Here is a 139,803-nt window from a genome sequence, read left to right as displayed (position 1 = left end):
GACAAAATTACTGTTTAGAGTCATGAATTCCCAAACTGTCATGGCCAAATACAATTTTACTAATTATGGGAAACCTAGTGTGTTTCTGGAACATTACTGGAAACACAAAAAGAACAGATTCAGACCATTCTTAAAGACAGTCAGTTAATAGCCACACTGGTCCTAGAGACAGCACTGGATGTGTAGCTGTTACAGCTGCCTTCCCAGTCTCCAAGACAGTGGTACTGAGGCAGGTTGTGTTTTTGTTTTTTGTGGGGGTTTTTTGGCTACATCTCTCTAGATTGCCCAAAGAGCTACAGAATTCCAGTTTGAAGGGCCAAACTCTTCGCGTAGAAGACAGGTTTTCTTTCCAGATCCTGAAGGATTCTCGGACCACATTACACTCCTTAGGAATCTACATTGTTGGACAGAAGAGAAGATATACCTCTCAGCCACACCACAGGTCACAATCTTCTCAATACCCACCATCTCAGTGCTGTTATGAGCCACAGTGTAAGAGGACCAGAGTTCAAAAGTGGGAACAGTCTGCACCCCAGTCCATGACCTCTCAAACTGCCTCTTATAAGCACGTTTGATGAGCTGCTCAAGGGCCTGAACAATGATACCTTACAACATCAGCTGCCATCTATACACCTGTCACGCCACTCAGAAATCACCTTGCCCTACTTCACAGCAGTTAAGACCAGTTCTAGAGCATATTCTAGCCCTGAACCTACAGGGTGCCTGTCATAAATAAAGGGAAGGGTAACCACCTTTCTGTATACAGTGCTATAAAATCCCTCCTGGCCAGAGGCAACATCCTGTTACCTGTAAAGGGTTAAGAAGCTCAGCTAACCTGGCTGGCACCTGACCCAAAGGACCAATGAGGGGACACGATATTTTCAAATCTTGCGGGGGCGGGGATGCTTTTATTGTGCTCTTTGTTTACGTGGTGGTTCTCTTTTGGGACTGAGAGAGATCGGACAGAAATCCATCTTCTCCAACCCATCCTAATCCAAGTCTCCAATATTGCAACCAGTATAGGTAAGCCAGGCAAGGCAGATTAGTTTATCTTTTGTTTTATGTCATTTTTCCCTGTTTTAAGAGAGAGGTTTATTCCTGTTTTCTGTAACTTTAAGGTTTTGCCCAGAGGGGGATCCTCTGTGTTTTGAATCTGAATACCCTGTAAAGTATTTTCCATCCTGATTTTACAGAGATGATTTTTACCTCTCTTTTTTTTAATAAAATCCTTCTTTTAAGAACCTGACTGATTTTTCCATTGTTCCAAGATCCAGGGGTTTGGGTCTTTGATGATTTTGTAACAAATTGGTTAGGGTATTATTCTCAAGCCTCCCCAGGAAAGGGGTGTGTAGGGCTTGGGGGGATATTTTGGGGGAAGACGTCTCCAATGGTCTCTTCCCTGTTCTTTGTTTAAAACGCTTGGTGATGGCAGCATACTGTTCAAGGACAAGGCAAAGTTTGTACCTTGGGGAGGTTTTTAACCTAAGCTGGTAAGAATAAGCTTAGGGGGTCTTTTACACGGGTCCCCACATCTGTACCCTAGAGTTCAGAGTGGGGAAGGAACCTTGACAGTGTCTACTTCCATATCTCAATACAGCCATTGTACAGGAGATTTCCTGTTGCTTACCTTTGGGACAGGATCATTATCAGTACAGACTACTCCACACAGGGTATTCTCCAAGGTTCTCTTCATTGTAGCGGCATACTAACCCCAGTACAGTGACTGGACTTTATCAGCACCAGCCTTGATGCAGTATAAGTGACAGCGTTCCTCTCGCTACCCACATTCACCACTCTGGGACACATCTCCCTAATACACTGGGGAGCTCACCTACACAACCACAAGGTCCAGGACAAATGGCCTTCCACAGAAATGACCTTCCATATCACTCTTTTGGAGCTAAGGGTTGTCAGGAGTGCCTGTGCACACTTTCAGCAACACACAAAGGTCATGATGGACTTAATGTGACCTGTATGTTTTGTATAAACCGCCAACAGGCTGCCAGCTCTCTTTCCCTTTACAAGACAGCACTCAAACTTTGTGATGGGCGCATCAATTCCATTGTGCCCATCTCAGCTGTCTACCAGGGATACAGAATGTGACAGCCAACAGTCTCATTTGGAATTTTCTCACGACAATGAGTGTGTACTGAATTAAGAGGTGCTTCAAGATATATCCGCCCTTTGGGGAACCCTGACTATGGATCTCTTCTCTACTTAAGGGAACAAGAAAGGTCTTTGTTACTGCTCCATGCTGGCCTGGGAAAACATTCGCTGGCAGTTGCCCTCATCTTCCCATGGACAGGGCCCATTTGTATGTCTTTTCCCAGTTTCCTACTCTATCCAAGATTCTATTGAAAATTTAACGAGACGAAGCGAGAGTTATTCTGATTGTCCCTCTTGACCATGACAAGTCTGGCTCCCTTACCTGACACAGATGGCAATATGCCCTCCTGTTTCTCTTTAACCCATTCCTCATCCGCTTTCTCAAGACAATGGGCTGACCCTTCACTCCAACCTGCGGGTCCTCTGCCTCCAGTCTTGGCTCCTTCTTAGTTCCAAGGCTTAGAGGCAGAATGCTCTGACAAGCTGAAAGAAGTGTTACAACACAACCAAAAGTTGACCACTCGACATACTTACCTACAAAATGGAAAAACGACTCCAAATTTGCGTCATTCCAAACACACAGACCCAATCTCATCTTTCCTCCCTCTGATTTTGCACTACATTTTAAATTCTCACTCAGCAACCTTAAGGTACATCTTGCAGCAAAAATGGCTTCCCACCTGGTGTTTCCTCACCCACTAAGGCATAGATTCTTTACGAGCTTTGGGAATCTCTTCCCGCATGTGACACCACCCTCTCCAGCCTGGGACTTTAACCTAGTTCTCAGAACTTTGACTAGACCTCCCTCCAATTCCAGGGCAACTTGTTCTCTCTTACACCTGTCCATGAAGACAGCATTTCTAATTGCCATTAGATCAGCTAGGCACATAGGAGAAATAGCAGCCCTGTTGGCACATCCACCATTCACGGCCCCTTTTTAAAGACAGAGTAACTCTAAGGCCATATCCCAAGTTTCTCCCTACTTTCTCTACACTTTCCATATGAATCAATAGATCCATCTCCCTGTTTTTTCCCAAAACCATCATGACAACTGGGAGACAATTGTGCATATGCTAGATATTAGAAGGATATTAGCATTCTACTTGGACAGGACTAAGGACTTCAGGAAATCCCCTAAACTCTTCCTTTTGTCCACAGAAAGATCCAAAAGCTCTGTGATATTGGCTCAAAAACTATCCATATGAGTTCTAGTTGCATTAGTCTCTTATCAAGGGCACAACTTGCTTCTGTCCAGAGTCCTTACGCACCCCACAAGGTCAGTTTCTACCTCAATCACATTCCATAGGGATACCCCTATCTCAGCAATCTATAGAGCAATGACTTGGGCCTCTGCCCATACTTCTGCAGAACATTATGTGATCACTGAAGATTTGGCCGCTGACACCATCTTCGACTCCACACTGCTCTTTGTAGTAAAAGACATCACTCCAAAGTCCCAGCCTCCAGTGGTGGGTACTGCTCAGGAGTCACCTACAGTGGAGCACCCATAGGGACACTACTCGAAGAAGAAGAGGAAGTTAACTCACCTAGTGCAGTAACAATGGTTCTTGGAGATGTGTGTCCCTATGGGTGCTCCACAACCCTTCCTCCTCCCCTCTACTTTGGAGTTCTCTATAGGGATCTGCGGTGGAGAAGGAAGTGAGGGGGGTTTGTCTGTGCAGTGCTAAATAGCCTCGAGGCAGACCACGAGTGGGGGAGGGTATATGCACCGGCTCTATGGACACTGCTACCAAAAATCTCCGATTAGAGGTGCAGGGGCTCACTTACATCTACAGTGGAGCACCCATAGGGACGCACATCTCAAAGAACCATCGTTACTGCACAAGGTATCTTCCTCTTTCTTTGTGTATGTCTTTGTGAGGGAACAGGTTACTTGCAAGAACTAGGTCGGACACCAAGGACAATTCAACTATGCATCCCTATTGGTCTTTCATTTCTTCAGTGTCACATCGTACTTTGCGTATAGTATTGTTGTAGCTGTGTTGGTCCCAGGATATTAGAGAGACAAGGTGGGTAAGGTAACAGAAGTTGGTTCAATAAAAGATATCCTACTTCAGCATTAAAGTTGCACATTGCAAGGAATAAGGCATGTTTTGGTATTCTGTCAAGCGCAGTTTGGAGGCATTTGTAGAACTCATCTTTATCCTCATCACTATATTCCTCTGTCAGAGCATAGCACTGTAAAATTGACATTTTTGGACTTTGGTGTATATGATGTAGGGGCATTGCCAGCAGATCGAGGGACGTGAGCGTTCCCCTCTATTCGACATTGGTGAGGCCTCATCTGGAGTACTGTGTCCAGTTTTGGGCCCCACACTACGAGAAGGATGTGGAAAAATTGGAAAGAGTCCAGCGGAGGGCAACAAAAATGATTAGGGGACTGGAACACATGACTTATGAGGAGAGGCTGAGGGAACTGGGGATGTTTAGTCTGCGGAAGAGAAGAATGAGGGGGGATTTGATAGTTGCTTTCAACTATCTGAAAGGGGGTTCCAAAAAGGATGGATCTAGACTGTTCTCAGTGATAGCAGATGACAGAACGAGGAGTAATGGTCTCAAGTTGCAGTGGGTGAGGTTTAGGTTGGATATTAGGAAAAACCTGTTCACTAGGAGGGTGGTGAAGCACTAGAATTCGTTACCTAGGGAGGTGGTGGAACCTCCTTCCTTAGAAGTTTTTAAGGTCGGGCTTGACAAAGCCCTGGCTGGGATGATTTAGTTGGGGATTGGTCCTGCTTTGAGCAGGGCGTTGGACTGGATGGCCTCCTGAGGTCCCTTCCAGCTCTGATATTCTATGACTCTATGATGTGTAGGTTGGTAGGTTCCCCACTGATGAGTGATTTTTCTGCAGAATCTGTCATAATAAGTTTTAGTCCCTCTGAGTGTTCATTGTCACTGTGACCTGAATAAATGAGATGTTTCTTCTGTTGCTTGAAATGCTTCTTATCCGTACCTGTCAATTTGCTCTCACTGATGCCTAGGATTTTGAGTCCATAATTGTTCATCTTTCTTATGGATCTGTGAGATTTTTGATGTTTGAAACATTTTCCAGTAACCAACCTTGAAGTGTTTTCTTGCTGCCAGCATCAAACATTTTCATGTCCTGGCTTCCAGAGACTGACTTTCACCAGGAGCCCTCATGCAGCATGAGGGGTTGGTAGTATTCTCTGCTGACCAGCCATTTTTACTGTAATGGTAACCTGGTTCAGTTTCTACAACCAGTGAGTTTTTTACAAGGTGTGGGAAATTGCCAGCACTACAATGATAGGTCCCATGCTTTCTCTTCTTGTGGGGGTGGGGGGGGGTTCAGGGTACCATTTCTTGCCCCTGATCTGGGGTATTAACTATCCCACTAGTATTCCAGAGAAGGGGAGTGGAGAGGGAGGGACTCAGGCCCACCCTCTACTCTGGGTCCCAGCCTAGGGGCCCTAGGGATAGTGGCAAACCATTTGAACTAGCAATTCCTTCCCCTGGGCTACTTCTCTCTCTGGCCCTTCAGCTTGTGGGACTTCCTGCCCTCTCTCTGCTTGGGCTAGGTTTCTCCCAACCCCTTGTGTCTGTGGAGTCCCTCTGCTCTGCACAAGCCAGGTTTCTCTTTACCTAGGGTCTTGGTCTTCTGGCCCGCCACAGTACTTCTCCAAACTCTCCTCTGCTTCTCTTCAAACTGCTCTCTACTCCAACACCAAACCACTCTGCTTCAACTCCTCCAACTGTCTGATTGAAGTGGGGGGGGGGGTTATCAGGTGACTGGCTACAGGTGCTCTAATTGGCTTCAGGTGCTCTAATTAATTTATAGCAACCTCTCTTCCCTCTACAGGGAATAAAGCTCTCCTCATCCTGGGGCTTACAACTCTCCTCTCTATCACTCTCCTGCTGCTCTTTAGCAAGGAGAGAGAGAGTGTGCAAGCCGCCGCCAGGCCCTGGGCTCTCCCTGTTGCTGTTGTTGCTCCAGCTGCTTCCCTGGCTAAGCTAGACACCACCCCTCTTCTCTGCTGCTACCTGGTTGCTGTCCGGCTGCTGGACCTTCCCCCCCCACCTTTGGGTGCTGCTACTGCAGTCCCTTGGGGGGAGTTGCTGGCCTGCTCCCCAGAAGGGAGGAGTGATGGGACCCCAGCCTCAGCTGTTGCTGCTGTGGACACCACCACCACCTGAGAGAGGTTCTGTCTGCCTGCCTGCCTGGATCACCACCTGGAGTTCCTGGAGCTGCTGCTGTGGACGTTACTGCCTGGAGCTGCTGAGGCCCCAAGGAGGAGAAGAGGAGGACCATCTACCAGTGGAGGAGCACCTAGAGACTCTGCAGACCACCATGGAGGGGGCCTTAAGACTGAGTAACTTTTGAACTGTGCTCTTGTGGTGGGGGTCTTGACTGTGTTTGTAGGAACACAGGGGGTGTGGTGTGGAGCTTCCCCCCAATCCATCTGTGTCCCCCCCCAAACCCCAACACTACCACCACCAGTGCCCCCTGCACCACCCCCACTGGCTGTATGCCATCTGCCTCAGCTCCTGCCTCTGGACTCAGCTGCTTGCTTGGCTTGCCATGCCCTGATTCCACCATTTGGGCCAGAAGCAGCAGCCAGCCAAATTGACTTTGTGCAAGCGCACGTGGGCGCACGTGCCCCCTCCCCCGGACTGCCCACCTCACAGCTTTTTCCCCTAGCTACCTGCCCCCTTTGCAGCCTTTGCCCCCCCTTTTGCCCCAGCCCCCTTACTAGCTTCAGTTTCTTTGCCTGCCCTGCTGGTTTTCCCTCTGCAGCCTTTGTTTGTTTGCCCTGCCCCAGCCTTTGAAGCTAGCCCTTTGGTTTCCCTGCCCTAACTCCAGCCCGCTTGGCCCCTTGCTCCATGCGCCCATGCCCCCTCCCATGTGCTTGTGCCACTCCCCATTTTAGTTTCAACCCTCTTCACTGCACCCCCAATGTTGTTGTATCCCGCCCACCTCTAGTGCAGCTAGAGGAGCCGGAATTCCACCCCGTGTTGGCGACTGACCCCTAACCCTTGTTTTGTCCCTGCATCCAGCCCACCCCTTTTGGTGCCCTCCTCCCCTCCCTGCAGTCTAGCGGGAAGGAGGGGTTGACCTGCTTCCCCTTTCCCCTCCTCCTTCTGGTGTCTCCCCTTCCCTCCCCGCTCACAATGGCGGGGGACGAGACGGGTGGGGTCCCTCCAGCAGCCCCAGCTACCCCTCCCCTGCCTGCCCCTCCGTCACCCCCCAAACCTCTACCACCGCTGCTGAACCACCTGCTACCACACCCATGGTGACCTCCGCTGCTGCTGCGTCCCTCGCCTACTCAGATTCGGAGGGAGCCCCCCCAGCCGGCAGGAAAGGCCAGGGTAAGAAGAAGGGGAAGGGCCCTGCTAAAAAGACCAGGCCCTGCATGGCAGGGGCTGCCCCCACTGCTGCGGCTCCACCACCGGCCGCAGCGTCCCTCCCCACTGTTCCCTCCACCAGCTCTGTGGGTGTCCCTCTCCTGGCCCCCAGGGCATATGCCCAGATGGTGGCAGCCCCCGCCCGCTTGCCGCTACATCATCTCCCCTGCCCACCGCCTCCACTACCATCTATAGCGGCCGGGGCCCCTTTCCCACCATGACGTCCGTTGCCTCCTGGTGCCCACCTCGCCCCATGTGGAGACCTACGTGCGGGTGTTGGCGAGGGTGGTGGGGCCCACGGCCATTGTGGCGGCCTCCAAAATGTATGGCAAGGTCGTCTTCTTCTTAGCATTGGAGGCCGCTGCCCAGGAGGCGGTTGAGAAGGGCCTGGCAGTGGGGGGAGGGAGGGGTGTTCGTCCCCCTGGAGCTGCTAGAGGACCTGAGCGTCCGCCTGATCCTGACCTCCGTCCCTCCCTTTCTTCCCAATGCCGCTCTGTTACCCACCCTCTCCACCCTGGGGAAACCTATCTCTGTGATCAGCCCTCTCCCATTGGGCTGCAAAGACCCCGCCCTCTGTCATGTCCTCTCATTCCGCCGGCAAGTGCAGCTTCAACTGCCGCCAGCGGTGCATGACGGAGAGGCGCTTGAGGGGTCCTTCCTGGTCCCGTACCAGGGCGCCCATTACCTGGTGCATTACTCTACAGGGGAGGCCCAGTGCTACCTCTGCCGGGCGATGGGGCATGTCTGGAGGGACTGCCCCTTGGCCCGGCAAGGAGGGGCATCTGGGACCCCCGAGCCCCAGCAGGGCACCGGCCCCATCATCACCAGTGCCCGGAGCTGCCCAGCCCCCGAAGCCACCCCTTTTCCTTCTCAGTCTACCACTGCTCCCACTCAGGCCCAAGAGGCACCTCCCCCACTATGCCCAGATGAGCGAGAGAGCCCCGCCCCTGCTGCTTGCAATCTAGTGAGGCCCGTGGAGGAGGGTGCGGCAGGGACACTGCCGGGCATGGGAGAGGGCCCGTCCCAGGGGGAATCCTCCCTCCCTCGTGCTGCCCCACCATTAGCCCCCGAGTCCCTGAGCCATCGCCTCTGCCCCCTGACACGACCCCTGCTAGCCAGCCCCCAGATGATGCCATGGAGGGCTGGGCTCTAGTCCAGGGGAAGCGGGGCAAGCGGAAGGCTCGAACTCCGCCCCTCCCATCTGATACGGAGGCCCCCCAGAAGACCAGGAAGGGGGGCACCAATGCCAAGCCTTCTGCTTTGCCCACGGGTGTATTCCATCCACCGGTGCCGGCTGGGGAAGATGTGGCAGCACTGGAAGGCAGTATCTCCCCTCCATGGGAGTCCCTCCCCTCCGAGACCCCCAAGGGGGCCCCTTCTGCCCTGGTACCATTTGAAGCCTCTGTAATCCTCGAGGCGACCATCGCATCGGGTGCCAGCGGGGAGAACCGCAGGGTGGCAGAAAGCTATCTCCCCTCCATGTACGAGGAGATCGAGGCCCTGGGTCTGACCCCAGTCACCCAAGGGGAGGACGACCCTATGCCAGTGGGCCTCGATCTGGGCGACCTCACTCCAGCCCTCCTTTTCCCATGCTCCCTCCCCCTAACCATTATTTCCACTCCCACCTCTGAGGAGCCCCTGGACTCCTCCATCAACCCGGCCACAGATGACACCCCGCTGACGGCCACCCAGCCTGTTCAGGCGACAGCCAGTGCCACACGGCCGGGACCCAAGCCACCAGGGGCACACCTTGTTGGTGTGAGGAATCTACTTCCTTCCTTCCTCCCCACCCCCTCAACCCTTGAGCCTGATCGGGAGGCACCACCATCCAGCTGCTTGGCTTCTGAAGCCCAGAATCTCACCCCTGACTCTGTCCCTATCCCGTCCACCTCCCGCGATGTTATTGCCACCCCTGGGGCTGTCTCCTTCCCTTTTCCAGGAGATGACCCCCAGGGAGCGGCCTTTGTGTTTACCTGTCCCGACCCACTAGGAGCTGCTATCCTTATTGCCCCAAGGTTCAAGGCAGGCCAAATGGCACCAGTCCATCAGGCGCTACGTCGGGGGTCCGCACCATGTCTGCCTGTCTTGGTGGGCCACAGGGCTGTACCAAGGTCCGTGTCTGGGAATAACCAGGAGACCGTAACCCCAACCCCCCATGCGCTGCAAGAAGAGTTGCGGGAGTTTTTAGAAGATGTCCGTGGCTCCCACAACAAGGTACAGCTTGCTCTCCAGCGATGGGGGGACTTTCATCAAATCCTCTGGGCCGCGAGGTCCCTCATGGGGGAGGGTAAAAGGACCAGGAAGCAGGGCGCTGCGGCCTACTGGCAGGTCCGCCTCTTCCGTGACACCTTACTCACTTACAGGGTAGCTCACGGGCTGTTGCGCGGCCCGTCGGGAGCCACAAGCGTCCCTGCCGGTGAGGATCCCCCCCGCCCTCCTCATGGCACCTCTCACCATCGCAACATTGAACACCCGGGGCTATAGGATGGGTCTCCGCAGGTCCCAGGTGCTCTCCTTCCTTCGGGAGGGGGGTACTCTGTGGTTTTCCTGCAGGAGACCCATATGGATCTGACCGCCGAAGACAGCTGGTAGCTGAACTGGGGGGACAGGGTCTACTTTAGCCATCTCACAGTTCGTACAGCTGGAGTGGTGACCCTGTTCTCCCCTGACCTATGGCCCAAGGTGCGCCAGCCGACGGAGAGATGCGGCGATAGAGCAGTTGGAACGGGAGGTCTTAGAGCTGGAGAGGCGTCTGGCTGCCAGCCCCGAGGATCCGCCCCTCTGCGGAGTGTGCTGGGAGGAGCTCCGGGCCCTCGAGGACCATCGGGCCCGGGGTGCCTTTGTTCAATCCCGCATCCACCTCCTTCGGGAGATGGATCGTGGCTCCCACTTCTTCTACACCCTGGAGAAAAGGAGGGGGGCCAGAAACACATCACCTGCCTTCTGGCAGAAGACAGCACCCCCCTCACAGATCCAGTGGAGATGTGCGGGAGGGCAAGAGCCTTCTACGCAAGCCTTTTCTCCCCGGATCCAACTGATCCTAACGCTTGCAGAGTGCTCTGGGAGGAGCTCCCTACGGTCTCACTCTGGCCGAGTTCTCGGAAGCCCTCCATTGCATGCCCACCAATAAATCTCCGGGCATGGATGGGCTGACCGTGGAGTTCTACCGCATGTTCTGGGACATCCTTGGCCCCGACCTAGTCACCGTCTGGGCCGAGTCTTTGCAGAGCGGGGTCCTCCCTCTTTCGTGCAGGCGAGCCATGCTCACCTTATTGCCAAAGAAGGGGGACCTCCGCGATTTATGAAATTGGCATCCCGTCTCACTCCTCTGCACGGACTACAAAGTCATGGCAAAAGCAATCTCACTGCGGCTAGGGTCTGTGGTGGCAGACGTGGTCCACCCAGACCAGACCTACACCATCCCAGGCTGCAGCATCTTTGACAACCTATATCTGGTCCAGGACCTTTTAGAACTCGGGTGTAGGGATGGTCTGTCGTTCGCTCTCCTGTCCTTGGATTAGGAGAAGGCGTTCGACAGGGTGGATCACGGGTATCTCCTGAACACTCTGCAAGCATTTGGCTTCGGAACCCAGTTTGTGGGTTTTCTCCGGGTGCTGTACACCTCTGCCGAGTGTCTGGTCAGGCTCAACTGGACCCTGACCGAACCGGTCATCTTCGGGCAAGGAGTACAGCAGGGGTGCCCCCTCTCGGGCCAGCTGTATGCTCTGTCGATTGAGCCCTTCCTCTGTCTCCTCCAAAGGAGGTTGACAGGAGCTGTGGGAGCTGCGGCTGGTCCTGTCGGTGTATGCCGATGACGTGCTCCTCGTAGTCCAGGACCCGGTCGACTTGGCGCAGGTGGAGGCTTGCCAGGCCATCTATTCGGCAGCCTCCTCTGCCCAGGTCAACTGGGTCAAGAGCTCTAGCCTGGTGGTCGGGGACGGCTGGCAGGTGAGCTCCCTCCCACCCGCGCTTCAGGCCATCCGGTGGAGCGTGGGCCCGCTGCTCTATCTCGGCATTTACCTTTCTGCCACACATCCCTCTCTGCCGGAGAACTGGCAAAATTTAGAGGGCGGGGTGATAGAGTGGCTCCGGAAATGGACAGGACTACTCCAGTGCCTCTTCCTTTGAGGGAGAGCACTGGTGCTTAATCAACTAGTCCTGTCCATGCTCTGGTACCGGCTCAACACCCTGGTCCTGGCCCCGGGTTTCCTGGCCACCCTTCGGACATCGATTCTGGAGTTCTTCTGGTCAGGACTGCACTGGATCCCTGCAGGGGCTCTCCATCTGCTCCTGGAGGAGGGAGGGCAGGGCCTGAAATGTCTGAATACTCAGGCGTGGAGCATACTGGTGCACGCCTTCCTGCACTGTTTCCGAGAGCTCCGATACGACCAGCAGCTCCTTTTTTATCCATCCGAGAGGTCTTCCGCGAGACCTCTCCGTGCTGCCGGTCTTCTACCAGGACCTCCTCCGGACCTGGAAACTGTTTTCAACGACCAGGTCCGTGGCGGCCACCAATGGGGCAGATTTCCTCATGAAGCCCCTGCTACACAGCCCCCAGGCTCGCATGCAGGCGGCAAAGTCCCCCTCGTGCGCCAGAGGTTGGTCCTGGCAGAAGTCACAAGAGTCGGAGACCTCGACTACAACCGGGGAGACTGGCTGCATCCCCTGACACTTGCTCAGCGCATGGGGCTCTCCAGACCTCATACTCCCCAGCGCGTACTTCAGGAGGTGAAGGCTGCTTTGCCGCCCGCTGCTCAGGTTTACCTCGACCAGGTCCTGCACGAGAGCGCGCCCCGCATACCCTCTACCCCAGGCCCGCCGGACCTTTTAATTGGGCCCCTGCCCTGTGGACCCAACCGACTCGCTCACCCCTTCACTATGAGCCAGCTGCACAAGCTGCAGCCGATCTGTTTCCAAACTATGCCAAGGAAACATCTATACACGCTCATACTCCACAACCTACACGCCCTCACCCTGGTGTCCCACCCCGATACAAAATGGCGGGACCTCCTGCCACCTTTGGAGGGTGAGGAGCCCCGGTGGGCCAGCCTATATTCCACCTTGGTCCCGAGGCCTGCCGGGGATATCAGTTGGCGGCTCCTTCACGGAGCCATGAGCACGGGCGTGTTCTTGGCGCGGTTCACCTCTATCCCAGACACCTGCCCCCTTTGCGGCGTGAGGGAAACCCTGGCACACGTATATCTGGAGTGTGCCAGGCTGCAGCCCCTATTCCAGCTCCTCACAAATATTTTATTACGTTTTTGGTTGCACTTCTCCCCACACCTTCTTATTTATGCACTCCTTATCCATGGCCCCACAAAGTCACGGGACCTCCTGGTCATCCTCCTCCTGGCCCTAGCTAAAATGACCATCTATAAAACCAGAGTGAGGAGGCCGATGGAGTCTCCTGTGACTGTGGGGCCTATTTCCGATCCTCGGTCCATTCACGTATCCAGGCAGAGTTCCTCTGGGCGGCGTCCACTGACTCCCTTGATGCCTTTGAGGAGCAGTGGGCGCTGTCCGGGGTTCTCTGCTCGGTTCCCCCATCCGGTTCCCTTCATTTGACCCTTTGACCACACTCCTGTCCCTGTTATTTCATTAGTTGCCCCCCATAATCATTTGGTATCCAGGTCCTGTGGATCCCCCTCTTAGGCTGGGGGGAGATCCTTTAGCAGTGAATGGGCTTTGCCCGCCCACTTCCCAGATCCCAATAGGGCTGTTTCTCCAGCTGCTCTCCCCCCCACCCCCACCCCCGCTGGGCCAGACACAACCCCCTCCTTCTCTGCTACCTGATTGCTGGTCAGCTGCTGGACCCCCCACACACACCCTTGGTTGCTGCTACTGCTCCAACTACAGCCCGTTGGGGGGTGGGGGGATGCTGGCCCACTACCCAGAGGAGGGGAGTGAGGGGCCCCAGCTGTTGCTGCTGCAGACACCACCATCACCACCACCTAAGAGGGGTCCTTTCTGCCTGCCTGCACTGCCACCTGGAGTTGCTGGAGCTACTGCTGAGGAGCTTGCTGCCAAGAAGCTGCTGGATCCTCAGGGAGGAGAACGAAGAGGACCATCTACCAGTGGGGGACCACACAGAGGCTCTGCAGATCACCGTGGAGGGGGCTTTCCAACCCTGGACTGAGTAACTTTTGAACTGTGCTCTTGTGGTGGGGGTTTTGACTGTGTTTGTGGGGACACAGTGGGTGTGGCATGGAGCCTGCCCCCCAATCCATCTGTGTTGTCCCCCCCCCCACTGCTGCCCCCTCCACCGCCCCCACTGGCTGTTTACCATCTGCCTCAGCTCCTGCCTCTGGACTCAGCTGCTTGCTTGGCTTGCCATGCCCTGATTCCACCATTTGGGCCAGAAGCAGCAGCCAGCCCAAACAAGGACTCTTTTTTTGCATGTGGGCACATGTGCCCCCCCTTGAACTGACCTCCTCCCACAGCTTTGCCCCTTGCTACCTGCCCCATTTGCCCCTAGCAGCCTTTTGCCCCTCCCCTTTGCCCCAGCCCCCCTTACTAGCTTCAGTTTGTTTGCCTGCCCCGCCCTTTTCCCTCTGCAGCTTTTGTTTGTTTGCCTCACCCCAGCCTCTGAAGCTAACCCCTTGGATTCCCTGTCCTACCTCCAACCTGCTTAGCCCCTTGCTCCATGTGCCCATGCCCCCTCCCATGCGCTTGTGCCCCTCCCCATTTTAGTTTGAACCTCTTTCACTACACCCCCCCAATGCTGTTGTATTTCCCCCATTCCCTAGTGCAGCTAGAGGAGCCTGAATCCCACCCCGTGTCAGTAACTGACCCCTAGCCCTTGATTGCCTCCCCCCATCCAGTCCACCCCTTTTGACGCCCTCCTCCCCTCCCTGCAGCCTAGCAGGGAGGAGTGGTCGACCGCCTTACCCTTTCCTCTCCTCTCTCCGGTGTTTCCCCTCCCTCCCCGCTCATTATTGCAGGGGACAAGACAGGCTGGACCCCTCCAGCAGACCCAGCTGCCACTCCCCCACCTGCCCCTCCGTCACCCCCCCAAGCCTCTACCTCAACCGCCGCTGCCAAACCATGGGCTACTGCCCCCGCTGGGGCATCAGCAGCAGCAGGCAACAGGGTGACCTCTGCTGCTGCCACATCCCTTGCCCCCTCAGATTCTGGGGGAGCTCCCCCAGCCAGCAGGAAGGGCCAGGGTAAGAAGAAGGGGAAGGGCCCCACCAAAAAGACCAGGCCCTCCATGGCAGTGACTGCCCCCACAGCCGCGGCCCTCCCCGCTGCTCCCTCTGCCAGCTCTGCAGATGCCCCTCCCCTGGCCCCCAGGGTTCATCAAATCCTCTGGGCCGCAAGGGCCCTCATGGGGGAGGGTAAAAGGACCGGGAAGCAGGCCGCCGCAGCCTACCAGCGGGTCCGCCTCTTCCGTGACTCCTTACTCACCTACAGGGTAGGTCACGGTTTGCTGCACGGCCCGACGGGGGCCATGAGCGATCCTGCCAGCAAGGATCCCCCCAAGCCCTCCTCATGGCACCCATCATCTTCGTAACATTGAACACTTGGGGCTGTAGGATGGGTTTCCGCAGGAGCCAGGTGCTCTCCTTCCTTCGGGAGTGGGGGTACTCTGTGGTTTTTCTGCAGGAGACCCATATGGGTCCAGCTGCCGAAGACAGCTGGCAGCTGGAATGGGGGGACAGGGTGTACTTTAGCCATCTCACCATTCGTACAGCTGGAGTGGCAACCCTGTTCTCTCCCGACCTACAGCCTGAGGTGCTGGGGGTCGCCGAGACTGTGCCGGGTTTCCTGCTGCACCTCTGGATCTGTATGGAGGGGCTTGTGATCAATCTCGTCAACGTCTCTGCCCTGACATCGAGCCCGGAGCGGCTGCGTTTCTATCAGCAGGTGTCCGCCTTCTTTGGCACCTTGGATCCTCGAGAGTGCCTGGTCCTGGGCAGGGACTTTAACACCCTCGAGGAGTGGGACTGCTCAGGGACCGAGCAGTGCCTGGCCACCGCAGACATCCTCCGGGAGATTGTCAGACTTCACTCCCCAGTGGACGTCTGGTGCGACCACCACCTGGACAACATCTCGACGTTCACCTTTGTCCGGGTGGAGGCCCATTGCTCGCGCCACTCCCGATTGGACCACATCTATTTATCATATTTTCACCTTTCACAGGCCCACTCCTCCAGAATCCAGCCGGCCCCGTTCTCTGATCATCATTTAACCACCGGAGAGGCTGGGGCCGGCCTATTGGCATTTCAACAACAGCTCGTTGGAGGATTTGGGCTTCGTGACATCCTTCCAGGAGTTCTGGCTGGCCTGGCAAAGGCAGCGGTGTGCCTATTCCTTGGCACGGCGGTGGTGGGACCTGGGGAAGGTGCGAGCCCGGCTCTTCTGCCATGACTACACCCGGGGCGCCAGCTGACAGAGGGATGCGGCAATACAGCAGTTGGAACAGGAGGACTTAGAGCTGGAGAGGCGTCTGACCGCCAGCCCCGAGGATCCATCCCTCTGCAGAGCGTTCCGGGAGAAGTGGGAGGAGCTCCGGGCCCTCAAAGACCATCGGGCCCCAGGCACCTTTGTTCAATCCCACATCCGTCTCCTTCGGGAGATAGAGGAAGTGGGAGCCATGATCCATGCCCCGTAGAAAAGGAGGGGGGCCAAGAAGTATGTCACTTACCTTCTGGCAGAGGACGGCACCCCCCTCACGGATCCAGTGGAGATGTGCGGGAGAGCCAGGGCCTTCTACGCAGGCCTTTTCTCCCGGGATCCGACCGATCCTAACACTTGCAGAGTGCTCTGGGACAAACTCCCTACAGTAAGCGGGTGACCGAGACCAGCTAGAGCTGCCTCTCACTCTGGCCAAGTTCTCAGAAGCCTCCACTGCATGCCCACCAATAAATCTCTGGGCATGGATGGGCTGACCGTGGAGTTCTACCGCATGTTCTGGGATGTCCTCAGGCCAGACCTAGTCACCGTCTGGGCCGAGTCCTTGCAGAGCAAGGTCCTCCCTCTTTCGTACAGGCGAGCCGTGCTCACCTTACTGCCGAAGAAGGGGTACCTCCGTGATTTACGAAATTGGCGTCCCATCTCGCTCCTTAGCATGGACTACAAAATCGTAGCAAAAGCCATCTCGCTGCAGCTAGGGTCCATGGTGGCGGACATGGTCCACCGAGACCAGACCTACACCGTCCTGGGCCGCACCATCTTTGACAACCTGTATGTGGTCCGGGACCTCTTGGAGCTCAGGTGTAGGGATGGTCTGTCGTTCGGCCTCCTGTCTCTGGGCCAGCCTTTACTCCACCTTGGTCCCGAGGCCCGCCAGGGATATTAGTTGGCAGCTCCTTCACAGGGCCGTGAGCACGGGCGTGTACTTGGCGCAGTTTACCCCTATCCCAGACACCTGCCTCTTTTGCAGCATGAGGGAAACCCTGGCACACATTTACCTGGAGTACACCAGGCTGCAGCCCCTATTCCAGCTCCTCTTAGACATTTTGTTAAGATTTTGGTTGCACTTTTCCACTCACCTTCTTATTTATGCACTCCCTATCCATGGCCCCACAAAGTCACAGGACCTCCTGGTCAACCTCCTCCTGGCCCTGGCTAAAACGGCCATCTATAAAACCAGCGTGAGGAGGTCGGCCGATGGAGTCTCCTGTGACTGTGGGGCCTATTTCCAATCCTCCATCCGTTCACGTATCCGGGCAGAGTTCCTCTGGGTGCCATCCACTGACTCCCTTGATGCCTTTGAGGAGCAGTAGGCGCTGTCCGGGGTTCTCTGCTCGGTGTCCCCATCTGGTTCCCTTCATTTGACCCTTCAATCGCACTCCTATCCCTGTTCTTTCATTAGTTGACCCCCATAACCATTTGGTTTCCAGGTCCTGTGGACCCCACTCTTAGGCTGGGGGGGATCCTTTAGCAGTGGGAGGGCTTCACCTGCCCACTTCCTGGATCCCAATAGGATCACCCTCCTGCTGCCCTCTGGCCTGGAGGGAGAAAGGAGAGAGAGGGCTCCTGCTCCTGTTGCTGGTGCTGCTGCTAGGCCATGGGCTCTCCCTGCTGCTGCTGTTTCTGCTCCAGCTGCTCCCCCCTGGCTGGGCCAGACACCACCCCCTCCTTCTCTGCTATCTGGTTGCTGGTCGGCTGCTGGACCTCCCCACCCTTGGTTGCTGCAGCTGCTCCAACTACAGCCCCTTGGGGGGCCGGGACTGGGCTTAAAAAAGGGACTGTCCTAGCCAAAACTGGATGTATGCTCACCCCACCCCTGCTGCTGGCTATGATACCTCCATTCTCTGATCTAGGGTTCATTCCTTTAGTCCACTGTGCTTTGCAGTGTGCATCTGGGCTTCTTGTTCTAGATCATACTGCTTCATTCTTTGTCTCTCTATGCCCCTTCTGTCAAGAGGGTCCATTGCAGTATTGTTTTGAACATGCAAAGGATTCCAGTAGAATCAAAAGCTTTATTGCAGAAGTTCTAGTGTGGTTCAAGGAGTGGTAGACCTGCTACTGTTTTAAGTATGAAGAGTACTGCTTCTCTCTCTCTCTCTCTCTCTGCAATAGTGCCTCTATGGGAAACAAAATTAATATATTTCAACGCCAAAAGAGACTGCCATATAAGGTGTCACACACACTTTTTTTCTTCCTATCCATTGTCTTGTAAGTTGTTTGGGACAGCAACTGTCCTTTACTATCTGTTTATCACTGCCTAGCACAATGAGGTTCTGATCTTGGTTGGAACATGTAGCCATTACTGTAATACCAGTAATATTTAATAAGTCACTGGGAAGTGAAGCTTTGGCTGAAACACACTTAATTGTATTTTTAAAAAATCATAAATCAACAGCACTAAAAATACAAGTTTAAAAAAATATATAAATTCAAGACTGTAGTAAGTTGGAACCTAGATTTCTGGTTATTCTCCAAGGATGCAGGGCAACTTGGGCTCCTGCAACTAATGCAGCTGCACTGGGCTGTGGCCTTCAGTGGCTCTGGAACACTTTTTGCAATCAGTTCCACATGCACAGACCCATCTGATTCTGGTCCCAGCAGTCCATGGCAGACAGTTAAGTCCCTTAATTCCTTCTCCCAGCTTCCTTTAAGACAGTTGTGTTTCTTCTCCACCTTTTGGCTCCATGGAGAGAAGGCAAAGGAATCTGTGGGGTCCCATAAATAGCTTTTCAGGAGGGGATGCAGACAGACAGGGACTTTGTGTAGTGTAGGACCCTATAAAATGTAGGGCTGTCTCTGCAAGGCCGTTAATGTCTTTGGTACCTGCTGGTGAGTAGTCACTCATTTCTGTTTCTCATCTAAGACTACCCTGGTTCTGAACAACCCACTTTAAGGGATAGTTTCTAACTCACAGCCCATCAGTTATTGTATTGTTTCTGGAAAAACCTAAAACTTAATTTCTGAGGAAGATGCCAAGACAGCATGAAATCTAAGGAATGATCCAGGATGTTGGCAAATATGTGGGCTCAATGTTCCATCTTTGCCCTACATCCTCCATTGTGGACCCTTTGGTGCTTCCATGACATGGCCCGCAGCACTGACCCCCTTTCTCCAGTTTGTGGTGGCACTAGATAGGTTTTGTGCCTCATCCACAACAAGCAGGCTCTGTCTGTTTTTAATCATTGTCTTGAGGGTTGGAAAGCTTCTGCAAAGACATCATCATCAGTGGGACTCTCATAAGCAGGTGGTGGGGTGAGTGGCTCCAGCCGCTCCAGCCTCTCTTCAACACCTTTGACGTCATGGATATCTGAGACAAAGCGCTGCATCCTCGGGGGCAGCACCAACCTAAGGTGCAGCCTGGAGCCTGCGTCTGTCTCAGAGGCACGCCTGATGCCTGATGCCACTGAGATGCTGAAGGTCTCCGCCCCAGTTTCTGCCATGCTGGGCGGCTCAATGACCACACTGTATGGTGGGGGCTCCCCCACTGTTGAGGGCACTGTGCCTGAATTGGAGGTGATCGTCCAGACTGTTGGGGCTGGTGTCATTGTCACCACCTCCTCATAGGCTGGTGCTTCATAGGCAGCATTCACCCTACACACAAAAGATAGGGACATTGACTAAATAGGACATTGTGATGTTTATACTCTACACAGAGATAAACCCATGAGGGAGGGGATCTGAGTCCTCCAGAATGGGGGCCATGCAACAGACAATAGCTCAACAGGTCAGCAGTTCTCAGATCATTAGTCCATATGGTCCTGTATGCCATGTTCTGCCACTCTAAATCAGAACACTGGTTCATATAATTCAATATCCCACCTCCTGTTGTGCAGGATCCAAACAATGGTTCATCTAGCCTGGTATTCCAACACTTGCCACAATGGATCATACTAATCTATCTAGTCTGGTTTCCTCCTGACCCATCAACTGGTGCTCAGTTTAGCAGATCTGCCAACATTTAAAATCAATTAATAGGGAGAAAAAACACTGCACCTTTTAGCTCTACCGTACTATATCAGACTGGCAGTGGTGGGTTTTTTGAAGACAAAGAGTAAGGAAAATAAGAAATACTGTATTTTAGTTTAAATAATAGGAACTTTCTATTCCATGTAGAATTAACGGGTATCTGTCAGGAGAACTGACAGCCCTTGTCATTTTTATCCTAGGTAACAACATTGTAGATGCAGTTCTTCCTAATAATATCTAATCTTTTTTTTTTAACTCTCATGAGCTATTTGCCTCCAGAATAGGCAGCGGCAATGAACAATATCTAAAAAAATATTTAAATCAGTTTTTAATATGTTGCCTTTCTAATAATAAATAATCTTTTCCTCTTATACAGCATCTGACGATCTGAAAATATTTTACCAAGATGGGTAACTTCTTATCTCCATTTTACAGATAGGGGAAACTGAGGTACAGAGAACTTAAGGCCCTGTGTGGACTCTATTTTTGGGTGTCTAATTATAGACAATTTGGGTCTAATTTATGTAGGTGCTTAGCACCTACAGCTCTAATTGAAGCCAATAGGAGTTGTGGGTGTTCAACGCCTCTCAAATTCAGTCCCTGTGTGTCTCAAGTTGGACAGTCAAAACACAGAGGCACCAAAAATTAGAGACTACTTTTCTAGGGAATAATTGCCCTGGAGATGAGGTTTGGAGAAGCGAGCAGCAGAAACCCAGCTGAGCATATACCATACCATAGCATTTCCCCAGCTATTTCTATCTCCTATCTTGTGTGGCTCATTTTGTTGCAAGACAGTAGTTGTTCTGTTCTGGCTCATTAGTGATGCTAGCATTCAGGAAAGCGTTGCAGGGAAGGTTGGGGTAAGACAGGATTACTGAGGGGCAGAGAAAACTGGGCTGGATCTATGTGGCCTCTGAAATGGACTCTGAGTCAGTGAAGGGAATACCATGAATGTGATATCTGTGTTGTAAAAAATACTTAGCCCAGTCTTAACAGGAGGATGGACAAGATGACTTCTAAAGGAGTGTTTCTCAACGACTGGTCCATGGACCAGCGCCAGTCCCTGAGATCTCCCTGACACAGTTTAGGAAGGCAGCAAACCAGTATCTGGTATAAAAAAAAAATGGGAAACACTGCTCTAGAGGGCCCTTCTAATCCTACATTTCTAAAATCCTGTGACTTTGGGAACCTCCATATGGGAGGAGAAGAGATTACTGTGCCTCCTGGAATGGACTTTGACTTTTGCCTCTTGGGAGAAGGGTAGCAGAAGGATGAGGAAAGGGAAAGATTAAAATGGTTGTGGCTGAAGGAAGGAGTAAATAAAGGGAAGTAATAGATATAGTTGCTTACCCTGCCTGGCTCTGCCTCCTTGTGGCTGCCTGATTTGTATCCTGTGGGTGCCGATGCTTCAGGAAGCATTCCACAAACACACTCAGCAGGTAGCCAATCAGGCACATGCCCCCCACCCCCAGGAAGAAGAATCCCACTGGGTTGATGGTAGAGGAGATAGCCAGCATGGTGACCCCAGTGAGAAGTGCAGCAGTGAAGACAAACAACAGAGCTTGGCGGATGCCTCTCCAATGTGACTCTACCCACATGGTGATGTGGATGGTGATGGCAGGCAGTGGGAGAAGGCTGGGCAGCTGGGGAAACAGAGATCTGTGGAAGATATGGAGGGGTTTTGAACATAAAACATGAGACCACAAAACATGTCAACATGGGTGCATGCCTGTGCAAATACATGCCACCACAAGAACATGCACATGCACAACACAGGGACACAGGTATATAAATAGATGCCAATATCAATACACATCACCATGAGGACATGCTTATGCAAATACACACCAAATGTAGGATACACATATGCAAACATGTCTACAGGTCAACATGCACAAATATGAGGAAATTAGTGTGGACAAATGTACACAGACATGCAAATACTCTCCCATGAGGGCATATATAAAAGAAATGACAGGCAAACACAATGGAGTAACAAAAGATAATGGAATGTGGCATGTACACACTTGAATCCTTGAACACAGGAATATCAGTTGCCTGAGCATAAGCGTCTGTTGTCAAATAATGTGCAACATGCAGCCATATACCTGTGTGGCTACATAATTTGTATCCACATCTGATCTGCAATCCACAAAAAATGGTCTGTGGATATCCACATCCACAGATGCACATATCTGCAGATATAAGGTAGATATCCCCAGATTTGCAGGGCTCTATGCATACCCTATGGCTGTGACCAGACTCAGCTTTGATTCCAGCACACAGGCAAAACTCAGCACAAATCTTGGGGTTTATTTTAGATGCACTGTGGCCCCTCCAAATCCCTTCCTGTTGGCTGGCTCTTTCCCACCTCCACGTTCCAAGTACCCCAGTTGACTCCCTGGTTGACTCTCCCTGTCATCTTTTCTTTGTTGCAGGAGACAGGGATTATCATTGTGTTGCAGCCTGTATGTCACAAATACCAGGGACCTCTGGTGCTGAAGCAAAGACCAGAAGTAAGGAGTTGTCCCCTCCTTTACCCCGCTTAGTGGGAAAACTCAGGAGAATAGAGCAGGCAAACCTCAGAGTCAATACTTACAGCACAGCAAAATTACAGTGCAAGGACGCCCTCTATCGTCTGACACTAGCACAAGTCTCCTCTAACAATTGGTCAATCCTAGGGAAACACCTGAGGGATCCCTCTCCTTGCTTTATGGTGTTAGTGAACATTGGTCCCATAGGCCAGCCACAAGCTCATCCCAGGCTAGGGAATGCTCTCCTTATGTGAAGTCAGTGCTGTATTGAACGCTGCTTCTAAGGCCACCCTGTCCCTATCTAAGATCGACGCAGACTTTGTTAGCAAACACTGGACAGTTCCAGGAACATTCTACAGAGAGAGGGCCCTTGCCTCCCATGTTGCTAGTGCAGAGCCTGAGACTAGAAATGGAGCTGCATACCTAGGAAATCCCAGACTCAGGCTGGGGAGAAAGGAGAGAGGGACAGAGAACAGGAAAAAGACAGAAATAGTGACACAGAGAGGGAGAGAAGTGATAGGCATACAGACACCAGTGCTGGACATTTGCCTGGACCTACACAGGATGTTTTTTGTTTTTGTAATCAAAATCAAATTTCTCTTTATTTAATGCTTACTCTTGCATTCACACAGATTATACTGATTCACACAGCTTCAAACACACACGCATACAAACGATATGCAGTGGGGGAGGTTTAGGTTGGATATTAGGAAAAACTTTTTCACTAGGAGGGTGGTGAAACACTGGAATGCGTTGCCTAGGGAGGTGGTGGAATCTCCTTCCTTAGAAGTTTTTAAGGTCAGGCTTGACAAAGCCTTGGCTGGGATGATTTAATTAGGGATGGGTCCTGCTTTTGAGCAGGGGGTTGGACTACATGACCTCCTGAGGTCCCTTCCAACCCTGATATTCTATGATTCTATGATAGATATACAGATATAAAAACACATTTGCATACATACTTTCATAGGCATACACTTGCACATACATGTATTCACATGCAGGTGAATACACCCACACAAGCATGTACACATTCACAAACAGGCACATACATGGACATGTTCATGCATGTACCCAGACATACCACAGACACACAGTAATATAGGCAACCACATCTACTCCCAAGCACACTCTCAAGTATTCTTACTTAGATAGGCACACTCACAAACAAATGTTCATACACACATTGTATCAAATGCCATGCCTAGATTTAAAAAAGGGATGGGTGATATTGTGAGCATTAATAGTTGTAATTCTACAAACCAGACTAGGGCTAATCAAATCTTATGTTTCAAGACATCAGGAGGGAATATCCTCATAACATTTGCCTTTCTCTGAAGCACCTAGTATGTGCACTGTTCCTTTGGGGGCTAACCCTGTAAGCCTACTTATGTGTGCACTCACACTCTCTTTTACACACCTCCCTTCCCCCATAGACAAATACACAGCTGTGGTATACGTACAGTTATACCTATGCACATCTGAACTCCTGCAAGCACATATGCACATTCATACACGTTGATTCACACAGCAGTCGCACAGACACACATTCTCCAGCTGCCTCCATCAAGACAGTCTTTTGCAGCAGCCTTTGTGCCATCACTTTCAGCATACACTCACCAGAGATAGCCTTCTGGAGCCAGTACCAGCCAATATATTCTCTTGCCTTCTCTCTTCATTCCAAGGAACTATCTGTAAGCCTCTTTTGAATATATTCCTTGCCTTCCTCTCCCTGACCTGAGAAAGAGACGCTACCAAAAGCTCTCCCTTCTCTTCCCTTGACTCCTTTCACACTCCCAAGGGAGCTCTTTATATGCTGGTGAGCAGTGAATGTGGGAAGGTAGCAAACCACAGCGAGACCTTGTTACAGTGGCTTGGCCTCCTTTTTCCAAGCACTGAATCCAAAGTTTCACTTCTGTATGATCATCTATTTTCTCTTTTTTCTCTCCTCTTTTCTGTGCTCCTTCTCGCTCCTCTTTTCTCCTCCCCGTTCTTTCCCTAGCTGTTCTGTCCTAGCAGAGCAGGAAGCTAGCTGGGGGAAAGGGCGGGGTATGTAGTGTGGGTGTGCTTGTGTCTGTGTTTCTGGCCCACCTCCCTCTACTAATATACGTTCTCTCCTTTCTCGGTGAGGATTTTATTCTTTCTCCCTGCCCTGCAGAAAGGCCCCCGATCCCTGTCCAGGCCCAGCCCAGAAGCATCATGGCCCACACATAAAACTTCTATGAGCTCTATGAAAATGTAAGTTATGTACCCGCATTGGCTGCTGGGTCTCATACTAGTTTATGCCCTTTTGGACTTTAAGAACAAAAGAGGAGAAGCAGACAATCAGGTTATTAACTCCCAGAGGGCTGAAGTGGAGTTCCTGCTATCATAGACACATCTGGAGATGAGGAGTACAGATAAGTGGGAGGCCTGTATTGAAATCTTCCCCAAATCTAGTGATCATTTGAACCCTTAGTAAAAATCATGATAAGCTCTCAAACATGGATTTTCCACATGAATGGCCTCCAGAAACTGGCAGTTGCAAGGGTCTGTCTGTACTAGGAAGCAGTCCTATTGTTGACAATAAGAAAAGGAGTACTTGTGGCACCTTAGAGACTAACCAATTTATTTGAGCATAAGCTTTCGTGAGCTACAGCTCACTTCATCGGATGCATACTGTGGAAAGTGTAGAAGATCTTTTTATATACACACAAAGCATGAAAAAATACCTCCCCCCACCCCACTCTCCTGCTGTTACTCTGAAACCTGTCATTGTTGACAATGATTGTTAACAATAGTTTGCCCCTTGGACTTCCTTCAACTGGAGCTGAAAAAACATTTTGGCTGCTAGCATAGATGGGGCTAAACCACTTTCAGCTCTTTTAGTTTTTGTGGACTGAGGCCTGATTGTCCTCTGACTTACACCTGTAGGAGAACTCCATTGAAGTAAATGGATTTACATCAGTGTAAAGAAGGGACAATCAGGCGCTGGTTTCTAGCACACTTTTTGCAAGGTTTCCATCTACAGTAAAATCTTGGTGGAACATGACTTCTTGGACTTGTTTACAACACAGAAATGATGCATTATTGACAATGATTGTCAAGGACAGGTGCAGTATTAGAATACAGTTTAGCTTCAGTATAGGCAAGGATAAACTAATTTGAGCGTTGTTGCAGAAACCACGTCAGCACAGTGAATATGTGCACTGTAGACAAGACTTGGAGATGACTCTCTATCTCCCCTGCTGTGCCTTCACTAGAGAAGTGAACCATTGCTAAGCACCAATAGGGCATTGCACCCACACTAGCTGTACAGGTTTGGGTGATGGACCATTTGGAATTTTGCCCCCCATGTACACAACTGCTCTTCTGCAGCAATGCAGTAATACTGCTTTCTGGGTGCTTATCCCACAATTCCTGGCACAGCTCCCAGAAGTAATGGATTCTAGGAGATTTTGAAAGGTCTTCTGGAATTCTCAGGAAGTTGGAAAATATAGGAGAAGACTTCAGACTCCCATAATTCCTTGTGACGCTCCCCAAAGTCCTATAGAATCATAGAATATCAGGGTTGGAAGGGACCTCCAGAGATCATCTAGTCCAACCCCCTGCTCAAAGCAGGGCCACTCCCCAATTTTTGCCCCACATCCCTAGATGGCCCCTCAAGGATTGAACTCACAGCCCTGGGTTTAGCAGGCCAATGCTCAAACCACTGAGCTATAACTCCTGTGGTGCCAGTGTCAGGATGTTCATGGATATGTACGTAGGGCAGCCAGACAAAATGGATGATATCAGGATTTCCACAAATTCTGGACTTTTCAATAGTGGATGAGGTTGAACTCTCTTCCCACTGAACAACCATGACATTAGTGGCCCTGCACACTCCCTAGTGCCATGGCTTGTGCAGTCTTGTCTACTCAAACCTGGTGAGAAGAAGATTCATCTATACACCAAGCAGGTCCAGGATTGTGTTTTTTGGAGACTGAATGTGAGCTGGAAATGGCTCTAGACCTGTGGTGACTGTTCAGCAATTAAGGTTGTCATTATCATATCTGCTTTCTGTATTGTGCATTTTGATGTGCGAAGTACATGGATGCTTTTATGTTAAAAACATGCTTTGTTATATACTTTAACACACTAGCATGCTGGCTGTAGACACCATAAAAACCCTTTGGACAACGGCAATGTTATTGTTATAGGTTGGGTTAAACCTCTTTGAAACTGGTGGATGTAAGAATAACTCCTCATTCCTGACAAATGTAAGAAACAATTAAGTTTCTTTATGGAACCAGATAGCTGAAATAATAGGGACCTCTACCCAAAACAAAGCCACGTGCAAGGCTGCAGTAGAAGCTGAACTATACAGCCCAATCGGGTTCCTCTATGATCTAATAAACTCAGGAGCAGGGGCTTGATTGGCTTGGAGCGAAGTGCCTATGTGTATGAGAGAGAAGCAGAAAAAGAGAAACACCAGAGAAGCTGAAAGAGAAGCATCAGAAAGCCAAAGATACAGCCAGAACAAACACTTGGAATGTGGTCCTGAGCAAAAGCATAGAGAAAGTGATATTTTGGGCTAAGTGCTGGCTAATGTGGGGCTTAGTGCGGTGAGCAAATATATTGATTCCTGCTGTGTTCAGGGAAACAGCACCTTTATGTTCTTTGTAAAGAAAATGGATTGCATCAAAGAAATACCTGAATCCAACTTTAATTTCTCCTTCTAAATGAAGCAGCCCACTCACTATTGTTACATCTTGAGATCCCAGTTCAGTCCCCAGTGTGCTGGCCAAGATAGTGGCCATCACCTGTACTCCTCAAGGGGGTATGTTTGCTCTGAGTTCCTATTCATGTCCATGTGCAGTTCTATGAGAAGGCCCTCAAAATGATTAGGCTGCCATGATCAAGGAACCAGCCTGCCTTGTCCTACCAGAAGGCCCACCATCTGGGATAGACGCTGTACTGGGAAACAGGAAACAGCAGCATTATAACCAGAGCAATTGCCCATACAGTCCTTGATATACCAAAACAATGAGATAAAATAAATGCTTTTGTTCATTCTTTAGAGGGCATATGTCATAAATATAAAGGGAAGGGTAACCACCTTTCTGTATACAGTGCTACAAAATCCCTCCAGGCCAGAGGCAAAACCCTTTCACCTGTAAAGGGTTAAGAAGCTAAGGTAACCTCACTGGCACCTGACCCAAAATGACCAATGAGGGGACAAGATACTTTCAAATCTGGAGGGGCAGGGGGGGAACAAAAGGTTCTGTCTGTCTGTCTGTGATGCTTTTGCTGGGAACAGATCAGAAATGCAAGCCTTCCAACTCCTGTTAAGTTAGTAAGTAATCTAGCTAGAAAATGCATTAGATTTTCTTTTGTTTAATGGCTGATAAAATAAGCTGTGCTGGAGGGAATGTATATTCCTGTTTTTGTGTCTTTTTGTAACTTAAGATTTTGCCTAGAGGGATTCTCTATGTTTGGAATCTGATTACCCTGTAAGGTATTTACCATCCTGATTTTACAGAGGTGATTCTTTTACCTTTTCTTTAATTAAAATTCTTCTTTTAAGAACTTGATTGATTTTTCATTGTTCTTAAGATCCAAGGGTTTGGGTCTGTGTTCACCTGTACCAATTGGTGAGGATTATTATCAAGCCTTCCCCAGAAAAGGAGGTGTAGGGCTTGGGGGGGATATTTTGTGGGAAGACGTCTCCAAGTGGTCTCTTTCCCTGTTCTTTGTTTAAAACGCTTGGTGGTGGCAGCATACTGTTCAAGGACGAGGCAAAGTTTGTACCTTGGGGAATTTTTAACCTAAGCTGGTAAGAATAAGCTTAGGGGGTCTTTCATGCAGGTCCCCACATATGTACCCTAGAGTTCAGAGTGGGGAAGGAACCTTGACAACATACAATTAGAATCCTTATACACCAATTAAAAAAGTAAGAGGTGGTGAGGGAGCTTATTCAATAGCAGAATAGGCAGGCAATGAAAAAGCAAGAGAGTGGGATGCATGCGGTGGTCATTGCAAATGGGGCGACAAGGGGTTGGTTACTAGAAGCAAACAGGACCTTAGAAAATATCTCCATTAAGAATCTCAGCAAATGAAAGAAGGGAGCTGTCAGAGAGTTAAAAAGCTGGGTACATTGGCATTAGTTGTTGGAGGAGAGGCTTTATTAGATTTTGGAATAAGTGGAGAAAAATTTGCCTTGCCTAAAAATGTAATAGCGAAGTAAGCCGACTTGTTTTATGAAAAATTTCTGGATATTGGCATTGAAGATCAGGGTAAAATAAAGGCTAGAATTAATAGATATCTCTGCTGCATTGTTGTTTTTATCTCACTAGTCATGACCTGTGTTACTTGTACATCAGTTTAATCAATATCTGCTATATAGAGTATTAATGGAATTACATAAATAGCTGGAGTGAATCTTCTTAGGACTGACTGATTTAGTTGGGGATTGGTCCTGCTTTGAGCAGGGGGTTGGACTAGATGACCTCCTGAGGTCCCTTCCAACCCTGATATTCTATGACAGTCATAGGACTGTCATGCATTCATGAGGAAGACAGTTTGTAATGCAATTGTAAATACACAGTCTGAGCATTTATGTTTCTGTAGCTTCTGCCAGCTGGCATATGGACTCAGAAATACAAAGCAGTGTAAATATTTTGACCATAATAGCCAACACATAATTTCTTGCAATAAAATCCCCCTATTTTTTGCCTCTTTACATGCTGATTTTGGTGTTACTTTTGGCATTTTTCCTCATTTGTCTGCCATTTAGAGTCTCACAATGTGGCATGGCTCAGCCAGATGCTGTGCACTGAGCTGGTCACATCACCATGACTGGGAACAGTGGACCATACAGCCAAATTGGGAAGTCCATGGAAATTCCAAGACCTGGGGATTTAAAAGGGGACAGGATGGGTGGGAAAGAAAAGGCCTTGCTGGTGATTAGTACAGTGACCGTGAAGGGAGAGGGTGTTATATGCAGGGGGAGACATGGACACCTCTACTCATATGTGAAGCTATATCTACCCTTTCATGGACACTACTGGCAGTGTTCATGGAATCTGGAAATCTCCACCTCACCCCACCCACCAAGTCAGCAAACTCAGTCCCCATTAATATATTTTACAATAAAAAGCTACATACCTGCTGCAGAGGGTCCATCATCCCCAGATTCCTCCTCTTTCTGATAAATTGGCTTGGTTGCACTATACACTCTTGCGATCTCCCCTTCTCCTCCCACCCAGAATTCCTATAACCGTGGCAACGTACTAGGCATCTCCTGATGTGGCTCCTTGGTCCGCAGGTGTTTTCTTTCCCCTGCTCCTGGCCCCCCCATGGCTACATCTCAAGGCACTTTGGGGCTGTCTAAGCACTCCCGGCTGGATGAGAAGAGAGTCCTGATGGACTGTTTAAGTTAATCATAAAATGGGCAGAATTCCTATGCAGAGCTGGACTGATTATTCTTGGCCTTGCTGTATTGTACTTTAGGGACTTACTGTTCTCACAGCCTGGCTTGCTGGTCCTGGTTATACTAAGCTTGGCCAGGATATTGCTAGTTACAAGGCTCAGTTGGGTCTGGATCTCCTCCTCTTCCCAGGGCCCAAATGTCAGCTGGCCAGCTGGCAGCCTGTTCACAAAAAGGTCTGGTCTGAGACATGCGTTAATGGCAATCAAGAGCATGACTAAAACAAAGTTGATCATGGTGGAAGTGCTATTATAGCAGAAGAAATTGCGTATCGTGGACAGAGGTTCCAGCTGACTTCCATGGTGTGTGCAGAGCTATTTGTACAGATAAGTGGCATCCAGCCAGGCAGGTCTGTGTACAGTGGAGTGCAGCAAAAAGAGCAGGCAAACCGCCTCAGCAATGACACTGCCTCAGCAATGTGGAGCAGTGTTTGCCCCACATGCTATTCTGTCTGCAATTTTTGTCCACACTGAAACTGGCACTGCACAAACTAACATGATGGCTAGCCTTGTTGGAATCAGCTCTAATTGATACACATATCAACTGTTGGTGACCATACACTGAAAGGGTTCCAAGTGTGGTAGAGGCATGCTCAAGTGATCGCACATTTCTTTAGTGTAGACAAGACTATCACTTCTCTCTCTCTTGCTCACGGTATCACTATCTGTCTGTCTTTAAGTCATTCTTTCAATCTCTGGTTAGTAATTCATCTCTTCTCTATTTCCTCTCATCTTCTAATTTTCCCTTGCCTCCTGTCCAGACTGCTATTAATTAACCTGCTCTTTGCAGCAAGCTTTCTTATCAAAACAGTCTGGAGGAACTTGCTCTGCTCCCTAGAGAGGTGCTGCTGGCATATGTCATAGATTCCATGATGCCATTAATACCTGTATAATTAGAAGGGTTAATGTCACTGGTGGTATGTAGAAAGAAATTACAGAAAGTCAGAGCAACCACCTATGGGACCCATGCATGTCCAGAGGGTCTGGCTCCCTTCTCTCTGTTCTGCTGAAATCCTGGACATTCTCTGCTCTGGGAACACAGTGCCTTTGTATCTGCTGCTCCCCACCCTTTTTCTCCTAGGTCCTGCCAAGTCACCCTGAGGGAAGGTGACCTTGCTTTTCCTTATCAGCTTATGATCCAGAGAATGGTTGTGCACTGTGTACATAAGCCATGGGGCAGCAGATGAGGTGGCAGATGTGGTACTGCTCCCTCTAGGCGATCCTGAGTGAATGGGGTGGGGGGGGGGCAGAGTCCCAACTAAATTATGCTATTCCTCAGCACTTTAGAGAAGCATGTGGAATGTCAGTTGTGCTTGAGCTGTAGCCTGTCAGAGGCTGACTATTCACTTTTGTCCTACTAGCTGGTAACTTCCTCCCTGTCCTCTGACGCACTCCAGAACCTGTGGACTATGTATACACACCATAAAAACCTCTCACGTCACCTCTTTGGTTGCTGCCTGGCCCCTTTTTGTCAGGGTCAAAGTCAGGCCATGGAAACAGAGCTATTCTCTATGTTCCTACTATATAAGGGTTAAAGCACATTGGGAGGGGCTCTAGTGTTGCAGAGGAAACCTGCACTGCTGCTGCTGAAGCCTAGCGAGTTTTGGGGATATGCAGAAAGGCAGAGATTGCTCGGACAGATGGAAGCATTGCATTCCTAACAGAATTCCTCAAGCCTGCACATGCAGAGTTGCATTTGTGGTGAGGAGTTGCTCCAGGATTGCAGGTCTTGAAAAGGAACTAATTAACCAAGATATAAGGTTTCCAGGAATCCTCAGTATTTATCCACCCCAAGCATTCAAAATTCACAAGTTAGGCCCCAAAATCATGAAAATGGCCCCGAAATTGTGAGATTTTTACAAAAATAATGAGTGTTGAGTTATTTTTCTTTGCATTCTGGTTTCCTAGCCTCTAGGATGCGTTTGGGTCACATTTTCAAGCTTTTCTCTACAACAAAGAAATCTAGAACATTTTTCTTTTAATGAAAGCTGAGATTCTCTTGTAACCCCTGGGCTCCAGGAACAGGGCTCTCAGAGAGGAAAAACACAAAATATCACAAGACTTGTGATAAAATCATGAGTGCTAGCAACACTGTTGGTCCTAATAATGACCCATCAGAGCCCAGTGGCACCATAGGGTGAAGGGGATATGTACAGATATGGATTTTAATGTAGAGCCAAACATGAGCACACTGGAGAGGGACTTCCCCTCAGGGAAAAGTCAAGTAGAACTGAATATGGATAAAACCAGTGAGCTTCTACAGACACCACTCTAAAATCCAACAGGATTTAAAAGAGAATAAGATCCTTTCATAGGCTCTTATGATCCCTCAATGAGAATTCTAGAGCAGGAACAATAATATTTAAGTTCTATAGTACTGTTCAGAAAACCCATAAAAAGCATCCCATTTTCTGTCAAATTCTATAGGACTTTTCCCTAATACATTTGTGCCAGAATCCCAAAATGAAAAGGAACTGGTGGGAAAATAATCCCTTGAGCAGGTATTCACCCATTCCTATCTAACATCTCTGCAACCCAGACAAACTCCCTTTGTTTTACTTTTTATTATTTTTAGCTGTCTGTGGCACTTCAGGCACTAATCATAATAGTGTCATGGTCCCAGTTTAAAATAACATCAGTTGCAATGGATTATGAGCCAGGTTTTCTGAACAGAACAATGGTGTGCTTCTAAGTGTACCATATGGTATATGCAGACTGGCTGGGTGCTGTATGAATTGCACAGGCCACATCCCTCACTCCTGTCTAGGGACACTGACTACCAACACCTAATGGTCTTTCTCACCTAGTGAAACAAAGGCACCCAGCTTTTGGGGCCTGTGTGCTGCTCCTGGGTAGAATGCTGCAGTTGCCTTGGCTTCTGATGCTGGGCTGGAGCTATTAGTGTGGTGCTGAGAATGGAGGGGAAACCTGATGCCAGGGTAGGAGAAGAGGATTTGGGAGTACAGCAGGGAACCAGTGTCAGGAGAGCTGGAGGGGACCCATTGCTAGAAGATGGTACAAAAGGAAGGAAGAATAGAGTACTGTGGGAGGAATGAGAGAACAGGAGGAAATATTGTAGGGGAGGAAGAAGGAAGGTTAATTGAGGAGGGAGAAAGCAGATAAGGGAGACATAGAATCATAGAATATCAGGGTTGGAAGGGACCCCAGAAGGTCATCTAGTCCAACCCCCTGCTCGAAGCAGGACCAATTCCCAGTTAAATCATCCCAGCCAGGGCTTTGTCAAGCCTGACCTTAAAAACCTCTAAGGAAGGAGATTCTACCACCTCCCTAGGTAACGCATTCCAGTGTTTCACCACCCTCTTAGTGAAAAAGTTTTTCCTAATATCCAATCTAAACCTCCCCCACTGCAACTTGAGACCATTATTCCTCGTTCTGTCATCTGCTACCATTGAGAACAGTCTAGAGCCATCCTCTTTGGAACCCCCTTTCAGGTAGTTGAAAGCAGCTATCAAATCCCCCCTCATTCTTCTCTTCTGCAGGCTAAACAATCCCAGCTCCCTCAGCCTCTCCTCATAACTCATGTGTTCCAGTCCCCTAATCATTTTTGTTGCCCTTCGCTGGACTCTCTCCAATTTATCCACATCCTTCTTGAAGTGTGGGGCCCAAAACTGGACACAGTACTCCAGATGAGGCCTCACCAATGTCGAATAGAGGGGAACGATCACGTCCCTCGATCTGCTCGCTATGCCCCTACTTATACATCCCAAAATGCCATTGGCCTTCTTGGCAACAAGGGTACACTGCTGACTCATATCCAGCTTCTCGTCCACTGTCACCCCTAGGTCCTTTTCAGAAGAACTGCTGCCTAGCCATTCGGTCCCTAGTCTGTAGCTGTGCATTGGGTTCTTCCGTCCTAAGTGCAGGACCCTGCACTTATCCTTATTGAACCTCATCAGATTTCTTTTGGCCCAATCCTCCAATTTGTCTAGGTCCTTCTGTATCCTATCCCTCCCCTCCAGCGTATCTACCACTCCTCCCAGTTTAGTATCATCCGCAAATTTGCTGAGAGTGCAATCCACACCATCCTCCAGATCATTTATGAAGATATTGAACAAAACCGGCCCCAGGACCGACCCTTGGGGCACTCCACTTGATACCGGCTGCCAACTAGACATGGAGCCATTGATCACTACCCGTTGAGCCCGACAATCTAGCCAGCTTTCTACCCACCTTATAGTGCATTCATCCAGCCCATACTTCCTTAACTTGCTGACAAGAATACTGTGGGAGACCGTGTCAAAAGCTTTGCTAAAGTCAAGAAACAATACATCCACTGCTTTCCCTTCATCCACAGAACCAGTAATCTCATCATAAAAGGCGATTAGATTAGTCAGGCATGACCTTCCCTTGGTGAATCCATGCTGGCTGTTCCTGATCACTTTCCTCTCATGCAAGTGCTTCAGGATTGATTCTTTGAGGACCTGCTCCATGATTTTTCCGGGGACTGAGGTGAGGCTGACTGGCCTGTAGTTCCCAGGATCCTCCTTCTTCCCTTTTTTAAAGATTGGCACTACATTAGCCTTTTTCCAGTCATCCGGGACTTCCCCGGTTCGCCACGAGTTTTCAAAGATAATGGCCAATGGCTCTGCAATCACAGCCGCCAATTCCTTCAGCACTCTCGGATGCAACTCGTCCGGCCCCATGGACTTGTGCACGTCCAGCTTTTCTAAATAGTCCCTAACCACCTCTATCTCCACAGAGGGCTGGCCATCTCTTCCCCATTTTGTGATGCCCAGCGCAGCAGTCTGGGAGCTGACCTTGTTAGTGAAAACAGAGGCAAAAAAAGCATTGAGGACATTAGCTTTTTCCACATCCTCTGTCACTAGTTTGCCTCCCTCATTCAGTAAGGGGCCCACACATTCCTTGGCTTTCTTCTTGTTGCCAACATACCTGAAGAAACCCTTCTTGTTACTCTTAACATCTCTGGCTAGCTGCAGCTCCAGGTGCGATTTGGCCCTCCTGATATCATTCCTACATTCCCGAGCAATATTTTTATACTCTTCCCTGGTCATAAGTCCAACCTTCCACTTCTTGTAAGCTTCTTTTTTATGTTTAAGATCCGCTAGGATTTCACCATTAAGCCAAGCTGGTCGCCTGCCATATTTACTATTCTTTCGACTCATTGGGATGGTTTGTCCCTGTAACCTCAACAGGGATTCCTTGAAATACAGCCAGCTCTCCTGGACTCCTTTCCCCTTCAAGTTAGTCCCCCAGGGGATCCTGGCCATCCATTCTCTGAGGGAGTCGAAGTCTGCTTTCCTGAAGTCCAGGGTCCGTATCCTGCTGCTTACCTTTCTTCCCTGCGTCAGGATCCTGAACTCAACCAACTCATGGTCACTGCCTCCCAGATTCATATACATATTGTATATCTACATGACAAGTGCTAAAGTGGCACAGCTGTAGCTACGCTGCTGTAGCCTAGACACTTACTACAGTGATGAAAGGGGTTTCTCTGCTGCAGTGGTAAATCCAGCCCCTCAAGAGGCCATAGGTGGAACAGTGGAGAATTCTTCTGTCAACCAAGCTGTGTCTACAGTGGGGGTTACGTCGGCATAGTTATGTCATACTGGGCATGAAGTTTTTTACAGCCCTGAGCAATATCGCTAGGTCAATCTAAGTTTTAAGTATATGTGGTGTTCTTGTAGCAATGTTGGTCCTAGGATAGTATATAGACAAGGTGGGGGAGGTAATATCTTTTATTGGACCAACTTCTGTTGGTGAGAAAGACAAGCATTAGAGCTTATGCAGAGCTCTTCTTCAGTTCTGTGCAGAACAGCTCTGTGTAAGCTCAAAAGCTTGCCTCTCCCACCAACAGAAGTTGGTCCAATAAAAGATATTACCTTACCCACCTTGTCTCTTTAAGATTTAGGTGCAGACCAGGCCCAAGTTTGGTGACACTAGGCAGCACAGGCTGCCTTGTCACCCTGTGAGCCAGAGAGAACTACAAGGTCTGTCTGTGTCCTGCAGCCCCGAACAGAATAGCTTTTGCATTCGTAAGAGTCCTGTCTCTTTTCTGTCAGAAATAACATAAATATCCCCTTACAGTTACAAGAATCCCAAACTGTTTTACAAACAATGTGTACCAGCATAATCACCCACCCCTAAAATGCTGCCACCTCTGGGGTGGAATGCCACAGCTATCTAACAATTTACAGTAACAGTAAATAACAGCTTAAGGCAGGGAATAAAAAAGGATGGGGGATTTTAGGAATGTAGAATGTCATTATCAGAGCTGGAATTTAGCCTAGATCTCTTTAGTTTGCGGGATCACACACCATCCCTGCCCAGAGGTGCTGTGGGGGATGGATATGGGCCACATTATATCAGCTAGAAATTGAAACTCCATATTTGGCAATACTAAGGCCTGGTCTACAGTACGCAGTTATTTCGGAATTAGCCTAGTTACCTCGAAATAAAACTGTCTGTCCACACGACCAAACCAGTTTTTTCGATTTAAAGGGCTCTTTACTCCAATTTCTGTACTCCACCTTGGCAAGTGGAGTAGCGCTAAAACTGAGATCTCAGTTACAGGTACTGTGGACGCAATTTGACGATATTGGCCTCCGGGAGCTATGCCAGAATGCTCCCTTGTGACTGCTCTGGACAACACTCTGAACTCCGATGCACTAGCCAGGCAGGCAGTAAAAGCCCTGGGAACTTTTGAATTTCCTGTTTGGTCACCATCAGCACAGGTGACCATCAGCACAGTCCACCATCACAGGCAACCATGCAGAGTCCACCATCACAAGAGACCACACAGCCCTGGATTCGCAGATGAGCTCCAGCATGCTCCGAATGGGAGGTACTGGATCTCATTGCATGTTGGGGAGACAGATCTGTTATGGCAGAACTACCTTCCAAAAAAAGAAACGCAAATACGTATGCTAAAGTCTCCAGGGCCATGACGGAAAGAGGCTGTTCTGTGTCCCTGGAGTAATGTCATACAAAAATCAAGGAGCTCAGGCAAGTGTACCAAAAAGCCAGGGAGGTGAACGGGCACTCTGGTCACAGCCCCATACATGCCACTTCTACCGTGAGCTGCATGCAATTATGGGGGGTGACGACACCACTACCCCACCACTGTCCGTGGACACCTGCAAGTGGGGAGTAACATGGAGTGAGGAGGATGAGTTTTTGGAGGACGAAGAGGAGGAGGAGGAGGACAGTGCATAGGCAGCAAGTGGGGAATCCGTTTTTCCCCCTAGCCAGGAACTATTCTTAACGCTGGAGCCAATAGCCTCACCCCACTCCCAAAGCATGGTTCCGGACCATAGAAACATAGAATCATAGAATATCAGGGTTGGAAGGGACCTCAGGAGGTCATCTAGTCCAACCCCCTGCTCAAAGCAGGACCATGACCCTGGAGAAGGCATTTCTGGTGAGTGAGAGCTTGATCAGAGCCACTCAGGGAGGGACGGGAGGGAACCCAGCCATGCTGGGCTGGTCGCGTTTAGTTTAAAGGGCTCATCCCTGCTCAGAGCCTCATCGGAACCCCGCAGTGGGTGCGGGGAGGGGAGGGTGTTGTGTGAAACGATCATCCCAGAGAGCCCGCAGGCTGCCTGCACGCTGAATTCTGTTGCCTGGCCACTGCCTGCAAGCTGAATTCTGTTGCCCGGCCGCATGTGTTAGCTTACTCACACCAAAGTGGCAGGCACTTCAGTATAAGAGGCAAAATGAGACCTTGTACAGAAAGAACATGTGCTGTGTACTATGAATTGCCTGTTTCACTGAGAAAGAGTGTCCCCTTTGTTCTCTAAAATGTATCTTTTAAAATACTAGCCTCCCTTTTTCTCCTCCCGCAACAGGTGCAAGTGTTTCAACGCTGCCTCTATGTACTCCATCCCAGAGACTGGTCCAGATTAAAAGGCGGAAAAAATGAACTCGGGATGACATGTTTGCCGAGCTCATGCAGTCCTCCCGCACTGATAGGGGCCAGTTGAATGCATGGAGGCAAACAATTGCAGAATCGCATAAAGCATTACATGAATACAAAGAGAGGAGGGACGTGTGTGATGAGAGCAGGCAGGATGCTATGGTCAAGCTCATGGGGGAGCAAACTGACATGCTCCGCTGTATGGTGGATCTAATGCGGGAAAGGCAGCAAGACCACAGACTGCCACTGCAGCCCCTGAATAACCGCCCTCCCTCCTCCCCAAATTCCATAGCCTCCTCACCCAGACACCCAAGAACATGGGGGGGGGCCTATGGGGACCCACATAGTCAACCCCAGAGGATTGCACAAGCAGCAGAAAGCTGGCATATCCTAAATTTTGATTTTGTTTCTGGATTTGTCCTTCCTTTCTCCTCCACCCCGCAACCCAATACCCCCTCCTGCATCTAGCTTCTGATTTCTCTCAATGTTTTGTGCAACAAATAATAAAGAACGGGTTTTAAACCATTGTGACTTTATTTCCTTTCATATATATACATAGGGGGCAGGTAACTTTAAGAGAAACAAACAACTCTCACAGCGTACCCTGGCAAGTCATGAAACTGGCTTTCAAAGCTTCTCTGCTGAGCAGCGCGTCCTGCTGCACTCTTCTAATTGTCCTGTTGTCTGGCTGTGCAAAACTGGCCACCAGGCAAGTTGCCTCAACCTCCCACCCTGCCATAAATGTCTCCCCCTTACTCTCACAGATATTGTGGAGCACACAACAAGCAGCAATTACAATTGAAATATTGGTTGTGCTGAGATCTAACCGAGTCAGTAAACTGCACCAGCGCACTTTCAAACATCCAAATGCAAATTCTACCACCATTCTGCACTTGCTCAGCCTAAAGTTGAACACCTCCTGACTACTGTCCAGGGTGCCTGTGTACGGCTTCATGAGCCAGGGCATTAAGGGGTAGGCTGGGTCCCCAAGGATAACTATAAGTATTTCAACATCCACAACAATAATTTTCTGGTCTGGGAAGTAAGTTCCTTCCTGCAGGCAGCTGTTCAGATAGACCAGAGTTCCTGAAGATGCTAGCATCATGCACCTTTCCCGGCCATCCCACGTTGATGTCAGTGAAACGTCCCTTGTGATCCACCAGTGCTTGCAGCACCATGGAAAAGTACCCCTTGCGGTTTATGTACTGGCCGCACCCGTGTTCCAGGGCCAAGATAGGGATATGCGTTCCGTCTATTGCCCCACCACAGTTAGGGAACCCCAGCACATTAAAGTCATCCACAATGATCTGCACATTTCCCAAAGACACTACCCTTGATAGCAGCTGGTCAATGATTGCGTTGGCTACTTGCAGCACAGCAGCCCTCACAGTAGATTTCCCCACTCCAAACTGATTCCCAACTGACCGGTAGCTGTCAGGCGTTGCAAGCTTCCACAGGGCTATGACCACTTGCTTCTCAACTGTGAGGGCTGCTCTCATTTTGGTGTCTTTGCGCTTCAGGGCAGGGGACAGCAAGTCACAAAGTTCCATGAAAGTGGCCCTACTCATACGAAAGTTTCTCAGCCATTGGGAATCATCCCATACCTGCAACATTATGCTTGTTTCCTGGGCCCAGAATTGGCGTTCCACAGCATGAACTTGACCAAACACCACCATGATCTCCCAATCACCACATGCCATGCCGTCTGTGTCCATGTCCTCATCAGTATAGTAATCGCGCTGTCGTTGCTTCCTCGCCCGGTTTTGCAGGTACTGCGCATACTGCTGGATAATGCGCGAGGTATTTACAATGGTCAAAACTGCGGCGGAGATCTGATCAGGCTCCATGGCTATGGCGCCTGCACAGGTAATCCTGGAAAAAGGGCGCAAAACGTAGGAGAACAGAGTGGTAGCGGAAGCTGTGCTGTTTGGTTCACAGTAGCCGAACAAAGGCTGAAAATGTTTGTCTTCTGTAGCTTTCACAGAGGTGGGAGCCCAGGACAGACAACATGGAGAAGCTTGGAAGCGTGTCAGTAGCGGGAGAGCAGAGTTGACGGTGGAAGCGTGACAGTGGAAGCTGTGCTGCTCAGTTCACGATGGCCGAGCAGAGTTGGCAGTGGAAGCATTCGATGAGAAAGAGAAAGAGTAGATAGTAGAGATTACATAGGAAGATGAGAGGAAATGAGAGGTTTCATGAGAGGATTCATAGTAGCAGGAGAGCAGTGGTGCACCGTCTGCTGAAAGCAGTATGGTGTGTGCATGCCAAAAAGGCAAGAAACGATTGTCTGCCGTAGCTTTCTGACAACACACACCCAGAAACCCCCCGCGAGAATGTTTTTACCCCATCATGCACTGGGAGCTTAATCCAGAATTCCAATGGGCGGCAGGGACTGCGGGAACTTTGGGATAGTACCCACAGTGCACCACTCTGACATTCGATGCTAGCCTTGGTACTGTGGATGCAATCCACCAAATTCATGCGCTTTAGTGGGGACACAGAAGACAGATTGTATAAAATAGCTTCCAAAAATTCAAATAGAATGATTTCAAAATAATTTCATACTATAGACGTACCCTAAGGGTAAGAGAAACAGCCCAGCTGAGCTCTGATCCTGCATAAGAAATGTTACAGTGTTTGGCCATTGCTCTTAAGCAAACTCAAACAGTTTGCAAAGTTTATTAATGCCTTTAACAACTTAAATATAAACACTCACACGCCCTTTCACCCAGGACTCTAGATCAGCTACTCCCTTGCATAGTGTGCTGCCTTCCTGGATTTTTATCAGGAGCTGACAGGCTGATTTACCACCTGGGTGGGCTGATTAATTAATTAGTTAATGATTGAACTGTGCTTTGAAGTTGTAGAGCACTATAATATTAGTGATAATGATCATTTATGGAGTGTTTTTACACTTTCCAAATATAGTGCAGAGTGAGGCATATTCCCTGTCCTGGAGAGTTCACAGGCTGAGGCCTTATTTTCAAAGCTAAAAAAAGGGACATTTTATACTTTGGGGTAACTAACACATGTGAGCTATCCTGAGGTAAAAGCACAGTGAAGACTTTAGTTTTACTGTGAGGTAAACTAAATGAGGTCAACCCCAAACAGGGGTACAGGGCTGACCTTTGTGAGTTTACCTGGTGGTAAAACTAAAGTGCTTGGTCTTCACTTCGTTTTTATTTCAGGGTAGTTACCTGAGGTAAAAAACACACACCTTTTGTTTAGCAGTGAAGACAAGGCCTAAGGCAGGTGAGATAAAGACAGAGAAGCCAGCAATTTAAGTAAGGGAGGGTATGGCGCAATTACTGATGAGGACAACAAGGTAGGAAAGATTCTTGGAAAAAGTATATTTTAAACACTGGCTTCACTTGAAAAGTGAGTCTGTAAAAATAGCACCTTCTGGCCTACTAGACCATCTCCATTCAGAGTTGCTGGGCTTAGTGACAACAATAAGTTTTCCCTGCTTCTTACTTCTGTTTGCATGCCTAACCAGCACTGCTCAGAAAGAAGGAGATGAAGCCTATTCCTTCCCATGCATCATCAACTGAATTGATTTCTATATTCCAGTCAGTTGCACCTGTGCAAATAGGACTCCTGAGGGGTCACTGAGGGCAGAGTTTGTCTTTATTATTGATCAGGATGTACAAGTTGGGAAGAACCTAACTTGAATCTCAGTTCCTTGAGGCAGTTAGTTAGAAAGATGTTTTACCCCCCTCCTTGTAAAGTGAACTCATTTGATCCGGTGTAAGTGAGACCAAATAAACAGGAAGTCAATGAATTCCCATTTTTACAATCACGTTTCAAAGCAGAGCTGCATTTCCTTAACACTGGCATTTTCTGACTTTGAGAGCTGTTAACTTCGCAGCCTGAATGTTCTCTTAGCATTGGGTTTGTTCTATGGTTTGTAAAGCTCTTCACAATGAAAGGTAATGCACATATAGATTAAATATTTATATTAATTATTATTATTACTGTAGAAATAAGGAAATGGCCCTATCTCACTGGGCTATCGCATTCTCTCGTATTTGTTCAGCAGCAGCCAGCTCTACCACAATACAGATATTTACTACTTCTACAGTTTCCATCACTTTGGCAGGGGTCCACTGATGTTTACAGTTCCACACATTTCTTTAGGCCCTGACACACATTAAGAAAGAAGAAAACAGCTTGCTCTTCCTTTAGCCATTACAGTTCGTTTTAGTTGCAGTTAAGGAATTGTTGGATGTTCCCTAACTAAAGGATACAGCATTAGCATTGCTAATCCTCCCTATTTCCATCCTTCACTGTAGTCTAGAAATTATTGGGTGCTCTCTTTTCCAGCCATACCATCACTTGCAGTCTAGAAACTGTTGGATGTTCCCTATCCCATCCACAGAGTTCATTGAAATCTAGCCATTATTGGATGTTCTCTGTCCTAGCAGCCCAGTTCACTGCAGTCTAGCAATTGCTGAATGCGCCCTAGCCCAGCTGTTCTTTTCAGTCTAGTAAAAGTAGATGCTTCCTCTGGTGGGTGTATAATTTTAGGCAGAACAGTAGCTGCTCATATGCCCTATACTATTAAAAATAGCATTTATAAACAAGAAAAGGGCTGAGCTTTTGCTGCAGCCCTAATAGTGGAAATTCATGATTATTATTAATCATTATTATTAATATTTTGGTGATGCCCAGGGGTGCCAGTCATGATTGGGTCCCATAGTGCTAGGTGCTGTACAAACCCAAATAAGAGATAACCATTTTCTTAAATAACTTACAATCTAATTGGCAAGACAAAACGTTGGAGAAAAGGATGCAGATTACAAGGAGAACATATAACACACAAAGACCTTCCTAACTAATAGGTTTCATAGGAATTCAGCATTAGTGGATGGTTAGTGGCCTCTTTCCCATGGTCCTTTGTCTGGTGGACTGTCATAAATATAAAGGGAAGGGTAAACCCCTTTGAAATCCCTCCTGGCCAGAAGAAAGTTCCTCTCACCTGTAAAGGGTTAAGAAGCTAAAGGTAACCTCGCTGGCACCTGATCAAAATGACCAATGAGGAGACAAGATACTTTCAAAAGCTGGGAGGAGGGAGAGAAACAAAGGGTCTGTGAGTCTGTCTATATGCTGGTTTCTGCAGGGGATAGACCAGGAATGGAGTCTTAGAACTTTTAGTAAGTAATCTAGCTAGGTATGTGTTAGATTATGATTTCTTTAAATGGCTGAGAAAAGAATTGTGCTGAATAGAATAACTATTTCTGTCTGTGTATCGTTTTTGTAACTTAAGGTTTTGCCTAGAGGGGTTCTCTATGTTTTTGAATCTAATTACCCTGTAAGATATCTACCATCCTGATTTTACAGGGGGGATTTCTTTATTTCTATTTACTTCTATTTTTATTAAAAGTCTTCTTGTAAGAAACGGAATGCTTTTTCATTGTTCTCAGATCCAAGGGTTTGGGTCTGTGGTCACCTATGCAAATTGGTGAGGCTTTTTATTCAACATTTCCCAGGAAAGGGGGGGTGCAAGTGTTGGGAGGATTGTTCATTGTTCTTAAGATCCAAGGGTCTGGGTCTGTAGTCACCTAGGCAAATTGGTGAGGCTTTTTACCAAACCTTGTCCAGGAAGTGGGGTGCAAGGTTTTGGGAAGTATTTTGGGGGGAAGGACGCGTCCAAACAGCTCTTCCCCAGTAACTAGTATTAGTTTGGTGGTGGTAGCGGCCAGTCCAAGGACGACGGGTGGAATATTTTGTACCTTGGGGAAGTTTTGACCTAAGCTGGTAAAGATAAGCTTAGGAGGTTTTTCATGCAGGTCCCCACATCTGTACCCTAGAGTTCAGAGTGGGGGAGGAACCTTGACATGGACAATCTCTCCCTGAATGTTGTGATGCTGTAAATGGTAAGATGCATCCTATCTTGTCTGTATTGCAGTAAATAGTGGCAGCTCTAAGGCCCTACTTGAATTGCAGAATGATCTTCAAATAATTGCAGCTGAGTTGCAGATAAGACATGAAAAATTGCAGAAAAGTAATAATTGACCTTTACCAATAGCAGCAATTTGGAAAAGCCAGAGTAAATATATTTGATTAAGAAAAATTTGCTGGAACGATATAACCCTCAAGTATTACATTATGTTTTTGATAACCAAACATTTTGCTGCAACTATATTACATTTATTTAAAAAAAAAAGTGACCAGTACAATATAAAATTCAGAAGACTAAAAGTCTTAACAGTCTTACTCTGAAACCAGTCTTAACAGAGCTACTGTAGAAATCAAGTCCAGTCACTTTAGCCTTTTATATTTTACAGGATGTTAGTGTAGTACTAATTGCATTCTCAAAATGTATGCAAAATTGTGCACTGTGCAAAGAAAGCTAATTAAAATCAAAATTATGGGGGAAGCCTAATATTGCAGGATCCACAATTTCTGCAGTACCACAAATGAATTAGGACCTTAATAGTGCCCTAACTACTGGATTCTCTCTATCCCTGATATAACCTTATCAGTATGCAGTGTAGTTGTCGCCGTGTCAGTTCCAGAATATTAGAGAGACAAAGTGGGTGAGGTAATCTCTTTTATTGGACCAACTTTGGTTGGTGAGAGAATTTGTCTGATCAACAGAAGCTGGTCCAATAAATGATATTACCTCACCCACCTTGTCTCTCCAGTAGCCTTATTAGTTCAGTAATTGATGGATGATCCCTATCATTGTCTTTTGCCTCACTGCAATTGACAGACAGTCCATGACAGTATCTTGATGTGTAGTAAATGATAGACACTCTCTCGCTCAGGGGCGGGCAAACTTTTTGGCCTGAAGGCCACATCGGGGTTCCAAAATTGTATGGAGGGCTGGTTAGGGGAGGCTGTGCCTCCCCAGACAGCCAGGCATGGGCTGGCCCCGGCCCCTTATCTAACCCCCCCTGTTTCTTGCCCCCTGATGACCCCCCCCAGGACCCCTGCCCCATCCACCCATCCCTGTCCCCTGACTGCCCTCGGACCCCACCGCTGACTGCCCCCTGCCACCCCCTCCAATCCCTCCTCTCATTCCTGACTGCCCCCCAGGACTCCTGCCCCATCCAACCACCCCTTCTCCCTGTCCCCTGACTGCCCCCAGAACCCCTGCCCTTGACTGCCCCCTGCCACCCAATCCAAACCTCGCTCCTTCCTGACTGTCCTCCCAGGACCCCTGCCCCCATTCAACCCCCTTTTCCCCACCCTCGGACCACCCCAACCCCTATTCACACCCCCGCCCACTGACCACCACCCCAAACTTCCCTGCCCTCTATCCGACCCTCCCCCCCGCCAAACTCCCTGCCCCCTTACCGTGCTGCCTGGAGCACCGGTGGCTGGTGGTGCTACAGCCGCGCCATCCAGAGCACCAGGACAGGCAGCCACGCCACCCGGCTGGAGCCAGCCACACCACCGCATAGCACAGAGCACCGGGCCAGGCTGGGCTCTGCAGCTGCCCTGCCCCAGGAGCTCGCAGCCCTGCCGCCCAGAGCATTGCGCTGGTGGCGCAGTGAGCTGGGGCTGCGGGGGAGGAGAAACAGCAGGGAACAGGAAGGGGGGCTAGCCTCCAGGGCCAGGAGCTCAGGGGCCGGGCAGGAGGGTCCCGTGGGCTGGATGTGGCCCGCGGGCCGTAGTTTGCCCACCTCTGCTCTAGCTGTTTTGTCATAGTTATGGCCCTACCAAATTCATGGTCCATTTTGGTAAATTTCATAGTCATAGGATTTTAAAAATCTTACATTTCATGGCTTCATTTCAGTGTTCTAACCATGGGGGTCCCAACCCACAAGGAGGCTGGGGGTTTATCACAAGGCTATTGTAGTAGGGTCATGGTATTGCCACCCTTGCTTCTGCATTGCTGCTGGCTGCGGTGATGCCTTCAGAGCTGGGCAGCCAGAGAGCAGCAGCTGCTGACTAGGAGCTCAGTTATGAAGGCAGCACCACCGCCACCAGCAACGCAGAAGTAAGGGTGACAGTATCATACAATGCCATCCTCACTTCTGCGCTGCTTCAGAGCTGGGCACTCAGCCAGCAGCCATCACTGTCGGGCTACCCAGCTCTGAAGGTAACACAGAAGTAAGGGTGGCCATACTGCGACCCCCCCCTACAATGGCCAGATTTCATGGGGGAGACCAGATATCATGGTCCATGATGTGTTTTTCATGGCCATGAATTTGGTAGGACCCTAGTTATGGTGTAGTAATGTGGAGATACTTCCTAGCTGAACTCTCTTGACATAATAATTGTGTTTATTTCCTATATTGTTTTCTATGCTGCTCTGGTTGGTACATGCTTGATGCCCACTTCAGTATTGCCAATCCCAAGTGTTCAAAAATCACGAGTCATGCTCACCAAAATCATGCAATTGGCTTTAAAAATTATACGATTATGTAAAAATAATAGATTTGGTGATCTTTTTATTTGTCTTCTATTTTTTTGAGCCTTTAGGGTGCACTGGGGTCACATTTTGAAGCTTTCTCCACAGCCACGGGGGCTAGAATCTTACTTTTTCTTTAAGAATGAAGGCTGAAATCATCACATACCCAGTTGATTCCAGGAGCTGGGGTTTTAAGGAAAACAATAATTATCATGAGACTCATGACAAAATCATGAGAGTTGGCAACACTACCACCTGTCCTGTTTTTAACAGGATACCCCTTAATACGTGCCTAGTATTCCATGTCTTGAGTCTAATAAGCAGCAGTAGTAAGGAAAGTGGAGGGAGGGAAGGTACTGTTGTGGTTGGTTGAGGCACTTGACTGGAACAAGGGAGCTCCAGGGGGTTTAATTTGTCGTATGTCTTCAGGCAAGTCACTTTATCGCTCAGTTTAATGTATGTAAATAGGGATAATAATACTACCTCGTATATCTTGTTTATTTAGAGAATAAGATTTTCATAGTGTTCCTTTGAACAAGCTTTATGCTTGTATTTTGCATATACTTGCCCTTTATTTTCTTGGCGCGTAGCTGGTCATCCTGCTACTTCTCATGGTGCAGTAATTTGTGGATGACCCCTACCTCTGTTTCCCACTTCCCCCTCCCTCCAGCCAGCTCATATACTGCAGTGGATCGTGCTGTCCACGCTAATAAGCAGCCGTTTCTTCTCTTAAAGGGCCAGCTTCATCTTTCTTGTTCCCCAAAGAACCGCCAGGATGACAAGAGTTGTGCAAGGTGGGGACGGGACGGGGACATAATCTCTCTGAGAACACGGTGTATCTCCAGATAGTCCCACCCCACAAAAGTATTCAGAGTAGCAATCATGTTAGTCTGTATTCACAAAATGAAAAGGAGTACTTGTGGCACCTTAGAGACTAACCAATTTATTTGAGCATAAGCTTTTGATGAAGTGAGCTGTAGCTCACGAAAGCTTATGCTCAAATAAATTGGTTAGTCTCTAAGGTGCCACAAGCACTCCTTTTCTTTTCACAAAAGGATTGTCACTCACAACCTCCCTGTCTGGGAGTCACTGTCTCCTAGGGTGAGGCTGCTGCAGGTTCATTTTAGTCCCTTATCGAGCTCACAGAATGAAACAATCTCCCTCCAAGCTCCCGCATCTCAGGCCAGAGGGGCATGTGCTTGGGAAGTTTGTAGGGAGTCCCTGGAGCCAGATCAAATTTAAATGGATGTGGAGACATAAATGGAATTTTTTTTTACTTCTAATTCCCCCTCTGCCTGACCCCCTCACCTCCTAAAAGAAACTAACTCTTCTCATTCCCCTCCTGCCTAAAACTGACCCAAACTCACTCTCTGCTCTCACCATGAGCCCTTCCACCACTTTCCTGAAATCCCCTGTCCCGCCTCCCACTCTGCCCAATATCACTCCTACATCCTCCTGCCTGCTTGGAAACTGACAGGTCACCTGAAGATCACATGTTTGGAGGCAGTGTACTTAGGAGAGCAAGGGAGTCTCTACACAGGTAACCTAAGTTCGAGTCCTTGCTTCAAATCAGACTAGAGTTAGGACTAGAACTGGGGTCTCCCACATTCTAGGTGAGTGCCCTAACCATTAGGCTCTTCTGCGAAGGGGATTAAATTGCTCTCATTTTTCACAAAAAAGTACGAAAGGTCTCAGTTTTGTCCCAGTGCAGAATGGGGAAAAAATTAAATCTCAACATTTTCACAGGACAAGAAAACAGTTTCCCACCCAGCTCTACTGGCTCTGCCCTTGACTTATTGGGTGACCCTGAGTGGGTTGATTAACTTCTCTGTGCCAGTTTTCCCATCTGTAGAATGTGGATAATAATTGAGACCAACCTCAGTAAATTTTTTTGAGGTTTTTAGTTGAAAAGTGCCAAGTAAGCATATAATGCATTATAATCTATATAGCACCAAATGTGTGCTAGATTCTTTACAGACAGATATGAAGACAAGGGCCCTGCCCTAAAGAGTTTATAATCTAAACAGATGATACAAAGATCTAAAATGGGGGATAGGAGCAAGGATTTTATTACAGAGGTTATGATTAATGCAAGATATCAAATCATTTACAGGATATATGCAGTATGGGTCTCATTTTCAGACTTAGATGCCTAAAGTTAGGCACCTACATCTGTATTTAGGCACCTGATGGAGTCTCCCATTGAGTTCAATGGAGGAGCTACAGTCACTTATGTGGGTCCTGAGATAAAACCGAAAACCAATTTCTGACCTGCAGCCCTGTCTGCAAGTATGACAGGTGATGAGAATTGTAGATGAATGTGAACTGCTTTTAGCTTTACACCTTGCACGACTCTCCTTGATTGCAGGAATCCTTGAGCCCTCAAAATCTTTCAGTCTGAGGTGGCAGAGCTGCTGCTCTCTGATTTTGTCACTCATGGCTAAGAGATCCCAGGTGTTGAGGTTAAGATTGCAAATTTTGAGGTTATCTTTGAGAGTGTCCTTTGGTCTGTCCCTAAAACAACTTCCAGTCTGCAATTCTTGGTAAAAGAACCTCCTTTGATATTCTACTGTCAGACCTACAGACCACATAATCGTGCCATCTCAGCTGTGCTCTCATTGTAAAAGCGTCAATGCCTATGATGTTGCAGCACTCATGGACCCTTGGTGTTTGGAACCAAATCTTGCCATTTATTTCCCATTATCCACAGTAGATATCATACATGGAATGGGTCCAAGCATGTGGTGTTGATAACTAGACCATGTATCACAGTTGTAGAGAAGTGTGGTGATGATGATGGTGCAGTAAACATCTGGTTTTGTTTGCAGTCTGACACCATATTCATTCCAGAGACTACAGTGAAGTTTTCCAAAGGCATCACTGGCTGTATCTATGCACTTCATAATGTTATTGTTAATCATGCCATCTAGTGAAATGAAATTTGTCAATGCCCTTGAGTGGTCCATTGTCACTGGACACAACTGGAGTAGTTGCAGTACTTCCCAATCGAGGCTGGACCATGGTGTCTTCTAAATACCAATAGGATGTACCTACATGCTGATTTAGGCACCTAAATAGGGCTTCAGCTGCCAAAATCAGTACTTAGGGGCCTAGAACTAGTATTTGGTTGCCAAAATACCGATGGAGGTGATTAACTTTAAGCACCCAAATCTGAAACTCATGTGTAGATTCAAATTCCAAATAAATTTACATTCCCAATAACATATTTTAAAAATTAGCTCCTGTTTAATTAACTTCCTTGTCCACACTACAATGGCTGGTGACATCCAAAGCAGCAAACAGGAAGTCCAGAGCCAAGCCAGGGTGGAGGAGAAAGTAATCTGCACCAGATGCAGGATTGGCACATACATTACTTCTTCCTTGGAGCTCACCTCTGAACTATCCAGCATCTCTGTGATGAGATGGAGAGGCCTACCCACAGGAGCGAGGCCCTCTTTGTGGCAGTCAGTCACCATTGCATTAGGCTCTTTAGCCACTGGATTCTTTCAGTACTCCGTTGATGATATCTTTGGTATCAACCAAACAGAGGCCTCTATGTGACTTGAAGAATTCTTACCGCTATGTAGAGTGGTATAACACAGTGTGTCAGCTATTGCATGGACAAGTCAACTCAGCTTGAAATGATGCAGGAATTGTATGCCATAGCACCATTTCTTTTGGTGCTTGGCAGCCTGTGTGGGCATTCAGAAACAGCAGTGCCCTCATTTCCCATACCAAGCCCCCGTTGGATTACCCATTTAAAATGGGTTGGCCATTTAAAAGGAGGGGCTGCAGTTTTCGGGCAGCCTTATTCCATCCTCCATGGTAGGACACTTAACCACGCCAGGCCAGTAGCACGTAGCCTGGAATCTTTGCATAGCAAAGCATGGCAGCGTATGGTCCCGGTGTTTGCTGGCATTCAAGCAACATCAATTCTTTATCTCTCTGTGTTAGCCTCAGGAGAGTGGTTTCATTCATGGTCATCTGGTTGAAATAGGGGAATTTTATTAAGGGGACATTCAGAGGTGGCCGTTCCTGCTGAGCTGTTTGCCTATGGCTGAAAAGAACTAGACTGTGGTTCAGAGTCACACCTTTGAAACCATTACCACATTTTATGAAGGTTAAAGAAGCCAAAAGACTGTGGCTTACCATGGCTGCCTGCAAGCCGAATTCTGTTGCCCGGCCCTGCGTGTGTGATCTCTCACACCAAACCGGCAGGCCCTCAATATAAGAGGCAAAATGCGACCCTGTACAGAAAGCACATGTACTATGTAATGTTAACAGCTTGGTTCACCATAAAAGAATTTACCCATTGTTCTCTAAAATGTCTCTTTTTAAATACTACTCTCTCTTTTTTTCCTCCCGCAGCTGCAAATGTTTCAATGCTCCCCCTATCATCTCCATCCCAGAGGCGAGTGCAGATAAGAAGGCAAAAAAAATGCACTCACGATGAGAACTGTTCTCTGAGCTCATGCAGTCCTCCCGCACTGAAAGAGCTCAGCAAAATGAATGGAGGCAAGCAATGTCAGAGTCCAGGAAAGCACAAAATGAATGCAAGGACAGGAGGGACAAGCAAGAGGAGAGGTGGCAGGATGCAATGCTGAGACTACTGGAGGATCAAACTGATATGCTCTGGCATATGGTTGAGCTGCAGGAAAGGCAGCAGGAGCACAGACCACCGCTGAAGCCCCTGTGTAACCACCCACCTTCCTCCCCAAGTTCCATAGCCTCCTCACCCAGATGCCCAAGAACGCGGGGGGAGGAGGGGTGCTCCAGGCACCCAACCACTCCACCCCAGAGGACTGCCCAAGAAACAGAAGGCTGGCATTCAATAAGTTTTGAAGCGCAGTGTGGCCTTGTCCTTCCCTCCTCCCCCAACCCTTCCGGGCTACCTTGGCAGTTATCCCCCTATTCGTGTGTTGTTTCAAATTCATGCATTCTTTATTAATTCATCAATGACTTTATTGCCTCTGCAAGTGGTGATCGAAGGGGGGAGGTTGGTTGGCTTACAGGGAAGTAGAGCGAACCAAGGGGGTGGGTTTTCATCAAGGAAAAACAAACAGAACTGTCACACCGTAGCCTGGCCAGTCATGAAACTTGTTTTCAAAGGTTCTCTGATGCACAGCGTGCCCTGCTGTGCTCTTCTAATCACCCTGGTGTCTGGTTGCGCATAATCAGCGGCCAAGTGATTTGCCTCAACCTCCCACCCCACTGTAAACATCTCCTCCTTACTCTCACAGATACTGTGGAGCACACAGCAAGCAGTAATAATAATGGGAATATTGGTTTTGCTGAGGTCTAACCGAGTCAGTAAACTGTGCTAGCGTGCTTTTAAACATCCAAATGCACATTCTACCACCATTCTGCACTTGCTCAGCCTATAGTTGAACACCTCCTGACTACTGTCCAGGGTGCCTGTGTACGGCTTCATGAGCCAGGGCATTAAGGGGTAGGCTGGGTCCCCAAGGATAACTATAAGTATTTCAACATCCCCAAGGGTTATTTTCTGGTCTGGAAAGTAAGTCCCTTGCTGCAGCTGTTCAGATAGACCAGAGTTCCTGAAGTTGCAAGCGTCATATACCTTTCTCGGCCATCCCACATTGATGCTGGTGAAACGTCCCTTGTGATCCACCAGTGCTTGCAGCACCATTGAAAAGTACTCCTTTCGGTTTATGTACTGGCTGCCAGGGTGGTCTGGTCCCAAGATAGGGATATGCGTTCTGTCTATTGCCCCACCACAGTTAGGGAATCCCATTGCAACAAAGCCATCCACTATGACCTGCACATTTCCCAGTGTCACTACCCTTGATAGCAGCAGCTCAGTGATTGCATTGGCTACTTGGATGACAGCAGCCCCCACAGTAGATTTGCCCACTCCAAATTGATTCCCAACTGACCGGTAGCTGTCTGGCATTGCAAGCTTCCACAGGGCTATCGCCACTCGCTTCTCAACTGTGAGGGCTGCTCTCATCTTGGTATTCTTGCACTTCAGGGCAGGGGAAAGCAAGTCACAAAATTCCATGAAAGTGCCCTTACGGATGTGAAAGTTTTGCAGCCACTGGGAATCATCCCAAATCTGCAACACGAGGCAGTCCCACCAGTCTGTGCTTGTTTCCCAGGCCCAGAATCAGTGTTCCAGGGCATGATACTTTGAGAGAAGTCTGTGTCTATGTCCTCATCACTCTTGTCACCATGCTGCCGTCGCCTCCTTGCCTGCCTTTGCAGGTTCTGGTTCTGAACATACTGCAGGATAATGCGCAAGGTGTTTACAATGCTTATAACTGCCGTGGTGATCTGAGCGGGCTCCATGCTTGCCGTGGTATGGCGTCTGCAGGACAGCAGGAGAGCAGAGTTGCAGCAGAAGCGGTGGCTGACGACAGATGCCACTAGAATAGATATTTATAGAGAACAACGAGAGGACCCGCGAGGTGGATTCATGAGAGCAGGAGAGCAGAGTTGCAGCAGAAGTGGGAGCCCATGACAGCCGACATGGAGAAATTCGCTATCAAGACAAGAACAGGAGAGCAGAGTTACAGCGGAAGCGGTGGTTGGATGACCAGTTTTGCAGACCTACTGCCAGCAGCACCAGGACACAACAGCAGTGGTGTCAGTGAGCTGACCTGAGAGGGCTGCACACTTGCCATGGTATGGCAAGACAAGAGCAGGAGAGCAGAGTTGCAATAGAAGCAGTGGTCATATAGAGGACCTGCGAGGTGGCACCAGGAGAGCAGAGTTGCAATGGAAGCGGTGGTCATATAGAGGACCTGCGAGGTGGCACCAGGAGAACAGAGTTGCAGCGGAAAAAAGGCGCGAAACAGTTGTCTGCCATTGCTTTCACAGAGGGAGGGACGACTGATGACATGTACCCAAAACCACCCGCGACAATGTTTTTGCCCCATCAGGCATTGGGAGCTTAACCCAGAATTCCAATAGCTACCCACAGTGCAATGCTGTGAAAGTTGACGCACTCCGCCGACTTAATGCGCTTAGTGGGGACACATACGACTGTATAAAATCACTTCTTTAAAAATTGACTTCTATAAATTTGACCTAATTCCATAGTATAGACATATCCTTAGGAAAGAAAAATCAAATGCACAAATACAAAATGGTGAATAACTGTCTACATGGTAATGCTGCTGACAAGGATCTGGGGATTATAGTGGATCATAATTTGAATATAAGTCAACAATGTGATGCAGCTGTGAAAAAAGCTAATATAATTGCAGAGTGTATTAACAAGAGTGTTGTATATAAGACTCTAAAGGTAATTGTCCTGCTCTACTCAGCATTGGTGAGGCCTCAGCCAGAGTACTATGTACAGTTCTGGTCTCCATGCTTTAGGAAAGATGTGGACAAATGGGAGAGAGCCCAGAGGAGAACAATAAAGATGATAAAAGGTTTAGAAAACCTGATCTATGAGGAAAGGTTAAATTAACTGGGGATGTTTAGTTTGGAGAAAAGAAGACGGAGGGGGGACCTGATAACAGGCTTCAAATATGTTAAGGGCTGTTATAAAGAGGATGGTGATCAGTAGTTTGCCATGTCCACTGAAGGTAGGACAAGAAATAATGGGCTTAATGTGCTGCAAGGGAGATTTAGGTTAAATATTATGAAAATTTTCTAACCATAAGGATAGTTAAGCTCTGGAACAGGCTTCCAGGGGAGGTTGTGAAATACCTGTCACTGGAAGTTTTTAAGAACAGTTGGGCAGACTGTCAGGGATGGTCTAGGTTTCCTTGGTCCTACCTCAGTGCAGGGGGCTGGACTTGAGGACCTCTTGTGGTCCCTTCCAGCCCTCCATTTCTGTGATTCTGGGCTTTGAGACTCAAGCTGGGATCTTTGCTTCTCACACATAATCAACACCAGGAATAAAAATTTTGCAGACTAACTGCTACCTTCATTAGATCCCTGATAGCCTACATCTGAGCTGCAGATGTTCTGTATCCTCTACTACAGTGAACGATATTCCACTCACCATAAACACAGAGTCAACCCATCCCAGCTGATCCCCCTTATTGATGTTCACTGCCTCATTAATATTCTCCAAAATGGCCTTTTTGAGTCACATTTTCTCCTGCTTTTATCATAGCCCAAAAGGCAATTTGTATGGAAAGCTAAAATAAAATCACTTGAGTTGGGATGTAGTAAGTATAATACACGTCTTTCCACATCCTGCCTCCTCTTCAATCTGCCTACATGCGTCTCAGCCCCCTGCTGTTGCCTGCCTCCATTCTACCCCTCATCCCCTGATTTTCTTTCTCCTGATCCAGTAATTGTTGGAATGAGAGTGATGGGAATCTGTCTCAATCCCAGAGTGTGTGATTTGTGCCACTCTCACACCCAGTCTGTCATAGAATCATAGAATATCAGGGTTGGAAGGGACCCCAGAAGGTCATCTAGTCCAACCCCCTGCTCGAAGCAGGACCAATTCCCAGTTAAATCATTTTCAGTGGAGGTAGTAGGGTGGGATGGTGTGTAAGGAGAGGTTTTGTTAACTGGCTGTACCCTAATCAAAGCCCATTCGGTGAGCTTGAGCTCCAAGGCTCAGATTCTCAGAGGTATTTAGGTGCCTAACTTCCATTGGAATCGATGGGGTTTAGGCACTTAAATACCTTTGAGGAACTGGGGCTTAGTGCCTTTCTAGACCAATTTAAGTTATTCATTTAGTCTTTGATCAGAGCACAGAGGCTCCTCAAGGAGCCCCCACCCCACTTACACAAATACTTAAGAGGAGGTATAGGGCTTCATCCTCTTCTGGCTCATGTTGTGGGACCAAGCCACATCTTTTAATTAGAGCTTAGCAATAAAGGAATATCTCAGTCTAGACACTGAGGGCAACTTCTGACCTATAGCATGGGGTGTGAGATGAGATCTTGGTAAATCCAGCTTACTTCAATGGGGAAATGGTCAGGAGGACTGGTTGGCTCATGGGAAGGGAATACAGAGCCCTTCCCCTCTACTGAAGCAGTTACAATACAGCCCTACCATGGGGGGGGAGGGGGGCTGCCTGTCTTAGATGGGGGAGTGAAATCAATGGGTACAGAGCTTTTCACCTATAGGGCACAAGTTTCACGCTACTATTAACTGTAAGTAGTTAGTCTCTGTTCCTTGGCCACCACATGAAATGAGCTGGGTTTTCAGTCAATCTATGTACCAAATTCACTGCAATTGACACTAATCAGACTATGATTGAGTGGGACACAGAGACAAGCACCCCTTCCACCCGCACCCCCCGCCAAAAAAAAAAACAAACCCTGAGTCATTTCTATAGGGCTGGGGTTATGGTGCTGGCAGGGGCCAGGGTGCCTGTGGGAAGGTACCACTGCCAGTGCTGTACCTGCCTTGTGAATACACCAGTTCCTGATAGGGTTGCTAGTTTTGGTTGGACATATTCCTGGTGGTTCTATCACACGACATAATCTTTAAATACAGATTAGTTCCTGGAGACTCCAGCACAACCCTGGAAGGTTTGCAAGACCAGTCCCCAAACTGACCCCTTTCCCTAGGATCCACGTTCCCGGTATAAGAGCACAGCAGGCGGGGCTCTTCCCCTGAAGGAGGATCTCTTTGGTGTGGAGTGTGACCGCTCTACTCCCTCTCTCCGCAGGTGGGGGCAGCGGAAGGGGAGGGCAAGACAGAGAAAGCAAGAGGAAGAAGACACTGCAACCTACTTGAATAATTGATAGCGCGAGGAGGGGGGAGCGTATGCGGGAGCAGCTGGACTCCCTGTGTCTCCATCCGCTCATCAGCCGGGGATGAGAGAGCTTAGCTCAGGTAGGGGGGCGCAGCTGCTCTTCATTCTCTCCCCTCCTGCAATGCCAATTAAATGTGTTTTGTGATCCGGGGGGGCAGAGGCAGCTGGGCAGGGGGCTGACACGGGTGCAGGGAACGGAGCCTGACTAAGGGAGTTTCAGTTACAAGGGGGAGGTGGCTCTGGGGTATTTTGTAAAGAAAGTGTGCTGTAATGCAGTGCGCAGAGAGGCAGGGATGGTTGGCCAGAGGCAGAGTACGTGGTAGGCTATGTGGAGAGGGATTGAGACAGAGACACTGGACAGGCGGAGAGGGAGTGGGGTTAAAGGGGTTTGTCTGAGGGACCTCACCTTTATCCTGCCAACCTCATGGCATCAAATCTTGAACCCAGATGGACTGTGGGAGGTGCCACCTGTGCACATCTGGAACTGGGGACTGTGTGTGTTGGTGTGTGTGTGTCTGCGTTGGTGTGTACATGCTTGTGTGCAACTGTGTGCAGATGTGGCTTTGTGTGTTGCTGTGTGTGTGTGTGTGGCTGCACTTGTGAACCTGTTTGCTGATTTATTAAGGTTGTGCAGTATTAATAAATCCAGAGGGAGACAGTTTCTGTGCGGACGAGTTTACAATCTGAGGGGTTATGTTTGTGTGACTGCCTGTGCCTGTGTGTTCCTGTGTATGCATTCCCTTCTGTGAGCTAATGTCTCTGTCAGACGTGCTTACAGTGACTAAATTAATAGACTGATGGTGCCGAGATCAATTTGTGTTAGACTAAATCCAAACCTTTCCAGCTCAAACCTATACATATTCAGAATGAATGACCTAACACGCTGACCATACATCCTGAAACATACCCATTCACACAACTGGATGCATGTGCCCATACAGTCAGGTGGCATCATTTTATTCAGTGCATACCCACAGGCAATTTTTGTCTTGAGTGCAAGTTGAGGGCAGCGGTTGTTAAGAGTGGTTGTGGATTAGTAGTATACTGAGGGACAGCGAGTGCCAGGGAGTTGTGACTACATGTTGAAGTGAGGCTTGTTTGAGGAGAGAGGCTGTTTGTAACTAGATTGTGTGCTGGGGACCTGTGGGTGCTGAGTTGCAGAGGGAGCTGTTTTTCAGTTGTATATTGGGGTGTGTACTTTGGTTCTGTAAAGTTGTGATTCAGTGAAATGAAAGCCAGGCCTAACCTACCTAGAGAACCAGTAATAAGAGAGCTCTAACCTACACTCCCCCTGAGGGACTTCTCAGAGTACAAGACCCTTCACCTGTCCAAATTTCATTTCCCATATGCTCCCTTTTTGTTCTAGTTTAGCTAATCTCCCCTTCCCACTCAGAAATTCCCGTAATTGTGAGTACACTGTTCCTCTCATTCCCCAGCAACAGAGATGGAGGGACAGAGAGCACAGCCATGATCTATTCTTGATGGGTCCTAAAGCTTCCAGCCAGCCTATTCAGCTCCTCATTGTATGTGATGCCTCAGGTTCAGCTCTGAAGTGTTGGGAAGGCACACTAGCTAGCTTTCGTCACTTGTTTTGCCCTCTCTTCTCTGTATGTTTCCAGCATTATGAGATGGGAGTTGCTTGTGGGGAGATCTGTGCTTGATCTGGACAATGATGCACAGCCAGGTCACTTGCAATTCCATTGGCCTTTCATGACAAGAACATTCTGGAGGCAGTAGAACAGCATTCCCACACTCATGTCCCCAACAGGCATTATACCACCCCTCTCATCTTTTCTTTCTTTCTTTCTACCCCATCTATATCTGGTATTTCCTGTATAGTATATGCGGCTATACTCTCTCCTACCTTCTCATTTCCTCTGCTCCTTCCTACCCCTCTGTGACTTTCTTTTCTTTACGGCTCCTCCTCCCATCTCCGTTTGTCTCCCTTTTTGTTCTCTTTTTCTCTGTCTCTCCTTTCACTCTTTGCCACTCTCTCTTTCTTTCTCTTTCTCCCCCAGTGATTAAAGTAGCTCAAGATGAACGAGGGAGCTCACCAGCTGTAGTGGCTGCTGTCACAGGTCTTGATGTTATGTGGTGACAGAGCATTACATCATTTTGTGGCATTGGGACTCACATAGCAAGGGGAAGAGATGGGGGCAGAGAGGAAATGTATCTGAAAGGGCTCCAAGTCCCCAAGCAGCAGGGCCACAGACAGGTAAACACAACTTTGTGTGTATGTCTGTGGGGTGGGGGGTAGTGCCAGGATGGAGAATCTATACTGATGTGAAAGCAAAGAAATGTGGATAGGCCTGGGGGATTCTGTTCCCCCAAAGGTTTGAAATGCCCCATGCAATAGCTTGCACACTCCAACGGCTAGACATTTCACAAGAGAGATTTTATGGCAAGTCTCTGCATTATGTATTATTTACTGCCTAGAGGGGGTAGAGCTAGAAGGGGTTGGTATAGCCTTTTCCTCCCTGTGTAGGGAATGGGAGGCAGTACGGGATTGCTCCTGTGACCCTCTCTTCCTGTAGGGTATGGCAAGCTGGTTGGGGGGACAGACCCTACTTTAGAAGAGGGGAGGTAAATAGGGGACTCTTCTTCCCTTCTCAGGTTCAGCTGCTACTTTACCCACTGGCAGAAAATTCTGGGAACCCCTGAAACGCTTCAGCCAATCATCAGGTCCCTCTCTTGCTCCCACCTGAGATTCCCCTTCCTGGAGGTCCTCATCTCAACAGCCTGGCAGGAGAGGATGTGCGGAGAGAGCTGAGCTTTCCAAGCCATGGAGAAGGAACAGTACCCACGTCTCACATTAACTTCTGCTCTCTCCCTGCATCCTGTTTCTCAGTCTCTCAATCTCTCTCTGCCACTTTCAATCTCTGCTGCTCACAGTGTGTCCTGCAGTGTCTCCCTGGGAGCTTCCTGCCCTCATGTGGCTCATGCTCGGCCCTAGCTGTGAGCAGCTCTTTCCTTTCTCTCATTTGAAGTGTGTCTCGGGAAAGAGAAGTAGGTGGGGGTTGGGACTTGGGGGGGCAAAGGAGGAAGCCTGTGCCCTCTAGAGATGGGGAGGTGAGTCTGTGCCCAGCTGCATGCCGAGACGGGAGGAGAGGAAGCTGGCAAGCAGGAGAGCCAGGAATCCACCTTTAGCAGAGAGAAGAGTAGAGAATGTTTTCTCGGAAGCGCAGTTTCACCTTCGGAGCCTATGGAGGGTATGTACCTGTACCAGCCCCTGGCTCCCTCTCACGGACCTTGTATTATGCAGCCTCTTCCTACCAGAACGCTGGCAAAGCTTTGGGAGTAGGTTAAAACTAGAGAGGGAAACCTCCAGGGAAATTCACATATGCATCTCTGCTCCATCACCCCAACCTTATCTCCATCCTTCTGATATTGGGACAACTTCCTCTCCTTTCTCCAGCAGAGAGAGGGCTTTCCCAGGCCTGTGTGGATTGTGGGCTAGAGTGGGGGAGTGACTGATTGTTTTCTTCAGGATGAGCTCTCCTTCAAAGGCTGAGACTTCAATATCTTCCCTCCTCCCTCCCTCCCTCCCCTTAGAAGGAGACGCAGTTCTGATGTTTCTGGAGATGGCGATGGGTGTTTGAGGTTAGGTGCATTTTCCTCAGGACTTCTCCTTCCAGAGCAGAACAGTGTAACACCTGGTGTGCCTGAAGAGCATGGACCATAGATGTGGACCAAATGACGGACAGAGCTTGGAGTGAGTGTTTAGCCAGTTGGCCAGGTGACCCAATAGGCCTTCTCTGTCTGTTCCTGAGGCAAAAGGAGGCTGAGGCATTTAAAGGAAATCCTAGACAAAGAATGAGGACACAGTGGTTCTCAACCTGTGGTTTGTAGGCCGCTTGAGGTCCAATCAGCACAGCGCTGCAGCCCATATGACATCCTCAGGGCCATACAGGTAATATTGGATGCAGTCCACATAACACACTGTGGGCCACATATGTGGCCTTGTAGTGAGGTGGCTGCCCCACTCCAAGGTAAAAGGGATTAAGAACAGCTGAGGGAGGCTGGTGAGGTAGTTGGCCCCAGGTGTGGCTGGCATAATCAGGCCACAGCTGGCCTGGATAAAGAGGACTGTGGACCAGGAGCTGTGAGGAGTCTCACTCTAGCCCTGGAATGGTAAGGGCTAGCAGTCTGGGAGCAATGTTCTCTCTAATTTTTGACATGTGTGCAAAAAATTTCTTCTGTGCAAATTTTTGTGTGTGTGGTGTTTTGCTGTGTGTGGGGTTTAGGATATGTGTGTGTGCGCACACATGCACAGCTTAGAGGGAACAGTGCCTGGGAGCAGGGTACCTGAAGCAGAGCAGTGCTGGGGAAAAGGGCAAAGGGAGCTGGGGAGCTCCAGCCTGGTAAACCCCCAGGCTGCAGGCCTTGGTGAAGGCCTACAAAGGTACTGGGGCTATAAAGGTGCAGCCTGGGAACAGGCAGAGGCAGCTGGTCCTAACTCCTTGCCAATGATGAGTGGCCATTACAGACTGCAGTTTGCCCCAGAGAAAGGGAGCTAGATGATGACTGGCAGTAGCCACTGAGGCAAGGTGGGCTTAGAGGGTTGGGGGTTCTCCTGGGAGGGGAGACCCAGAGTGTGGGGGTACTGCAGTGGGCAGAACCCCAGGGTAAGGGACACTGGGATGTGGGAGGGATACAAGGCCTGAGACAGGCAAGACACCGGCCAACAGAGGGCATTCTGGAGCTGCAGTTGAGCTAATTCCCAAGATGACCAGCAGGAGGGGCCACGCCGGTGAGTTGTCCCTTTGCTACAGGCCTACAGTGGTAAATAGGTTGAGAACCACTGAGCTAGAGTGTTAGCCTTATCACTGGCAGCTGCACACTCTCACTGTCTCTACCTTTATCTTGCTCTCTTTCCTTTGGAGTTCAGGAATCAATCTGTGATGCAGTGGTGGGGAATGCAAAGCTCCAGCTACTACATGCTCTGGTGCTGTGATTAGGATGTGATCACCAAACCCCCGAAGAGCATGATTGGCAGAGCTGGGCACTGGAGAGAGGCCCAGGACTGGAATAGCAAGGGCTGCTGCAGGTCAAGACAAATGATCCTCAGCAAACATTTTATTTGATTTCTTCAGAGCTGTTTTCTGGCTGTGAATTACTTACAGACAGATCCAAATTCTTATGAATTTGGTGATTCTTCTAAATGTTTCAAGGAACAGTTCCCATGAACATACTTCAGCTTAAGAGGGTCACTTGCCAGCGACTAGCCATGGCTATTACATTAAGTTATCTGTAATTTGCTATTCATGGCCATTTGATTAGTTCCTGAAGTCACACAGTGTTGTTTCTGCCCCGGGCTGGACTCCTGAGCCCACGAAGAGCCTTCAAGATAGCCACATGCACCCTTTAACCATGAGCCCCTATGAGAATAATTTCATGAGGATTTGGATACTTTCCCTTCCAGAGAGCAACAAATCACTCCTATGAATGGGCAATTAAAGGGCTTGTGACATCTGTCAAAGTGGATGTGCAGGTTTTATTTTCAGGATGGAGAAGCACTGGCAGAGTATATATGGAGATGGATAGCTGAGAGGGCTGTAAAGGGTCTTCCACAGGATTTCAGGGCTGAATGTGGAGATTGAAGGACTGGAATAGTAGCACATGCTGCAGGTCAGGACTGCCTGGCTACTTTTTCTATTTAAAATGTAAGCAGTAGATAGTGAAAATAATTCTAGGGGGGGGTTCCTGTTTTTCTGTTCTGAGAGCGCTCCTGCCAACAAAGCTAATGCCGCTCGTTGGGGGTAGAAGTTTTTTTTATTCTCCTACAAACACATATGCAGAGAAATGGTCCTTCCTTGTGGGCCTGCAGTACTGCAAAGCCCCAAAGCTCAGAATTCATGAGTCAGTCTCCCAAAAATCATGAAATTTGTTTTAAAAGTTTAAGTCCCATTTTTGTCCTGTCTTCTGATTTATTTATTAATTCCCCCTGCCCACCTGCAATGTGTTTGTCTTGTTGCCAACCCTGGCAGATGCTTAGTAAGATAGGTGATTTTGCTGAAGGAGCTCTTACTAGAGGATCCAGGCAAAACTGGGGTCTGATTGTGCTATGCATTTTCCATTTGCACCGTAAGGGACAGTCCCTGGCCCCAAGAGCTTACAACTGAGTGCAAAGCCTGGTGGTGAGTTTGTGATGTGATGAGTTTGTAACTGGGACTCAGCCAGACTCATCTCATAGAGGGGCCACTGAAGATCCATTAGATGGGAACAACTTTTAATCCTTGTTGAGCAAGGAAGGATTCAAACTGGTGATCGGCAGGTGGAAGGTTCTGAGTCTATACTGCATTACAAAGGACTGAGGCATTCATTCTTGCAAAAGCACTAATCTTGCATCTTTGAGAATGAGACTTCTTTCTGGAGAGATGAGATTATTAAATGAAATTCTGATCTCTTTTGGAGTTTACACAGGCAGAGTCGTCTGCTCTCTGGACTCACGGTGTAAATCGCCCCCACTGTGCTGTCAGTCTCAGATCTCGCTGTTTGCCTGGCCCTGTTCTTAAAGGAGCATCTCCCATTAACCAAGTATAAAAAATAAAATGATTAGCACAACATTCAAATTAACTACAGTGGTTTGCATATAGACATACCAACAATTACTCCAGACTCTTTAGAGTAACTTTTATATTGTTTTACTCCCATTTGTGTCATTAGTAGGGTTTCAACCTTCAGATGCACAACACAGATCTCCTCTACTTCAGCTATAGGAGTAACTAATGGGGGAAGCATGCCGTTACCCTCTATGTGGAACAGCCCACAGTCAGACACCAAATGCACATTGCCAGTGGGTTGCACCAGTACTCATGAGACAGCAGTAGAATGTGGGGCATCAGGATTCTTGGTCCTCAGAGCTGCTTGTGCCCTGGTGGTTACAGACAGCATAGAGAAATGTAACAACAAACACCACCCCTGTTTGGGTCATCTGTGCGGTATGAACCTGGGACCACTGGTGTTAAAGCATGAACCTTTTACAGAGCTCTTAGCTTGGAAATAGCAGGAGAGTCCTAAACCTCTGTGTGGTTTAGCTACTAGAGGGGGACACAGAGCCACACTGTGTTAGCATGAGTTATATAACTACTTACTTTTGCATGTCCTTTCTGCAACGTTGTATGACAAAGTGGACACTGTTACATTAGAGACCTGGCTTCTATTCCCAGCTCTGACTGTGTAGCCTCTGTTACCTGTGAAACAATAGTTCTCTCCCTCACCAACTTTGGCCTTTAATAAGTATTGTGAATGGCACAGAAATGCTAACAGCTGCTAGTAACAGTGCTGGGGCTAAACCTTATGGATGCTGTCAGCTGAGCTTGCAGTATAGTACAGCTTCCCTTAGACAGCTAGACATCGTTAGGGTTGCTGTTTGATTTTTCTTCCCCCAGATTGCATGATGACTGCAGCTCTTCATATCAGCACAAGATGGCCTGTAGCAGGGGCCAAAATCATGATAAATTTGTGACAGTTGGCAACTTTACAAGGCAGCAGACCCTCCTCTGCTCTGCTATGCTCACCCCCTTAGCAGTGATCGTTCTGACCCCTGCTTTTCTTCTTTGCTTGCCCTGGCTCGGGCATATTCCCATCCCTGGGTCTGGCAGCAAGGCTGTAGCAAGTGGGTCTGTCTTTAGGTTCTGGTATCAGTGACTCCAAGGGCTTTTAGCTCTTCAGATACTGATCAGTCTCAAGGTGGCTGATTCCTGGGAACCTGACAGTTTTTAATAGATCAGAGGCTAGTCCTGATCCCAGAGTGGGTCCTGTCCCCGCTGTTGGAAACCCTCCCCACTTCCCAGCATTTGTTCCATCTAGGACCTACCCATCTTGTCACTGCAACCCAGCCATTGGATCAGGAGCCCAGAGCAGGGAAGTGGTTTGGCCGACCATGTATAAGCACAGGAAAGGGAATTGTGGGGAGCTGGTGCAGGTGGGCAGAGAGAGGGATCCAGTGGCAGGGAGTGGGGGAGAGGCACATCTGAGAGGGGTGCAGGGGATAAGTGAACCAGGAGTCTCTTGCTGGGTGGGGAAGGAGGGATCAGCGACTGTGAGAAGGGAGGCCCGGGCACTTTTTGAGAGAGACCGTTATGAGTATTGGCATCCTGGATGCTATAAGGCAGTGGTTCCCAAACTTTAACAGTCCGTGAACCCCTTTCACTAAATTGTGAAATCTCATAAACCCCTTCCTAAAAATAAATATTTCCAGGGATTTAAGTTTAAATTTCCTCCACACTCGGCACTCCGCAATCTGTGGGACTCCTGCTGCTGGACCCCGTTGACCACCCTAGTCAACTGAGCTCCACTGAGCTCGGGCTGCAGGTCCTGCTGAGTGCTGGGGCTCGGGCTGCTAGCCTGGGCTGCCAGCCTCAACTGCCCAGCCCCGCTCTCCCTGGGCCTCAGGCTGCCAGCCCTACACAGAGCACTGGGGTTCGGGCGGCCGGCTCCCCCGCTGACAAAGGTAGGTCTTGGGCTGCCAGCCCCAACTGCCCGGCTCCGCTCTCCCTGGAGCTCGGGCTGTCTGCCCTGCAACCGGGTCCCACTTGCTGCTTCCAATGCCCAGGGTCCTCTGGCTGCCATTAGTGAAATTTTTCTGGTGAACCCCCTGTAACGTTCTGCGAACTCCCAGGGGTTCACAAACCCCAGTTTGGGAACCACTGCTATAATGGTTAATGGTGATTGTCTCCCTTCAGGAGATCTGATGAAGTGGGGCGCTGCATTAGTGACATTCTAGACTCTCCTGTCCAGGACCCCCAGGCTGCACTTACCCCTGCTGTTCACAACAAGGTAAGGAGCTGCATCCTCCCTGTCCAGAATGGAAATATGCCTAGAGCATCTGAGAACAGGGGAGAGAAGCAGGCAATGTGCATTACAAACGGGGGGGTGGGGAGGTGTATTGTCGGCACAGATATGTATTTCTCAGTGAGTGCCCTAGAAACTGGTCCATCTAGTTTAACTTCCCGTCTCTTGACATAACAGAGCAGGCCATTATCTTGGCCACTCAGATGCAACTAATGGTCCATCTAGTCCAGAATCCTGGCTAATCCAATACCAGATCAGGCTGTTATTCTGCCTTTAACAGTGCAAGGTGAAAACAATGCACCTGGCGAGTTGTTCAGTACTGTGCCATCCATGTAGGGAGAGGGACTCCTTTCCTGACTTCAGCAGATGAATAATTTCTGCCCTGAAGCATGAGGACCCTTGTGATTTTTGTCATAGCTGGTGTTACTGCAGATGACATTCTCTCTCATAGAAATGTCAGATCTCTTTCTATGTCATCCTTTTCTCTTCACAGACTGTGGATTTGTTTGAAATGATTGAAAAAATGCAGGTGAGGAGCAGTATTTGGGATCCTTAATTTCTGGTAACTGATCATTGTTAGCTCCTATTCCTGTCCTGTCCCTGCACCTTCACAGCAGCTTCACTTGTGCCCTTCAGTCCTGACTGGTCTGCTCTCCCAGTCTTGACTCTCTTGGCTCTACCCAGCCCCTTCCAACTCTCTGGTAGTGTAGCTTCACTGTCACTCCCTCAGGTTCAGGGGCCCAAACAATGTGGGGGTGCACCCACAATTAGTTTAAATACAAATATATGTCCCTTAGAGAACACTAACGGTGCAGAGTTCAGCACTCAAATGTCAGAAAATGCCAAAGCTAATGTGAAACCTTAACTCTGCCCTTTATATATTTTTAAGGGTGATCACTGTACTTCACTGAGATAGACTATCAGGGTGGCTGTGTTAGAAGGATGTCCCTTGAGAAACTCCTTTACTTGATCAAAGAATCATAGAATATCAGGGTTGGAAGGGACCTCAGGAGGTCATCTAGTCCAACCCCCTGCTCAAAGCAGGACCAATCCCCAACTAAATCAAATTGATGGTAGTGAATACTAATGACTACTGCTTAGCTGGTGCAGCATTAGCAGGGAGAACAGGCGTTGCACTTCCAGTACACTCCCTGCAAGTAGGGGAGGGAAAGGGACTGGGTGGCTCCACCCCCACATATGTTATAATTTATTATTAATTTGTGTTACCATGGTGCCTAGGAGCCCCATTTGTAAATCATGACCCCAATGTGCTGGGTGCTGTACAAACACAGAACAAAAAGACAGACCCTGCCTGAAAGCGCTTACAATCTAATTGCCTAGGCAGTAGAGCTGGCTAGACCATAAGGGAGAAGATGCTGTACACTGAAACACAGTATAATAAATAACTCCCTGCTGCAATAGAAGAGAGGAATTCAGAGAAGAATTGTGCTTCTCTTCCCAGTGCTTCTCCTGCATCTATGTGCCACCCCATACTCAGGACTGTAACTAAAGGTACATGCTAGCCCTCAGTGAGTGAGAAGTTGTGTGCAGTATTTATATGTATACACCTCTGTGCTGTAAGGGGCAGGTTCTGCCACCTTCATGCATGACGAGTAGCACCTTACTCTGTGAACAGTGTTACTGGGATTATTTGCAGAGTAAGGAATGACTCAGTGTGAGTAAAGGTGGCAAAATCTGACCTTCAGCTATCAGCCCTTTTCTAAATGGAAAAGTACAAGTTAAATTGGAAATTAATTGTCCCATAAACTGACATAATATTTATGGTGTTTCCAGGTGCAAAGTATTGAGCTATATTCAGTAATAATAGTGCATTATGCAGCACTTTGATAGTAGCCTGGATCCAGAAAGGGACATAAGCATTGTAACTCTAAAGACTTGTCTACACTTGCAGCAGTGCAGCTGCGCCACTATATCACTTCGTGAAGATGCTACCTATGCCGACGGGAGATGCTTTCCCATCGGTGTAGGTACTCCACCTCCCTGAGAGGCAGTAGCTATGTCGACGGGGGAAGCTCTCCCATCAACACAGCGCTGTCTATACTGGAAGTTCAGTTGGTATAACTATGTCACTCTTAGGTGTGGAAAATCCACATCCCTGAGCGACGTCGTTATACTGACATAAGTTTGTAGTGTAGACCAGGGCTAAGCGTTGTAATGCCTAACTTTTAGGCATTTAGAAAATCATAGGAACAACATTGTGATTCACAAAGCCTGAGTTAGGCTATGTCCACACAGCGCACCTTATAACAGTGCAGTTGTGCTGCTGCAGCCACGCCTTTGTAAGCTGCACTGTGTGGCCACTCTTTAAATAAAACCACCCGCAACGAGAGGCGGTAGCTTTGTTGATGGGAGTGCGGCTCCTGCCACCGAAGTGCTGTCCACACCGGCACTTTTCATTGCTAAAACCTTTGTTGTTCAACGGGGTGTTTTTTCACAACCCTGAGCGACAAAAGTTTTAGCAACAAAAGTGCCAGTGTAGACATAGTCTATGGCTATGTGTACACTACAACTTATGTCGGCATAATTTATGACAAGCTGCGAATAAGCTGCGCCCCTGAGCGACATAAGTTGCACCGACATAAATGCTGGTGTGGACAGCACTATGTTGGCAGGAGAGTTTCTTTTGCTGACATAGCTATCACCTTTCATGGAGGTGAGAGTTCCCATCGGCATATGCCCGTCAGCATTGAGCGTCTTCACCAGAGGTACTGCAGCAGTGCTATATATGTAGACAAGCCCTTAGGGACCTGTACAATACGTGGAAACAGAGAGGAACCTCGGAATGTGATTCACAAATGCCAGCGCACTAGATGGGGAATTGCCTAAGCAAGCCAATGGGAGATGCCAAAGAGAAGGGTGTGTCCTAAGTCCCACGCCTCTCAAGTGCCTCCTGACAAGCTGGATTTAGGAGCCTAGCTCCATTAGCAGTCCATAACTGGGCCTGCCTTCTGCCACACAAAGTGGCTGGAGGTGGAGGTGACTGCTCCCCACCTTATACTTTTTATTGTAGTGGTTAGAACACTTGCCGGGGATATGAGAGGACAGGTTTAATTCCTCCTTCAGCCAGGTACAGGGAGAAAAGATTTGAAAATGGCACAGTACACTTTGCAGAAGATTTTCTCATAGCTATGGAAGGACATGCTGTACGTGAGTGAAGGTCTTATGCAACTCTGTGTTGGAAGGACATGCAGAGCTCTTTGCCTAGCTCAAGTGCACATTATAAAGTATGGGTTCCCCTCCAGCCTGGCTCCTAAACTCTGTAGGAGGAGAGCACCCTAGCACACTAATGGCTGCCTAGAGTGCAGCCCTTCTTATGAAGGGGATTTCATCCACTGTTCTTAGACTTATGTGCCAAAGATTGTACATAACCACACAGAAAGCTGGTGAGAATTTGCTGGCATATATAGGCCACCTGATTTTTGCAGCTAAATTAGCTTCTTTGTTGCATGTAATGAAGACTACTGTGCATGTGTGTAGCTAAATTAGCATTGTAGTTAACTGCCTCATCCCCAGAATTGCACTAAGGAAAGATATGCTGCTGGATAGAGCTGGTCAAAATTTTTGAATACACAGCTTTTTTAATAGAAAAATTACCTTTTTAAAATTAAAATATGTAGCAAAATTTTCATTTTTTGTGAAAGTTTTCACTATATCTCATGATTTTTAAAAAATATTTTTCATTTACTATTTTTCCATTTTTGTTTTTTCCCATTCTTTTCTCTTTTCCTTTTTCCCCAGTTAGTTTTTGAAAATTGAAGCTTGGATTTTCAAAAGCACCCAAGAGATTTAGGGAGCACAAGTGAGGGACATAGGCACTGTTGAAAATCCCACAGTGAATTTTTAAAAAAAAATTAACAGAGAAAGAAAGCAAAACAACAGAAGATAAACTTTAAAAAAAAATGGAAAACGGGTTCATTTGAAATCCTTCAAAACAAAACTAATTTCAGCATTTTTTTTTTCACTTTTAAAAGATATTTGAAGCAGCTCTACTGGCGGTTGAAAAGGAAATTTATAGCTGTGACTGACTATTATTACAATGTACACAGTAGAGAGAGGGAAACTGTCAATAAAAGGTGTAAAGACCAAAGTTTTTCTAGATGTAATTGAAATCAATGGAGCCAAATCTGTTTCCATCAGCAGGCACCTTGGGCCCAAGTTTATAAAGATAAATTGGACTGTTATGACAATTAAATTAGTGCAATTAAAGAGGAATTCAAAATATTATAAATTGTATCTGAGACTGTACCAAAATAGTGTAGTATATGATATTATATGAAAAATAGCATGTGAATATGTAACTAAAGCTTGTAATGTAATATGTGTGCACTGGGGTAAGGTGCATGTCCAACCTTAACTTTGGCATTTCCTGATCGTTGAGTACTTTTACAGTCTTAATGTCATCTCAGTGTAACTCTGGATGGAAATTAATTTGGCCACACCTTATTAGATGTGCTCAGTTTATAGGTTAAATGATGTTGTTTATAACTGAAAATTCCCTCTGGGATCTGAGAATGAAGCTAGGCTTTTTTCCATTTCAAACATCATCACTAGCAGTAAAGATTCTGCCAGAATACCCTGCCATGAGTGATACCTGTGTGACTCCACTGTCTTCAATGAGTTTGCACAGGTGGAACTTGGTAGCCAATTCCATGGCTAATGCACAGATAGGATAAACTTCAGCTCATGGTCTCTGAGCTGTGCTGGCTCTGGAAGGCTAACAGGAGTAAAAAGCAAGTAAATCTGATTTCAGTCACCAAAATGAGATGAGCCTTCTTTTCAAGAGCCTGCATAACCCTGTCCTCCCTTCTCATCTGCCTTTATCTTTGATGGTGCCACCTTCACCCCATCTGCAATGATGTCAACATCAGCATCTCATTTGTCTGCTTCTCCCACAACCATCTCCATGTCTTCTTCCACACTGCTCCTTGTACATGAGCACCCTCCAGGAGCTCATCCTCAAAGCCACTCTCTTCTCCATGGTCAAGTCCTTCCTAAAGTCCTTCTGTGATGTCTAAAAGAAATCAGTCAGCTAATGATGGCTAGAGAAGGAAAATCGGGCCTATCCCAGAAACATCTACACTTTGGCACTTTGGTGCACCCTTTCTTTTTTTCTGTTTGTCTTTTTAGGTTGTGGGAGTTTGGGGGCAGGGTCTGTGTTTTTCTATATGTTTGTACAGCACCAGAACTTTGGGGGTGCTACAAGAAACTATTTATGTATGTCTCAATTGAACATGAGCTGGAGAAATATCATTCATTATCATGGCTGTTACTGATGCCTCTCTGGTGCTACTATGTGGCCAGTCAATGCTACAGCAGACTTTCTTTTTTCTCCTCTGACTTCCAGTGTTATATTTTGTCTCACTCCTGAGAACTGTGTGAGCTTGATTTTATCTGCTACATCTTTCTTTATACAGCCAAAGAGGGGAAAACAGGGATAGTTGGAGATCCACTCTGAGGGATTACTTTACTGTTTATGAGCCTGATTTAAATGTGAAGTTCACCTCCATGTTGGGATTGTCTACTTCTGGCTCCTTGTGTGTGTGATATTCAACTAACCGTTGTCTGTTATCTGTAGCACATGGATTAATTCCATGACCTGGAAGGGAGCAAGGTGGGACTGTCCATTTCATAAGGAAAAGACAGTTCTTGTCCCAGTGAGTGAGGGAGGTTCTCTGGCCTGTGATGTGCAGGAGGTCAGAATAGATTATCACAATGGTCCCTTCTGGCCTTAAAGTCTCTGAGTCTCAATCCCCAAAGCGAATTTTGGCTGCTTCTCTCAACTGAGAATCAGGGTTCTAAACTCTGAGGCAGTCTCTGCATCAAAGGGATGCCAGCCTGGCAAAGTTTTGTGGGGAAGGAGGAAGTAAGAAAGGAACGAAAGTTTTGAATTCCATTCTTTGGCTTTCTTTTCCCCCTTTCCCATTTGTTTGGAGTGGGCAGAAAGGCAGGTGGAGGGATTGGAGAGTTAGAAGTGAGAGAAGCTGGCTGGGAGTACATGTCTCTGCTCTTTGACCAGAAGTTCTAAATTCTGTGGGATGGAAGTTGGGATCATGTTAGTTTAAACCCCAAATTTCTGGCCTTTTGGCAGGCAAGTGTCAACTTTTTCTCTCCCATATCACCCTTCTCTCCACCTACAGTCTTCCCTGTGATCCTCCTGTAACTGTGCCTCAGTCACAGCTGAGGATGCCAGATTCAGGACAAACTGCTGAGAAATAAGGTGTCCACCCCAAACTGATGGTTATTCTTCCATAACATATACCAAGCCAGTAACAAAAGTAAACTTCCATTTCACCAAACTGTTTAACAAGAAGTGAGAAAGATCCCAAGAGATCAGCCACACAGCTAGGTCAATATCCAACTCAGATCTTACCCAATAATCAGGCTATTGCCATTCCTTTAGTATCTAATATCTAAAGGTTTATTTATAAAAGAAAGAGGAGAGAGTTAAAATGGTCAAAAGAATCAAATACATACAAGAATTTTGGAATGAGTGTATCAGGCCTGAAGCAGTGATGGAATAAACTGCTGTCTTGTACAGTCTCCAGTAACTTCCAAAAGATGGGAAGGTCCTCAGTCCATTGGTTGGAATGCTCCTGTTAGGGTAAATCCATAGTCCAGAGATCAGAGCAGGAAAGAGGCAAAATGGAGTTTCTTCCAGGGCCTTTTATACTTTCTCCCATGGGGAGGGAAAAGCTCTCAGTCTTAGTTTGTGGAAAAGTACAAGTACAAGATGGAGTCCAGGGTCATGTAAGCAAGTCACATGCCCTTGCATGCTTCGATAGCAGGATCCATTACCCATATTCTAGCTAAAACATACTCAGGAAGGGCCATGGGGTGGAGACAAGCTTCTTCTATATCCATTCTGACAGCTAAGTGTTCTTTGATAGGCCATCAACTTGAATCATCCTTTCACAATATGCTGGTGTCACGGAGGGTAGGGGAGTCAGGGCCCTGCACCCCTCACTTCCTGTGATTCACTGTGACTCTCAGCCAGCCAGCCAGTAAAACAGAAGGTTTATTAGATGACAGGAACACAGTCTAAAACAGAGCTTGTAGGTACAGAAAACAGGACCCCTCAGTCAGGTCCATCTTGGGGGGTGGGGAGCCTAGACCCAGGTTCTGGGCCTCCTTCCCTCCTCCCTCCCCCATCCGGTCTCCCCAGCCAGCTCCAAACTGAAACTCCCTCCAGCAGTCTCACCCAGCCACACACCCCAGCTCCTCGGTCAGCCTTTGTCCAGTTACCTGGGCAGAAGGTGTCACCTGGCTCCAACCCCTTCCTGGGCTCAGGTTACGTGCTGGCTGTCAAGTATCATCCCTCAGTGAAGTCACACTCTTATATCCCACCACCATCTAGTATTAATGCAGACAGTAAACTAGTAAAACTCCCATGCAACATTACCAGGTTAATATTCCCTACTCCATCACAGCTGGCCAGACTGGATGCAAACTTGGCTGTTACCCCAGGAGTAAACACATTTTAAATACAGGTACATAGTCAATATTCATAATATTACTTCAGATACAAAAATGATGCACGCGTACAAACAGGATAATCATATTCAGCAAACCATAACTTTTCCATTGACACCTTATATGGCATACTTTGTATAGGATTTGTTGCAATTGTATAACGGTGGTAACAACATGGTCATATTTTAATCATAAATGTCACACCTCCCCCACAACATCTCCAAAAACAGTGGATAAAAGGTGGGGCCTTGAAGGATGTCATCAAATACACCACCTTCGGCATGGGGTGTGAAGCAGTGGGGAGAGAAAACGGACTTGCTGCTTTGTGAGATTTTACTATCTCTGTCTCTGTGTTTCCAGGGTAGTCGTCTGGATGAGCAAAGATGTTCTCTCCCAACTCCGCTCAAGGTCAGGTTAGGTCTTTGGTGCCTCATATATTATTGAGAATGGAAAATAAAGGGTTTCTACTTGCAGCTTGCCCTGCACTCTGGCTTCCTCAGCCTCCTTGAGGGATGAGGAGTCTAGTATTTGTAACTCAAGTCTGTGTTTCTATCACAGGGTTCTGGGGATGTTGCACAATAGGGTCTAACAATATGATGCAAATATAATAAACACCCTCTCAAAATCCAAGCAGATTCAATCAGTCACTTTAGTATTATTAATTATAGCATAGTTCTGGTGAGATGTTTCCTTGCTTTTATTTTAGTTTGAGTTTTAATAACATTTATAAGAGAAACTTATACGGAGTCTCATATCTTTCAGTAAGCATCGTGAGTCCAGAACCTGTAAGGGCTTAGGGTGGGTGCCAGCTGGTCAACCTGAAATCTCACCAGGTCCTCCTAATAAGTCCATGGCTCTCACCAAATTGGCCTACAAAGAACTGGGTCCCATTTTTCAAATGCTCAGATCTTTCTCTTTTTCTATTGTCTCTGCTCTGGTGCTCTAACCTGGTAAGCTAACAAAATCACCCACAAGGAAGCAAGGTGGGTGGGAAGTGTGTAGGATGGAGGGGCATGTCAATGCCAAACGTGGTTAAAGGGGGAGGGGGGCTAGAAGAACATTAAAGTGGCTTAACATAAGGTTCTCCCCCAATCCTCTTACACAGCCACAGCAGCCCCTCCAGTTGTGGATCAGCCACCCTCACTGTCAGAAAATGGAGCCTCACTGCATGGGGCCCTGTCTTATGGTGTCGGAGGAAAGATGGGGAGAAGGTTCAGTGTGCCCAGCATTGTGAAAATGGGCTTCTGGCAGGCATCTATCTCTACTGTTCCATGGCACAGAGCCCCCTTAGTATCAGCATACTCACTCATTTGGTAATAGTGCTGTTCAGAGAGCCGGAATAGAGCTGCCCTATCTGGGAGCAGGGTCACCTCTTCTAATCAGGGATCACAGGCTCTCCAAATGGTGAGTGGAAAAGTCCTTCCCCATCTCACAGAGCATCCTTAGAGCCTCAACTACACCCTAGAGTGTAGCTTTGACCATCTGCAGGCTGGTTTAAGTGACACACCTCATGCTCCCAGAATGCAGGAGTGATACCAGTGCACTCTGCTCTACCCCACTTGCATAAACACTTTCCCCCATCCCCAGGTGTCCCTTTATGCAGCAACATGGCACTAATCCAGCACTCTTCTCAGCATGGGACAAGGGACTAAGGCTGTCAGGCCACACATGGCTTAATTTGCCTCAATCTGGCTCACAATTTGATTACTCTGTTTTCCCCTCACTGTGCCCTGTGCAGCTGGGGCAGGGGAGTGGAATCTGGCCCCTGGAGTTTATTTGCTGAAGTTTTTGTGTGTTATAATGCTGTGTGCTGTGAAATGCACCCTAACCTAGATACTCTAAAGAAGTAGGAGTGGATGGGGAGGAGTGGCGGTGGAGGACAAGCAGCCTGGGTCACCAAGTGAAGATGGTACTATAAAGGCTCCCTCAGTTCTGTAGTCCCTTGTGATTTCAGAGAGAAGAGGAGTATATCCCATACCCCAGCATCCATGAGGTGAGTCACAGCTGGCTCTGCTCTGCTCAGTCTCTTCCTCTACCTCAGTAATGTTATTTGCCTCACAAAGCAATGCCTCTGTCTCTCGGGACAGGTGTTACGGAAAGGGTGGCCATACCCCCTCATTATCCTACCCCAGTTCGGAGGCTACTGGATTGAAGGAACCTGCCACAGCCTCCCCAGCTCGACCTCGGCTCTGCCTGACCTGCCTTCCCCCTGCAGCAGTAAAGTGAAGCTAGAAGGCGACCCCACGGCCAAGCTGTACCGCAAGCACTTCTTGGGGAAGGTAAGGGGGAACCCCATAACCTTCCATTCCACTCCATGACTATACTGTACCCCAAGGGTCTCCTGACAGATGTTGGGGTGACCTCACACACACACACCCCACCCAGATCCCACACCTTCCCAGTGCCAAAAATAATTAAATGTGTCCCACTACATACCCAGCAATGTGCTACTTAGAGTCACAGCTACGTCAGGGGTGCCCCTTTGCGCCTTGTGTAGTGTCCTGTGTGTTAGAGAAGAGAGAGGTCTCAGATCTGATTAATATAAAGGGGATCTTTTACTGAGACTTCTGGACACAGACAGACCTTGGGAGATGGAAGAGAAACAACTGTAATGAATCATGGTGGCCACCACATACAGACACTCAGCTGGACATGGGGATCAAACCCAGGCCCTTCAGCACAGAATGTAGAAGGCCCTGCCAGCTGAGCTAAAGGATAAACTCCAGTAGCTCTCAGTAACAGGTTGTTATAGCGAGAGAGATAATTGCGTGCACTAAGCCAATGTATTACACAGGCTTGGGGCCAAGTACTCCTTGATCTTGCCATTTCTAGCCATGACAGGTATGGGAACACATGGAAGCAGAGACCAGCCTCCAGGTGAGGTTCAAAGATTGGGCATTTATTAGCTGTCCTACAGGCTCCACCTGAACTGGCTCCTCTGGGGTGCTGGGCAGTCACCAGATGGATTTCACGATCATGCTGACCAACTCACAATCAGTTGTCAACAAAACCATGATCTGTTCATAGACTCATAGAATATCAGGGTTGGAAGGGACCTCAGGAGGTCATCTAGTCCAACCCCCTGCCCAAAAGCAGGACCAATCCCCAACTAAATCATCCCAGCCAGGGCTTTGTCAAGCCTGACCTTAAAAACTTCTAAGGAAGGAGATTCCACCACCTCCCTAGGTAACGCATTCCAGTGTTTCACCACCCTCCCAGTGAAAAAGTTTTTCCTAATATCCAACCTAAACCTCCCCCACTGCAACTTGAGACCATTACTCCTTGTCCTGTCCTCTTCCACCACTGAGAATAGTCTAGAACCATCCTCTCTGGAACCTCCTCTCAGGTAGTTGAAAGCAGCTATCAAATCCCCCCTCAGTCTTCTCTTCTGCAGACTAAACAATCCCAGTTCCCTCAGCCTCTCCTCATAAGTCATGTGTTCCAGACCCCTAATCATTTTTGTTGCCCTTCGCTGGACTCTTTCCAATTTATCCACATCCTTCTTGTAGTGTGGGGCCCAAAACTGGACACAGTACTCCAGATGAGGCCTCACCAATGTCGAATAGAGGGGGACGATCACGTCCCTCGATCTGCTCGCTATGCCCCTACTTATACATCCCAAAATGCCATTGGCCTTCTTGGCAACAAGGGCACACTGCTGACTCATATCCAGCTTCTCGTCCACTGTCACCCCTAGGTCCTTTTCCGCAAAACTGCCGCCTAGCCATTCGGTCCCTAGTCTGTAGCTGTGCATTGGGTTCTTCCGTCCTAAGTGCAGGACCCTGCACTTATCCTTATTGAACCTCATCAGATTTCTTTTGGCCCAATCCTCCAATTTGTCTAGGTCCTTCTGTATCCTATCCCTCCCCTCCAGCATATCTACCACTCCTCCCAGTTTAGTATCATCCACAAATTTGCTGAGAGTGCAATCCACACCATCCTCCAGATCATTTATGAAGATATTGAACAAAACCGGCCCCAGGACCGACCCTTGGGGCACTCCACTTGATACCGGCTGCCAACTAGACATGGAGCCATTGATCATTACCCGTTGAGCCCGACAATCTAGCCAACTTTCTACCCACCTTATAGTGCATTCATCCAGCCCGTACTTCTTTAACTTGCTGACAAGAATACTGTGGGAGACCATGTCAAAAGCTTTGCTGAAGTCAAGATACAATACATCCACTGCTTTCCCTTCATCCACAGAACCAGTAATCTCATCATAAAAGGCGATTAGATTAGTCAGGCATGACCTTCCCTTGGTGAATCTATGCTGACTGTTCCTGATCACTTTCCTCTCATGTAAGTGCTTCAGGATTGATTCTTTGAGGACCTGCTCCATGATTTTTCCGGGGACTGAAGTGAGGCTGACTGGCCTGTAGTTCCCAGGATCCTCCTCCTTCCCTTTTTTAAAGATTGGCACTACATTAGCCTTTTTCCAGTCATCCGGGACTTCCCCCGTTCGCCACGAGTTTTCAAAGATAATGGCCAATGGCTCTGCAATCACAGCCGCCAGTTCCTTTAGCACTCTCGGATGCAACTCGTCCGGCCCCATGGACTTGTGCACGTCCAGCTTTTCTAAATAGTCCCTAACCACCTCTTTCTCCACAGAGGGTTGGCCATCTCTTCCCCATTTTGTGATGCCCAGCGCAGCAGTCTGGGAGCTGACCTTGTTAGTGAAGACAGAGGCAAAAAAAGCATTGAGTACATTAGCTTTTTCCACATCCTCTGTCACTAGGTTGCCTCCCTCATTCATTAAGGGGCCCACACTTTTTTTCTGTTCTGGAGACCAGATGCCTAAACCAGAGTTGGCTCAGCTTATTTCAACAGACTACCCCTTGCAGTACAAGCCCACATTTGGGGGAAAAAATGTGTGCATCTGGCCTCCACTGCAGAAGAGGCCTCATTGAGGCAGAAGTCAAATTCATCTGGTGTTTGAGACCAGAGACAAGGTCAGTGTAGGAATGATATTAGTGTACAGACCCAGCACCAGAGGCTTTTTGTCTGAACGAAAGGAGATGTTGTGCTGAATCTGATTCTGAAGACTGAAATTTATTATCTTGGGAGTCTTTCGAAGTGCCAGGTATGCCACCACTAACCCCATATCTATTAGAGTAACCAGGGAATTTTTCCAGAGCCACCCACATAGCCAGATACATGCTGGATCTGATCTTTGGCTTAGCTGTAGATGACACTGCTAGCCTGATATGACCTTTGCCCTCCCCCCTCCAAGCGGCAGTAAGAGTTTTCCCCTCTTCTCATGTGGGATGACTCGTCCAGTATAGCAGAGACTCATGAACCCAAAGAGTTTGGAAAATGTGCAAGAATGGAGTACTGCACAACTGTAGGAACAATCTGAAGTGCAGTACTACTGAGTCACTGTATGCTAAGCACTCCCTTCTTCTGCTCAGCCCAACAGATCCCCTTGGTTCACTGCTGAAACATGTATTAGTGAGTTTGGGTTCAAGATATCTTCACAGTGACCATAACTCCTGTAGTGGATAGCACCAGCAACACTAAGCGCTTGCAGCATACTCACAAGGGAGTTACTGCTTCAGCTCAAAGTGGTAGAGGCCTCTGCTTTTGGTGCTGTGCAGCCCAGGTTCTGCCCTCACAGGGGACCTGGGAAGGAGGAAGCTATGCTCCAGGAATAGCTCTATCTTGTCCTGAATAACTCTATCACGTTCGCAGCCTAGCCAGGGCAACGTGAGATGATGAGGATGGTGGGAAAGACACCCAATGGTGAAGGGGTATCTTCTCGGGGACTATGGGAGATTGGCAATATCCTAGGTATAATCTGGTGGGTACCTTGGGGGAATGAGCTTCTCTGACTTCCTGTTTTTAGGAGCATCAGAACTTTTACTCCAATGACACAACCTTGGGCTACCTGATCCTTTCTGTGAAGTATGAGCAGATTGAGAGGCAGGACAACTTGCACCTGCTGCTGAGGTAACAGCACCCAGCATGGAAACACATGTACCATGCTCTGTCTCCCACCTTACCAGGAAGTCTTTCTGTGTGGATTTTGTGACCTAACGTCATTGTCCCAGGAATGGTTGCAGGGAAACCCCTGACTGGGGAAGCCCCTTTTCCTTCTGGCTCATCTTTGAACATTCATCTTTCTTTACTCCCAGCTGTTATCCTCAGGAAGCTGAGGGCTGCAGGGCAGCCAGGAGTGGGGAGGGGTCAGAAAGAGAATTTCTGGTGTGTCTGTCCCATTGCAGATGGGGAAACAGAGTGAAAGGATAAGCAGAAATCTTACATAAAAAGGGGGGAATCTAAAAGCCCTCTGAGCTGTACCAGGGAATATTTTCATTGAGCACAGACACACACATAGGAAAGTGCTGGTGGCTGGTTGGAAGAGACCCTGGTTCTATGCATCACTCCTTCTTAATGGGACTCTGGCATGCTGTTGGCAGGCCAGCTAAAGCCAGATAGAAGGGAGTTATGATGCCTGATCTATGAGGATGACCTCAGGGCTAGTGCAGTTAGTTTTGTGTATGGGAGTAATGGGTTTGAATCCCATTGTTGTCCCAAAATATTCCCTTCTGTGTTGATGAAGCAGCACGTGGATTTCCTTTGCAATATACTTAACTGTTGTTTAAAGCAAAAAAGGTCTCTAAGGAGTGATGGAGATCCATGTAGCTGCCTAACCAGCTCCGTTTTCTTTCTGCTCAATTAATACCAAGCACTGGGCTACAGGAACCCTAAACAGTGTCCATCTTCCAGTGACATTAGGCACTAGTGCTAAGCTAGAGTCTATGTAACATGTACAACCCTTTTGGGAGCTAATTAACCCTTTAGTTGCTGGACCAGAATATTATGCAAGAACAATATTCCCTCCCTAAGAAGAGATCTGGAGGTGCGGCAGGAGTCACTTTAAGCAACCAGAGATGTTGTTTGCATTTCCCTTTGTCATTTGTTCTCATCTTTTCTCGGTTTGTGGCAGGACTCGAACCGGTACCAAGCACGACCTGATCCCCATTTCCTGCCTGAATGAGTTCCCCAATGCAGTCCAGATGGCAAAGGTGAGACCCTAACTGAGTACATTTTCTTTCACACACTCATGGTATGTCTACACTACAGTCAGAGGTGTGAGTGCAGCATCTGTAGACATAACCGAGCAGGCTTTGATCTAACTAGATTGAATAACAATAGCAGTGAAGCCACAGACTATCCAAGGCCACCTGGGACCTACACATTTGAGTGGCTAACCTGTGCTGCCACAACTTCATTGCTGTTATATGATCTAGATAGATCACAGCTAGATCGGGTCTGTCTCGACAGGCTGCAGTCCCACTTCTGATTGCAGTGTAGACATACCCTTTGTCTGTCTCTGCTTAACTCTCACTCTTCAGCTTCTCACTTCTCTCTCACCTGTCTTTTCCCTTATTCTTCTCCAGTCTTTTGGCCCTTTCTCATCTATCTTTTCTCCTCACTTTGCCTTAGATTTTCTTACCAAGAGACTCCTGCAAGATGATTATAAAGCAATACCCACCTCACCCTCCTCCTGCCTGTAGCGAGTCAGGGTACAGGAAGGGGAGTCACAGCTCCCAACAGTGGTAATCAATCACCACTTTTCCTTCTTTCTCTCTCTCGGCAGCTGCTGTGTGAAGATGTGAATGTTGACCGATTCTTCCCTGTCCTCTACCCCAAGGTATGTTTACAGTAGCTTTCCACCCGCCTATCCCTCTGATGACAGGGGCTGCTGGTGGGATGTGACCGAGACTTTATGCTTTCCGCCCTCCCAGGCTTCCCAGCTCATTGTTGCCTTTGATGAACACGTCATAAGCAATAACTTCAAATTTGGGGTCATCTACCAGAAAGCTGGGCAGGTGAGAGGACTCTGCACTCCATAACCAAGCACCCTCAGGCCCAAACACACCAGATCACATTTCTCAACCCCAACCCTATAGAAGGCAATTTAAGCCAACCTGGGGCCAAGGATTTTTTTCATTCCCTGTCACTCTGAGTCTTGGGGACTTCTCTCCCACATCCCCCTGTCAATGTGGCCAAACCTAGTGCCCTCCTCTGGATCCAAGGATTCATTCCCTGCAATTTCAGCCCTAGAGAATTCCAGTTTCTCTTTGCTGTTTATGAGCCCCAGTCCCATTCTAGTGAGAACAGGTCCTAGTGGTGCCAAGCACTGGTACTATGTATCATTTTCTGTCCTAATGTCTGCTCTCCTTGCTGCAACATCAGTTCACCTCAACTGGGAGACTGTGCCCCCTGCAGGCATTGACCTTCTCTGTCATATTGGTTCTGGGGACCTCTTGGTGCTGTCAATGCACCTGGACCCATGAGATCTTCTTCCTTGTGGACCCAGGGAAGCCCTCTGAGTCCTAGAGACTTCTCTCTCCTCTGCACTGTCCACAGGGAGAGAACCCCCTGCTGGCACCAGAGTGAGATTCGCATTCTCCATGTTCTCAGTGCTGGAGGACAGGCCTTGTTTTATTTCAAGGAAAAGGAGACAATTTTCCATTATATACAGGGGGATAGGGCTCTGGACCCCATTGAGGTGGGAGGATGTAGACTCTGTGTGAGAGAAGGGAAGTGAACCTTCCCCATATCAGTTTTTCTCTTTTCCTCCTCTCCAGACCCCAGGAGAAGTGGGAGTGTGTATGGCGAATAATCTCCTCTGCTTATCATATCTCCTCTCCCCTTCCAGACCACAGAGGAAGAAGTCTTCAGTAACACTGAAGAGAGTCTGGGCTTCCTGGAGTTCCTGGAGTTCCTTGGAGACAGGATCCAGCTGCAGGATTTCCGTGGGTGAGTAGGGGACAGCATGGGAATGACCAATCAGCATAGCATGGGGGCTGCAGTCAGACACAATTAAGGTACGAAGCACAGACTTGGGGAGCCCAAAGTAGACCCATGTGTCTTCAGCTCCAAAAATCACAAAGCAGATCTCCTTCTGCTGGCAGGCCAATATCCTCTTTGTGGGTCCATCTGTTAGAAGGCCACATCCCTGATCCAGACACTACATTATAGGTTGGATTTTCAAAAGAAGTCAGCCCCCATTTAGGCTAAATAGAGCTCCAGCTGTGCATCCTTCAGGGCATTCCCAGAATGACTTGGCCTATCGTTTCCCCTAGGATCCTGTTGGAGTCCCATTCACAGCTGGTGCTGTGAATTTACATGTCTCAGTATCCAGTCTGGTTTGCCAGCTCTGGCTCTCTCCAATAGGCAGTGTTTGGGATTGTGTCTCATGCCTGGGAGCTGGGCTGAATGGTTGGGGATTTCTCATGGGAGATTCTTGGGGCTCTTTCCTGGGATGCTTTTCTCCCAAGTGTTAAGCTGTGTGTGACTGACAGCAGCTAGGACTGACCCACAAGGATCAACAGAGAATGACAGAGCATTGACCATATCACACTATCCTGTGCTGCTTTGAGGTGCCAACGGGCATTGGTAAGCCTTGGTCCTTTCCATCTGCTTCTTTGGGGCACCCCATACACTCCACATTTCTCAGCTGGAGATGTTTCCCCTGAGAGTGGCAGGGATGATTGCTCCTCCAAAGCCACCTGGTTTGGCAGGAATAGATGCCTCTCTAGTTCTCAGTGGAGAGAGGATGATGCCAATAGGAATTTCGTGCAGCTCTAGTGTAGCTACTGCATTGATTTTTGGGGTGTGTTGTGCCTTTCAACCACTGAGCTCTTAAACCTGTCTCTGATGACAACCTTACTGGTGTCTACTTCCTTCCCCCCACCACATGGTACCAATGCATTCAGGTTCCGAGGAGGCTTGGATGTCACAAGGGGTCAAACTGGCACTGAATCAGTCTATACCAATTTCCGGGGCAAGGAGATCATGTTCCATGTATCTACGAAGCTGCCATTCACAGAGGGAGATGCCCAGCAGGTACCACAAGGGGAGGCACCGAGTGATTCAGGAGGATGGGGGAGTGAACTGGTGGATGGGGCTAGGGACTGGGTGGGTGTTGGAGTAGGCAGTGGTTAGGGATGGGTGTAGATTAGTGGCTGGGGTTGGGTTTCCAGCTGCGGGTGTGGGTTGGGACTGCTGGATGAGTTGGTGGCTAGGGAAGGAATCTCCCCTCTTATTGTTTACTCTCATCTCACTTGCTCCCTCCAGCTGCAGCGGAAGCGTCACATTGGGAACGACATTGTGGCCATTGTCTTCCAGGATGAAAACACTCCCTTTGTCCCTGACATGATAGCATCTAATTTCCTGCATGCCTATGTGGTGGTACAGCTTGCTCATGGTTCCATTGGGGAGACTCTCTACAAGGTAAACACAGCCAGTGGGCCCCTGTTTGGTCGGGGATCCCCTTGCTGGTAGTTAGTTCAAACTCCTGCCCCTTGCCTGGAGTGCAGACTCTTCCTCCAGCTTTTGGGGAGGCAGGAATTCAACTAGACATCATTCCAACTGCTTTATCAATAACAGTCACCATTATGAACGCGCACCCAGTCCCAGGGCCCCACATCAGCTACTCAGTCAGCAATTTGGGCAGGGATGGATTTCCAATTAGGCACAGTAGGCATGTGCCTATGGGCACCAGCATTCTAGGGGCGTGTGGGGAGGGTTGCCAAGTATGTGATCTTCTAGCCCAATTGGGCTATTTTTAGTAGTCTGTTGCCAGGTTTTTTAGCAGGTGCGAATTGCAGTATTTTGGGCTATTTTACTGTCCTACTTGTCCTAATGATTGTAAGGTACTCAGCTATGGTAATGAAGGCCATATGTGTGTGTATGTATGTAAGAAAAATGCTATATAAACTGGGTATATATTACAGTAGAACTCCTATGTTAGAAACTAATTGGAGATTGAGGAGTTCATTAAATTGAATATCTGGCTGCATTGCTCTGGAGTTCTTGGGAGTGGGGGAGCCTCCAGATCTGCCCCATCCGCTGCTGAGATGCCCCACAAGCCGCTTGTCTCACATCATGCCCCCTCTCCTTAGGTAGCGTTTGCAGCATGTGCAGAATTCTTGTCCAAGGGAGGCAGAATTTGTTTTCTGCAGAAAATGTGCTTTTGCCCACCAGAGACCGCTGTGGCACCAGAACAGCCTGAGCTGGCTGAAGCTGACCGGTCTGGCGGGCACTGGCAAACACCAAGCAGGCGGGTGGTGGGTGCATTTTTTCTTCAAGTGAAAAGTGACAGACACAATAGCCTTCTTGGAGCCAGGTTAGGTGGCAGAGCAGGCCATATGGGCTGCTGGGGGCTCACAGGGCCACATGGGGATGGGGGAGGGAGGCTCCAGGCAGGGCCACATAGGGAGGCAGGGGGGGTACTGAAGATGCTGTGCCTAGGGGTGTTTCCGGCCTAGGGGTAAATCCAGCCCTGGATCCACGGCCACCACTCTGGGCTCTGGCTGACCCTTCCATGTTGTGCAAGGCACGCTCATAGTGGCCACATTCTCAGGCTGTTCCCTGCGCAGTCGAGCTCATACATGCCATTGCATGCACAGCCCATACCGTTCCTTCTCCAATCTTTTATATTTGGTACCGGTGCAACCGCTGCTGGAATACTGTGTCTAGTGCTGGTGCCTTCAATTCTCAAAGGCTGTTGATACATTGGAGAGGGCTCAGAGAAGAGCCATGAGAATAGTCAAAGGATTGGAAAACCTGCTTTATAGAGATAGATTGAGCTCCTCAAGACTATTTAGTATAACAGAGAGAAGGTCAGGGCAGTCCCTACCCATATGCAAAGTACGCAGCTGCGTAGGGCACCAGGTGCCCTGCGTGCTGCTCCAGCTCCTGCCCCGCCTCTTCCCCATGGCCTCCGCCCCAGCCCTGCCCCCACTCCACCCCTTCCCCAAAGCCTCCGCTGAGTCCCGCCCCTGTTCCGCCCCAGCCCCGCCCCCACTCCCCTGAGGACTGCAGCAGGGCCAGGCCTGCACTCACCAGTGGCAGGAAGTGCAGCAACCTGACCCCAGCCATGCCACTGGTGAGTGCTGGGGAGTGGTTCCCCCCTGTCCCCCAAGCCAGCCTCGCCCTCCCAGCGGAGGCCTGCCCCCCCATACACACACACGGGGGTGCTGTGTATGGCGCAGAATAGCTAGAGACGGCCCTAGAGAAGGTTAAGGGGTGATTTGATCACATTCTATAGGTACCTACATGGGGAACAGCAATTCAGTTAGAGGGTTCTTCAGTCTAGCAGAGAAAGGTCTAACAAAATCCAATGCCTAGAAGATAAAGCCAGACAAATTCATTTTGGAAATAAGATGCAAATTTTGAACAATTGTGGTAATTAACCATTGGAAGAACTTACCAGAGTTGTGGTGGATTCTCCGATGAAGTGAGCTGTAGCTCACGAAAGCTTATGCTCAGATAAATTTGTTAGTCTCTAAGGTGCCACAAGTACTCCTTTTCTTCCTGCTATGTCTGTGTGTAATACCTGGCGCTGCCACAGATTTCCTTTGTGATTTGAGTGAGTCGCTGCTGAATGTGTCTCCTTCAGTTCTCCATCTGTATAATGGGAATAAGAATAATGCTGCCCCATATTTCAAGGATACATTAATTTAATGATTGTAAGGTACTCAGCTATGGTAATGAAGGCCATATGTGTGTGTATGTATGTAAGAAAAATGCTATATAAACTGGGTATATGTTACGGTAGAACTCCTATGTTAGAAACTAATTGGAGATTGAGGAGTTCATTAAATTGAATATCTCAATACTGCAGCAGATACAGTGCATAAATTTCAGTCTGGTGCACTGCATCACTTTCTTTTTGTCCTTCAAACCACAGTAAAGTGATTTCCATTGCATTGAAGGCATCAGGATGTGAAGGGATGTTGACTTGTTCTTCATTGACATCACTTTTGTTACATAATATTCTTTTCCTCCCATTGGGGAAAATGATTTGGATAAGTGGTTGTTCAGAAGACTGGTATTCGTAAAACTGAAGTTCTTCTGTGATATAATAATATATTATTTAGATATACACTTGGGATTTAGCTGGCATAGAACCATCTGCTGACTACACTACAGACTACATGCTGTGGAGAAGTATTGCCTTTGATTTATTTGAAATGTATCTACCCTTAATTAAATCAGGTGCCCCTTAGTTTTGTATTATGGGACTGATTCACGTCGCCTGATGTTTTCAGGGTCCATGACTTCTGTTTCCGCTCTTATACAAGCTCATCACTGTGAGAGGATGTGACGTTCTGGTTCTTGTTATGATGTTGAAGTGGTTTCTTCTGTATTGTTTTAGGTTTCAGTAACAGCTCGAGATGACGTCCCCTTCTTTGGACCCCCTCTCCCAAATCCAGCCATATTTAAAGAGGTTTGTGTCTCTGAGTCCGCTAAGCAAACGATGCAGGGATCAGGTGTGTGGTTTACACACCCTATGACGGGTTGGATTACAGAAACCCCCTTGGGGTTGCCAACTAATGTGCCAAGACTACTTCTGCCCCTGCTTTCCTGCCCTGTCAGCTTGGGACTCCAGAGCCCTGCCTGGTTTGAGCCAGATCGGCTAGCTTGCTGCAAACCCAGACCCAGGTCTGAACCATGTCCCCTAAGCTGTAGGCTTAATTGAAAGCAGCTTCAGAAGTGTTCCTGTCTTTAACATTCAGTGTTCCTGTCTTTAACATCCAACTCCCAATGAATCTGTTTTACTCTGTATAGAGCTTATACAGGGTAAACTCATAAATTGTTCGCCCTCTAGAACACTGATAGAGAGGTATACACAGCTGTTTGCCCCCCCTCGACCCTCCCGGTATTAATACATACTCTGGGTTAATTAATAAGTAACAAGTGATTTTATTAAATACAGAAAGTAGGATTTAAGTGGTTCCAAGTAATAGCAGACAGAACAAAGTGAATCACCAAGCAAAATAAAACAAAACACGCAAGTCTATACCTAATACAGTAAGAACACTGAATACAGATAAAACCTCTCCTTCAGAGGCGTTCCAGTAAGCTTCCTTTTACAGACTAGCCTCCTTCTAGACTGGGTCCAGCAATTACTCACATCCCCTGTAGTTACTGTCCTTTGTTCCAGTTTCTTTCCAGTATCCTTGGGGATGGAGAGGCTATCTCTTGAGCCAGCTGAAGACACAATGGAGGAGTCTCCCAAGGGCTTAAATAGACTTTCTCTTGTGAGTGGAGACCCCCTCCTCTCTCCTATGCAAAGTCCAGCTCCAAGATGGAGTTTTGGAGTCACCTGGGCAAGTCACATGTCCATGCATGACTCAGTTTTTACAGGCAGCAGTCATTGCCCACATGCTATCTTGACTGTCTCCAGGAAGACTTCTTATGTGGATTGGAGCCTTCCAAGATCATTGTTCATTAAGTGTTCCTTGATTGGGCACTTAATTTGCACATTGCTTTCTCAAGAAGCTGACCAAATGCTTTATAAAGGCTACTTAAAAATCAAGCAAGTACACAGCCAATATTCATAACTTTGAATACAAAAATGATACATGCATACAAATAGGTTGAATAGATTCAGTAGAGCATAACCTTTACAGAGATATGTTACATGGCATATGTAGCATAAAACATATTCCAGTTATGTCATATATATACATTCATAAGCATATTTCCATAAAGCCTTATGGGGTGCATCATCACACACCCCTTCACCTCTAGGTTGCTGTTTCCAATTTGGTTCCAGGATTGGGTTGGATAACCCTGGGGGTTAAGGAAATGTATATCCAGAGCCTTTTCTAGGTTGCCATTTCCAATCTAGACTTCCTTTTTTTCCCACAGGGTTCAGAGTTTCGTGAATTCCTCTTGGCTAAACTAATCAATGCTGAGTACAGCTGCTATCGGGCTGAAAAGTTTGCCAAACTAGAGGTGGGTTTGTGTATGTGAGTGTTCGCATTAATATTTAATAAATGCAAAAAACTGTGTTAATGCCAGGTTAAGGCTGCACAATTAATGAAAGACATAGAAACTCTTAGGAAATTAAAGTCCCTTAAAAATAAAGTAAATTAAATGTTAAATCAGCCTTGTGGTGCTTCTTGTATGTTTTATTATCTATATCTATATTAAAGTACACATTTAACCCCTCCAAAACAAGAATAGAATATCTGGCGTACATGCAAAGTGGCTGCTACTAGAACCCTAGTGGTTACATTACTTGACTTTATACAGTGAAAGCCACCCAATCTTAATGTTGCATTCACTTAGGTTTTTGCATTTGATTCAGGGTAGATTGATTTAACTCAGCAAGTAAAAAATCTTGATTTAAATAATCAATTTTAATCTTGTTTTCCATTTATATTTTTAGTTATTTTCCTAAAGAAAGGTTTATTTGCACTGGTTGATAACCATTAAAGCATATTGATTTGCAACCAAATATAATTTTGACACTAAATTTGATACTTCTTTTTGCTAGTCAGGAGGATTCACTATATCTATACACATTTATTTAAGCAATTATATTGCTTAACCTGCATTTATTCAAATTCTTAATTTTTACATTTTTTTATTGTGTTAGAAGATGTGAATTATGCATTTCTTCATTTATTCGATTTTTGTGTGTGTGATTTGTGTGAAGCTGTATTTGGATGGAAATTGGAATATAGTTAAAACTACTTTAAAAAGTAAGATTATCAGAACATGTTTGCATTTAAATTCAACTGATTTATTAAACAAAGTAAGTATCCTCAGCAGTGAGTGAACTGTACTATTTTTTCTGGCAACATGTCCTTCAAGGCCTTAGAACTAGTAGGCCTCATCTTCACACCTAGTTTTTATTCATAGATTGGAAGAGGAAGACAAGCTTTCCCGCTTTTTAAACTCCTGGTCCATTTGTTAACTCTGAATGAACTAGTCATTGAACAGAACTAGCTGAATAAACTGAAATGAAGAAAATATTTGTGCTGTACCTGCAAAAGACTATCAGTAGCTAGCACTTCAACAAACTCTTGTTCCAGATGCTTAGCCAGTGTCTTCCACCAGTTCAGCAGTGATATTTTTTTAAACTTTGGCAGCAGACATGTACTGATTTAAGATTATATTTTGTAAATTTAGTTTAAATTATTTTAATAGATTGTAGTAAATTTAGGCCTTTAACATGGGTTGTCATAATTTCAGATAGGTTTATTTTTAAGAATAAAAATGTATTTAATTTAAAGAAAGAAAATATGATTTAAATGAAGAAACTTATTTATTTATTTTAAATAATCAGTTTTTATCCACCCTGATTTCATTTCCTAGGCTCTTCTGAGGAGGGACCGAGGGAAATGGTAAACAGAAGAAATGAAGAAAAAAGGCACCAAAAAATAGCTTAAGGAAGTTAGAGAAGGGTCCACATTTGGAAGAAATCATATTCCTCTTAACACTAGAGAAAGTGGGATGTATCAATTATATCTGAAACATAGAGTCCATTCTCTCTCTCCTTCTTTCTCAGTGCTTTGTCCTTTATTTTTTCTCAAAAAGAAAAGGAGTACTTGTGGCACCTTAGAGACTAACCAATTTATTTGAGCATGAGCTTTCGTGAGCTACAGCTCACTTCATCGGATGCATAAAGTGGAAAATACGGTGAGGAGATTTATATACACACAGACCATGAAAAAAATACACATTGTAAGGAGGTGGATCACCCTCCTTACAATGTGTATTTTTTTCATGGTCTGTGTGTATATAAATCTCCTCACCGTATTTTCCACTTTATGCATCCGATGAAGTGAGCTGTAGCTCACGAAAGCTCATGCTCAAATAAATTGGTTAGTCTCTAAGGTGCCACAAGTATTCCTTTTCTTTTTGCAAATACAGACTAACACGGCTGCTACTCTGAAACCTTTATTTTTTCTGTCATTCTATTCTGTCCCTTCTCTCTCTGCCCTGGTGTAGGAGCGAACTCGCAGTGCCCTCCTGGAGAGTCTTTTTGAGGAGTTGCAGCTCCGTAGCCGCAGCATGATGGGCCTGGTCTCTGGGGATGATGAGAAGATGGAGAATGGGGGTGGTGGCTTCTTTGAAAATTTCAAGGTGAGAGATCAAGAACTGCTGCAGCCTCTTAAACCTATCCCTCTTGCAAAGCCACCGCCACCCAGCTCAGTCCCAGTTCAGGATACATTAGCCCTGTTGGGCACATGTGCTTGGGGTGGCAGGGAGTGGGGGACAATATGGTTCCTTCTCAACAGCCACATTTTGCATTGTATTTTTACATACCTCACAAGGAGAAATGCAGCTTCTCCCTCTCCACTCAGGGGAGATGTAGCTTGGCACAGTACAGCATCCCATGCTGTTCCTAATGTGAGGTCTCTGGATGGGATGAAATGAAGCCCTACACCCCCTGGCCCTGGCTGGCATCTAGTAACAGGGAGGACCCAATTCCCCTGATGAGAAAAGAGATCAGGAACTTGCAGAAGGAAGTATGATGGGTTCGGGGGCCAGAGCCTTTTGTCCCCCAGCATCACACTGGCTCTATCTCCAGGACAGCAGCAGCAGCTGGGAAGGTCCCATCAGATGGTTGTTTCTAACAAAACTGTTGCTGTAGTATCTAGGTACTTTGGAATACTGAGATACATCTTTTTCCCTCTAAAAGCATGAGCTCTTTTTTGTATGATGTGGTGGTATCAGTGGCTAATCTCCAGGAACACAGGGTCAGGGTGATGTGAGGGAGGGAATGCGTATACCAGTGATGCTTAGACCTCAATGATTCAGAAGCCAAATTAGTGATCAACATTACCCAAAAGAGCCACAATTGTGTGACTTCATTGTTTCATTTACTTTCTCTCTTTATATATATACTATTCTCACAGCAAAATGACTGACCAAGTATTCTACAATAAAAAGCATCCTGATTGATTGATTAGTAACTTAGCTCGGTTAATAATTAAATCACAGTATTTTAATATCATGTGCTGCAAAGAGCTGCAGGAGACACATTGAAGAGAAACTTGCAGCTCCTGAGCTTCAGTCTAAGTATCACTGGCCTACTCAAACAGGAGGGAATGAGTGTGCTGATTCTCACTCCACTGCCTGCCTCTCTCTTCCTTTCTTCCTGCACCATGTGTGGTACATGCCTAGTGGGACAGACAGAGATATCTCAGGTACCAGCACCTCACTTGGCACTTCAGCCCCCTTGGTTGGCAGCTCTCATCAGAGTTGCTGGGGACAAAATAGGAGCCAACTCCCCACTCACCTGTACAGGTGATTGGTGCAGGTCAGGACTGAGGCCCAGGGGTAGGGTGTGTGTGAGTGAGTAGCTTACTGCCCTTGCAGCATCTGTTCAGTGGATAAATAGAAAATTTCAGAATCTGTCCAGCACCTTTCGGCATATACTCCAAAATCTGCTTCTCTGGCCTCTGGCATCACTGTGTTCAGATAGCCTTTTAAGGGGCTGGAGAAGAGGGAGCGGGCCTGGGAAGTGGTTTTTTCAGAGTACTCTAGTTTCAGTGGGGCAACTTCTCTCTCATGGCCATTGCATAGGCCTGCATGGGACTGAGCCCTCCAGCCTTACATGAGGTTTTGGTCCCTTTTCTTGCACTGAGTATGACTGTGTGAGGTAATGCTGGCTTTTTGGGAAAGTTGTAGTGTTGGTGGGGAATCTCTTTATCTCCTGCAGGAGGACGGGGGAGACTGCGAGCAGAGGGAACAATCTTTCACTGACCCAGGGGCACATAGACAAGATGGAACCAAACAGGCCTTTCCCATGGGTAATTTTTGGGCTGCTGAGCTCTAGTGATAAGGGAGGATATCTCTGGTACTGGTGTCTGTCCTCACCTGTACTCCCCACCGTGGTGATCTTCATACTGTCCTTTATGTGTGTCTGTGTCTCTCTGTCTGTCTCTCTGCCTTCCAGCGGGTGATCCGAGGCCGCAGCCAGAGCCTGGATACCATGGGGATAGCCATGAGGAAACAGCAGCAGCCAGCAACCCCACCCAGCTGCCCAGCTACTGCCGGCCTTGCTCTCAACCAGAGTGTCGCCGAGGGCACCAAGGCTATTGCTGCGGTAAGGTACTGGGAGGAAGTGCCACTGGAAGGGGCCCAGCATGTCTCTGATCCTCCATGATTCACCCACACATTTTGTCCCTCTACCCCTATTAGTGTGTCCCTCTGTGAATCTTTTATGTTTGTATCACTCCATTTCTGTCTCTGAGTATCTGACTGGGTGTTTCTTTGTGCATCTCTCTCTTGTGCTGAGTCTGTGTCTCTGTTCTGTCTTCATTTATGTCCCTGGGTCCCATTCATCTACACACTGGATCTGAGCTTGGCACAGGGCTTGAGAGGAAGGGCAGAGGTGGCTTGGCATCACCCTTGTGCCTCCTTTATTTTGGGCTAGCTGTGGATCTGCGTGCTGCCCTAACTGAAAAAAGACCATACACCTTGATTTTTACCAAGACAGTCCCAGTTTTTCCAGAACAGTTTTCCCAGCACTGAGAAATTCAGCATGCTGGAAATGTTCGCGTTTCACTTCATCAATCAAATGTTAATTTTTTAATAACTACAAAATGTATGTTTCAGTCATATTGCTATGCTGAGTAGAATTCACTTGTCAGGAACAACAGTTCAGTGGAACAAGCACTCAGTGGGATGAACAGTATTTGGTTTTGGCAGTGCCTGTGATCATCTAACTTTTCTCTCACTCCAGTCTTTTGCTTGATGTGACTGTTAAGGACACTTAGAATCATAGAATATCAGGGTTGGAAGGGACCCCAGAAGGTCATCTAGTCCAACCCCCTGCTCGAAGCAGGACCAATTCCCAGTTAAATCATCCCAGCCAGGGCTTTGTCAAGCCTGACCTTAAAAACCTCTAAGGAAGGAGATTCTACCACCTCCCTAGGTAACGCATTCCAGTGTTTCACCACCCTCTTAGTGAAAAAGTTTTTCCTAATATCCAATCTAAACCTCCCCCACTGCAACTTGAGACCATTACTCCTCGTTCTGTCATCTGCTACCATTGAGAACAGTCTAGAGCCATCCTCTTTGGAACCCCCTTTCAGGTAGTTGAAAGCAGCTATCAAATCCCCCCTCATTCTTCTCTTCTGCAGGCTAAACAATCCCAGCTCCCTCAGCCTCTCCTCATAAGTCATGTGTTCTAGACCCCTAATAATTTTTGTTGCCCTTCACTGGACTCTCTCCAGTTTATCCACATCCTTCTTGTAGTGTGGGGCCCAAAACTGGACACAGTACTCCAGATGAGGCCTCACCAATGTCGAATAGAGGGGGACGATCACGTCCCTCGATCTGCTCGCTATGCCCCTACTTATACATCCCAAAATGCCATTGGCCTTCTTGGCAACAAGGGCACACTGCTGACTCATATCCAGCTTCTCGTCCACTGTCACCCCTAGGTCCTTTTCCGCAGAACTGCTGCCTAGCCATTCGGTCCCTAGTCTGTAGCGGTGCATTGGATTCTTCCATCCTAAGTGCAGGACCCTGCACTTATCCTTATTGAACCTCATCAGATTTCTTTTGGCCCAATCCTCCAATTTGGTTGGTGTTGCATTATAAACTCATTCAGAGCACTACATTCCAGGAGAAATGCTCCATTCTGAGAAATATGCCCATGTCACTGACAGAAGTAACACCTACTTGTATAAGAAAAAGTGCACTCATGTCTTCTGTATGAATATTTCATGCCTTTAGAAAATGTTGCTACAAAAGTGTCCTGGTTTCTGATTCTGAAAATATGGTTATCCTAGCTAACTCACACCTGGCTGCCTAAGGCTTCTGCACTGGGGCTCCGCAGGGCTGGTGTAGTGCCAAAACCACCAGCTCTATGTCAACCAGGGAGGTCCCTTTCTTTGGGGAATTGCTGCCCTGGGGACAGATGTAGCTTTACAGATCCTTTATGCCTGCACTAAGGAGCCATAGAATAGTGATGAGCTGGGCCCTTCCCCTCTCTCTCTGAGTCTGTATTTCTCTTTGTTTCTTTGTGTCTCCTTTCAATCTGAGTTTATGCCTCTCTTCCAAACTCTTTCTGTGTCTCTCTTGATGACATTGTAACTCTCTGCCTGTCCGTCTCACTTTCCATTTCTCTCACTCTGTCTCCTGTCTCTCTGTATCTCATTCTGCCTGTCTGTTTTTCTTCCTCTCTGTCTCTCTCAGCATCTGTGTTCAGGGCCGGATTAACTCTCCTGTGGGCCTGGGGCTATTAGATTTTGTGGGGGCCCTGTATACAAGTCTTTTTCGTGGGAGGGAGTTTGGGGCAGGAGGGGGCTGGGGCAGGGGATTGGCTGGAATGATTTAGTTGGGGATTGGTCCTGCTTTGAGCAGGGGGTCAGACTAGATGACCTCCTGAGGTCCCTTCCAACCCGGATATTCTATGATTGGGGTGCAGGAGGAGATGCAGGATCTGGAAGGGAGTTTGGTTTCAGGAGAGGGATTCTGATCTGTGGCAGGAGATTCGGATGGAGGAGGGGGGGTGAGGTGTAGGCGCCGGCCGGGAGGCGCTTACCACAGGCAGCTTCCAGCTGGTGGTGCAGCAGGGCTCAGGCAGCCTGCCTGAGCGCCCTGCTGCGCCGTGGGACTTTTAGCAGCCCGGAGTTGGAGATCGCTGCCTGTGATTTATTTTTGCGGGGTCCCCCTTGAGCCAGGGCCATGGGCTGCAGCCCCTAAAGCCTCTGCCTGTATTGAACCCTCACTTCCTCCCCTCTCTTTCTCACTGACAGCTTGTAGGAGTTCTTCCTTCACATTCTGGTTCCTTGGGGGCTCTGGGCAGCACTATTACATATCAGAGATGATGCAAACAGAGGGTCTGGGATCCAGGCTGCACACTCCCTCTCCCCCTCCTCCAGTACCCCATTGCTTTGTCTCTCACACTCCCCTCCTTCCTTCCTATCACTTCCTTACTCTCCTTCTCTCTAGTCCTTTGCCCTGCCTGGGAGGAGCCCATCACGCACCCGAGGCAGCCACTTCCACGGGCGTCGCAGCAGTGCCATTGGCATTGAGAACATCCAGGAGGAGAAGAGGTAAGAGCTGTGGGAATGAGTGGGGAGCAGTGAGATGAAGGGTGCTGGGGCAGGGGAAGAGAGAGGAGAGGTGGGAGGAACTGGGACCCAGAGGAGATGGAGGATGGTGAAGGCTGGGGGAGGCAAGAAAAGGGAAGATGGAGAGGTGGGATCAAAGGAACAGGAAGGGGAGCAGACTTCAGAAGAAAATAGGCCTGGGACCCAGGGGAACTGAGAGGAGGTAGGAAGGGAAAGAAGTCGGGGAGGGGTAGACAAGGGAAATGGGAGGGAGGCAGGACCAGAGTGAAGGGGAGAAGAGATGGGAACAGGAGTGTAGTAGACAGGACCTTCATCAAACAGAGTAGAAGATGATCCAGGATTCCTGCCTGTCCTGTTCCATCCCCACTGTGACAAAAACAGTTCTGCTGTGCGCATGTGAGAGGAGAGTGGAAAAAAATACATTTTTTCCATTTTTTTTAGAGAGTAACTAAATCTTGTGAATTTTAAAAGAAATAATTGTGAGAGTTTTCTTAACATGCTATAATCAAAATGGCTGAGGTTTGAGACTTGCAGACTATCACAGGAGTAGCATTCACAGAGGAGCAGAGCACAGCCTTCGTCCAGGGCTTGATGTAGCTGAGTTATGAGCATTTGAAAATTGCACATTGAGTAGTAGAGGTTATTTTGTTAAACTCTTACTGGGCCCCAAAAGGGGTGCTGTGCATTAGGGGTTCAGTGTATGCCAGATCCAAAGCCCAGTCCTTTGAACTGCTGTATACGCCACATGAAACCTTCCCAATTGTTCACGAAATCCAGGAATCTGTCAAAGGGCTCAGTGTAGAGAAGAGAACCCCCTCTCCCAGCATGCAGACAGCCATGACCGTCACCACGGGTAAAATCTGTGCCTGTGAAGTCTCTCCCCATGTCTCTTTCTCTTGCCCTTTCTTAAGAGAGACACTGACAGACTTATTTGTGTTTAAAATGATGTATTTTTTTAGAACAAAAAATTATATAGAGGCAAGTTCTCATTAACAATGTATCTAAAATAAAAAACTGTCACAACACTCGCACTTTTTCTGGCTTACCTTTAACGACAATTTTACATCTCGTATAAATACATTCCTCAGCCCAGCCCTTTGTGTTACTCACCTCCCTGCCCTCTTCAAGGATGTTTAAAGATTTCCTGCAAAGGTGGAAAAATGGGTCTGTTCCCTTATCATCTTCTTTATAATACAGAAAGAAGGTGTTGGGTTTCTTTAGATTTTCTTCTGCTTGTTTTCATCTCAGATATATCAGGAATGCGAAGCCCGCTCTTCCCTGCATTTGCTGGTTGACTCTTGAGATGAAGACTAGGAGTTTTCTCAGCTCCTAATTGAAGGGGCTGCACTGCAGAATAATTCACACAGAGATTTCCTCACAAATATATTAGTTAAATAGGTGTCAGCAAAAACACAAGTTTGATACAGTCTGAAAGAAAAACCACTGCTGCTCTCAGTTAGTCAAATGTCACCTCCTTAGCATGTTTGACACTATAAATATACTACATCTCCAGTCAACTGTAGAGTCTTCCAGGTTAGATAAGATCTGAATTTCTAGTGGGATGGGGCTGGGGGGAGCAAGTTGAGAAGAAATTTTAAAAACTCAAACCCTTTCAGGCCTTTATGATAAAAATAAAAGAAGCATAAAAAGGCCCAGTCCTGATATGTTCTTCCTTTGTAGACCACTTAAGAAAATTGCTGTGTTCCAGCACCTTGTACCTGTGTCCCCCATAGAAATCCCTCTCTGTATTTCCCCTTGTAGGAAGCATTAGGTAACACAGTGGTAATTCATGTCTCATGTAGCTAGTTTTCCTTTCACTCCAGTAGGGATGTTGCTGACAGAATCCAGAAGGTGCTGGAGAGTCCAGGACCCTTTTTTGACCTGAAGTCTGATGGCTCCTCCAGTCCCAGTTCCCCAGAGTTCCCAAACAGGAAGAGCAAGTGAGTTGAAAATGGTCTTTCTGTTCAGGAGAAACTCTTGGTATCCCTGGGGAAGGCTTCAGCATGGCAGGTTTCTCACTTTTTGTCCCCTCACATAGGTATCTTGACTGCAAAGAATGTGGTCGCTAGTGATTAGAGCCAGCGAACGGGAGTTAGTTCTGCCAGGTTCTATTCCTGGCTCTGATACTGACCATGGATGAGTGACTTCCCCTCTCTGGATGATCCCCCCGCATCAATATGGATGATTACAATAAAGCTGCCTCACAGGGACTTGTAAGGCTTTGTTAATGTCTGCAAAGCACTGGAAGGGTCTTGGGTGGATGGTGCAAAATGAGATCTGCAATGATGGTGATAACTTTGGACTTGGATTTCAGAACCCTCTCCAATCAAACATCGGGATATTGTGTGATGCAGCCACTCTCACGCTCCTCATCCAATGTGAGTAGCTGCTGTAGTGGAGTGAGGGAAAATGAAACATCTGAGGAAGAGGAGAATGAGACGGTGAGTGTAGGATTTATAAGCCCTAAAATACAGAGATTCCCTCCCCCTCACACTCTGGGTCACCCCCTTCTCCTGCTTACCCCTAACACCAGCTATGTCCTGAGGCCTAATAGGTCTACCCCAGTTGCGAGCCTAACTATGGGCAAGAGGATAAAAGTTTGTAAAGTATTACAGTAATCTATAACAATGAATGCTGATAGGAAAAGCTGGAAAAGGAACAAAGACTGAATTAGTCTGAATGAAAAGACCTAGTGTTATAACTCAAGGACTATATTAAGCTCATGCCTGGAAAACAAAGTGGGGGACTGGAAATCAATGGACCAAATTAGTGTATCAAAAATTAGGCCTAATTGGTGGGCAAAATAATCATAGAATAAAAGTATAGAAGTGTAGGACTGGAAGGGACCTCAGTAGGTCATCTAGTCCAGTCCCCTGCACTCAAGTCAGGACTGAGTAATAACTAGACCATTCCTGAGAGACGTTTGTCTAACATGTTCTGAAAAACCTCCAGTGATGGTGTGATGTTCCCCTGTGTTATCTGGACCGGTGATCTGCTAGGTCACTCCAATCCTTGACTCTAGGATCCAGCCTTACCCTGCTCTGCTGTGAGAACCCCCACTCCCAGGCTGGTCATGCACAGCCTCTAGCATGTAAGCTACATGAGTGAGCACTTTTGGCCAGCTGCTGCTTGGATTGTGCAATCGAATGACACTAGCCAATATCTCCGGTCCCAGACACAACCCTAGGAACCTCCGTCTTGCAGTGTCCAGTTGTGTCCAGTTCTTCAATTTAACAAAGAAATTGATATGTACCAGGCTTGTTATCCCAAGGGGAGTCTCTGACATGCTTCAAACCAAATGCACTGGTTCAGGTAGAATAAACAAACAAATGTATTAACTACAAAAGATAGATTTTTCAGTGATTAAAAGTCAAAGCACAACAAGGGGGAGGGATAGCTCAGTGGTTTGAGCTTTGGCCTGCTAAACCCAGGGTTGTAAGTTCAATCCTTGAGGAGGCCATTTAGGGATATGGGGCAAAAATTGGGGATTGGTCCTGCTTTGAGCAGGGGGTTAGACTAGATGACCTCCTGTGGTCCCTTCCAACCCTGATATTCTATGATTAAGTCAGATTTGGTCAAATGAAATAAAGGCAAAATGCATTCTAAGCTGATCTTAACACTTTCAATGCCCTTACAAACTTAGATGCTTCTCACCACAGGCTGACTGGTTGCCCTTCAGCCAGGCTCTCCCCTTTGATCAGTGCTTCAGTCGCTTGGTGGTGGTGTCTGTAGATGGAGGTGGAAGAGAGAGAGAGCATGGCAAACGTCTCTCCCTTTTATCATGTCCTTTCTTCCCTCTTGGCTTTGCCCTCCCCCTTCAGAGTCAGGTGAGCATTACCTCATCTTAGTCCCAAACTGACCAAGGGAAGGGGAGTGACTCACTCGAGAGTCCAACAGATCCATTGTTGCTGCCTAGGCCAGTGTCCTTTGTTCCTGTGAGGCTGGGCTGGGTTTCTCCCATACATGCCCTGATGAGGTGTGAACTGCCCCTCTGCTCCTGGAGAGTTTTGCCTGGGCTTGTTTTAAGCCATGAGGTCATATTTTCAGACTCGTAACTATATACATGAAATTACAACCTATAACATTACTATAACAACAATGCTCAGTGCATCATGAGCCTTCCGAAGACACCTGAGATGACAAACTTTGCATTGGATACCACACAATCATATTACAAGGATGAATATGGGGGTGCAAGGTGTTCCCCTGAGGTACAGAGCATCACAGACGGAGATTCCACAACTTCCCCAGGCAATTTAATCCAGTGCTCAACTACCCTGACAGTTAAGAAGTTTTTCCTAATGTCCAACCTAAACCTCCCTTGCTGCAATTTAAGCCCATTGCTTCTTGTCCTATCCTCAGAGGTTAAGAAGAACAATTTTTCACCCATCTCCTTTTATGTATTTGAAAACTGTTATCCCCTCCACCAGTCTTCTTCAGACTAAACAAACCCAATTTTTTCAATCTTCTGTCATAGGTCATGTTTTCTAGACGTTTCATAATTTTTGTTGCTCTCCTCTGGACTTTCTCCAATTTGTCCACATCTTTCCTGAAATGTGGCTCCCAAAACTGGACACAATACTCCAGCTGAGGCCTTATCAGCGCAGAGTAAAACGGAAGAATTACTTCTCGTGTCTTGCTTACAACACTCCTGCTGATACCTCCCAGAAAGATGTTTGCTTTTTTTCCAACAGTGTTACACTCTTGACTCATATTTAGCTTGTGGTCCACTATTGACCCCCAGATCCCTTTCCGCAGTACTCCTTCCTAGGCAGTCATTTCCCATTTTGCTCCTTCCTAATTGGAGTACTTTGCATTTGTCCTCATTGAATTTCATCCTATTTACTTCAGACCATTTCTCCAGTTTTTCCAGGTCATTTTGAATTTGAATCCTATCCTCCAAAGCACTTGCAACCCCTCCCAGCTTGGTACCACCTGCAAGGTTTATAAGTATACTCTCTATGCCATTATCTAAATCATTGATGAAGATATTGAATGGAACCAGAGCCAGGACTGATCCCTGCAGGACCCCACTCAATATGCCATTACAGCTTGATTGTGAACCACTGATATCTACTCTCTGGGAATGGTTTTCCAATCAGTTATGCACCCACCTTTTGTAGCTCCACCTAGGTTGTATTTCCCTAAGTTTATGAGAAGGTCATGTGAGACAGTATTAGAAGCCTTATTAAATTCAAGATATACCAGATCTGCCACTTCCTCCCATTCACCAAGGCTTATTACTCTGTCAAAGAAACTATTCAGTTGGTCTGACATGATTTGTTCTTGACAAATCAATGGTGACTGTTACTTATTACCTTCTTATATTCTAGGTGTTTGCAAATTGATTGGTTGATTATTTGCTCCATTTTCTTTCCTGGTACTGAAGTTAAGCTAACTGTTCTGTAATTCCCTGGGTTGTCCTTATTTCCCTTTTTATAGATTGGCACTGTATTTGCCTTCTTCCAGTCCTCTGGAATCTCTCCAGTCTTCCATGAGTTTTCAAAGATAATTGCTAATGGCTCAGTTATCTCCTCAGTCAACTCCTTGAGCATTCTAGGATGTATTTCATCAGGCCCTGTCGACTTGAAGACATCTAACTTGTCTAAGTAATTTTTAACTTGTACTTTTCCTATTTTACATAAGAACATAAAAACAATCATACTGGCTCAGACCAATGGTCCATCTAGCCCATTATCCTGTCTTCCACCAGTGGCCAATGCCAGGTGGGATTCAGAGGGAGTGAACAGAATAGGCATTCACTGAGTGATCCATCCCCTATTACACACTCCCAGCTTCTGGCAAACAGAAGCTAGGGACTCAGAGGCTAGCTGCAGATCCTACCTCATTTTCACTAGCTTTCACTATGTTAGACATCTGATCACTACTAACCTTTTTGGTGAAAACTGAGACAAAAGTCATTTAGCACTTCTGCCAGTTCCACATTTTTTGTTATTGTCTTTTCCCCGCTCACTGAGTAATCAGCCTACCCTGTCCTTGGTCTTCCTCTTGCTTCTAATGTATTTGGAGAATGTTTCATGAGGGGATGAGTGATTCCACCTAGCAATTCCTCTTGGGATCCTCCAAAAGACTTTTAGGGGAAAATTAGAAGATGGTGGCTGAATGAAAGAACAGAATACAAGAAGAAGCAAGCTTCACCATCCTGGCTGTCACCCCCACCATCTCTTGGGACGCTGGGAATCACCATGACACTGCTGGGCCTTTGTCATCCTGATCCTGAGAGATGTCCTGATGAGACTATGTCAGAGAGAGGGACCCAGATGACCCTGCCACCTCCATCAGCTAAATGCCAGCCATCACCTGGGATAGGAGACTTTGTCTCCCTTTCTCCCTCCGCCCAGCGGCATCCTTTGTTTTCCCTACCTTATTTATTTTCTTTCTATCTCTCGCCTTCTGTTTAATAACAGTCTGGCTTAGCTGGCCAAGACTGCATTTTTTATTTATTTATTTATTTTTGCAACACTGCTGTAAGCCTACTGCCAGGAAGGTAGAAAAAAGCAATGTCTTAAACGGCTCAGTGCTGGTACAAGTTTGCCAGGTCTCAGATTGGGTGATCAGCCCATGTGCTGTGTTTCTCCATCAGCAAGATTGCAAATGAGAGTCAGCACCAGAAATAGAAGCATTTTCTATCTTTTCTGTTCCCTTTTATGTGTGTCTATGTTTTGTTTTCAAGAAAACTGGATCAGATTTTAGAGGCAGCTCCAGCTCCTCTCACCTAACTTCTCTTTTCCCCACAAAGGACAGGTATTAACCTTTTTAATACCATCTAATATTGCCAGTTGGGGGCGTTCCTTCTAATAACTCTCTCCAGTGAAAGGGAAAGGGAACAAGAGATGTTATTAAAATGAAAGCCTGTGTAAAACTTTACATTTCAAATGCTTTGACTATTTTTCCTTCTTTTCTGTATCTTTAATAAAAGGTTAAAAGATTTGTAATGGTATGTTTGCCATGTTACTAAGCAGGCTGAGGTCTCTGTATACCAAACCCCGAACTGTTTAATGTTGGACAGTGACATGTTAACAGTGACTTTTGGGGCCCATATATTCCATCAAAATTAATACAACTGTTCCCCAAAAGATTCCCCTTCTCCCACACTCCAGTTGTGTCATCCCAAGAGATCCCACTTTATTTAAATTCTCCCTTCTTCTGGGTACACTGTGTCTGTCCATGTTTACAAAGTGTCTTCCTAAAATATCCCTTCTTTCCCCTCTCCAGGAGTTGATATGCTCTCTTGAGGGCCCTCAGAAGCGGGATTCCCTGGTTCAGAGTGTGTGGCTGGATGACAGCGTGGGCACACCCAGTAGTGCTAGCTCACCAGGTAAACTGTGCACCTACCTCCCTCTCTAGAACATGTGAGGGAGTGGAGAGGTAAAGAGACAGCAGCAGCACCTGTTCTCAGTACCCAGAATGGGAGGAGTGCAGGGAGGTGAAGTGGTGTAGCAAAGGGCTGGAGAGGAACACAAACTAGTGAGGGAGCGTAGAGAAGGGGGACAGGGAGATGTGAGGAGAGAGTTGAGAATGAGGGCACTTAGGATGTTCACAGTATAAATGCTTTGATACATATGGGAGTGGGGAGATGGCGGGGGGGACTTTTAGGTAAATCCTGTGGACAGCATGTGTGTGTGTGTATACATATATACACACACACACACTATATACACATACACACAGAGACAGATTATAGACAGGGCTAGCAGACCTGTCTGCTATTATGGTTGCCTGCCACTTCCCATTATAAGACCCTGTTTTCATTTGCTTATAACTTTGTCAGACTTTAACTGTTTGGGCTGAAATTGCCGATGCTGGGTGTCTGCCTCAGGCTGATTTTGAGGGGGGAGGGGAAAGGGGGGAAAATTCAGTGAAATTGGTTTAGCTGTTTCTAGCAATTAGATTACCTTTTTTTCCCATGTTAAAAAAAAATCATGAGACTTTTCTCAGAACAGCTCTCATGCCCCCATGGTTTGGAGCAGGCAGGGATTAAAATTTGGAGCAGGAGGGTGACAGGGATGTGACTTTCGCTATCCCTGTGAAAATCCAACCAAACTTGGCCAGATTAAAAGCCTTTGAAAAATCACACATGCTCAACACAGACTTGCTAGAGCTAAACAACTAAAATCTCTGAAGAGTCCATTGTCACTGAGCATACTGCATCCCCTCCTAGCACTGACCAGCAAATGCATGTGCCATCCCCACAGAGTGACTGAGCATGTTCTGTCCCCTCTCATCTTCACACATGACAGGACTGCACCTGTGCCACCTCCATGGAGCAATTCAGCATATTCCAACCCAGGGCTACAGGAGCTCAGACTGACTTCCCCTGTTGTTGATGCTTCCAGCTGCTCCAGACTGGGGTGGAGCTGGGCAGGGGCACTGGAACTGAGAGCAGGGAGCCCGTTTCTCCTGTTCTGTCAGTGACACTGCACCCCCTTCCTGACAGACACCCAGGCAGAATGGAAAAGGAAGCCATTTTATTAGAATGCAGAGGGGCCAAGAACTGGATGGGGGGATGGAAAAGAGAATATTGGGACAAGGAGTCTAGTGAGACTGGGACTGCAGGGGGAGGGAAACTGACTGTGAGTGGCAGGGGCCAGGTTGGGCATAGAGACTGGGACAAGGAGCTAGGGAGGGCCTGGGTGGGGAACATGAGATGGGATAAGAAGCTTAGGGAGGGAGACTAGGACTGGAAGCCAGTTTGCTGGGGAGTGGGGGGAGGCGGAGGGAAGGATGAGAGGGACAAATTGTATGAGGGGTTGGGAGGGGAAGACTAGGACTGGCTGAGCAAGGTGACTGGGATGAGAAGCCTGAAGAATGGAGACTGGGCCTGGGGAATGGAACCAGATAGAGTCTCTGCAGTAACAGGAGTTTCCCTCCCTGCAGGGCTATATATCAGGCTGACATTGATATTAAGTTAGGGTATGGAGCCAGACCTCAGGATTTCCAGAGCAGCAGCAGTGTCCCCCTCTCATTATATCCCATGTTCCCCTGGCAATGGTGATATGTTGGGTGGCACTCAGGTCCCTGCCTTGAGTGGTCTGATCTTATTGGGAGTAGTGGGGAAGAGATGATGTGTGGCAGGAGAACAGACTTGTACAGGGACTGATGTTCCGGAACAAGGAGGCGCAGGAGAACCTGAGAAATTAGAGCTCTTAGTGATCTATTACAACTACTCCGATTTGAGAAGTAGGTCAGCAATTCAGTGTGTACAACTCTGAAACTCCACGGTGTCAGCTCATACTAAGATGGTGTAAACCAGTTTTTGTAGGATTCAGTTCATGTAAAGCCCCAGAGAATATTAACTCTGCCCTCTAGTGATGCCATGCAGCAACCATACAATTAAGATGGATGCCTAGCTGAGTTTGAGATCCCACATTAGACTAAACCAACTTTTGGAGCCAGTTTTTTCCGTATTGTTTCCTCTCATTTCTCCCTATAGGGCAGAGTTAAGGTTGTTTGGGAGTCCTAATTTAGCATGCTCAGACCTTAACATGTCCGCATGTCTTTGAAGTTTAACTTGAACTCTGAACCTGCTGGGGACAAAATGCTTGTTTTGGAGATCATTACATCATCTCTATAATATTTTTTCACCCTAAAATGCTGCTCTGATCTCTCAACCCTTACTCCATTGTAATTCAATGATTGTCTGGGAAATATACAACATAAACTAGGGACTTCCACCCGATCCCAGTCAGTGCAGAGTCCATAAGAGGAAAAGGGAAGTAACATTTTACTGAAAAACAAGGCAGAGATTTCCAGTGCAATAACAAACAAGCAGATTGGTGCCCCAAAGGGATGAAGGGGGGAGAAGCAGCTCCAAATGCCAATTTCATGGTAGGGTGGTTTTTTTTTGTTTTGTTTAATTCTTCTCCTCTGCCCTGAAGTTCAGCAGGTAGGAGGGGTGGTGGGTAGTTCCAGCAGCAACATGGGGAATAGGAGTAATTAACAGCTACCACAACAGCACATTCCCCTCAGCAGCCAGCTAGGAACCCACATATTACGTTCAGTGATGGAGTCAGGCTGCAGGGTCTCCAGAGCAGTGGAACCAGGCAGCAGCATCTCTCCTATACTGCAGTATGACAAGAGGTGAATTCTGGGGGAGGAGCTTCAGATTTTCCACAGCAGCAAAGCGTCCCTTTCTGCCAGGCTAGACAGTACTCGCAAGGCTATATCCAGAATCAGAGTCTTCACAGCAGCAGTATGCAGTCTGTGCCTGCAGGGCTTCAGAGGAACCCATTAACAATGTCCATCGTACGGGTGGAGCCAGGCCCAGCAGCAGAAGAGTGTTCTTGGCTGCAAGCCTATAGATCAACTTTTTTATAGATGTTATTTGTGGGATGGAGGCAGGCACCAGAGTCTCTGCAGCAGCAACAGTTTCCTTCCCCGTAGGGCTATATAGGTGCCTGGCATTGCTGTTGAACTTGGGGATGGGGGTAGGCCCAGGATTTCTGCTGCAGCAGCAGCAGTAAAAGAAGCAGCCTCAGCATATCCCTCTCATCCGGTCCCTGTAGCCCCCTGGCAATGGTGATACCCTGACTCCCTATCTTAAGTGGCCCCGTGTTATCATCAGCAGTGGGGAAGGGGAGATGATGTGAGGTGACAGGAGACGAGGCTCACAAAGGCTCTGATATTCCGGCACAGGAGAACCTGAGGATGCTGGTGTTGAAACCCTGGAAGAAGAGGAGTCTCCAGCAGGGATTGTTGTTAGTACAGGGGAAGGAAGGAGCCACTTTTCAGGGCTGCTGTTAGTGGTGGAGCAGGAAAGAAGCCAGATAGAGGGGCTTGGTGTGAGGAAGGAGTCACAGAGCTGGGCTGGTCTCAGGGGATGAACTGAAGAAATAGACACTGAGGGGGCTGGTGTGAGGGACACGTGGAGAAGGAGCCACCTTAGAGGGCTATTAGTGGAAAGGGCCAGCAAAAGAGTAAGGGACAGAGGTGGGGATTAGCACAGCGGGGCCTGGTGTTTGGGGCGAGGGAAGAGATTCTGGTCTTTAATATCTCCACCCCTTGGGAGCTCTCTGTGGTTTGGGAAGGCCATCAGGAAGCCAAGCCCTAACTCCATGGAATGGTGGGATGGCTGCCCTCAGACTTGGTATCAGGCATCACAAAAGTGTGAACCCTCTTGGCACCTGATGGTGGCAGGGCTTTCACTGTGCCTCCATGGCAGTTGTACAGGGGCAGGTCTCTAAAGCATCCAAACTGGCCCAGGTGACAGGAGGCATCTCCCTGCCACACCCTGAGTACATCAACACTGCCTCTGCACAAGTGGCAGGGAGTAGGGGCCCAGGAAGAGGGATTGGAAACTGGTGGGATTTCTGCACCCGCAGGGAGAGACAGACACAAATGGGGACTGAGGAACCAGGGTAAGTTCTGATTAACCTACTTCACTTTTGTAGTGAATTTTGTTGTGTGAGCAGTAGGTGTATTGTGTAGGCAGTAAAAGCACCAGCGCCCTGTGGTTAGATGTGATCCCACCTCGTCCACAGGCCTTGTGGTATTTATGGACAGTCCAGGACTCCTGGACAGTACCCCACTCCTCCTTGCTTCCAGAAAGGGAGTGAATAGGATCAACAGTTTCATCCAGCCAGGTCACCTCCTCCTAGCTGGCCTCTATCCTTGCCTCACAGAACTTGGTCCCATCTAACCATACAGCCTTTTTATTAAACTGCTTCAGACTCCTCACTTCTCTCCCCTCCCCTCCTTTACACCCTGCTGCCTCATCACATTCACTTTGGTCCCATCCTAGAGCTGAGCCAGAGCCATGAAGTTCAGATCCAAACCACACCTGAATATGAGGATGTCCAGGCCCATCTCTGTCCAATCCTCTCACTTGGGAAAACCTCTGTCACCCCATATCTCCTTCCGCCAACAAGAGCCAGGCTCTCTTGCTTACCTGCTCCCCTGTCAGCCCGTATAGCAGGGGAGTGGAAGCTGGTTGACTCCCTGGACATCTCTGTTTGTGTAAGAGACCCTGGAGATAAATCTCTCAGAGGCTGGTGGATCATGCCCCAACATTTGCAGTCAGGATTAGACACTCCATAGTTAATGGTAATGTTCAGCTCCAGACTTTCCTTGAGATTTCCCTCCTGCTGGCTGTGGGTGGGTGGCTATACCTAACAATTGCATGCTAAGGGGCCAGTGATCTAGTACCACTTCATAGCTCATCCGTGGACTTAAAGGCAGCTCCTGACCTTGCTCCCCTAGTTAGCAACGGTTTGTCAAAAAGATAGAGAACAGGAAAGCCGGTGTGAAAGTGCAGAAGGGAATGCAGATTTGTAGCTCGGTTGCTGCCCTGCACCATGGGAGATCCAAGCTTAAAATGGGAAAACCCTGCAGACGTTATCACAGCCAAATGATAATAAAAATGAAAGCTCAAGAAGCAGGATAGAAATGGTCCCTGGGGGTAGACTGTTGATTGCAGACTCCATTTAAAACAGAAAAGGGTCTGTGATGTCATCACACCCAACAGTCTGAGTCTTGTCACAGCAATGCAGAAAGGAAGGGTCTGTGGGATGGATTGAGCCCTTTGGGGATGGACGGGGCCTTTCCTAGAGATGCTGGAGGGGTTTGAGATGGAATGTAATGAGATTGGGAGTAAATAAAAGTGGGGAAGTGTTTTCCTTTTCCTAGGGAGTGTGGGGAAAAAACTGGGGCAAGGATATTTAGATTTATGCAAGTGATAAAAACAGCACATGGTGCTCTTGACGGAATGTAAAAAATACATCACAAAAATACCCTGAGTGCAGCAGTACAATTTAATATTCCCAGACAAAATGACATTAAAATAAAGATAAGGTTGCAAGCACAAATTAGTAATTCAGCATACTCTATGTTACAGGGGTGATGTATTTATGCCAAAACTGAGCACTATGGTACTGAAATGTGGTGGGATGATTCCCATAATTGGAATGTTAAAATCAATGGTTATAACCTATTTAGGAATGTTTAAGTGGGCAAAAGGAGGAGTGGCAGTCTGTCAAAAATGGCATTATTTGTTTCCGATTCACTGATACCTCAGAAGAAAGTGATCTTGAGTGCTTATGGATCAATGTCCTAACTGGTAAAGCATGAGATTGAGAATTAGTTGGTATCTGCTATAGATGACCAAATCACAATAAAGAACAGGAAGATTGGTTCCTTATACACCAATGTATAATGTGTAGGAGGAAAAAAGTCTGCGTGATAATCGGGGATTTCAATTTGAGTGACATATGCTGTGGGTCTCATACTGCCAATACTAAAATATCCTGGAATTTCTAGGTATTATAGATGACAATTTCCTAACTTAAAAAGTGTTGCATCCAACCCAGGGGAGTTCTATATTAGATCTCCTTTTGAGAGATAATGAAGAATTGATCACAAAACTAAAAATGAACAGTAACTTAGGTACAAGTGATCATGACTTAATCATATTTAGATTATGCAAACAGAGTAAAGTCCAGACCAGTGCTGTATATATTTGGTGCTTTAAGATGGCTGATTTGACAAAGCAGAAAACAATTATGAGAGAAACAGCTGGGAGAAATAATGCAATCAGAAATGTGAATGATAATTTGGGAATTGTTTAAGAAGACCTTACTAGATACTCAAAAAGCCACAATCCAACAAACAAGGAAGAAGGCCATATTGGTTAAAAAACTGACATGGTTTAGAGGGGAAATGAAGGCAGCTGTTAAAAATATATATAACAAATGAAAGTAAGGGGAAGTTCACAGTAATGAATATAAACCAGAATCTAGCAAATATAGAAAATTGATAAGGGAAGCAAAGGGACACAAAGAGAAATCTATGGCCAGCAGAGTTAAGGACAACAACTTATAATGATTATTATCAATAATAATGCAAAAAAGGCAGAAGTGTTCAAAAATATTTGTTCTGTAGTTGGGGGGGAAGATGATGTAATCAGTCATAACAAATGATAATACTATTCACAGTCCATTAGTATCTCAGGAGGATATTAAACAGAGGCTACTAAAGTTGGATATAAAATCAACAGGTCCAGATAACTTTCATCCAAGAGTTTTAAAAGAGCTGGCCGAGGAGCTTGCTGAACTGTTAATGTTTATTTTCAATACATCTTGGAATACTGGGGAAGTTCCAGAAGACTGGAAGAACACTTAACATTGTGTCATTATTTAAAAAGGTTAAACGGGATGACTTCGGTGATTATAGGTCTGTCAGTCTGACAGTGATCCTAGACAAGATAATGGTGTGGCTGATAGAGGCCTCATAAAGAATTAAAGGAGGGTAATGTAATTAATGCCAATCAACATGGGTTATGGAAACAGATCCTGTCAACAAACTTGATAACTTTTATTTATAAGATTACAAGTTTGGTTGATAAATGTAATAGTGTTGCTGTAACAGACTTCTGTAAGCCATTTGACTTGCTACCACATGACATTTTGATTAAAAAAACTGGAAAAATATAAAATTAACCTGGCACACATTAAATGGAGTTAAAGCTGGCTAACTGATAGGTCTCAAAACATAATTGTAAATGGGGAATCATCATCGAACAGGTGTTTCTAGTGGAGTCCCACAGGGATTAGTTCTTGGCCCTATGCTATTTAACATTTTTATTCATGATTTGGAAGAAAACATTAAAATAATCACTGATAAAGTTTCACAAAAATTGGGGGAATGGAAAATTATGAAGGGAATAATGACACTCACTGACAGAGAGTGGTCTGGATCACTTAGTAAGCTGGGTGCAGGCAAACAGTATGTGTTTTAATATGGCTGAATGTAAATGTATACATCTAAAAACAAAGAATGTAGGCCATACTTATAGGATGGGGGACTCTATCCTGGGAAGCAGTGTCTCTGCAAAAGATTTGGGGGTGGGGTGGATAATCAGCTGAACATGAGCTCCCAGTGTGATGCTGTGGCCAAAAAGAGCTAATGCAATCCTGGGGATGTATAAAAAGGGGACAAATTGGAGAGAGCCCAGCAGAGGGCAACGAAAACGATTAGGGGGCTGGAGCACATGACTTATGAGGAGAGGCTGAGGGAACTGAGCTTATTTAGTCTGCAGAAGAGAAGAGTGAGGGGGGATTTGATAGCAGCCTCAACAACCTGAAGGGGGGTTCCAAAGAGGATGGAGCTAAGCTGTTCTCAGTGGTGACAGATGACAGAACAAGGAGCAATGGTCTCAAGTTTCAGTGGGGAGGTCTAGGTTGGATATTAGGAAAAACTATTTCACTGGGAGGGTGGTGAAGCACTGGAATGGGTTACCTAGGGAGGTGGTGGATTCTCCTTCCTTAGAGGTTTTTAAGACCCAGCTTGACAAAGCCCTGGCTGGGATGAGTTAGTTGGGGTTGGACCTGCTTTGAGCAGGGGGTTGGACTAGATGACCTTCTGGGGTCCCTTCCAACCCTCATCTTCTATGATTCTTCTCTGAATCTCGAGCAGGGCCAGATTAACTTTTTGTGGGCCCCCCTGGGGAATGAAGGGGCCAGGGGCAACAGCATAGTGGGCAGGGTGGATTTGATTTAAATCATTAGTCAGGAAGACTCAACTTAATCATGGTTTTCTACATAAAAGTGCATTCTTGTTGGTTGTTATAACCTTAATACATATTCTTCACATCTCAGAGATAGATGTAGGTTTAATTTTTAGAAGGTACATACTATACATTTTTAAACAATGATTTATTTTGAAAACTTTTCAGATGAGTTTTACAGCTATATCAGAAAATAAATCAATGTTTGGTTATTTCATTTACCAAAGGTAAAGCAGATATTTATGAAGACATTGGGAGGTGATCTCCAGTTCAACAGGGTTAATCATTAATATTTGGAGGATTTTCTTGCCACGCTGTATTAGGAGGAGAACATCATCAGGCAGACATTTAAATTGTTTTATTTAACTAAAACAACAACGTTAAGTATTCTGGATTTTTTTCTTCAACAGCAAACATACAATTTTTTAACAAAAAAAGCATCTGTCCCTCGCTTCTCACATTTATCTCCAGACTTCTCCTAGTCCAGATCTATTCCGCCCCCCAACAATCTTCTATTCAGTGAACATTTTGAAATTTTGTACTTTTAGACAGAGGTAAGGGATTGATTCTGTGTACATAAATTTGCAGCGGGACGATAGAGTTGAGATCTGTTATTTCTCGCTATATATTATTTATTTATTTTAAAACATTTTTTCTGTTAACAAGCATGTTATCTCTGGAGACACAAATCCACAATTGGAGAACTGCAAAACTAAGCATCTCTGATGGTATCTTCTAGACTGAGCACTGAGTCCCAGTGGGTAGATAGAAAGATTAACCTAAATAATCTATACAGAAGCCTGTGGAACCCCATAAAATTGGGTCCCTAATCCATGAACTATTAGAACTCATTTACAAAACTTTTCTTAAACATTACATGAATATATTGTCTTATACTACAGAATTAGAATTTATAATCCCTATTCCATGATGAGATATCTTTGAGCTACAAGAAAAGGAGTACTTGTGGCACCTTAGAGACTAACCAATTTATTTGAGCATAAGCTTTCGTGAGCTACAGCTCACTTCATTGGATGCATACTGTGGAAACTGCAGAAGACATTATATACACAGAGACCATGAAACAATACCTCCTCCCACCCCACTCTCCTGCTGGTAATAGCTTATCTAAAGTGATCACTCTCCTTACAATGTGTATGATAATCAAGTTGGGCCATTTCCAGCACAAATCCGGGTTTTCTCACCTTCCGCCCCCCCCCCCACTCACTCTCCTGCTGGTAATAGCCCATCCAAAGTGACCACTCTCTTTACAATATGTAGGATAATCAAGGTGGGCCATTTCCAGCACAAATCCAGGTTTTCTCACCACCACCCCCTTTTTCCAAAAACCACACACACAAACTCACTCTCCTGCTGGTAATAGCTTATCCAAAGTGACCACTCTCCTTACAATGTGTATGTAAATCAAGGTGGGCCATTTCCAGCACAAATCCAGGTTTTCTCACCCCCCACCCCCATACACACACAAACTCACTCTCCTGCTGGTAATCGTTCATCCAAAGTAACCACTCTCCCTACAATGTGCATGATAATCAAGGTGGGCCATTTCCAGCACAAATCCAAGTTTAACCAGAACGTTGGGGGGGGGGTAGGAAAAAACAAGGGGAAATAGGCTACCTTGCATAATGACTTAGCCACTCCCAGTCTCTATTTAAGCCTAAATTAATAGTATCCAATTTGCAAATGAATTCCAATTCAGCAGTCTCTCGCTGGAGTCTGGATTTGAAATTTTTTTGTTTTAAGATAGCGACCTTCATGTCTGTAATTGCGTGACCAGAGAGCTTGAAGTGTTCTCCGACTGGTTTATGAAGGTTATAATTCTTGACATCTGATTTGTGTCCATTTATTCTTTTACGTAGAGACTGTCCAGTTTGACCAATGTACATGGCAGAGGGGCATTGCTGGCACATGATGGCATATATCACATTGGTGGATGTGCAGGTGAACGAGCCTCTGATAGTGTGGCTGATGTTATTAGGCCCTGTGATGGTGTCCCCTGAATAGATATGTGGGCACAGTTGGCAACGGGCTTTGTTGCAAGGATAGGTTCCTGGGTTAGTGGTTCTGTTGTGTGGTATGTGGTTGTTGGTGAGTATTTGCTTCAGGTTGGGGGGCTGTCTGTAGGCAAGGACTGGCCTGTCTCCCAAGATTTGTGAGAGTGTTGGGTCATCCTTCAGGATAGGTTGTAGATCTTTAATAATGCGTTGGACGGGTTTTAGTTGGGGGCTGAAGGTGACGGCTAGTGGCGTTCTGTTATTTTCTTTGTTAGGCCTGTCCTGTAGTAGGTGACTTCTGGGAACTCTTCTGGCTCTATCAATCTGTTTCTTCACTTCCGCAGGTGGGTATTGTAGGGAGAGTGGTCACTTTGGATGAACTATTACCAGCAGGAGAGTGAGTTTGTGTGTGTATGGGGGTGGGGGGTGAGAAAACCTGGATTTGTGCTGGAAATGGCCCACCTTGATTTTCATACACATTGTAAGGAGAGTGGTCACTTTGGATAAGCTATTACCAGCAGGAGAGTGAGTTTGTGTGTGTGGTTTTTGGAAAAAGGGGGGGAGGGTGAGAAAACCTGGATTTGTGCTGGAAATGGCCCAACTTGATTATCATACACATTGTAAGGAGAGTGATCACTTTAGATAAGCTATTACCAGCAGGAGAGTGGGGTGGGAGGAGGTATTGTTTCATGGTCTCTGTGTATATAATGTCTTCTGCAGTTTCCACAGTATGCATCCGATGAAGTGAGCTGTAGCTCACGAAAGCTTATGCTCAAATAAATTGGTTAGTCTCTAAGGTGCCACAAGTACTCCTTTTCTTTTTGCGAATACAGACTAACACGGCTGCTACTCTGAAACCTTTGAGCTACAATGTATCTTAACTAAAACTATTTTTAGGTAGGTTTTTTCTCCTCAAAAAGCATTTTATCAAAAAAATCCGATTTAAATTTTAAAAAAATCTGATTTTTTTAAATTGATTTTTATCCACCCTGACAGTGGGGCATGGTGTCAGGGGGAGGATTGGTCCCCAGCTGGAGTGAGGCAGGGGCCAGGGGCAAGATGAGCACAGTGGGGCATGGCAGGAGGATTAGGCTCTGCTGACTGGAGCAAGGCAGGGGCTGGGGGCAAAAGCACAGCGGAAAGGGAGCTAGGGTTGGTCCCTGGAGCAAGGGAGGGGCCAGGGGTAAACTGCAAGCACAGCAGGGCTGGGGAAGGGGTAAACAGGAGCCCTTCCCCCCGCCGCTGTCCACATAAAGTGGGTACCTACAGTCTCCATGGTTCTAACCCATTCCCTTCATCTCCCTCTGCCAGTGTGAAGAAATGAGAATGTTCTTAATGTTTTCTTTGAATACTGTGTGGGTGCCTCAGTTTCCCCTATGTATTTCTTAAGAATCTAGGTGGTGGGATAAGGGTGTGTGATTGTTGCAGAGCCCTAGGCAGGTGTGATGCTGTCTGCACAGAGAATGGCTGACACCGTCTCCTGGCAACTGATGGCCCGGGCCCCTCCCCTACAAGGTGCCAATTGAAGGTATTGGAGAACAAAGAGATCAGGTGACCTCCTGGCCCGGGAAAGAGTCAAAGGTCAGAGGACGGGCTGGAGGGGGTTGCAGTTTGGAGCTGGCTGGGGAAACGGAGGGAGGCTGAGGGGTCCTGTTTTCTGTACCTATAAGCTTTGTTTTGGACTGTGTTCCTGTCTTCTAATAAACCTTCTGTTTTACTGGCTGGCTGAGAGTCACGGTGACTTGCAGGAAGTGGGGGGTGCAGGGCCTGACTCCCTCACACTCCATGACATCCAGCAGCACCAGGACAGGTTCTCTTCCAGCCCCCTGGGGTGGGTGTTGGGAGTGGGAGGAGCAGAGGCTAATGTGATTACTCCTGTAATCAGACTTTTAGTTTCCAGTCAACACTGCTAACCGGACACTCAGGTCCATTTTCTACTGGAGTTTCCAGTCTAAAACTAGATACCTGGCAACAGGGGGTGCCAGAAAAGCCTGAGGGGCAAGCAATCATTTTTAAAAGTGAGAGGACTAAGCCTTAAGCCGGGGAAGGGGGTAAGCAAGTGGTGGGTGGGCTAGGCAGTGGAGAGGTGCTAGTGGGCAGGGCCATGTCTGCTGTACTGCCCAGGTAGGTTGGAGACCCGTTGACACAGTATTCCCAGCCCAGGTGACGTGACAGCCAGTAGTGGATTTAGAGTTAGTGCTCAGCTTCATTTTTGGGGCCCCTCCTTGGAACCCAGCCAAGAAAAAAAACATTCTCTCTTAGCTCCCCCCCTCCCCCATTTTTCATTCTTTTTTTCTTCCTCCTCTTCCTCTAAGTAATAGCAAGTAAATGAAAATAAAGTGAGGTACCTTGATTGTTTTTGTAGTCTAACTTATTTTTCCACAGACCACTTGAAAATTGCTGGGAGTCTCGGCGGACCACTTATCTTTTCAAATATTGTTTGTACCGTTAGCTAACTATTGTAAAGCGCTTTGGATAAGAGCGCTTTATAAAAAAAATGTGAAAAAAAGTTGAGGTGCGGGGTCTGGTCAGGACGTAGGGTGCGGGAGGGGGCTCAGGGCTGGGGGTGCAGGGCCTGGGAGGGAGTTAGGGTGAAGGAGCAAGATGGGGGTTGGGGTGCAGGGTCTGGCCAGGAGTTACGTTGAGGGAGGGGGCTCAGGGTTGGGGCAAGAGGTTGGGGTGTGGAGTGCTTACTTGGGGTAGCTCCTGTTTGGTGAGAGGGGTGCAGGTGGGAATGTGGGTGGAGATGCAGCTCCCGTTTAGTGCTCAGGGTGGGGATGTGGGGCGATGCAGGAGTCAGGGCATGGAGGGGGCTGTGTCTGTGGGGATATGCAAGAGTCAGGGCTGGGGTCATGGGTGTGTGTGAGGGGGGTGCAAGAGTCAGAGCAGGGGACTCGGGGTGTGAGAGGGTCATGGGGGTGCTCCCTGCCTCGAGCAACTCACGGCAGGGGGCTGGAGGGGGTATGTCCCGATTCCACCCCCTTCCCCAAAGCCCTGACTCGCGTCTTCTCCACCTCCTCCCCCGAGCAGCAAGTGCACTGCAGCCCTGCTCCTCCCCCTCCCTCGTGGCAGCAAACAGCTGTTTGGAGGCGGAGGAAGCGCTGGGAGGGGGAGCGGCGGGAACGTGGCACGCTCAGGGGAAGAGGCGGGGGGGAGGGAGCTTGGCTGCCGGCGGAGCCTGCCCTGCAGCAGGAGCCAGCAGGACCAATCTTCTGCCCCTGCAGGAGAGAGCGGTGGGTGCAGAAGAGCGGGCTGGGGCCCCTTTGGAGCCTGGGCCTGGCGCCATGGCTAAATCCGGTACTGATCTTGAGTAGGGGTAGAGAGATTGTTTTACCTCTGTATCTGGCACAGGTGTGAATGCTGTTGGAATACTGTGTCCCGTCCTGGTGTCCACAATTCAAGAAGGATGTTGATAAATTGGAGAGGGTTCAGAGAAGCGCCACTTGAAATTGACATTAGAAAACATCCCATATAGTGATAGACTTAAAAAGCTCGATTTATTTAACAAAGATAAGATTAATGGATGACTTGATCACAATCTATATGTATCTACTTGGGATACAAATATTTAATAATAAGCTCTTCAATCTAGCAGACACAGGTGTAACACGCTCCAATGCCTGGATATTTTAGCTGGACAAATTCAGACTGGAAATAAGGCATAAATTTTTAACATTAACTATGGGAACAATTTACCAAAGGTTGTAGTAGATTCTCCATCACTGGCAATTTTTAAATCAAGATTGGATTTTTTTTTAAAAAAGATATGCTGTAGGAATTATTGTCCTATTTCATACTGGACAAGTCACTTAAACCAAACTTTTCCTAGGTGGTTACTGATTGTGTGTTCCTCATTTTCTAGGTGCCCAGTGTTAGATCCTGGGGTCTGATTTGCAGAAGTGCTAAAATCTATGATAGCTGTGCTTTGAACATATGAACTGCTATATAATGCTAAAAGTCTCAAATTAGGCTGCCAAAATTAATGGACAGTTCTGACTATTCTCTTTGTGCCTCACTTCCCAGTATCTAAAATGGGGCTAATATCACCCCACAACCTCACAGGGGTGTCGTGAAGATAAAATGATTAAATTCTGTGAAGCACTCAGGTACTGTAGTGAGGAGCACCATAAAAAAGGCCCTGAGGAAATTAATAATTCTGAATTCAGAACAGTGTAAATAAGCCCTGGGGCTACACACTGAACAACATGGAGAAAACGAAACATTAACTGAGCACTGTCCATCCTGTGTACTGAAAGAGGCAAGGGGCCTGTGGAAAAAATAGTATGTAATTAAATAATTATGCATATGCACAAGGAGGCTGAACTAAGGCTGCACAGGCAGCCTTAATTCTGGCATTTCCTCATTTTCGAGTGCTTGACTTTACAACCTTAACAATATTCTTTTAAAATAGTTTTCTGTGTGTAACAGTAGACAGTGGGGTTGAAATGAGGGGACAGAAATATGCACATTTGGAGTGGTTGGAGACAGTGCTTAATTTGTAATGAAAGGTGCCAGGGCTCAAGCAATGTTTTTACTTTCATAACTGACACAGCAACCCCACAGTTGCTGCGGATATGAACTGCCAAGCCTAGAGGTGCTGGAGCTCAACCCTAGCAAGACCTGGCTCAAATTAAAAACGGTTGGAGAGCAGCTTTGCCACATGCGGGCAAGCTTACCAGACAATGCAAGAGATTGTAGGGATCAGACAGATGGGGGTGATGGCTGAGGGGTTGAGACAGATTATGGATCACAGATTGGGGTGACAGAACTGCTTTTCCCATTCCTGGAAGAGCCAATTTTCTTGTGTGCTTGGCTCTCTTCTAGTAACCCGACTGCTCCCGTCTAGCAACGCTGCAGGCTCCATGGAGAAGGGGAAAGGCAGCAAGGCAGATGCTCAGCGTTACAGCCCGGTATGTGCCAGGCCTCCATGTGCTTCCATCCTCACCAACATCCAGATGATGATGGTGCAGGGGGCTTTGTATGCTCAGGAGTCCAGGGTGCATGGGGAAGATGCTTCAGGGAAGGTTAAAGAACTGCCATTTCCTTGTTCTACAGGCCTCCATTTTGTGCTGTGTGTGATGTCATCGCTGGAGGGGTGTCACAGTGCATGCTGGGTAATGTACAGGTAACTGACATACTAGGAGCCTTTATGCCCCTGGATGGAGGTTTGGAGGCAGGTAGCTGAACTGTGAAGGATGAGAAGGGGCCTTTGCCCCATCCCCACCCCTTCACGAGGCAGATTCACAATGAAGCAACATCCTAGTGATTCCTTCCATGGCCAGCTCCTTGTACCACTACACATCTAGCTGAGCCCCCTTCTCTGGCAACTTCTTTGCACCCCACTCAACAACATAACCTTCCCCAGCCAGCTCTCCCTGCCTCATCATACTCTGGCCCCTTCTTAGTGCTGTCCCCTTTCCCCCAAATGCTCTTTAAGTTTCCCACTTTGCTCAGACATCCCCCATGGTTCCTAGGGTTTTCTTATTTTGCTGAACCATCTCTTGCTCACCGGCTAGTTTTGCATCTGTTTCCATGTCTGTCTGTCTGCTGCTTTCAGTCTGTCCATTGGTGGGATGTGCTTCTCTGTGGCAGTGTTAAAGTTTTTTCAGATAGTCATAATGTGACTATCAGCTACTAGACAAAGTAATAATGGGGTGAGTGGTAGCAGGGCTGGAGGGAGCTCTCTGAGCAGCAAGGTCCCTAGGGTTTCTGAGATGCAGTGGGAGCAGTTTCTCTGGTTTTGTTAATGTCTTGGTGAGTCAGTTATCCAGGTGAGACAAACTTCCTCTCTCTGACCTGAGAGCAAAGTATCCCACTGCCCCATGGGTGATGGGGATGTCAGACTGTGACACACTCCCCCGAGGGACTGCAGATTTAGCAATATAACCATGGGGGAGACAGGGCAGCAGAGGAAACACCCACAGGGAAGGAAGTACACTGCATTTAGACGGAATAGCTGATTTTCCATTTGCTGGCCCTTCTGAAAAGTCAGAAAAAAATTGTTTTGGGTTCAACAAACCATTTAATCTGGCTTTTGAGTTTTTTAAATGTTTGTCAATTTTTAAAAATAAAGTTAAAGTAAAGTTCAACACAAAGTCATTTAGAATTGAAACATCTAAATATTTCATTTTGAAAATAGTCTAAATAGTGTTTCATTTAGACAAGATCTTTAGGGCAGGGACCATCTCTTTGTTCTGTGTCTGTACAGCGCCTAACACAACAGGATGATGGACCATGACTAGGGCCCCTAGGCACTGTAATAATACAAATAAATCAAGCTTTTACTTATGTATTTACTTTTTTACCAAAAGCACTTGGTGACTTTGGCAAATTGATGAGATATGTCAGATGACCCAAATTTGCATTTTTCAGTAAAAAAGGTTCAGCTGAAAATTTTTGCCCATTCTATGTGCATAACCCTAAATGGCCAGTGGGTAATTCTGCTACTGCCCCATAGCTACCCCTAGGCCCAGTAACACCAGATGCTGAAAATCCTCATCTTCAAACCACATGAGTTGAGGGCATTTTTCATCTCTCCAGAGGTGCTTAGCACCTTGCAAGATTGGTCCAGTGTCTTTGGCTCAATGGCAAATTCTGTCTCTCACCCTGGAGATGTTTTAGTCAGGCCTGCACTGAAACAACCAAATGTGCACCACAAATTCTTTGAGGCTCTCTTTACTCCTAGACTAGCAGCCTGTGCTGCCTAGTGTCATCCCCAGGGTCTCCTTAAATCCTAACCTGGATTTAACCATCACAGAGGAGACTGCTGGCTGCACCACAGGAGTTTCTCATGAATGACAATATCTTATCTGAGGTGGAAGGAGGTGGTCAGGTTGAGGAGTAGACAGAACAAGTGAGGCCAGATGGTCCCTTCAGAAGCAGTGGCAGCTGTAAGATTTGTGTGAGGGGAACTTGCTTTTACTGACTGTGTGTCTGGTTCTCTCTCTCTCAGGATTTGCTGCTGAAGTGAAGGGCCTGGCTACTCCTCACCTTAGAGATTCAGAGGAGACAAAGCTGGATTCCCAAGACTGCTGGCCCTTCTGCTTCCTCCAGTGATGGTTGTGTCAAAAGCAGCCAGAAAACCAACCATGAAACCAAATGTGGCATTAATTCATCCAAGTATATCATTACAGTTCAACCACCTCAGGGGCCAGAAACAAGCTATTCCACTAGGGGCTTTCCATCCACCAGTGGAGAGGAGAGAGTGAAAAGGGAGCACTTTCAGTTTGTTTTTATTCCTGGTATAAAACTTTCCCCATTGAGTCCATTGCAGAAGGGTTCAGATAGCCTGTTCATGGTCTTCTCTTCTGGGGAAGACAGCACTTAAGAGTCCATTCTTGGAGGCAGCAGAGAAATCCAGTTCATGATTGCTGCTATATGAATTGACATGGAATTTGCCATAAAACTCCAAGGTCATTACTGTAACCCTGTCATTTAAAGAGAGGCCCAGGCCCTGAAGCCATTGAGAGCTATGCCTGTCCCCTCAGAATGTGTGTACATGAAGGTCTCTCCTTCCCCCATCTTTCATCACACTGCAACCTTAGTGTAGGAAACGTTGTCCAGTTGGGAGTCATTCTTCTTACGGTACCCGATGAGTTCCCCAGCCTTGTCCTTGAGGAGTTCATTTTTCCTCAGTGTCTTCTCCCTTTTCTCTCTCTGCCCTCCACTCTCTGTACCCTGCAGTAGCAAGATGTGTAAATGTGAATATCTGACCCTCGCTCCATGCTTGTGGTGTGTGTGTGTGTGGCATCTTGGGCTCGCAATAAAAAGACACTGTGGCCAACTGACCCTGGGCTCTGTGAGGCTGTTATTGGCACGCTCACATCTTCACGCTACAGTCCTCTAAAAATGCTCATGATGCTAAGACAGTTCAGGGCATTGTATATTTTGTTGTCATTTTGAAGGGGGTTACATTTTGAAGGGGGGAGGGGGAAGAGAAGGGTGAAAGGAGGAGGAGAGAAAAAGAGCTCGCTCCATCCACAGGAGGGAACCTCTCACAGTGCTAGTCCCCAATTCCAAAGCAACAGTCCTTTGCCAACCCTGGTATGTGTCCTGGCCCTGACATTGCCCAGGAGAGAGAAAAATCAGGCACCCAGGCTGTTGTAGTGATGAAGTGAGCTGTAGCTCACGAAAGCTCATGCTCAAATAAATTGGTTAGTCTCTAAGGTGCCACAAGTACTCCTTTTCTTTTTGCGAATACAGACTAACACGGCTGTTCCTCTGAAACCAGGCTGTTGTGGCTCCCAGCCAAGTCACACTCACGCCAGGGAGAGCGGTCTCCTAGCCCAAACATGCTCAGCCAAGGAAGTGGTGACTCCTAGGGGTGAGATACTTAATGTAACTCCTAGCAGCTTGGTTAGGGAGATCTCTCTCCCAGCCAAAACACTAGCACAGCCCCACCGATCAAGGCTCGTTCCAGTTTAGTCCCTGCTGGGGGTAACTTTGATACTTAGGAAAGTGATAGAAATAATCATGTCAGTCTTCAGTCCCTGCTTTTCTCTCCCCCTCACACACACAGAGGTAAAACATGGGACAACAGGCTGACTTTGTGTTGGTTCAGAGCAGCGACTGGGGTACTGTTCAGGCAGAATTCCAAGTTAAATGGCCCAAGAGTCTGATCTGATATGGCAGGCAGGTCACTAGGCCACTTGAGATATTGGTCTGTTCTGATACAGAGACCTAGATAGTGCTGTATTTGTTTCTTATTTTGTGAGGCACTTAAATTGGGGCTGAGGATTCCACAAGGCCACAGGGATCTAGCTCAAATGTCATTTTTCAGAGTAGAATAAATTGCACTTTTGACACAGACAGGACTCAAACCCTGCTCTGAGCTCTTAGCCTGAAAACTATTTCCTGCAGCCAGGTCAGGAGAGTTGGAATATATAAAACTTACAGCTGTAGTGCCCCTAGCAGTTCCCACTGATCACCAAATACTGCCCACCTTGGGTAGATTGAGACAAAAACCTGACAAGCATTTACACTTCACAGGGTGAAACAAATTGAGTTGTTCTCAGCAGCGCACTTTCAGACTGCAGACCACTAGTGAGACAAGATTTCATTCACCCTTATCAGCCAGCCAGAGCTCTGCCATTGCCCATGACCCTGTATTAACATTTCACTCACCAAAATGTCACCACATCCCCATCCTGCCTGGAAAAATCTATCTGTATGGTAAAAAAAAGTGAAAAATCAGTCTCAGTCTATCACAGAGCTCTACACCTCAGTAGAACTAGAGTCCTGATTATTCTCCTGATAGACGATTCCAGGGGAACATCACTGCTCTCCTCCCAGACCCTCTGGGACCCTAGATGCCACGGCTCAGGCATGGACGTTACTGCTTCATTCGAATTTTAGTGACTTATTTTCTGGTTGTTTCATATTGCACCTGGATTTCTCACATCCTGGGTTTTGAAGCTGCAGGAACTGGTCCCAACCATTTCTCTCCTGTAGAAAAGCCAACATAAATTAAATCCTGATACTGGGGGTGGGTTGCAGGGTAAGGCTGCCCTTCCTCCTCATGGAATGGGTAATTGTGCTGAAATGGGAATGTAATTAATGGGATGCAGAGCTTTTCACATCTAGGCTACTGGACTCTGCTACCTGAGATGTACTGCCCAGCACCAAAGATAAGCTTGAATGTTAAGATCTGGGGGTTAAGGATGGGCTATGGAGCCTGGCATCAAGCCTGGCATCCCTTAACCAGTTTCCTCAAAGCGCTAGGTCAAAAAGGGATCATAAACTCATTTCCCATGACTGACACGCCACTCCCCAAACACTGCCAAATCTGAGGTTGAAATTCAGTTTCCCTTTTTCTGGCTCATCCAACAGTAATGCTGTTTTTTTTACAGTCACCACAACCTATGCCAGTTCTCTTAATTAAAATTAAAGTTATTTTAGAACAAAAAAGAAAAAGAAATCACAAAACTATAAGCTAAGCAGAATACACATCCAGCTGGACTGTCTGGTATGGAAATGGAACTAGAACCCCTCTCACTTTAGGATTAATGAAGTCCTGGTAGTAGTAGGCCTCCATTGTAATCCTGAATTTGTTCTCTTTCTCCTTGCTAAAATCCATAAACAAGTTTTAGGCTGATTTCCCTTTACTAGGGTAAGTTTAGGATTGAGGTATATTCTTCTGTCAGATTTGGACAGGTGGTTCCTCAGCTATTATACCCAACAAATACAGGGTCTCACCTGAGCTCAATTTTGCCACTTTTTACCAAAAATAAACCTTACTTGATTTAGCTAGTTGCAATTTCCTGTCCAGCACCTACAATTAATTTTCAAAATTCCACCTTAATAAGCTACAGTAGCGTGAGAATGGCACTTCGGAGATGCCGACAGTCTTAAAACAGGACATCAGGTGACTGGGAAGGCTTCAATTTTTTTATTTATTTTTTTTTATTTTTTTTTTTAAAAAGTCTGGATCTTTAGCTGGGGATTTAGTCCATAGTGTGTAGCTGCACCATTCCCCAGCTGAGCATCTGGTCATCAGTCTCCAGACATTCTGCCAGCAGAGGCAGAGCTCAACATGTAACCTCATCACTGGGGAGGGGACTGGCATGGGGAAAAGGAATATTGCCACCAAAGTGGAGTTAATCAGACAAGCATACCTTTTTTTACACTGGTAACTAAAGAGGATGTTACACAACTTTTACTAATGTTAAACATTGTAAAATTAGCTGATCTGATTGATTTGCAACCAAGAGTTTTAGAAGACCTTATCAAGGCGCTCTTTGGTCCACTGATGTTAATTTTTAAGAACCCTAGGAAAACTAGAAAGGGACAGAAGTGGAAGAAAGCCACTGTCAGGCCAATCCTTAAAAAGGGTAAATAAGATGATTTGGATAATTAAGGGCTAGTCAGTCTAACATAAAGCCCAGGCAAAAATAATGGAGAGTCCGGTCAAACAAATTTTATATAATTCTTTGAAAAGATTTCAAGTCTGGTAGATAAAGGTAACTCTGTGGAGATGTGGATTTAAGTAAGACATTTGAATTAATACCACCTGATATTTTGATTCAAACATGAGTGCTACTCAAAATCAATATGGTTCAATGGGTTAAAAGCTGGGTAACTGTCAGGTTTCAACATGTAGCTACTAACTGAGACTTAAGTACTTGGGGTGCCTTCACTGGGTTCCTTCAGGGATCAGTTCTTGGTATAATGATATTCACTATTTTTATCAATGATCTGGAAGAAAATGTAAAATAATAGATAACATGCAGATGATACAAAGATATAGCTCTCCCTTCCCCTGGCCCAAGAGGGAAGGAGATTCTGATTCTTTGAGTATGTCTACACTGCAATTAGACACCTATGGCTGACCTGTGCCACCTGACTAGGGCTCAGGCTGCAGGGCTGTTTAATTGTGGTGCAGACAGCCCAAGGTCTGGAACCTCCCCCCTTTGCAGGTTCCTAGAGCTTGGGCTCCAGTCTGAGCCCGAGTGTCTACACTGTAATTAAACAGCCCCTTAGCCTGAGCCAGCTGGCACATGCCAGCCATGGGTTTTTAATTGCAGTGTAAACATACCCCCAGAATGTTAATTTGTCTGTTACATTACACATCCCATTAGAGCAGATGGATAATTACCAGGGAGAGAAAATAGAGGGAAACGTTACTAGAAACACTCACCTATAACATTGCCCAGGAGCTCTAAACGATCAGAGCCAAAGAAGAGGTGAGATTCACCATTAACATGGGCCACAAGTGCTGGCATTCCAAACGCCTAATGCCCCCATGGAGACAAAACAGGGAGAATCACAAAGAGACAAATAACCACAAGACCAGTTCTAAGAAAAAGTTCTACAAAGAACTGTATCACCTTTCCTCCTCCCTCACGCTCTCACTTTCTTTTTCCCTTTCCCTTCCTTTCTTCTTTCTCTATCTCAAATCTGGGTCCCATGTACCAAGCAAGCCTGGATTCTGCAAAACTCTTATGGCCCTGTCATCCCATGGGACTGAGAGAAAAGGAATCAGAATCAAACCACGGCTTCAGGCATGGTAGTGGAGAGCAGGGACCCCAGGCACTAGCTCTGGTCTCTAGCATGCCAGTCCCTTGATACCTCCCTTCGAATGGGCCAGGAATCAGACCTGGGTTTCCCAAAAGATAGTTTCCTGCACTAATACTGAGAGTTTTGAGCTGGCTTGCAAGATGTATGTTTAAAATACAAAAAAGTCTGAGAGCAATGGGATCCTTGTGTATTCTGATCTACCCTTTCATCCTGCCTTGACCCACAATATCACTGCTGGGAAAGGAAGACACAGATCTAACCCCATGTGGCAATGGGAGCTTCTCACCCCATAGTTCAGTGCCTCCTCTGTTGTCGCCTTCAGGCGATTCTTCACCTCCGGGGTTGAGGTCATTGCCAGTAGCTTCTGGGCCAGCGCTGAGGGTAACCCAGCCTCCCCTGCAGCCTGAGAAGGCAGACAGACAGAAAATAAGAACAGCCGCTGTTTTCATGATAGTTACATAATAATTACATGCAGCTTCATTGCTTGAAGGTCTGTTGTCACACAATTATTCCTCCTAGAATATTTCTCTGGCAGGACGTCTGGCCTACTTTCAACCATTGCCTGGTTACATCACCTATTCTGAGTGACTTTTGAATATGAAGATGAAGGGATATCACCTCCCAGGCTCAAAATATGCAGCTCTTGTTAGGTGGGCTTTCAATTAGCTAGCAAAAGGGGGAAAGGGAGTTTATGCTTAGTTCAAGTTAAGTACTTTCAACAGATGAACTAAGACAGATGAAGTACTACAGTGGAAAAGAAGATGAAGATGAGTATTAATGTATTAAAGAGTCTAAACAGTAGAAGGAACCTGCCAAACACAGCAAGAGAGGAATGAGGAGTGACACTGCATAACAGAGACCAAACTCAGTAAGCCTAACTGGAAGTTGGTGGGTGATCTTCAGAACTGGAATGTTGGTACAGAAGAGCAACGCATGTTCTACTTCATTGGAGACAAAAAGAGGATCCTCATCCCTTGTTCTAGCAGTGAACTTCTCAAACTTCAAATCTGCCATGGTGTGATGCCAACAATCAAAACGTGAGACATAGGGCCCAAAAGTGGGACACCCATATCTTACTGTGTCACAACATAATGTACAGATTATAAAGATGTTTACTATAAAATCTCCCTATGTCAATGAAAGAACCAATGAAAGATACTTATTTCATTCTGAGGGTAGCTTATTTCCGTTTAGCTTAAACCTGTTCCCATCAATTAATGCTAAACTGAAAAAAACTGCTCCTAAACCACAATAAGTGTCTAGACAGGGGTTTGCTCCAATTTAGCTACTTTATTTTAAATTCACACCTTATATTAAACTGGTGCAACTTTCTCACATAGTTAAAGCCTCAGTTCAACAGCACACAGCTTTATTGCTTGAGCTACAGGAGTAACTGCTAACAACTATGTGGACCAGCTACTAAGAGTGGCCTTGACACATTCTTTCCCATTGGATTTACATTTGCTAGGAAGAAGTAGACTATTGGAGAGCTGATGTTCTGAGTTCTAGCTCTGGTCTAAGAGGGAAAAGAGACAGGACAAGCCACAGCACATATACCTAGAACATTTATTCTGAAAGGTAGTGTGACTGTGTGGCTAAGGGCTGGTCTACACTGCCAAGTTTTTTCACCAAAAGGCAGCTTTTGGCAATGAAACAGCAGAGATGTACATACTACAAAGCCACTTTTCAAGACAAACCTCCTCAGTTGCAGCGTTTTAATAAAACCACCTAGACAAGAGTGATAAGGCTTCTTATCGCCAAAGTGCCAGCATAAACACCTTGCTTTTATCGCTGTCATTGGCCTCTGGAGGTGTCCCACAATGCCTGAAGTAACCGCTCTGCTCATTGTTTTGAACTCAGTAGCCCTGCGGGCATGCACCCCTCCCCTTTCAAAGCTCCATTCTGACAATCAGCACGCTGTGCTGCTCTGCTCCAGGGAAACAAAAGAGCAAATCATTAACATGGAATGTTCCTGCTGTCTCCCACACTAAACACAGAGGCAGGCAGGTTTGGGTGTGTGTCTGTCTGTCCCAGAGCCAGGGAGGGAGGGAGGCAGGGGCTGATGTTGGGTTTCCCTCATGACTGATTGTTTCTGGTGGCTGTCTGAATTTACGAGACAGCATGAGAAGACACACACACACACATACACACCTTCCCTCGCTACCCTCCACACTTCAGTTGAAAAGTGACTGGCAATCTATTAGGATGCCCGTGGAACAATAGGATTGAGAAACCTGCATCATGTGAGGCACTGCAAACCCTTCCCAAAGCACCCAGCCAGTTGCACAGTGGGATAGCTACCCACAGTGCACTGCTCTCTTGTAATAGTAATAGCAAGAGCTGCTAGTTTGGATGCACTCCAGCGACACAAGGAGCAGAGTGTGGACATGCAACAGCGGTTTAATTAAAGTGCTTTAATAGATGTGGCATAACTTTTGGTAAAAAAAACTTAGCAGTGTAGACATAGCTTAAGACTTTTAGAGACCTGGATTCTCATGCTAACACTGCCTAAAATAATCTTCTGCAACCTCTCTGCTTTGAGATATACTGATGAAAAGTGCTATATAAGAGTAGTCGTAAAAATAGTGTTTGTAAAATTAAGGTGGGAGCTAATACTTGGCTACCATCTAGGGCTAGAATATGAGATCCTAGTTTGGGATCAAACTGGAACTGTGGCCTTGATTTGGCCTCAAACACAAACCCCAAAACTAATCCTGGTTCAGATCTGAACACTGTCTTCTTCCTATCTCTGCATTATAGCCAGAGATCTAACAAACAGAAGAGGCAGGATGCAGAGAGTGGAACTGAGGAAAAGAAGAACTGACACTATTTCAAAGCAACTTCAAAGAAAGGCATACCAAGAAATTGGGGTTTGAGAATGGAGCCCAGCTACACCACCACCACCGTCCCCTCCACAATCTACCTTCTGAATCAAATTTTAATTCAAGTTAAAAGCCTTTTATAGAAGCAAACCCACTCCCTTCCCTGAGCTCCCTCTTGAATATTGCTCCTGGCTTTATTACTGTTTATTAATAATATTTTAATTGTGTATCCACTGCCTATTCCGGGGCATCCTGCTAGGAAAGGCACCAGTACCTAAATATCCACCCTAGGTCTGGCAATAAAATGCACCAAAGTTACTTGGGAAATTACCCTCACATTTCCACAGATCTAAGGGATTGGAGTCACTGACATGGGAGTCACATTTTCCCTAAGGGAATTTCCTGATAACTCCAAATGATCCCTTAAAAAATCCACAGCCAGTGAAAATTATTTAAGTTGTCTCCATAGACGGTAACCCTAAGACCCACATCCAATAAATCACAACAAATGAATGTAGAAGCAGTAGTGACAGGGAGAAACTTACTGCCAATATACTCTCTGGTTGGGTGATATCTTCATCCTGGTGAGAGGAGGAGGAGTAAATCAAATGGTTAAATGTTTATGAACAAGATGTTGAATCTACAAAGGGAATTTCTCACAGTGACCCTGTCTTCCTGCAGGGATGGAGTCAGAAAAGCTCAGCTGAGGACAGGGATCCTATTGGAGAATTTCCCACAGGAAAGAGGAAAAGATCCTATTCACCCAAACTGGAACTGGATTATGTGGACTCTGGAATTAACTATTGGTGAAAGTCTCCACACTGAAAGAAACAGAAACTGAAATCGACTTGAAATGTAGTGCTTTCCTTGGACTGGACCCTGAACCACAGATTTCAAAGCTCCTGCTGACACTACATGGTTGACTGAGGGCAGAGGAGGGTCAGGAAGATGGGGAAAGGAGCTGGATTGGGGATGTGTAGAAGTACTCACCCGGGACCAGATGCGCATCCAGAGCTCTCTGGACACGGGCCCCAGGAACTGTGGCTGTGTCATATCCACGGCTGTGATAAAGCGCATGGCAGAAAGGCTGCCTGGGATTGATGTGAAAGACAGAAAGACACATTGAGGAAGCATAGGAACGGCATCAACCAATGAAGTCTGCCACTGCCCTGGGAATGTCCCGAAGGAGCAAAAAGGCCATTAATGAAACTCTTGCCAATGTTCATAAGAAGCCTACTTCTGTATGGGATTTCCTTGGGACTGTCCCAAGGAGTTAGCCACTCAAGTCTGCAGCAGGGTCTGAACAGGGAGAGGGTGCTCTAGGAAAGGGACTTAGCTGGGCTTCATCTATGGGAATAGCTTGCTGAACACAGTCTGCACTGGTCTCAGATGGAGAGTGGACTCAAAGTTTGTTATGGCCAAAAACATCATGGGCCAAACTTTCAAGAGTTACTTCTAGGTCTGGGACCTCCAAATTGGAAGTCCAACTAGAGACAAATAGGACCTGATATTCAGAGGTGCTCAACATCCTCAATTCCACTGATTTTAACCAGAATTGTGGGTACTCAGCTTCTCTGCACGTTAGGCACTAGCTCACTAATGTATGAACTGCACATGGCAGATTTCAAGTTAAGTGCTAAGAAGTAGCAGTATTAATATCTTGAGCACTAGTTATATTCATGGATGTCCAATGTACAGTGGCACCAGTCCTTGGGATCTTAACCCTCTCTATTAGAACAGGTCAAACTATTCATTGCCAGTAATACTTGTTTTGAATTCAGCCCCATTTCTGTTGAGTGACTCATTCAAAAGTCTATCCTGATTCCCACTGATCTATTCATTATTTCTAAATAATCAATAAACTTGATGAAGAATTTTCAGCCTATGGAGAGTTGTTGTAAACCGTTCACTTCAGTCAGTTGCAATTTGTTTCTGGTTGCGTGTGGCTGGTCACCTAAGTCACGTGAAATTGGTTCTGCACTCTGCTTTGATGATGGAAACTTTTTTGAAGTTTCTGCCTCTCTTGTACAAATTAGAAAAGACAGAATGAAAAGCTTTAAAAAAAGACAATGAAGTCACAGCAAATACAATTGTTTCACTAATTTCAGATATCAGATAGACTTGTCTCAAATGACTCACTCACTAATTCATTGTTTTCATAGCTAGTCTATTGAATTAATTATTATTTCAAAAAAGTAAGAGCTATTTGGTATAACATCAGTCCAATTAGATCTGAGCATAATGCTTAACTTTCAAACAGAAAGAGGAGAAAATGTGTGTATAAGGAAGCTAACACATTGGATGTATTTGTAACAGAAGATGGCCTTTCATATTCTCTTTAAACAATCCCATTTATTGCTATTTCCTATTTACATAGCATGGACAGCAGCCTCGGTGCTATACAATGCACAAAAATAAAGATCGTCCCAGTCTCACCTGGTTACCCAATAAAAGGAAAAGAAAAGGGGATTAGGCCCTGTACCATGTAGCTAAGCTGGACACTGAGCAGACAAAACAAGGCATGAAGCAGATGTCAAGCAGCTCCATGGAAGCTGCTGAATCCAATCTTACACAGTTCTTACTGTTTCCTTGTGCTTCCCTTGTCTGTATCTGTTTACTCTTATTTTATACTGAGAATATAAACTTCTCGGAGCAGGGACTGTCTTTTTGCTGTGTTCTGTATAGTGCCTGCCGCAATGGACTATGACTGGGATCAGTAGGTGATACTGCAGTATAAATAATAAATAATATGGCTGGCAATGATTAAAAAATTAATCACAATTAATCATGCAATTAAAAATATTAATCGCACTGTTAAACCATAATAAAATACCATTAATTTAAATATATTTTGATGTTTTGTACATTTTCAAGTATATTTATTTCAGTTACAACACAATACAAAGTGGACAGTGCTCACTTTATATTTATTTTTATTACAAATATTTACACTGTAAAAAAGAAACAAAAGAAATAATATTTTTCAATTCACCATATACAAGTACTGTAGTACAATCTCTTTATCATGGAAGTTTTCAGTGTAACAGTGTACTTGCATCTGCTCATCATGCAGCTCTAGTGATCATTGAGCAGAAGTAAGAACTGGAGTCTGATCAGTTCTATCCTTAAACAGTGGAGTGGGAGACTCAAATAATATAAAACTATTTTAAACAAAGGCTTCACTGTTGCACCACTTTTAACTTCTTCCTTGATTTGGCAGCACTACCCCATTTAGTAAGTGAGGTTCAAGGCTCAGTTGGTGCATGCTAAGTACAGTTTTGCTGCCATTTAGTCATACAATAGTTGTTTAGCACTGATTTCAATACTAAGCCAAAACTGATCAGATTGGAAACGCATGTCTGTCTATACCAACATCGTTTGCTTCTGAGGTCTTTTCCCTCAATTCATCAGTAGGTGGCAGGTGAGACCTCTTTCTGAACCCGGAATGCATCAAGTACTGCTGTAGTCCTTGTAAATAAACTTCAAACAATTCCTCTTCTTTAATGAGGATAGGAAAAGTACATTTGTCCGTAAGAGTCTTACCCTTCTCTTTTTCTTTCAGTCAGACACATCTTGTTTCCCTGATTCTTCTCTAACTTGTCCCATTTCAACTACCAAAAATTCTCCTTCTGTCTTCTCCCCATGTTTAACAATTTTTTTATACAACTCAGTTAAACTAAATGACATTAAACAGACAAAAGAAATCATAAACACCCAAAAAATAGTAACAGCAACAAAGACCTTTGTGTGCACATTGTGAGATCGTTGTTGCAAGCTGCATTCAATACTTCTAAAGTGTCAGTGACAACTGTCTCCTCATCGATCAAGTTTTCTGATCTGCTACTCAGCTGTCTGATTTCCAGAATCCAAACATGCAGTAGTAAAGATAAAGTCATCACGGTTTCATAAAACTAATACATTGTAGAGGAGGATATTGAAATATATGTGAGCAGAAAGAAATACCAGTAATAGAATCTGCCTGAAATTTGCATCATCCTAAATACAGCTGGCTCTTTTAAAATCATCTGAAAATATCCCTAATTTTGTCATCAGCTGTAGGTGCTGGCCTAATATACAAAGACGGAAGGTGAGTGCATGTGCCAACCAAAAACCAGCAGATTTGCACTGTAGTTAGCCTGTTCTCTTGTGTAATTTCTCCTAAATGTTACTATCCACTGCCTAATAAAACCAGGAGTGACTTAGAGGTTTTACCCGTCTTATTGAACGGGGAATCAGTTGCTACTTTTGCCGCCAGACTTTTGATAAAAACAAAAGTCAGGTTTCAGATTAAATGAATTGTAGACTTTAATTAATTGGCGTTCATATATTAATTAATGGACCGGTCCTCCACCACTTTAGAATCAGTTTTACTTCTGCTATAGTTTTAGAATCAGCAGGGTGAAAGTTACATCTAAAACATTTGTTAGAAAGGAAAAATTCACAAAAGAGAAACTCGTAACAACATGGATCAAGCAGAATGGATGCTGACTACATTATTAGATAGATAGACTACGTGAAGTATTAGCCAACCTGGAAGTATGGGAATTGGATAGAAGGGATGGACTACTGTCCAAAGCAGCCTGACTTTGGGCATTAATTTTGCTTTATGAGGAAAGATCAAGTCAAGAAATGCAGAGGAAAAAGACCCACTCAGTCCAACCTACTACTCCAACCTAATTCCCTTTCTGGCCACTTTCCATCAACAGCCATAGATACTGCAGAGATAATGCAGGCGGAAATTTATGCATCACTTCCTATGCGCTTCCGTGCATCACTAATAGCCTGCAGAAGCGGTATGTCAACCACATGAGATTCCATAGGAAGAAAAAACTAGCACTTAATAAGCATAGACTAATTAGGGCTACATATAGAACTTTGAGCTATGCTAATAATTAATTTTAGTGTGTGCCGGGTATCAATATGTAATGGTTGTTATGGAGTTCTTATTTTCTAGAATATTCATTCCATTAAAGGGGTTAATTGTAGCCAATAATCTTAACCCATATTCAATCAATATATGATGAATAGATTTAATTGATAAGTATAACTATAGGCATATGGAAGAGTGTAGTCTACGGCTGTGCAGCATTTATGAGCGATAAGTCTGTGCTTGATATATAAGATAGTAATGGAAGGTGTTAGAGGGTTTTCCCTTCACCCCTCCCCTGGTTCTTGTCATGCAGGCAGAAAGCAGAAGACCAGAAGTCCGAAGTGCAGACAATGCGAGGTTTATTGGAGTTAATGCCAAGTAAACATTGCTCTGCGCACCATGCGGTCTGTTTCCTAGTGTTCCATTTCCTGCTCTGACATCACAGAGCATTTACTCCGTATCCTTTTCCCAGCTCTGACGCCACAGAACCTTGCCTGTCTCACCAGCCTCATTTCCCATTTCCAATTCCGTCTTCTCCCTCCTTTGCAGGCCCAAATATACCTGCAACAGACGCATACAGTCCTTACAACTTACGGTCATGTTCTAGTGTACAAATATTGCTGTTAACAGTCTTGGAACTTTTCACAGGAGAAAAGACATTACAGACCTAATGTACTCTACAGAAAAGGAAAACAAAGTCACACAGCTATTTTTCTTTCACAGCTGAATGCCGATTCCTATACTATGAACAACATAAATATCTATATTGCCCTACTAGTAAATGGGTTCCAAAATTTCCCACCGCTTGTATGGATAAAGCAACTATATTCTTTAGCTCCTGGCAAGATCACATGAGACATACAGGAACAATGCTGCAAAACCAGATCCAATCTACTCTTGTTCTAACCAAGTTTTACCTTGAATGTCTAGAAGAGATGGCGCTAGGCATAAGCAAGATTCGTAATTGCTTAGACCCACAAGCAGCTCAAGCAGCTCCCTTTGGCTTTTTCTTCTAAAAACGTGCATGTTTTAGTATTGTGTTCGTGTGTGGGGGCGCGGAAATATTCCTACTTAGGGGCAGGAATCACCAGCTGGCCTATCACCAGCACTGCTCACCAGATAGATAAGTTCTATTGCGAGAGATGCTGGAAAAATCTAACCTAACCCCATACGAGACCCCTGACAACAATTCTTAACTGAAGTCTTTAATTCTCTATCAAGCACTCTTACAACTGCAATACACACCTGATGAAGTGGAGAAACAGAATGTCAGAAACAGAAGAGTACCCAGAAGTCACCTACTACAGAAGAGGCCAACAACTAGTCCTTTCAGGTTACATTTCAGCAGGATGAACGCCAAAGGCTCCTCTGGACTAGGTGTGCGCAAACGAGACGACCAGCCTCTTGCCAAATGCTTCGGTTGCTCTGCGCATACTTCTAAGACTTCCTGTAACAGTTGCCAGTGGAGAACGCAGGCAACAAACAGCCTACGTCTGTTTGTCAGCTCTGCCTCTTACATGGATTTTATGACCATCTCTTTCAGCACACCTACATAACGCCTTAAATATCGCCTCCAAAGCTAAACACTCAATAAGCATGAGGATCAATCCGACCCTCGTTTGGATAAATACTATCAAAGCAGAATGTTAGGTGTAGTGAGTGTATCAGGTCTGATAGGAATTATTGCTAGAGAACAGTGAACCAGCTCCCAGTTGGTTTTGCGGAGTAAACATCTTTGTACTACAGCTTCCCCCAGTGGAGAACCAGCTATTGAGAATAATGGCAAAGGAACCTTGGAGTCTAGACAAGCCCCTAGTCATAGCTCTTGGTGTCTGAACCAGTCCCTTTCCTTCTTGTGGTTAGCTAATGTCCTTCACATGGCTCGCATCTGGACAAGAAGCTGGATATGCTGATTAATGTAACTAGCTGCTGGTATGTGCCAAAGAAATAGGGATTTTACTTGAAGCAACAATTAACCTTACCTGTTAGTCAACCAAGGAACGCCTACTGTGTTCTCTGACAAGAACAGCTGACTGACACACAGTCCATGCATTTCGTCTGCCTTAACACCGTTGGCGCTTGGACTTTGCATGAAGGTGCAAATCTGAAGAACTTGGGGTGCGCTTTGCTTCCCTGGATTTGCTAGGAATGGCACAATCCATGCATTCTTTACATGACAGGAAATTTACATGACGGTGTACGGGATTAAGACTGAAGCATTAAAATAACCAGGTACAAGGATGTCAGTCTCAAGGAAAGCAATTAAATAAACAGAATCACTATTAGCTGGCACTACAATTTCTCTCAGGCGCGGGGCGGGGGGAAGTCATGTTTTGTTGGAATCAGAAATTCTGCGTCAAAAGAGTGGCATTTGTTACTGTTCAGGAAGCACTCCTTTGGACTAGCGTTGATTTACACTTGGCAAAGTAGCGATGTGAATCCCCCCCCCCCCCATGAAAATGTGTCTCATTGGGACAGCTCTATCCTCTCAAAGCTTGCTAATTGCCTTAGACAATTCAATAAGTATTTGCACTCAGGAGACCTCAGTGTTTGCACCACCCAAAGCTGTAGAAGGAATCCTGCAAGCATAGTTAGCCATATTTGTCCAAGTGGCAAGTCTTCCGATTGTCCAGGGAGCTGTGCCAGTGGCCTTTCAGCTTTTTACTCTTTTATGCCGCTGGGTCCCAGATCTAGTGTCTATGACCGTACTTTATAATTTACACACAGGCAATTACACTTGATTTCAGTCACCAATATTTCACAATGTTGACTAATGGCCTCCTAGAAAAGTATTCGCTGTGGCCCTAAATAGCAACTTAAATATATTTGGTTAGTGCCAAGGAAAGAATAAGCCACAGAGGTTATAACTGAACGCTATCGAACTGAAGTGCAAGCCAAGAATTCAGAAAAGGGTGCTGCCGTAGGCTAACGTAAGACTAGTTCATGGAAAGAGCGCTTATTAATGAAGGCTCTGTGAGAAGAGAGAAGGAGAGCGTAAAAAGGTGGGAAGCCTTTTCCATGCAGGGCTGGGAGTGAAACAGCAATTCAGCAAATAATTTATCTGAGGAATAGCATGGAGGAAAAAAACCCATCTCATGTGAAATGGAGACTATGGATTTGAGTCCCTGCCTATGTTGGATGAGAGTGCAAGGCCCCCTCTTCGGGGGGGTTGTCCTAGGATTCACCGGCGGCATTTGCTTGTACGCAGACTCTTCCTGATAACGCTTTCGGCTTTGGATTGGTCAGAACCTAAATAATGAGGTGTCCAGAAGGATATGCAGAAAGTAGACCTTTATCGTCTCCGTCAGAATGCTACTCTAGTATACTAGAATACTATGATAGTATAGTCACAAACTATATAATGAAGAGGGTAAAGACGGAAAGCAGAGCTTTCATGGCATTGGTATGGGCTTTCACACGGAGAACTTTCAAACCAGTAACACTGTTTTTCATATTCTTTGTGTAGTTCCATTGAGAGATGAGCAATAGGATGGATGAAAGCAGGAATCTAATGAAAGGGATGGCAGCTACGATTACTTCCCTCGGCATATGAAATTGATCTGGGAGAGCCTTAGAATCAGTCAAGGTTTTGTTTCCTTCTGGGCTTTTTCTTGAGTTGCGTAGATCAGCCCCAACATCACGCCAAGCTAATGGGATGGCACTGAAGAAGGAAACAATCCGGGAGTCCGGGAGCAGCCTTGGCACCGGCCACACAATTCTCAGCGTCAACAAGAGGAAAAAAAGGGTTGGGTGGAGTTGGCAAACTTGAGCGAGATGAAGACGCTAAGCCAGGTGGCGCACCCGAGACTGACCAAGTTTACACAATTCCACAAGAGTCCGAATGCTTTGTGTTTGCTTTCGATCACGAGGCACGGGATAACCCCATACGCGACCCCTGACAACAATTCCAAGCTGAATTCTTTAAGCAGGTGCTAGATTGTGCAATAGAGTCAGTTGGAGAACGTTTCATGCGCCTCAAGGAACGAACACAGCAGTGTATCTGGGATGTCGTGTGCCCTGCATTGCTGGTGTAGATCTTCTTCAGGTATCGTGAGGAACTTTGGTGTAGGTCTTCTTCTGGTATCGTGAGGAGTTCCTATCGTGAGAAGATCTACACCCGCAAAATGCAGGGCACGAGAGACAGTGCTGAGACATGAGCACATGCGCGATGTTGATGCGAGTGATGACCTGAAAGCCCTTTCACCTTACATTTCAGCAGGATGAACGCCAAAGGCTCCTCTGGACTAGGTGTGCGCAAACGAGACGACCAGCCTCTTGCCAAATGCTTCGGTTGCTCTGCGCATACTTCTAAGACTTCCTGTAACAGTTGCCAGTGGAGAACGCAGGCAACAAACAGCCTACGTCTGTTTGTCAGCTCTGCCTCTTACATGGATTTTATGACCATCTCTTTCAGCACACCTACATAACGCCTTAAATATCGCCTCCAAAGCTAAACACTCAATAAGCATGAGGATCAATCCGACCCTCGTTTGGATAAATACTATCAAAGCAGAATGTTAGGTGTAGTGAGTGTATCAGGTCTGATAGGAATTATTGCTAGAGAACAGTGAACCAGCTCCCAGTTGGTTTTGCGGAGTAAACATCTTTGTACTACAGCTTCCCCCAGTGGAGAACCAGCTATTGAGAATAATGGCAAAGGAACCTTGGAGTCTAGACAAGCCCCTAGTCACAGCTCTTGGTGTCTAAACCAGTCCCTTTCCTTCTTGTGGTTAGCTAATGTCCTTCACATGGCTCGCATCTGGACAAGAAGCTGGATATGCTGATTAATGTAACTAGCTGCTGGTATGTGCCAAAGAAATAGGGATTTTACTTGAAGCAACAATTAACCTTACCTGTTAGTCAACCAAGGAACGCCTACTGTGTTCTCTGACAAGAACAGCTGACTGACACACAGTCCATGCATTTCGTCTGCCTTAACACCGTTGACGCTTGGACTTTGCATGAAGGTGCAAATCTGAAGAACTTGGGGTGCGCTTTGCTTCCCTGGATTTGCTAGGAATGGCACAATCCATGCATTCTTTACATGACAGGAAATTTACATGACGGTGTACGGGATTAAGACTGAAGCATTAAAATAACCAGGTACAAGGATGTCAGTCTCAAGGAAAGCAATTAAATAAACAGAATCACTATTAGCTGGCACTACAATTTCTCTCAGGCGCGGGGCGGGGGGAAGTCATGTTTTGTTGGAATCAGAAATTCTGCGTCAAAAGAGTGGCATTTGTTACTGTTCAGGAAGCACTCCTTTGGACTAGCGTTGATTTACACTTGGCAAAGTAGCGATGTGAATCCCCCCCCCCCCCATGAAAATGTGTCTCATTGGGACAGCTCTATCCTCTCAAAGCTTGCTAATTGCCTTAGACAATTCAATAAGTATTTGCACTCAGGAGACCTCAGTGTTTGCACCACCCAAAGCTGTAGAAGGAATCCTGCAAGCATAGTTAGCCATATTTGTCCAAGTGGCAAGTCTTCCGATTGTCCAGGGAGCTGTGCCAGTGGCCTTTCAGCTTTTTACTCTTTTATGCCGCTGGGTCCCAGATCTAGTGTCTATGACCGTACTTTATAATTTACACACAGGCAATTACACTTGATTTCAGTCACCAATATTTCACAATGTTGACTAATGGCCTCCTAGAAAAGTATTCGCTGTGGCCCTAAATAGCAACTTAAATATATTTGGTTAGTGCCAAGGAAAGAATAAGCCACAGAGGTTATAACTGAACGCTATCGAACTGAAGTGCAAGCCAAGAATTCAGAAAAGGGTGCTGCCGTAGGCTAACGTAAGACTAGTTCATGGAAAGAGCGCTTATTAATGAAGGCTCTGTGAGAAGAGAGAAGGAGAGCGTAAAAAGGTGGGAAGCCTTTTCCATGCAGGGCTGGGAGTGAAACAGCAATTCAGCAAATAATTTATCTGAGGAATAGCATGGAGGAAAAAAACCCATCTCATGTGAAATGGAGACTATGGATTTGAGTCCCTGCCTATGTTGGATGAGAGTGCAAGGCCCCCTCTTCGGGGGGGTTGTCCTAGGATTCACCGGCGGCATTTGCTTGTACGCAGACTCTTCCTGATAACGCTTTCGGCTTTGGATTGGTCAGAACCTAAATAATGAGGTGTCCAGAAGGATATGCAGAAAGTAGACCTTTATCGTCTCCGTCAGAATGCTACTCTAGTATACTAGAATACTATGATAGTATAGTCACAAACTATATAATGAAGAGGGTAAAGACGGAAAGCAGAGCTTTCATGGCATTGGTATGGGCTTTCACACGGAGAACTTTCAAACCAGTAACACTGTTTTTCATATTCTTTGTGTAGTTCCATTGAGAGATGAGCAATAGGATGGATGAAAGCAGGAATCTAATGAAAGGGATGGCAGCTACGATTACTTCCCTCGGCATATGAAATTGATCTGGGAGAGCCTTAGAATCAGTCAAGGTTTTGTTTCCTTCTGGGCTTTTTCTTGAGTTGCGTAGATCAGCCCCAACATCACGCCAAGCTAATGGGATGGCACTGAAGAAGGAAACAATCCGGGAGTCCGGGAGCAGCCTTGGCACCGGCCACACAATTCTCAGCGTCAACAAGAGGAAAAAAAGGGTTGGGTGGAGTTGGCAAACTTGAGCGAGATGAAGACGCTAAGCCAGGTGGCGCACCCGAGACTGACCAAGTTTACACAATTCCACAAGAGTCCGAATGCTTTGTGTTTGCTTTCGATCACGAGGCACGGGATAACCCCATACGCGACCCCTGACAACAATTCCAAGCTGAATTCTTTAAGCAGGTGCTAGATTGTGCAATAGAGTCAGTTGGAGAACGTTTCATGCGCCTCAAGGAACGAACACAGCAGTGTATCTGGGATGTCGTGTGCCCTGCATTGCTGGTGTAGATCTTCTTCAGGTATCGTGAGGAACTTTGGTGTAGGTCTTCTTCTGGTATCGTGAGGAGTTCCTATCGTGAGAAGATCTACACCCGCAAAATGCAGGGCACGAGAGACAGTGCTGAGACATGAGCACATGCGCGATGTTGATGCGAGTGATGACCTGAAAGCCCTTTCACCTTACATTTCAGCAGGATGAACGCCAAAGGCTCCTCTGGACTAGGTGTGCGCAAACGAGACGACCAGCCTCTTGCCAAATGCTTCGGTTGCTCTGCGCATACTTCTAAGACTTCCTGTAACAGTTGCCAGTGGAGAACGCAGGCAACAAACAGCCTACGTCTGTTTGTCAGCTCTGCCTCTTACATGGATTTTATGACCATCTCTTTCAGCACACCTACATAACGCCTTAAATATCGCCTCCAAAGCTAAACACTCAATAAGCATGAGGATCAATCCGACCCTCGTTTGGATAAATACTATCAAAGCAGAATGTTAGGTGTAGTGAGTGTATCAGGTCTGATAGGAATTATTGCTAGAGAACAGTGAACCAGCTCCCAGTTGGTTTTGCGGAGTAAACATCTTTGTACTACAGCTTCCCCCAGTGGAGAACCAGCTATTGAGAATAATGGCAAAGGAACCTTGGAGTCTAGACAAGCCCCTAGTCACAGCTCTTGGTGTCTAAACCAGTCCCTTTCCTTCTTGTGGTTAGCTAATGTCCTTCACATGGCTCGCATCTGGACAAGAAGCTGGATATGCTGATTAATGTAACTAGCTGCTGGTATGTGCCAAAGAAATAGGGATTTTACTTGAAGCAACAATTAACCTTACCTGTTAGTCAACCAAGGAACGCCTACTGTGTTCTCTGACAAGAACAGCTGACTGACACACAGTCCATGCATTTCGTCTGCCTTAACACCGTTGACGCTTGGACTTTGCATGAAGGTGCAAATCTGAAGAACTTGGGGTGCGCTTTGCTTCCCTGGATTTGCTAGGAATGGCACAATCCATGCATTCTTTACATGACAGGAAATTTACATGACGGTGTACGGGATTAAGACGGAAGCATTAAAATAACCAGGTACAAGGATGTCAGTCTCAAGGAAAGCAATTAAATAAACAGAATCACTATTAGCTGGCACTACAATTTCTCTCAGGCGCGGGGCGGGGGGAAGTCATGTTTTGTTGGAATCAGAAATTCTGCGTCAAAAGAGTGGCATTTGTTACTGTTCAGGAAGCACTCCTTTGGACTAGCGTTGATTTACACTTGGCAAAGTAGCGATGTGAATCCCCCCCCCCCCCCCATGAAAATGTGTCTCATTGGGACAGCTCTATCCTCTCAAAGCTTGCTAATTGCCTTAGACAATTCAATAAGTATTTGCACTCAGGAGACCTCAGTGTTTGCACCACCCAAAGCTGTAGAAGGAATCCTGCAAGCATAGTTAGCCATATTTGTCCAAGTGGCAAGTCTTCCGATTGTCCAGGGAGCTGTGCCAGTGGCCTTTCAGCTTTTTACTCTTTTATGCCGCTGGGTCCCAGATCTAGTGTCTATGACCGTACTTTATAATTTACACACAGGCAATTACACTTGATTTCAGTCACCAATATTTCACAATGTTGACTAATGGCCTCCTAGAAAAGTATTCGCTGTGGCCCTAAATAGCAACTTAAATATATTTGGTTAGTGCCAAGGAAAGAATAAGCCACAGAGGTTATAACTGAACGCTATCGAACTGA

General features: G+C 46.8%; 3 protein-coding genes across 13 annotated transcripts; 1 reads left to right on the top strand and 2 right to left on the bottom strand.

The window, feature by feature from the left end:
* Positions 1-18,300: 18,300 nt before the first annotated feature.
* On the bottom strand, positions 18,301-24,381 carry TMEM139 (transmembrane protein 139). Its single transcript, XM_073329134.1, has 3 exons — positions 24,018-24,381; positions 21,217-21,525; positions 18,301-19,491 (listed from the first exon to the last, which is right to left on the bottom strand). The coding sequence occupies exons 2-3, from the start codon at positions 21,462-21,464 to the stop codon at positions 19,080-19,082; spliced, it is 660 nt and encodes a 219-aa protein (XP_073185235.1). The 5' UTR covers positions 21,465-21,525; positions 24,018-24,381; the 3' UTR covers positions 18,301-19,079.
* A 31,352-nt stretch (positions 24,382-55,733) lies between these two features.
* On the top strand, positions 55,734-119,254 carry LOC140898491 (rap1 GTPase-activating protein 1). 11 transcript variants are annotated; one of them, XM_073312382.2, is made up of 24 exons: positions 55,734-55,873; positions 64,481-64,574; positions 65,083-65,118; positions 72,441-72,488; positions 74,035-74,073; positions 74,168-74,359; positions 77,929-78,032; positions 79,033-79,111; positions 79,687-79,740; positions 79,835-79,918; positions 80,752-80,852; positions 81,812-81,941; positions 82,173-82,328; positions 85,258-85,329; positions 86,757-86,843; positions 88,848-88,982; positions 90,802-90,951; positions 93,810-93,913; positions 95,755-95,871; positions 96,246-96,372; positions 101,168-101,270; positions 116,291-116,376; positions 116,522-116,591; positions 118,419-119,254. In XM_073312382.2, the coding sequence occupies exons 3-23, from the start codon at positions 65,101-65,103 to the stop codon at positions 116,543-116,545; spliced, it is 2,010 nt and encodes a 669-aa protein (XP_073168483.1). In that variant the 5' UTR covers positions 55,734-55,873; positions 64,481-64,574; positions 65,083-65,100; the 3' UTR covers positions 116,546-116,591; positions 118,419-119,254. The 11 variants fall into 11 exon arrangements, 10 of the variants coding, with proteins under 10 accessions (XP_073168483.1, XP_073168413.1, XP_073168403.1 ...); XM_073312312.2 differs by lacking the exon at positions 55,734-55,873 and adding an exon at positions 59,362-59,505 and having other exon boundaries at positions 95,758-95,871; XM_073312302.2 differs by lacking the exon at positions 55,734-55,873 and adding an exon at positions 59,363-59,505.
* A 1,550-nt stretch (positions 119,255-120,804) lies between these two features.
* On the bottom strand, positions 120,805-127,417 carry GSTK1 (glutathione S-transferase kappa 1). The gene is made up of 5 exons (XM_073329124.2): positions 127,294-127,417; positions 126,849-126,884; positions 123,768-123,884; positions 123,102-123,195; positions 120,805-120,910 (listed from the first exon to the last, which is right to left on the bottom strand). The coding sequence occupies exons 1-5, from the start codon at positions 127,378-127,380 to the stop codon at positions 120,861-120,863; spliced, it is 384 nt and encodes a 127-aa protein (XP_073185225.1). The 5' UTR covers positions 127,381-127,417; the 3' UTR covers positions 120,805-120,860.
* Between the last annotated feature and the right edge of the window lie 12,386 nt (positions 127,418-139,803).

The sequence above is a fragment of the Lepidochelys kempii genome, chromosome 1 (assembly GCF_965140285.1).
Source record: "Lepidochelys kempii isolate rLepKem1 chromosome 1, rLepKem1.hap1, whole genome shotgun sequence".
Lineage (NCBI taxonomy): Eukaryota > Metazoa > Chordata > Testudines > Cheloniidae > Lepidochelys > Lepidochelys kempii.
The sequence above is the reverse complement of the archived record's forward strand: the minus strand, read 5'-3'. Positions and strand labels throughout refer to the sequence as shown.

What these genes read in the sequence shown, in the direction of transcription:
- TMEM139 (XM_073329134.1), bottom strand. Translation starts at nt 21,464, where the DNA reads ATGTGGGTAGAGTCACATTGGAGAGGCATCCGCCAAGCTCTGTTGTTT. An exon ending in AGGAGGCAGAGCCAGGCAGG is followed by an intron (nt 19,492 to 21,216) that starts GTAAGCAACTAT and finishes TTTTGTGTGTAG; the next exon opens with GGTGAATGCTGCCTATGAAG.
- LOC140898491 (XM_073312302.2), top strand. Translation starts at nt 59,465, where the DNA reads ATGGACCATAGATGTGGACCAAATGACGGACAGAGCTTGGA. An exon ending in TTGGGGAGACTCTCTACAAG is followed by an intron (nt 82,329 to 85,257) that starts GTAAACACAGCC and finishes GTATTGTTTTAG; the next exon opens with GTTTCAGTAACAGCTCGAGA. An exon ending in AAAAGTTTGCCAAACTAGAG is followed by an intron (nt 86,844 to 88,847) that starts GTGGGTTTGTGT and finishes GCCCTGGTGTAG; the next exon opens with GAGCGAACTCGCAGTGCCCT.
- GSTK1 (XM_073329124.2), bottom strand. Translation starts at nt 127,380, where the DNA reads ATGCGCTTTATCACAGCCGTGGATATGACACAGCCACAGTTCCTGGGG. An exon ending in AACCAGAGAGTATATTGGCA is followed by an intron (nt 123,885 to 126,848) that starts GTAAGTTTCTCC and finishes CTGCCTTCTCAG; the next exon opens with GCTGCAGGGGAGGCTGGGTT. An exon ending in AGGAGGCACTGAACTATGGG is followed by an intron (nt 123,196 to 123,767) that starts GTGAGAAGCTCC and finishes TGGGGGCATTAG; the next exon opens with GCGTTTGGAATGCCAGCACT.